This window comes from Drosophila willistoni, chromosome 3R, assembly GCF_018902025.1.
Source record: "Drosophila willistoni isolate 14030-0811.24 chromosome 3R, UCI_dwil_1.1, whole genome shotgun sequence".
Taxonomy (NCBI): Eukaryota; Metazoa; Arthropoda; class Insecta; order Diptera; family Drosophilidae; genus Drosophila; species Drosophila willistoni.
The window spans coordinates 33,145,547-33,275,990 of NC_061086.1; the positions used below are offsets into that span (position 1 = coordinate 33,145,547).

The 130,444-nt window shown below is 36.5% G+C and overlaps 25 protein-coding genes and 4 long non-coding RNA genes across 39 annotated transcripts; 16 read left to right on the top strand and 13 right to left on the bottom strand.

The window, feature by feature from the left end:
- Positions 1-5,547: 5,547 nt before the first annotated feature.
- LOC26529713 lies at positions 5,548-6,037 on the bottom strand. The gene is made up of 2 exons (XM_015177116.3): positions 5,853-6,037; positions 5,548-5,794 (listed from the first exon to the last, which is right to left on the bottom strand). Exons 1-2 carry the CDS (start codon positions 5,915-5,917, stop codon positions 5,605-5,607), a joined length of 255 nt encoding a protein of 84 aa, XP_015032602.1. The 5' UTR covers positions 5,918-6,037; the 3' UTR covers positions 5,548-5,604.
- Positions 6,038-8,138: 2,101 nt separating this feature from the next.
- Positions 8,139-13,940, bottom strand: LOC124459712. 2 transcript variants are annotated; one of them, XR_006953752.1, is made up of 2 exons: positions 13,197-13,940; positions 8,139-9,065 (listed from the first exon to the last, which is right to left on the bottom strand). It is a non-coding gene; the product is annotated as an uncharacterized LOC124459712 (long non-coding RNA). The 2 variants fall into 2 exon arrangements; XR_006953753.1 differs by having other exon boundaries at positions 13,141-13,940.
- Positions 13,941-14,101: 161 nt separating this feature from the next.
- LOC124459711 lies at positions 14,102-14,464 on the top strand. The gene is made up of 2 exons (XR_006953751.1): positions 14,102-14,279; positions 14,339-14,464. It is a non-coding gene; the product is annotated as an uncharacterized LOC124459711 (long non-coding RNA).
- A 2,667-nt stretch (positions 14,465-17,131) lies between these two features.
- LOC6649738 (heparan-sulfate 6-O-sulfotransferase 1) lies at positions 17,132-25,995 on the top strand. The gene is made up of 5 exons (XM_023179781.2): positions 17,132-17,152; positions 18,200-18,613; positions 18,678-19,226; positions 19,288-19,472; positions 25,097-25,995. Exons 1-5 carry the CDS (start codon positions 17,132-17,134, stop codon positions 25,230-25,232), a joined length of 1,305 nt encoding a protein of 434 aa, XP_023035549.1. The 3' UTR covers positions 25,233-25,995.
- On the top strand, positions 21,165-24,059 carry LOC26529402 (early endosome antigen 1). The gene is made up of 2 exons (XM_047009291.1): positions 21,165-23,279; positions 23,370-24,059. The coding sequence occupies exons 1-2, from the start codon at positions 21,486-21,488 to the stop codon at positions 23,970-23,972; spliced, it is 2,397 nt and encodes a 798-aa protein (XP_046865247.1). The 5' UTR covers positions 21,165-21,485; the 3' UTR covers positions 23,973-24,059.
- Positions 25,996-27,852: 1,857 nt separating the features above from the next.
- Positions 27,853-34,721, top strand: LOC6649739 (solute carrier family 22 member 1). The gene is made up of 4 exons (XM_002072324.4): positions 27,853-28,427; positions 33,115-33,275; positions 33,329-33,955; positions 34,016-34,721. The coding sequence occupies exons 1-4, from the start codon at positions 27,853-27,855 to the stop codon at positions 34,558-34,560; spliced, it is 1,908 nt and encodes a 635-aa protein (XP_002072360.2). The 3' UTR covers positions 34,561-34,721.
- An 893-nt stretch (positions 34,722-35,614) lies between these two features.
- Positions 35,615-41,197, top strand: LOC6649740 (solute carrier family 22 member 13). Its single transcript, XM_002072325.3, has 5 exons — positions 35,615-35,877; positions 39,140-39,887; positions 39,944-40,450; positions 40,504-40,647; positions 40,712-41,197. The coding sequence occupies exons 2-5, from the start codon at positions 39,170-39,172 to the stop codon at positions 41,113-41,115; spliced, it is 1,773 nt and encodes a 590-aa protein (XP_002072361.2). The 5' UTR covers positions 35,615-35,877; positions 39,140-39,169; the 3' UTR covers positions 41,116-41,197.
- On the bottom strand, positions 37,308-38,084 carry LOC111519366. The gene is made up of 3 exons (XR_002724337.2): positions 37,790-38,084; positions 37,484-37,556; positions 37,308-37,407 (listed from the first exon to the last, which is right to left on the bottom strand). It is a non-coding gene; the product is annotated as an uncharacterized LOC111519366 (long non-coding RNA).
- A 32-nt stretch (positions 41,198-41,229) lies between the features above and the next one.
- Positions 41,230-43,912, bottom strand: LOC6649741 (putative fatty acyl-CoA reductase CG5065). The gene is made up of 8 exons (XM_002072326.3): positions 43,622-43,912; positions 43,176-43,551; positions 42,885-43,109; positions 42,747-42,814; positions 42,592-42,687; positions 41,780-42,512; positions 41,502-41,712; positions 41,230-41,296 (listed from the first exon to the last, which is right to left on the bottom strand). The coding sequence occupies exons 2-8, from the start codon at positions 43,291-43,293 to the stop codon at positions 41,230-41,232; spliced, it is 1,518 nt and encodes a 505-aa protein (XP_002072362.2). The 5' UTR covers positions 43,294-43,551; positions 43,622-43,912.
- A 37-nt stretch (positions 43,913-43,949) lies between these two features.
- LOC6649742 (solute carrier family 22 member 3) lies at positions 43,950-45,725 on the top strand. The gene is made up of 2 exons (XM_002072327.4): positions 43,950-44,665; positions 44,728-45,725. Exons 1-2 carry the CDS (start codon positions 43,951-43,953, stop codon positions 45,723-45,725), a joined length of 1,713 nt encoding a protein of 570 aa, XP_002072363.4. The 5' UTR covers position 43,950.
- A 589-nt stretch (positions 45,726-46,314) lies between these two features.
- On the top strand, positions 46,315-46,790 carry LOC6649743. Of its 2 annotated transcripts, none has more exons than XM_015177084.3 (2): positions 46,315-46,584; positions 46,654-46,721. In XM_015177084.3, exons 1-2 carry the CDS (start codon positions 46,376-46,378, stop codon positions 46,658-46,660), a joined length of 216 nt encoding a protein of 71 aa, XP_015032570.1. In that variant the 5' UTR covers positions 46,315-46,375; the 3' UTR covers positions 46,661-46,721. The 2 variants fall into 2 exon arrangements, with proteins under 2 accessions (XP_015032570.1, XP_002072364.1); XM_002072328.4 differs by having other exon boundaries at positions 46,316-46,580; positions 46,654-46,790.
- Positions 46,791-46,844: 54 nt separating this feature from the next.
- On the top strand, positions 46,845-47,386 carry LOC26528888. Its single transcript, XM_015177088.3, has one exon. The coding sequence runs from the start codon at positions 46,845-46,847 to the stop codon at positions 47,190-47,192; it is 348 nt and encodes a 115-aa protein (XP_015032574.1). The 3' UTR covers positions 47,193-47,386.
- Positions 47,387-48,037: 651 nt separating this feature from the next.
- LOC6649744 (rho GTPase-activating protein 92B) lies at positions 48,038-55,503 on the bottom strand. The gene is made up of 5 exons (XM_002072329.4): positions 55,313-55,503; positions 54,794-55,059; positions 53,043-53,218; positions 49,570-50,536; positions 48,038-49,506 (listed from the first exon to the last, which is right to left on the bottom strand). Exons 1-5 carry the CDS (start codon positions 55,360-55,362, stop codon positions 48,674-48,676), a joined length of 2,292 nt encoding a protein of 763 aa, XP_002072365.1. The 5' UTR covers positions 55,363-55,503; the 3' UTR covers positions 48,038-48,673.
- A 130-nt stretch (positions 55,504-55,633) lies between these two features.
- Positions 55,634-56,835, top strand: LOC6649745 (surfeit locus protein 6 homolog). The gene is made up of 2 exons (XM_002072330.3): positions 55,634-55,886; positions 55,946-56,835. Exons 1-2 carry the CDS (start codon positions 55,715-55,717, stop codon positions 56,752-56,754), a joined length of 981 nt encoding a protein of 326 aa, XP_002072366.1. The 5' UTR covers positions 55,634-55,714; the 3' UTR covers positions 56,755-56,835.
- Positions 56,836-56,904: 69 nt separating this feature from the next.
- LOC6649746 (ATP-dependent Clp protease ATP-binding subunit clpX-like, mitochondrial) lies at positions 56,905-61,414 on the top strand. Its single transcript, XM_002072331.4, has 6 exons — positions 56,905-57,523; positions 58,747-60,155; positions 60,209-60,358; positions 60,433-60,654; positions 60,720-60,914; positions 61,246-61,414. Exons 1-6 carry the CDS (start codon positions 57,466-57,468, stop codon positions 61,279-61,281), a joined length of 2,070 nt encoding a protein of 689 aa, XP_002072367.2. The 5' UTR covers positions 56,905-57,465; the 3' UTR covers positions 61,282-61,414.
- Positions 61,415-62,062: 648 nt separating this feature from the next.
- On the bottom strand, positions 62,063-68,526 carry LOC6649483 (serine/threonine-protein phosphatase 2A regulatory subunit B'' subunit alpha). Its single transcript, XM_047009292.1, has 8 exons — positions 67,140-68,526; positions 66,903-67,036; positions 63,804-63,892; positions 63,390-63,623; positions 63,046-63,316; positions 62,536-62,985; positions 62,313-62,471; positions 62,063-62,175 (listed from the first exon to the last, which is right to left on the bottom strand). Exons 1-8 carry the CDS (start codon positions 68,518-68,520, stop codon positions 62,110-62,112), a joined length of 2,784 nt encoding a protein of 927 aa, XP_046865248.1. The 5' UTR covers positions 68,521-68,526; the 3' UTR covers positions 62,063-62,109.
- Positions 68,527-73,172: 4,646 nt separating this feature from the next.
- Positions 73,173-75,068, top strand: LOC6649485 (opsin Rh1). Its single transcript, XM_002072334.4, has 5 exons — positions 73,173-73,382; positions 73,449-74,009; positions 74,104-74,251; positions 74,315-74,592; positions 74,659-75,068. The coding sequence occupies exons 1-5, from the start codon at positions 73,375-73,377 to the stop codon at positions 74,783-74,785; spliced, it is 1,122 nt and encodes a 373-aa protein (XP_002072370.1). The 5' UTR covers positions 73,173-73,374; the 3' UTR covers positions 74,786-75,068.
- Positions 75,069-75,261: 193 nt separating this feature from the next.
- On the bottom strand, positions 75,262-81,020 carry LOC6649486 (mitogen-activated protein kinase kinase kinase 15). The gene is made up of 10 exons (XM_002072335.4): positions 80,618-81,020; positions 80,351-80,545; positions 79,521-79,696; positions 78,566-79,463; positions 78,168-78,506; positions 77,303-78,105; positions 77,095-77,241; positions 76,131-77,033; positions 75,792-76,067; positions 75,262-75,730 (listed from the first exon to the last, which is right to left on the bottom strand). The coding sequence occupies exons 1-10, from the start codon at positions 80,735-80,737 to the stop codon at positions 75,445-75,447; spliced, it is 4,143 nt and encodes a 1,380-aa protein (XP_002072371.1). The 5' UTR covers positions 80,738-81,020; the 3' UTR covers positions 75,262-75,444.
- Positions 81,021-81,028: 8 nt separating this feature from the next.
- LOC6649487 (zinc finger protein 525) lies at positions 81,029-82,151 on the top strand. The gene is made up of 2 exons (XM_002072336.3): positions 81,029-81,437; positions 81,496-82,151. Exons 1-2 carry the CDS (start codon positions 81,169-81,171, stop codon positions 81,944-81,946), a joined length of 720 nt encoding a protein of 239 aa, XP_002072372.1. The 5' UTR covers positions 81,029-81,168; the 3' UTR covers positions 81,947-82,151.
- Positions 82,152-82,183: 32 nt separating this feature from the next.
- On the bottom strand, positions 82,184-83,729 carry LOC6649488 (short-chain specific acyl-CoA dehydrogenase, mitochondrial). The gene is made up of 3 exons (XM_002072337.3): positions 83,569-83,729; positions 83,265-83,474; positions 82,184-83,207 (listed from the first exon to the last, which is right to left on the bottom strand). The coding sequence occupies exons 1-3, from the start codon at positions 83,600-83,602 to the stop codon at positions 82,234-82,236; spliced, it is 1,218 nt and encodes a 405-aa protein (XP_002072373.1). The 5' UTR covers positions 83,603-83,729; the 3' UTR covers positions 82,184-82,233.
- Positions 83,730-84,139: 410 nt separating this feature from the next.
- LOC6649489 (transmembrane protein 256 homolog) lies at positions 84,140-86,105 on the top strand. The gene is made up of 3 exons (XM_002072338.4): positions 84,140-84,321; positions 84,427-84,741; positions 85,915-86,105. Exons 1-3 carry the CDS (start codon positions 84,229-84,231, stop codon positions 86,056-86,058), a joined length of 552 nt encoding a protein of 183 aa, XP_002072374.1. The 5' UTR covers positions 84,140-84,228; the 3' UTR covers positions 86,059-86,105.
- Positions 86,106-86,703: 598 nt separating this feature from the next.
- Positions 86,704-93,867, bottom strand: LOC6649490 (probable multidrug resistance-associated protein lethal(2)03659). Its single transcript, XM_023179676.2, has 11 exons — positions 93,797-93,867; positions 93,287-93,433; positions 93,125-93,210; positions 91,430-91,589; positions 91,138-91,334; positions 90,855-91,036; positions 89,628-90,736; positions 89,085-89,567; positions 88,531-89,024; positions 87,275-88,470; positions 86,704-87,172 (listed from the first exon to the last, which is right to left on the bottom strand). The coding sequence occupies exons 2-11, from the start codon at positions 93,361-93,363 to the stop codon at positions 87,134-87,136; spliced, it is 4,023 nt and encodes a 1,340-aa protein (XP_023035444.1). The 5' UTR covers positions 93,364-93,433; positions 93,797-93,867; the 3' UTR covers positions 86,704-87,133.
- LOC124459713 lies at positions 90,730-91,077 on the top strand. The gene is made up of 2 exons (XR_006953754.1): positions 90,730-90,835; positions 90,896-91,077. It is a non-coding gene; the product is annotated as an uncharacterized LOC124459713 (long non-coding RNA).
- Positions 93,868-94,167: 300 nt separating the features above from the next.
- LOC6649407 lies at positions 94,168-95,339 on the bottom strand. The gene is made up of 2 exons (XM_002072340.4): positions 95,081-95,339; positions 94,168-95,010 (listed from the first exon to the last, which is right to left on the bottom strand). The coding sequence occupies exons 1-2, from the start codon at positions 95,157-95,159 to the stop codon at positions 94,313-94,315; spliced, it is 777 nt and encodes a 258-aa protein (XP_002072376.3). The 5' UTR covers positions 95,160-95,339; the 3' UTR covers positions 94,168-94,312.
- A 37-nt stretch (positions 95,340-95,376) lies between these two features.
- Positions 95,377-97,124, top strand: LOC6649408 (venom serine carboxypeptidase). 2 transcript variants are annotated; one of them, XM_002072341.3, is made up of 2 exons: positions 95,377-95,467; positions 95,563-97,124. In XM_002072341.3, exon 2 carries the CDS (start codon positions 95,587-95,589, stop codon positions 97,030-97,032), a length of 1,446 nt encoding a protein of 481 aa, XP_002072377.1. In that variant the 5' UTR covers positions 95,377-95,467; positions 95,563-95,586; the 3' UTR covers positions 97,033-97,124. The 2 variants fall into 2 exon arrangements, with proteins under 2 accessions (XP_002072377.1, XP_023035621.1); XM_023179853.2 differs by having other exon boundaries at positions 95,395-95,467; positions 95,543-97,124.
- Positions 97,036-97,917, bottom strand: LOC6649409 (rRNA methyltransferase 2, mitochondrial). The gene has a single exon (XM_002072342.3). It carries the CDS (start codon positions 97,891-97,893, stop codon positions 97,144-97,146), a length of 750 nt encoding a protein of 249 aa, XP_002072378.1. The 5' UTR covers positions 97,894-97,917; the 3' UTR covers positions 97,036-97,143.
- Positions 97,918-98,207: 290 nt separating this feature from the next.
- LOC6649410 (serine/threonine-protein kinase/endoribonuclease IRE1) lies at positions 98,208-104,941 on the top strand. The gene is made up of 7 exons (XM_002072343.4): positions 98,208-98,700; positions 98,759-98,873; positions 101,598-102,041; positions 102,104-102,326; positions 102,395-103,709; positions 103,775-103,942; positions 104,007-104,941. Exons 1-7 carry the CDS (start codon positions 98,509-98,511, stop codon positions 104,892-104,894), a joined length of 3,345 nt encoding a protein of 1,114 aa, XP_002072379.2. The 5' UTR covers positions 98,208-98,508; the 3' UTR covers positions 104,895-104,941.
- A 475-nt stretch (positions 104,942-105,416) lies between these two features.
- Positions 105,417-112,948, bottom strand: LOC6649412 (calcium uptake protein 3, mitochondrial). Of its 6 annotated transcripts, XM_023179834.2 has the most exons (11): positions 112,630-112,948; positions 110,090-110,234; positions 109,920-110,030; positions 109,812-109,859; positions 109,501-109,583; positions 109,337-109,402; positions 108,999-109,097; positions 107,787-107,885; positions 107,277-107,685; positions 107,061-107,218; positions 105,417-105,965 (listed from the first exon to the last, which is right to left on the bottom strand). In XM_023179834.2, exons 1-11 carry the CDS (start codon positions 112,852-112,854, stop codon positions 105,882-105,884), a joined length of 1,527 nt encoding a protein of 508 aa, XP_023035602.1. In that variant the 5' UTR covers positions 112,855-112,948; the 3' UTR covers positions 105,417-105,881. The 6 variants fall into 6 exon arrangements, with proteins under 6 accessions (XP_023035602.1, XP_002072381.2, XP_023035600.1 ...); XM_002072345.4 differs by lacking the exon at positions 108,999-109,097 and having other exon boundaries at positions 112,630-112,947; XM_023179832.2 differs by lacking the exon at positions 105,417-105,965 and having other exon boundaries at positions 106,631-107,218.
- Positions 112,949-117,155: 4,207 nt separating this feature from the next.
- On the bottom strand, positions 117,156-119,746 carry LOC111519358. Of its 3 annotated transcripts, none has more exons than XR_002724336.2 (5): positions 119,419-119,746; positions 118,837-119,365; positions 118,525-118,777; positions 118,226-118,457; positions 117,156-118,076 (listed from the first exon to the last, which is right to left on the bottom strand). XR_002724336.2 is itself a non-coding variant. In XM_047009294.1 (3 exons), exons 1-3 carry the CDS (start codon positions 119,490-119,492, stop codon positions 118,622-118,624), a joined length of 759 nt encoding a protein of 252 aa, XP_046865250.1. In that variant the 5' UTR covers positions 119,493-119,738; the 3' UTR covers positions 118,537-118,621. The 3 variants fall into 3 exon arrangements, 1 of the variants encoding a protein (XP_046865250.1); XR_002724335.2 differs by having other exon boundaries at positions 118,537-118,777; positions 119,419-119,742; XM_047009294.1 differs by lacking the exons at positions 117,156-118,076; positions 118,226-118,457 and having other exon boundaries at positions 118,537-118,777; positions 119,419-119,738.
- Positions 119,747-130,444: the final 10,698 nt, after the last annotated feature.

A 130,444-nucleotide genomic window follows, 5' to 3' on the forward strand; every position in this document is an offset into this window, starting at 1 on the left:
AATATAAATCTTTTGTCTTGTTGATGTTGATATAAAGGCAAGTAGACGACCTGGCATACTATGCGCTTGCTCACTTTTAATAAATATTTTCACCTGTCTTTAACACAAACTAATTAGCAAATTCTATCTGTAGCTAAAAATCTAAATCAGGTCTTTATTGTTTACCAAATTAGCAAAATTATTGTTGTAATTAGGAATTAAAATTAAGGTTGAGTTAAACAACTTTCTCTAATTATCTCTATCCCCCCTTAGTCTTTTAGTGTTATGTGTAAACATAAGGTGGGTGAATTAACATTTGATATGCGATAATTAATCATTTTGTCACCAGGTGTCAAAACACACACATACACACACACATTAGGCAGGGACTTAGTGATAAGGGCCGTAAGGAAAAATCCCTCTTAACTATCAAAGCGTTGCCACCTTTCTCAGTTAGAGTAATTCATCAAAAACAAAACCATTTCAGAATGAAGTGTGTATGGCATCTTGTATACACTAACTATCGAGTTCAGTGGGAAAACATATTCTTAATATTTAATAATTAAAAGGCATTTGAATTACTAGAATTTAAAATTGTAATCCGAATATTACCAGTTTTATATATCGGAAATTGGATTTAGGTGCATATCAGGTCTGTGTCTTCATATGTTGCGAAATCGTTGAAGACGTTAATATACTCATTTTCCAGGTTCCAAAAAAAAAAGTTCTTGATTTTAATTACTTTTAATCACATCAGAGTATTGGGTTTTTGTTGTTTTTGCTTTTTTTGTTTCCTGTGTGGATATTCCCTAAGACTCATTTATTATGTTGAAAGCGCGTGTATATGTATGTATGTGTTTTTATATGTATGTGTTGCCTAAATTGAGGCTCATTTGTATTTACTTATTGGATTTGGGATTTCTGCTGATGCAGGGGGAATTGCTTCGTATAATTAAGTTTTGCCTTTTGATATATGTACAATGTATATTCTTCTGCTACCTGTCTATCATTTGGATTTGGCATCAGTCACTTTTTATGCAAATGTTTCTCATACATGTGAGTGGAGAAGAAAAAAATACGCAAAAAGAATCAGAGGCGAATCAGAGACGTGACTCCACGTCTGTTGGGTAAAAGTTCAGGTTCTTCTCCATCATCTCATCCCTTCGTTGGCAACATATTCAAATGCATATTGATTCTGCGGTCCATCGGCTGGCTCTCCCCCATCTCCTCATCTCTGCAACTCTCCATTTCTGTTTACAAGTGCCGCAATCATGATACGCATCAGCAAACGAATCTCTGGCCACCTGCACAACAAGCTAGGACGAAATAGAGCACAGCATCGCAGCCAATTCCCTTAGACCAAAAACAAATCTCCGACAAGCAAAAGTGGAAGAAAATTTGCATATTTTCCTTTTTGCTCGTTTTTGCACTTTGCTTTACTTTTGCTTGCTCCTTGTCCTTGTGCTTGTTTTTGCTTTGGCCATTTTGAACCCAATAATACCCAAGTTGATAATACTAAAAGGACCTTTGGTTGCGTTAATGACACCCAATATCCAATGTAGAGCTGCCAAATCGAAGCCATAGGAAAATGTCTACCAAGACGAAAACTACTTATAAGAAGGACATGTTGAAATCTGAGTTTGTGGATAACACAAATGAAGATTGACATTTTTTGTTAAGTTGTGTAAAAGCAAGCTGGCAAGGCGATTGGATTGTGGGTTTAGCAAACGGAAATTGAAAGCATCGACCTAAACAGTATATCAATTCTATTTAAACTGGTGGCATAGAACATTAAGCTTGCCATTTTTAAATAAACAATTCATCAAACCCTTCTCATAGCTTGTATGGTAGACTTGATAACATAAACTTTATCTATTTAACTAGAGGTGTAAGAGACAGAATTACAAAGTAAATTTTCAGAGTAATTGTCATTTTGAGGACTTTCTTTTACGATTTCTAGAACCCTTATAAACTCTTTGTAAACTGCAGTTAACCGACCTGTAGCAAACATGTCCCGCAAATTTGCATGTGCACGCCACAATAAATCAAAAAAGTGCTGCAATTGCATCTACCTCTGGGACCCTCAGTAAGATTGCCAAAATGTGCACCAACTGAACGCTGTGCACACAAAAGGGAGAATGCACAGAGAAAGGAGCATAATAAGATCGAGTTGTCGTTCTTGTCCGACGATTCGAAATTGAATTTCAATGTCAGTTTCAGTCCCCAGCTCACTTTCAGTGTGAACTTCATCATTATCAGACGAAAGAGAAAAGACTTCATAATATTATTTTAGTCCCAGTATGTGTGGACCCCACCCCATTGTTTTGCCATTCTTGTGGGCTTCTTTAGTGGTCCCTTTTTTTCTTAACTTGGGTATAACCATAAAAAATTCAAAATGAATTTTTGTATACGTGTATATCGTAAACATCCGCGAATAAACAAAAAAAGGAGGAAAGGGTAAAAGCTAACCACGTAAACCAAACTAAAACAGAAGCTGTGGGCGATTTTTTATTGAAAACCTTTAAGCAGTCGAGAAAGTCATCTGGCCGGGCAACGCTTCTTGCCATGGGCCAGACATATTTTATACATCGATTATTAGTTGTGTCAGTTATCAGTTGATGTGAATGGATCATCCATACAAAAAAATTGGAAGTCAGAATTTTAAAAGCAAACTGAATTTATGTAAGACAACATATAAAAAATCTATGCCTTTTGAAAATAATTCGAGTTCTCAGCTTTTAATCAATTTAAGTCCGAGATTATTTAATTGCCAATTCAATTATAATATTATAAATCAAATTTGTAGCATGGACTAACATAAATGTTTGATGACGATTTAGCTAGGATAAGAGAAGGTGAAATGTAAGCTTTTGGTTATTGGATAATTGTAGTCATTACTTTACTCTGTGGGACTCTACAAAGTTATTTTAAATGCTAATCCCCAAAGAAATATGTAAGATCTAAAATATTTATTTCCCTTTAGTTTTAATCAAATTATTATTCCGCAGTAGCCTGAACAAACTTTTTGCTTTAAATCAAAGCAAATTGTATCAGCATCAACAGATATGAGTTTGCAACTGAAGTTTACGCAAATACATACATACATATGTATATTTGATTGTATTGAAACAAAATGCCCAAATATAATCCTTTTTCCTGTACAATAGTTTTTGTTGCCACTCAATGTGTGGTATGGAAAATTGAAATTGAAATTGTTTCGCCAAAGCTTTTGTTTGCAAACTGCATATGAAAATATAGTATATATAGATTTTGCTTTTTGTGGGGTTTCCATTTCATTCCATCCCATCCTCTTTGACTTCTTCTCTTGGCATTTGTGTTGCTATTTGCATGCATTTTATCTTGCAATAAAATGTTCTCGTATGTGCTAAAACGATTTTAATTGTTTTTTCTTTTGGCATTTATCTGAGGCACTTTGTCTGATTATATTTGCCAAAGGCTTCACTCCACTTCTCTTCTGTCTTTTTTGTTTTTCTTTTTGCCATAAAAGAAGAATTGCTACATTTCATGTTCATTTTGTTTGGACAACTTGCGTCTCATAAATATTTATGAATATTTTGATGCAAAAATGCAATGCAGCATAATCAAAAGTATGAAAGAGCAGCAAGATACAGACACTAAATCCCAGTGCAATCAAATCAGTCAACAAACGCTAAGGGAGGGTAAAAACCGCCAACGGGTATTACAAGAAGAAGACAGCAAAGAGTGTGAAAATTATATACATCGTTGACAATGAGAACCAGCAGTAAGCAGCAAAAGCTTAAAATAGAAGAGGCAACAGCAATAGCAACATCATAAAAGACAAAAGTAAAAAAGAAATTCCACAATAGCAGATTCACAATGGCGTTTCCATTGGATTTCTAGAAGAGCGTGTTAAAATCTGATGGTTGATGACAGGGCATGGGGAACTTCTAAAGGTAAAGCTCATAATGCAATCGAAATGTTTTGGCATTCTTTTGTTGTCATTGTTTTTATTTTACTTTTGCTGTTATTTAAAAAAGAAGAAGTAATAAATAATGAATTGAATACTTTGCGTATACTTGTATAAATGTGTAGCATGCTTTTAGGCAAAGCACTAGAGACGCGTAATAATACATGAATATATAATAATATCAAACTTCTACAGTTTATTATCATTCAAGTTTAGTCTTTTACAACGAAAATGAAATCTATTTAGATATTCTACTGCTCTGTCAAATGAATTTGGTTCTGATGTTCTGACTCTTAAACTCGCCTTAGCCAACATTTTGCTAAACATAATGGCAATGACAGGATCTCTAACTAAACATGACAAGAGTTGTCAAAAACTTGTTCTCATTTTTGGTAAAATTGACTTTGTTTGCTGTCTTAACAACAATAAAAGCGTCCTGTCAACGCAAGGCAGTGTTTGTTTGATTATACACTTGCATATCTGTATCATAAATAGAACATTCTTAAACAAATGTCTCATGGTTTCTTATTTTTGCTCATCGTGATTCATAAATTATTTCATATCTCATTTCCTTTGCGTGATGCAAATAAAAGAACAAGAAAAACAATAATAATAATACAACTGCATGCACAGAGAAAAGCCGTGTCTGTCAGAGAAACGCCTCTCGCTCTCTCATTCTCTCCCTCTCATTTTCTCTATCTTGTTGTCTGTCAAGACAGCTAGCGGCAATGCAATAAAATTGCTGCTTTACTGGTTTATTATTTGGTTTTCTTCATTTTTTGTTGCTTTATTTTCCATCTTCAATTGGTGTTGCTGCTCGCTGGTAGCTTGGCCAAAGTCAACATAATAATCGTAAGAAACTGCAACTTGAAATTTTGTGATGGAATTTTTCTTTTTGGAGATTTAAGTTGCCTATTTATCATTTTCCAAAGCAAAATAATCAGTTGGCATTCAAAATCATTATCGGAAAGCATGAGTCTAGAATAATTGCAGATAATACTAATAAAAAATGTGAATTTCTTTAAGTACTCTTTAAGTAGGTAGAAGTCTCCATCTTTTACTTAGATTTTTTCACTAGCAATTCCTAAAAAAAAAAACCAATTGTTAATTCATATATAGACTTCTAGCTAAAAGCATCAGTTTTTTGGTTTCTTTAACTAATTGGCAACCTTTTTTAAATAGATGAATAGTAAGAAAAACAAAAACTGTTATCTGTGGGTCTCTACATTTTTCACATTTGAATTAGCAACAATAATGTGAATTCATTTTAATTACATACTTAAACAGAGCACTTCACATTGAGTGTTTTGTTCATTGCCGCTTTGTTTGATTTTATTTGTAAAAACATTCACTTGATATGGCCAATCCAAGGTCGTGCGTGGTATTTGATGATTGCTAAAAGCAAACAAAAAAGTGACGGAACAGCAAAACAATTTTTTAACCAAATAAACTACGAAAGAAAAATGTTCGCTACTTTGTTTGTGTAAGGTGTCTACAAAATGATCTAAAATATGTACAGTTTTTGTTGTTATTTAAAATTTTAAAAAGATTTTATATGCTTGGGTTCTGCAAAATTAAATCAATTAAACCCATTTTAATATTTTATCTTATTCGTTATATTCGGGTTAATACTGCATACAATTTTATTATAAATCCAAAAGTACAATGTTTGATGGTCATTCTATGAACTGACCGGATCGACAATAGAACCAATTGGTGGCGTAGCATACTCCACCTTTTGTCCGAGCATCCCAGTAGGCTGCTTGAACTTTCTCGCTAACAGAATCTGGTCTACCCTCGGGTAAAAAGAACCAAAATTCATATGTGGGATTGTAGGCCAATCTCTTAACGCCTGGCGGTAGTTCACTATAATAAAGAAAATTTTTAGTAATTTGATAGAAAAAGAATTTGTAACAAATCTTACTCTTGATGGCTTCCTGGCACTAGCAGCAAGAAAACCGCAAACGCTATAATGCCCAAGTTGTTCATGTCTTTAGTGTTCAGGCGACGGAGAGTGAATAAAAGTTTCTCGTTGTTGACTATTATTTACGAGACACACGATAAGTTGGTGTAACGTGTTTAAATTTTCGATTTATTTGCCAGTCGTGTATATATCAAGAGTCGTTGCATTTATAGCCAAATACCAATGAAAACGCTGGCGATAAGAACAGTCATGTGGGTACAATCTCGAAAGCAAATTAAATTCGAATTTCATGGTTAATAAAATTTAAATTCACTGATGGCGAACTTTTAGTCATACCATCTAATACCAATATTTCCGTTTTGAAATGTGATGTATGTAAACTTAATGTAATTGAAATGTATTTTATAAGTTGATTGTTTCTACAATTTTCATCTTTATTGGTAAATCTCAATTATATAAATGCTTAAAAATTAAATTTTTTTTACCATTTTACCATTTATAAAAGCAAACTCCACCTTCGTTTTTAGCAGGCTCATAGGCTGTTTGAACTTTGATGCTAACAGTATCTGGTCGCCCATCGGGTGAAAAGAACCAAACATCATATGTGAGATTGTAGGTCAATTTCAGAAATTGGTCCAGTAAAGCACTATAATCATATATAATTGAATTATGATCGTTGGAACTCGATAATGAGAATATTAAATCTTACTCTTGATGACTTCCTGGCACTAGGAGTAAGCAAAGTGCAATCGCTATTATGGCAAATTTATTAATGTCTTTAGTGGTTTAGCTGACGCCAAAGAATAGTCAATGAAAGTTTTTCTTATTTATGTACCCAGATCCCAAAGCGTGAATTGAATATTTGTATAGCTATAATAAGCATAGGTGCTAAGACAAATCAATTCATTCCACTTTCATAACTATTCCTATATTTCATTTGATGAGCCCAAAGAATGATTCCCAAGGGCGTAAGCGATTCTCTATATGTTATGCCTTATTTGCGAGTTTTTGTTTCTACTGTCTTTTTAATCGCTATTATTCATTAATATTTGGATGAATAGCTTATATTACCAGTTTATATTGGCAATTCATTCAATGAATTCGCCTGTTTTACAGTAGAACCATTCTTTATAATAGCAAACTCCTCCTGAGTTTTTAGCATGCTCATAGGCTGTTTGAACTTTCATGCTAACAACATCTGGTCGCCCATCGGGTGAGAAGAACCAAAGGTCATATGTTGGATTGTAGTCCAATTTCAAAACTTGGTCCAGTAAAGCACTATAATAATATATAATTTAAAGATGACTTTTGGAATTTGATAATGAGAACAATAAATCTTACTCTTGATGACTTCCTGGCACTAGGAGTAAGCAAAGTGCAATCGCTATTATGGCAAATTTATTCATGTCTTTAGTGGTTTAGCTGACGTCAACGAATAGTTAATGAACGTTTTTCTTGGTTTTTATACGGAGCACCCAAAGCGTGATATTTAATATTAAAGACGCTTTAATAAGCTTAGGTAACAGGATAAATCAATTCATTCCACATTTCATAACTATTCTTATACTTCATTCGATGAGCTCAAAATGTGAATTTCAAGGGTATAAGCTATTCGTTATATCTCTTCCCAAGTTAACCTTGTTTAAAGTTTTTTAAAAGTTGTATGTCTATTTCATGGCTAACGCCTCGTATGTGTAATTGTATGTTATAACATTCTAGTTTCAACTTTCTAGTATCATGTCTTCATACGCTAACTGAAAACCCTTTTTTGGTCAAATTTATTGGATAAACACTATGAATAAACACATTATGAACATAGAAGAGTGTCAGTAAGAGAAAAAGCTCTTCTTATAGTTGGGTAAATAAATAAACACACAAAAGCGGACGACCCAGTCAAATATCAGAATGGAATAGACAATGCAAAGGAGCATGAGTGTACGTGTGTATTTGTGTGTGTGTGAATATGACTATGTGTGTAAACAAAAAAAATATATAGCTACAACAACACTAACAATTGAATGCATCAGGAGACAATTGCATGCACGTTTTGTAGATTTTTGTGGAACGCCTTCCTAAGCAAATATGTATGTATATGGTTCAGTTTATTTGTTTTAGTTATTTGTGGCAATGTGTGTGAGTGAATGAAAGTGGGCATTAGGCACGCCTCTGCACTTTACCTATATTTCGTTCACACACTGAGAAAAATTATTAGGAACTAATACCTTTGAAATTGCATCAAAAATAAATTTTCAATTTATTCTGTCAAAAGTTAATGAGTATTAAAGATTTCATTTCAGTTATAAGTAGATCGATGTTTAATGATCTTTAGATTTTTTACAAGTGTAGAACAATTTTGTTTTTGGTTTTTTTCACTATTAACATGAGGTTTGCGTGTGTTTGGGGACTGCGGGTGGGGGCATGTGGGTGCAAGCCAACTTGTTGTCATTTGTCATGATTTGTTGCGGTATGGCATGCAATGGCATAATAAGCCAAGCGAACACATTGACACAAAATCTTCTCTCTCTTCTTGCCTGTAGCCTTTCCTTTTGCGCCACCCAATCTGCTTCTTTTACGGTAGTCAACGCTCATACGCCTCGTTGCACGAGTTGCTGCACGACTCGCTTCATTGTTGTGGCATATTGTTTCACATTTTGAATAGCAACAACAGCAACAACAAAATATGCAAAAACCAACACACAGAACGTGTCTGGCATTTTCGGATGTGACATTGCTCTAGATACTGAACCAAATATTTTCTGGCCTTTGTCTTTAGCAATGTATAAAGTGCTTAGAATTTAATTAAATTATAATTGGATGGTTTTGGGCAGGATGCATTTAGCAGTGGTCTAGGATATAGAGAATGCGCACAAAATCCACATAGTTGACTAAGTTTAGCAGTAGTTGAGTTGCAGTTGACTTTTCAGTTTCAATTACTTTTGACCAGACTGAAAATCTAAATTACGTGAACGTTCAAGTGGCCAGCTAGGGGCACTCCATAGACTTCAAGCAAACAAATAAACAACTGGGCGTATGAGTAATGCCCTAAGTGCTTTTTGTATGCCCTTAGCCTTTGAAAAGACAAATGTCCATGGGGTATAGAACGCTTAGCAGCTTAGCCAGGGAGACTTTTTCCGGTTCTGTTGTTGTTGATTTCTCTCTTGCTTTTTGATTAAAGTGCGAACATTTACCAAACAAAAGCTAAAATCAAATCAGCTGAAAAAAAGGAAAAGAAAAATAAAAAATATATATAAAGGAAACAAAGGCACAAACGACCACTTTTTATGCGTCTGTTTGTTTGTTTTTTTTTTCTTTCCCCTGCCTACCATTTTCTCATTTCAATCAGAATTTTTCATGAAAAAGAGAACAAAAACGCCAGGAAAATTACTTTATAGAAAAACATTTGACCGTTTTTTTATATTTTTGCGTCTGCCTGGCAACAAAATTGAATTGTGGCCAACAAAATGAAAATACCAAACAAGATAGTGGTAAATTGTGTGTTTAAGCGGCGTATGAATGTTTGAATTATTATTGGCAAGAATTATGAATTTATATTGCCATGGTTAAAAATGAAACAAAGTGAACGTAGCAATCCCTTAAAGTGTGCTTTATATGTATTAAATTATAGCTTTACTTGACCAGTCTGATGTAAAGTATCTCAAAATCCAAACTCCTGCGTTAACCTAAATTTGCCCCAAATCTTTTCCTTTAATTTAATCTTTTAAGCCATAGTCATACCCTTATCATAAACTGCCTTTGACATCTGGTTTCCATCATCCCAAGCAACTTGGCTTTAATTTGAAATTTCTCTGTGATTTGCACACTTCCTCTTGGAAATAGCCAACAACTACAACAAGGGAGAAAAAATCTAGGGAAAAAATAGACTTTCATTTAAATTCACGCGCCAACTTGTGTATAATAAAGGCAAATATGAAGCCAAGAAAAAAAATGGAAATTGTAAATTCCAAAAGTCCACTTAACAGGGGAAACTGTTGCCCTCAACATTTTTCACCCTGACTCTATGTGTTTGTGAGTGTGTGTGTGTGTGTGCATTAAAACCATTTCCAGGCCCTTGCTCATTAGCTTTAAACAAAAAAGTAAAAAAAAAAAACCAAACTGGAGCCTCCCCAGCTCCATCTCCGTCTGACTCCTGGAGCCTTGTCTGAGCTTTTGGCCTGTACAAAATACTTTCCACATTTTTATGACTGTGACAGCATCGCCAACGCCCGCCACCACCTTTGCCACTTGCCACTACCCACACAAAGCCACCAAACCATTTTTCCAAGAGTTTATGAGCGTGAAAAAATGTTTGCTGGTTTAGGACCTTAAGTATAAACTTGCATATTTATGTCCTGCGCAGAAAAAGAACAGGACAATGACTACAAAAAAATAGCAATTAAAACTCTTCTGGGGCCTGTAAAACAAGCTTATGAAATGGGGAAAAAAATGCATAATCTATTGGAAACTGTTGGCTAAAAAAAAGCAGTTCAATAAAAAAGAAATCGTAAATATGGCTATTGATTTACTTTATCATCCATTTCAAGCCATTGCACTTCGTTTCACTTCTTCAAACTTAATGCATAAGCCGAAGAAATCCTAATCAAGGCAAAAAGTATGTGAAATGACAGGCAACTTTGTTGAATTAAAGTTGAACCACCGATTAAAGGACTAGGGATGGTAACTGTAGTCATTGCCTTATGTAAAAGATTCTGAGCGAAACCAAATGAAGACACAGGCTTATGTTTAATTCATATTTGACTTTGGAGGACTTTGAATCCTTATTATAGATTTGTTTTCATTTCATATTTGTCGGTTAATTCATGTCACGCAACCATCTCTAGAAGCATTACCATTTGGTCTTCGTTTCATTTCGCATTAGGCTAACCATCGCATCAGTTGCGCTTCATTGTGTTTTATTTTGCTTGCTGATGTTGTTGTTGTTGTTGCTGCTGTTGGAGTTTCTGTTGGTGTTATCGCATGTTAACACTTCATGTGAAATGCTAGCCAGTCTTTCCATGTATTTTTGTGTCCCTGTCGGTGTTTGTGTCTCTGCTTGTTGTCCTCATCATCATTGGAATGACCTTTGTATAACTGTGGGCATGTCTCTCTGTGTATGTGTGTGTAAATGTGTGGAAATGTCTGTGTGAATCCCCTAACACGCTTAGTTAGTTTTTGGCTCTCCATCTCTCTCACTCTCTTACACTCTCACACTCACACTTTGCGTGCAAAATGTCAAAATATATTTTACTTGAATTTATGGTCATTTCTCTTCCACCTTCCACCATCTACTTCCTCTGATATTCTCTTCTCTTCGCTTGTGGGATTTGTTTCTTTGCTTATTTTTAGGGATTTGCACGCTTATCACACACAGACACACATACATACTCTCGCTTAGATGCCATACCCGTAGACAGATTCGAAAATATTATGCCACATTTCATTAAAACGTAGCACACACCCACACACACACACACCACCATAACCACATCCACATCCTCTCAAAATGCTTTACAGCCACTTAAAATAGATTAGCTTTCAACGTTTTCTCTTCTTTGTTTTCTTATTTTTTTGTTATTTCACCGAATAGTGAGAGGGAATAGAAGAAATTGCATAATAAATTGCCTAGCCATAACTCTAGTTTGCCCTTTTGTGCGGCTCTTCAATGTCTGTGAATAATAGAAAATCCATTGAAAACATAAGCAACTGTCAATGATTTAATGCTTGAAATCACAGGACTAACAGCAACAGGAAACTAGTTTACGTGACAGTTCAGGCAAAGTTCAAAATGCCTTATACACAATTTGATAAATGAAATGGCCTAAGCCACTTAACACCACACAAACATATCAATAGGCAGCACATCCTACACAAAAAGGAAAAAGCCAATATTAGAAAATTAATATTCGAGTCGAAAGATTTAAATGCGGCTCGGCTACACCTTTTGCCCTTTATGACAATGATTTTACATCACCTTTGAAACACTCTACGATTCATTGTTTTTGCACTTAAAAAAAAAGACGCATACCAATGCATTGGTTCTCAGTTACAGCAGATCGCATATGTATATGCTTCGTATTTCTTTGCTTTTACTCTGGAAAAGCAAAAGAACTAACGCAACTGGACAATTTCAAACAAAAAGGTCACACACACGTGGGCCATCCGCTGTTCTCCATCATCATCGTCATCATTGCCTTCATCATGACAGTCCTTGTGCCTTTTACTTTTTTCCACCATACTACCCACAAAAGGGTAAAAATATTAGCCAGCACTCAATCGCTCAACTGAACAGAGCAATAAAAAAAAAAGGGTCGAAAAATGTAAAATGGTTTGTTTATTCAAATTTCTATTAGCTTTGAGAATGACGCAAGAAATTTTCAACCTAGCATTAAATGTGTGAAATGTAGTAAACTTTAACGAAAAGCCTCTCATTATAAATTGTAATTATAATTTTAGTTCGGTCTTGTTAAATGACTATAACGTAATCGCAGAATCCTTACTCATTTATAAAAAATAATAATTCTCTCAATTCAAACCTGAAGTTTAAGATTCTATGTACACATATTTGATTTCAAGTCACCTTAAGACAGTATACTTTATGAATAACAGCTAGTCAAGGACTTCTGTCTATTTATAGCAAACATATTCCTCAGCACCTGCCGAAAACCTAACAGAAATGTTTTGAATATCTTAATAAAATGTTTACGTTTCCCGTCTCTACTTCTCATTTTCTCTTTCGCTTTGCTCTCTTCCCTGTTTTGACTTGAATAAAACAAAAACATTTTTGTGTATTTATCTTGTGCTCGGCACACATAACAATCGAAAACAAAATGAACAGCAGCTTCCACTCACACACACATACATACAATAAGGAATGCCCTGAAAAGTATGCTATAAAATATTTACAGTGCCTTTGCAAATGGCGTGACTTGAAAATTTGTGCAATGCTTCACTTTACTGGCTATTGCCAATGTCAGAAATCAGCCCCCGCGGCCTCAAAATTCAATTCATGTTTGGTAATAAGCGCATTGGCATGCTAAAATATCATAAACGGACCAAATGTTATGCGCACAATTTACAAAATATTCATTGTGAATTTCACTCACAATCAAGCCTGAATTTCACATTTTGTAATAAAATGCAGTTGTAGTTTGTAGCCTCATTTATCACCTGCATATATGTGTCTATATGTGTGTGTTGTATAATTTTTTATATTTGCGTTTTACCAGGGTTAGAGCTAGTTAAGTATATATTTATGTGAATGTATGTGTGTGCTGTATGATCAATTGTTTACCTGCCCCCAAAATGTTGAATATTTGAATAGCCCTCTGGCTAGCCAATTGTGCTCACCATCACTCTCTTGCCCCTCCCTCCAATTGGCTGTTTCGCTCTGCTTCCAGTATATGTCTGATGACAGTTTAAGACGATAAAATGCAGTCAACTAAAGTGATGTTTTAGGGTTATGCAAGCCAAAATGACTGAATCTAGTTTGCGGTAGCAATAACGAGCGGTCAACCTAATGCTTTTGTAGCGTCTAAAGCATTTCATGAACTAAATTTGCTAGATTTTTAGTGAATTAGAACTAAATAGTTGGTCTAAAAATTTGTTTGTATTTTTCAATAGCTTTAACTTATTTTTTTCTACATCACAAACCCATTTTGCCTGTGTTTCCACTCAGCCAGAGGCCATGACTAATAGCCATGAACAAAACAATTCGATTAGCTTAACTAAATCATAGGCAATTGTAGCGGAGTCCATTTCCTCTCTGATTTTCAGTTCACCCCCAAAAGCAATGTTTGCTTCAAAGGAAACTTTTGGTGTGTTCCACCTCCACATTGCCACACTGCCAGTGTTCATCCTTCTGCACCTTCAACCACTAGGGGTCGATACCAATAAAAGCGGACGTACGTATTCAAACGAGTTATCCCCTTTCAAATCTCTTCCATTTCCTTTGGTCTTTTAGCCTGTGGTGAGAATGAAGTGCGAGCCTGTATGCCCTGCCATGAGGCAACTTGCTCTGTGCCCTACTACTATGATCCTGACTGTTACTTTAATAGAATTTGTAAACTCGGTTGTGGCTGTCGATTTGGTTTTATACGCAATGATAACACCATGATATGTGTCCCCTATACCGAATGCGATAAAACAGACACTAAAAATAGTAGAAGGCGCCTACCATTTGAAGTGGCAAGCAAGGAGAATTTTGATTTTAATCTTAAATCGGTTGAATCGAAAAGTGTGAAATAGTTTTCAGCTTTTTCTCCAAATTGCAAAAACATATTAGATACACAGTAGCTTTCGTCATGTCAGCAGCAAATAAACAAAAATTACTAATTATAAATATATTTGCATTCATTTTGATTTTCCCTTGTCTCTTGTGGGCGCAAGAGCTAGAGAAGGGCGTGGAATATGGTGAATTAAAGTCGAAAACACGTAAGCAAATTCATTCTGTGAAATGTATACAAATATTTTATAATTCTATTTTGATTTAGTTTGCGCTGAAGATATTTTGGGAACAAATGAAATATGTTATTAAACTTTCCCCAATGGAAAATTAATTGAAAAATGTCTATTGTATGTTGTAAATAAAGCGATAAACCAAATTGTATGTTAGTCTATGACACGCCTCTCTGTATTTTATAACAAAAACACCCGCCCAAGCACTTACTGTTCTGGTTTTCATCAATTTACATGCTGCTGCAAATTTTTTACGGCTTTGTATTCTTTTTGTTCCGGTTTTTCGAGGTTTTTATGGGACAACAACCAACCAACATGAAATTGTTGTTTTGTATCTTAAGTTACTCTCAGTTTCTATTTCATTCCTTCTTGTTTTTTTTTTTTTTTTGCTTCTTTGTCTTTCATTTTTAGCACAAAAGTTTTATTGTTTATTTTTGCTGTACTTGAAATTTACGACTTTCGTTCTCTCATTCAGTTCTGACACAGTTCTTTAAGGACGTTTCCTTCTCCATATCTCCATATGTGTATGTGTGTGTATATGTATATAGATCCCCGAGTTCATAAAGCATACAATCTTAAATCTGAGTTCTTGCCTCCATTGGTCGCATAAATATTAATTTAGTTGCTATTACTTTTGCGGGTTTTTTGTTTGTAAGAACTTTGCTTTATGCTGGCAAATTATGACTGTGACATCAAATAAATAGCTTCATTCAGAAGTTGAAGTGATTTTATTTATTTTTCATTGCGACTTTTTCATTTTAATCAAATGAATTGCATAGATAAACGCACACAAATTGACAAATTGAAGATGTTTTTGACTTCTGTGTGCTTGTGTGTGTGTGTGTATGTATCAATTTAAACAATTAAATTTTACTTAATTAAACGCAAGATATATTTTTAACGTAGACATCTAAATTATTGGATAAAAATTAAACTCTTCTTGTAGAAAATGTATCCAATGCTCTACAAATTCAAATGAATTACAAATTTATATTGTTTCATTCAAAAATATTGATTAAATTTAATGAAATTTTAATTAACCAAGAGGCAAAAAGATATGTTTCCTCTCATGTCAAGTTACACATTAACTAGCACTAAATTGACAGCTGTCGAATGTTTATTAATGATTTTTTTTTTGTTTTTTTTGCTTTTAAAAACTTTTAAATTGTGCAGGTGTTTGTACTATTATATCTAGCCCAACCAGACTGAAAACTTGCCCTAATTGTCAGCTCATCAATTGTCAATTAATGTCAGTACATTAGATATAAGAGACAGTTCAATGATTATTTAACCTTATCAATTTTGAGACCCAAAGAGTATAAAATATGATAAAAACTATAGAACTTAAAAGATCCTTAAGACGTGAAAATAAAATTCTTATCAAATCGTGCACCGACACTAACAAATTTACATTAACAAATTTATTTCACATTAACAAATTTATATTATGTATATTAAATTAAATATTGCCAAAACTGTTTAGTCATTTATAAACCTAAAAACCAAATGCATAAGTTATAAACAGCAGACACATACAATTCCAAAAAAAAAACTATACACAAAAAATAAACTCATATATGGAGAGTGTATTTATGTATTTATATAATGTATTTTTTCCATTTCCGCTATTTTGGGCGAATAAGTGCCATTAAATGTTTAGCACTTCCGCTGCTAGTAGATGATTGTTAAATATTTAACAATATACAGAAACATACACAATCAAGCAGATATCTCAACTGGGCATAAATTTCTAACAAATTCGCCGCAAAATGATTACGATTATTATATATATATGTATGTATACATATATATGTGTGTGTATGTACATATGTGTGTTTGAATTTAAGTATCATAATGCTGCCAGCAAGGACCACAATAGCAACAGCAATTTGCTGTCCATTTCAATGTAATTTTTATGGCCAGAGCATAAAAAGCAATTAAAGCGGCAGGCAAAGTGCTCACACACATTCACAACCACTCAAATACATATACACATGTGAGGCTGTGTGTGTATGTGTGCCGAGGAAATTGTTATAATACTCTTTTTTTATTATTGGCAGCCATTTTAGTTTCGTGATTCTCTGAGCCGACAAAATAAAATTAAATTACCCATTAGCGGTAGATTTTCGTCTCATAAAATGCAATTTGTTAATTTTATCATAATTTTCATATATGTAGACACATATACATACATATATTTGGTAAACTGAACAATTGGCATAGTATTTAAATTCCATATAACATAGATGATTCAACTAACATGATTCTTTGAGGCTTAAGCAATAGTTTAGTTAGAAACTTGTCGGGTTTTAGTTTTTTTTGTGGCAAAAAGTTTTTGCGCCCAATTCAAAGTGACCAAAAAGTTTATACGCATTCATGCACACACATCCACACACAGCATAGGGCTTTAAGATAAGAATTGGCTTGAACTGGCCAAACGAACATTCCATTGTGTCCTTAATTTCTTATGACCGACCACCACCATCACCATCATCATCATCAGCCGTCTGCCAATTGTTTAATGAGCTGAGTTTCTCATGGCTTGTTGTTCATTTTGCTGCTGCTGTAGCGTCGGTTCCGGTTTTGTTGGGTAGTTGCGTGTTTTTGGTAAGCAACCGGAAATGGGTTAGATAAGCAACAACACAGAATGGCCAACAGCCAAGTGGGGTGGGGTGGGGAGGAAAAATTCAAGAAAAGTTGCCACATTTTAATCGAGAAACTTTTCATCTAGTTTGATTGCACTGAAGAAAGAAGCAGAAAACTATGTTTGAGGTTTTCTTTTCTTTTATCTTTCCTATTGAAGCCTGTCAAGACAACAACATGGCGAAATGGGCCGGGCTATATTTACGGTAATTATAAAGTTATGATGGGCCAATTTTCGAAATCTGCAAATCTTTAAGTAAACCCAAAAAGCTTACAATTAGGCACGCTTGACAAAGTTTTCGGTTAATGAGAAAATTAATTGAACAAAAACCTTATGGAGGTAAAAAGCTTACAACCCCGAGATCTATATACTATTTGTACTGCATTCAAAGAATGTGTGCCTGATTCCTTAACTCTCACGAATGTGCCTCATGTAGATGCAGTTAATAAAACTAATTCAAATTAACTCTGATTGCAAAAGACAGAGAAAGAGAGAGAGAGAGAGATAGTGAGAAATGTTTATGAACATTGCCTTATTGGAATTGCTTTACAATGTACAAATAAGCGTAATCCAATTAGAAGAAAATTATCTTCAACAAATTCTCGAATAAAATCCAGAGCCAAGAAGTATGCAACAATATTTAAAGAATGCACATTACAGAAATTCCTCTCACAGACGAACACATACACACACACACATCCATTTCACTCACAACCAAGTGATGTAATAATGAGAAAAAGGATGTTAAAAAAAGGACATCAGAAAAATTTCATCGTTCAATTAATAATAAGTGTTGAATACGTGGCATAAAAAAAATGCACATTCCATTGGGCAAACAAAATGGTTAAAGAAAAGTGGTTGGAGAGCAGAATCATCTTGTACCATTCCAAACGACATGAAGTGCGTCGATCCACTTGTACCTGTGCTGAGCTAAAAATTTACATTTAATCCTGATGCGATGTGCATTTAATTAATGCCGAAAACAAATACACACAGCAAATACACACAGACACACACAGAGCCCACCCACACAGAGCACATGCTTAATGCCATTTTGCAGCCAATAAATTTTATTTTTTAAGCCTGTGGCGACAATGGAAAATGAAAAATTAAATTACATTAAACAATTTTCTGTACTCAGCACAGGAAAGTGCCTGCACATTTTATACTGTTAATGCTGGGACTTCGTAGGGCATATATACATATATAGGGTCTACATTGTGAAATATTATTTTCTCAATAATAATTAAAGAATATCATTTTACCTTGTGGCAAACAATGTGAATTTAAAGTCATTTTTTATGTTGCTATTTATCAATCTCAGGTATGCGCTCTATCCAAACGCGCTGTGCTGGTTCAATCTTCGGATATGCTGACCTATAATGAGCTTCAGCCATTGCCACTTCATCAACAGAGCGGTGGCAGTTACAACAACCACAACACCAATGGCAATAACAACAACAACATGGGTGGAAGCACTGCAATCGCCTCGAAGGCATCACAACCTCAAAATATTATCGTGAATTCAGGACTGAGCTATGAGGATGTCCTTAATGATGATTTTCAATTCGATATGGATGGCCATGATGTGATGGTCTTTCTGCATATACAAAAAACAGGAGGCACATCATTTGGTCGGCATTTGGTCAGAGATTTAGACCTTAAGGTATGTAGAACGAATCAAATATGCATAGAAAAACAGATTGCAATTGCTACATTTTTCTTTGAAGCGTCCCTGCGAATGCCAGCGACAGCGTAAACGTTGCTACTGCTTCCGTCCGCATCGTAATGAGAATTGGCTCTTCTCACGCTATTCGACTGGTTGGAAATGTGGCCTACATGCCGATTGGACCGAACTAACCAGTTGTGTGGATGTGGAGCTGGACAAAAATGAAGGAGAAACGGCGAAACGACGTTATTTCTACATTTCCCTGCTGCGTGAGCCCATCTCCAGATATATGTCAGAATATCGGCATGTACGACGTGGAGCCACATGGAAGGGATCGCGTCACTGGTGTCTGGGTCGCCAGGCCACGGCTAGTGAGCTGCCACCTTGCTATAAGGGCAAAGATTGGCTAGATGTTGATCTGGATCAATTCGCTGGCTGTGAATCAAATTTGGCTGCCAATCGGCAAACCCGCATGCTGGCGGATCTAGCCTTAGTTGGTTGCTATAACAAATCCTCAATGCCTGCCCACGAAAGAGATCGGGTAATGTTGGCCAGCGCAAAGCGTAATTTGGCTGCTATGGCATATTTTGGACTGACTGAATATCAAAAGGTAAATCAAGAAATTTATCTTCGAAACCAATGTTCAATAATATTTAATTGACTTTTTGCAGATGTCCCAATATATATTTGAAGAGACATTCAACCTGCGTTTTGCCATACCTTTTGAGCAGCATAATACCACAATATCGGCGACAGCTGTGCAAAATTTGCGACACGATCAGAAGCGTCGCATCGAAAAGCTCAATAGCCTGGATATAGAGCTTTATGCATATGCCAAGAATTTGCTTTTTCAACGGTGAGTTTGTTATCCTATCATTTTATATGTATATAAATGGTTAAGCATAAACCTGATAGTCATAACATCTTTTGCTTAAGGTCGTTGACTCAATACTCCTTTGTGGGCTTGGCTAACCCCTTTTACTATTGGCCCTATGTTAGGATCTCATTTGTATTGACATTCCTTGCTGTTGAAGGTTTATTGTGTGGAACACAGACAAGAATAATGCCTACATGATGGCGGGGTATACATATAATGGAGTTTTCTGTACATAGAAGACATGTGAATGGGATCCCATGAATATGATCCCTACAATAGAATAAATGTTAAAGTCAGTTTATGCATGACCAGGCATGGGAAAAGGATTGTGCAGCAACCGAGGTGTCATTTATTAACATCATTTATTATAACCACTGTGTGAAGACACTTGGGCCATTAAGGATAGTGAATAAACGAATAGATCTATATGTAGATATATTCATACGATTTCAATGACTTCAACTCTTCAGACTCGATGTCCCGACAAAATATTACACAATATACACCAACTGAGCAGTTTTGACAATCACACTAGGTGGTTGTGGTTGGTTAGGTGGCAGGATCAAGCAATATTCTGTGGGTATTTGAAAATTCTAATCAATTTGCTTATTTTCCATGCAATTCAATCAAATTCTACTCATTCCCAAACCCTAAACTCCCCTTCTCTCACACATATGTATTTTCAACACATTTTCTTCATAATTATGCGGGCCTCCGATTTCATATCAAATTCAATTTATGCTGGCTGCCAGCTGGACTTGCCAGTTAACGGATATTCGCTATATACCAAACTCCTTACATACATACATACAGATGAAGAAAAAAATAAATATATAGTACGCTCTGTATGTAACTATCAGTTCAAATTGTAGACAGAAGAGACAAACACACACAGCTGGGTGAGCGTGTCTCCTTGTCATTTCCTTATGAGTAAGGGAATCCGGAACCCCACCCCTGAATTCAGACATTATTGTTGCTGCCGCCGCTGCTGCTGCAATATCTTTGACTACAATTGCAACATTTGCGCGCGCTAAAAATACAACCAAAGAAGCAAAAACAACAAGGATTTTCTATAGTTCACAGTGACTGAAAGGAGAAGGATAGCCCGAACCAACAACCCGGCCGAATGCCGACAGTCTTGAACAAAACAAAGATAAGGATATAGAGAAGGAGGGGATAAGAAAGTATTTGTGGCACGAACCACCACCAAAATAGAAGAAACGACAAACACAATTTTTCCACGACATATGACCAAATTACGAATACCCTATAAAATGCATGCTCATTCGATTTTTCTCAAATTTGCCCTCAATTCTAAATGAAATCTTTAAATTATTTCCATTATTTCAATATTCGAGTCTAAGGTAAACATTCATTCTGAACTAAATACTTATTGAACGAATTAATTTAACAGTTCTTAAGTTTCCAATTTACCTACAGAATTCTGCGGACTGAAATTGAGTTTTTTATATAAGCCATTGCCTACATGCGCTCTTGTTGAAGTTTTCGGTTATACCCGCTTTTCCTAAAGGGTATTCAACGCCGTTTCGAAGAACGTGCGTGTACCTAGCGTTACGGGGGTTGTTTTTGCTCAATCTTCGTGTTGGCTTCGCCATACTTCGCGCTTCGCTGCAAGAAGACCGTTGGCCCGGTGTTTGCCTTTGCGCCGGCGCAACTGGCCTTACCTCAGTTAGGTTTTGACAACGAAACGCGTAGGTTCAGTGTAACGGGAAAGCGGGTTATTACTTAGGGAAAGATATATACAAACACAGAAAGTACAGCAAAATTATTGAAACGGACTTTGTTAAACAATTTATTATACAGAATTTCACGTTGTGTTTATGTTTAATATTTGAGTTATTGTTATTGCCATTGAAACGTTATCTAAAAGTTGTTACGAGCAAGTTAAAAAAAAAAACGAAAACCATCCAAAGAAAACTAAGTTTAACCAAATTTGAAAACGACATACAAAAAAAACAAGAAGCAAACAACATGTCCTTCTCCAAGGCTAAATTGAAACGTTTCAACGATGTGGATGTGGCCGTTTGCGGATCGCCAGCTGCCTCCAATTGTTCGGCTGGTTCCTCTGGCAGTGCCACGCCTACACCAGCCGTAGCTGCTGCTGCTGCTGCCGCCACAGTTCAACCGGAGCGTAAGGAACAGATTGAAAAATTCTTTAAGGATGCAGTAAGATTTGCCTCCAGCTCCAAGGACGCCAAAGAGTTTGCCATACCGAAAGAGGATAAGAAATCGAAGGGTTTGCGACTCTTCCGCACTCCTTCGTTGCCGCAACGTTTGCGTTTTCGTCCAACTGCCAGCAGCAGCCAGAGTCACGCGGATGTGGGCAGTGGCAGTGGAGCATCGACAGCTGCTTCCACACCATTGCATTCGGCGGCCACAACACCAGTGAAAGAGGCCAAATCCGCTAGCCGTTTGAAGGGCAAAGAGGCTCTGCAGCAGGAAATACGCCAAAAGAATGAGGTTATCGAGAGTCAGCTGAGTCAGTTGGATGTCCTGCGTCGACATGTGGAGCAATTAAAGGAGGCGGAAACCAAACTAAGGGAAGAGCATGAGCAGACGGTGTCCAAAACGGGACAATTGATTGAGGCGCTGACCGCAGAGAATCTCTCGCATAAAGAAAGCAACGAACAATTGACTGCAAATCAGGGCCATCTTCATGCACGCTGCCTGGAATTGGAACAGCAATTGCAAGAGCTGCGGGAGGAGCATGAAAAGCAAGTGGAACATCTGATGGCTGAGAGTGAGGCTCTTCGTCTGGCCAACGAGCAGCTGCTGTTGGTCAATGATGAACATCTGAAGCACCAGAATGAATTGAATCTTCAATTGGTTGCCTTGCAAGCCGATGTGAACCAGGCCAAGGAAAAGTTCAGCGAGGAGCAGCAGAAGACAGTCCAGCACATTGAGTTGATTGAGAATCTGCAGAGGAACAACGCCTCCTTGCTGGCCGATGTCACTCAGTTGAAAGAACAAATCGAACAGGACGCTTTGGCTTATGGCCAAGAGGCGAAGGCCAGCCAAACCGAAATGGAATGCCTGCGCGTGGAAAGGAATACGCTGAAGAATGATTTGGCCAACAAGTGTACTCTAATCCGTTCCCTGCAGGATGAGCTTCTGGACAAGAACTGTGAAATCGATTCCCATTGCGATACCATACGTCAGCTCTGCCGGGAACAGGCACGCCATGCCGAGCAGCAGCAGGAGGTGGCCAAGGTGCAGCAGCAGGTGGAGAATGATCTGGAGAGTGCTGTCGAACGGGAGAAGAGCTACTGGCGAGCCGAGCTGGACAAGCGTCAAAAGCTGGCCGAGAACGAGCTTATTAAGATTGAGCTGGAGAAACAGGATGTCATGGTGCTGCTTGAGACCACCAATGATATGCTGCGTCTGCGCGATGAGAAACTACAAAAATGTGAAGAACAGCTGCGCAATGGCATCGATTACTACATCCAATTGAGCGACGCCCTGCAGCAGCAGGTTGTCCAACTCAAGCAGGACATGGCCAAGACCATAACCGAGAAATACAACTATCAGTTGACTCTGACCAACACCCGATCCACTGTCAATATTCTGATGGAGCGTCTTAAGAAGAGTGATGCCGATGTCGAGCAATTCAAGGCTGAACTGGAATCCATTCAGTTGGAAAAGGGAGCTCTGGAGCAGAGCTATCTCACACTTCAGGCCGATACCGAGCAATTGCGACAGCAGCTCAACGAAACACAGGAGGCTCTACACACTCTGAGGAACTCATCGCAGACTCTGCAATCTGAGGTATCACTGAAGGAGTCCATGCTCCATGAATTACTTGCCGGCGAGGCGGAAACTTTGGCCAAATTCAATAAGATTGCTAACTCGTTCCAGGAGCGCATCGATGGCGATGCCCAGTTGGAGGAATTGAAGCGCAAGGACGAAACACGTGAGGCCTACATGGCAGACATGAAGAAAGCTCTTGATGAATTTGCCACTGTGCTGCAATTTGCCCAACTCGAACTGGACAACAAGGAGCAAATGCTGATCAAGGTACGCGAGGAATGCGAACAACTCAAGTTGGAGAACATTGCTCTCAAGTCGAAACAACCTGGCGCGGGTTGTGTGCTGACACCTAGCAAAGCAATAGCCAAACCGAATACCACAGATCTGGAGAAGATTGAGGATTTGCTCTGCGATACCGAGTTGCGTGCCGAATGCGATAAGATCACCTCATGGCTGCTCAATTCCTCTGAGAAGAGTGTGCGTCAGGATAATACCAGCGAATTGAGTGAATTGCTTTCATGTAAATCGTCTCCTCGCTCCAGGACTCCCTCTACCCAGCAGCAGCATCAGCGCACGCCCCGCACTCCTCACAGTCCCCGCACTCCCCGCACCACGCCGAAGACAACGCCAAAGAAAACCGTGTTGTTTGCCGGCAAGGAGAATGTGCCCAGTCCGCCACAGAAGCAAGTGCTCAAGGCACGAAATGTTTAGTCGACAATTATTTAATATTTCTATGCTAAAATTATCTAATGTTCTAGTTAAGATTCGAAAAATTTCAAATATACGTTTATGAAAAACAAAAAGCACATGAATACAAAATTGAAATTGCGTTGCATGCAACAAAGAAAAGCCAATCTTGTTTGTTCTTCGTCTTGTTGATTTTCCCCTTCCTCTTGAAGAAGACGGGTTTTGATTTTAAAGTACAGGAACACAACCACCCTGATTGTGCCAGGGCACACGTGAAACTTCCATTTCTTGTGCACTCAATGGTAACATTCGCCTCACTCGTTCTCGTTCTCGGTCTCTTACCTCAAGCGTAACATCGAGGTAATTGTGCAGCAGCTGCGCCTGCGCCTTGAGGCCTTCTTTAAGGGTGGTGGCAGACGACGGAAGTGGAAATACCCATGCACCACCACACAAAGTAAGCTTCTTCTTTTCATTAATTGGTATGTGTGTGTGTGTGTGTGTGTGTGCTCGAGGTGGAATGGGAATACTCTGCCTGACTGCCTTTGTCTTGCTTGTTGTGCTGCTTATGACCTTTGACATATTCTTCTTCTTGTGTTGTTGCCTTTGGTAAGGCAAGGTAAAGGTCTTTGCTTTTTATTATTTTATGATACGTACACACACACCTATGTATATGTATTTATATGTGTCCGTACAGCTGTATATGCCGCTGCAGCTGCATCAACAATTGAAGCAAAGGGGACAAAGGTTTTCGCCTGCAATATATATAAGTACTGAGATTTTCCTTCTTTATTTTTTTCCTTCAAACCAAAAAGTGGGCTGGACAGCTTTTTCTTTTAAGAAAACGAATTACAGCGAAATATTACAACTAAGGGAGGAAAGATAAGGGATGCAAGGGGGAAAGATGAGCAGAAATACAATGCGTAATTTTCCCGGTTGTTGTATATGGTGGGAAAGTCGCAGCAAAGGCATGACTTCATTTGCATATATGTAACTACGCAGTGGGCCAAATATACCCGAATTTACTGACTTTCATACTAAGAAACTTTTTGAAAAATCTTTAAAAACCTCTTCAAAAACCTTTAGGTTGGGTTTCAGTCTATAGTTGACATTTAATTATAACCCAAACTATTTGCATTATTTTCTTATAGTTTTGAACGTCTGAAAGCAAAAGACACAAATTTCGAGCAACGTTATGCCAATCTCGGAAATATCTACTTCAAGCAAGGTGTTACGGAATTCAATTGGGATAGCAATCTGGAAGATGCAATCAGTACGGATCATTGAAGTTGAAACCAAAAATTAATATTTAGCATTTAGAATTAATATACTCATTAATATCTATGTTAACGGCAAACAAAGAAACGAAATGGCTAAAGGCCAGATGAAGAAAAACAACACAAAGGACTTTAAATTAGTTATTAAGCATTAATGTTAATTATATATATATTTAACTATTATTTACACAACAAAAAATACAAACATTTAAAATCAAAAGCAGAAAAAACATGCAAATTAAGGTAATGGAAAGCAAATATCCATGGCTTGTCTCATATAATTTTAAGTTGAAAAACAAAAACCTACAGAAACCTACATTTATAGTAAAGCGAAATCTCTGTGCGCGTATTCTATTATAACTAAATTTAAGCGAAAACAAAGCAACTTCATCTCTACACTAAAACTAAACCTATTCTTATAACTATACATAGCATATACATAAATACATATATTCTTCTTCGCTAATAAGTTAAACAAAAAAAAAACTCGCAAATACAAATGAAAACATCACATTGCACTTATTGTAAATATATTTCGATAACTCTTCAGCCATAAATTCAATTTAATTGTAAACTGCATTTGCATTGAAAACAAAAACGCAACACGCCATAGTTTAGTTTAACACGTTTAATTTTTATGAGTTTTCTATTTTGTTCCATTTTAAGTTTAAATTTAAATTTTTGTTGTTATGTCAAGTGTCTCTGCAAAGCCAAATCCTCACAAATAAGTTTAAGTGATTTTCGATTCAATAAAGCATTTATATTTACTTTAACCAGTGTAAATAGCTTGAAAAATTTAAGGAAAAATTTGTACAAGTTTAATTTGTTTTCATTCAATATGAATATGTAATGTAAAGCGTAATTATTATTATTATCTGGCATAATTTTTTAAGACAATAACAAATTCGAACACGATTGAATGCATAATTTATGTGCAATACGCAGAAGCAAAGGAAATCAATTCAATGCTCGATTGACAAAAAGCCAACGAAAAATATACAACAAAAATATTAAAATGCCTAAAGATTGCATACAAAAATATAGAAATATAGAAAACGAACAAGTTGCCCAATGTAAAATATTTCAAATATTGAGATTAATTCATATGTAGCTTACCTACACCCACACTTATACATAAACATATATGGCGAGCTAAGTACATATATACACATACATATATATATATATATATATATATATATATTATGGAAGGCATATTAATTGTGCCATTTTATAGCAACCAAAAAAAAAAAATACACACACCCACAGACAAAGAAGAATAATTCGATTTTCATTTGCATTTTTTCGCATAAAACACACAGACACAAGCAACAACAAAAAAAAACCATAAATAAATGCAGGTCAAATTGAATAATAAATTTAATAAATAAAACATTTGAAAATAATCTGTATGCTGCATACTTTTGGGAAAGGCTATAATGTATTGAGTGTTAAAATCAACAATTTCTAGCATATTTTTTGGCGATAGCATGACTTATAATGGGAAACATAACATTAAATAATAAAATTTATGGAAATCACTTTGAACACAACAAATTACTTCCATAATTTGCCATTTAAGATAAATACCAAATGGCATTGCTCTTCTTTTTAAAACTCCACAGACAATCAAAATTTAAAAGTTATTGGAAATGTTTCAGTTTTACATAAAGGATGTTTAAAAGTCCTTGCAACCGCTTTCAAAAAGGCTTTTTGTTAGTCTATTGTCCTAAGCAGATCTTAATTTTTAACAATTTAGATAAATTCATGTTTTTCTTTTAAATAAATAAAAACATCAGTCGTCATTAGTAACAGAATGTTAAGTTCGGCTGGTTTTGAGTCTAACATAATGTTTTAATAATAATAACAAAATGTTATTATTAGGAATATGTTAATAGGATAACAAAATTGCTAAAGTCACCAATGTACACAGCATTAATAAATATTTACCGTCTAATCTAAAAATAAATATTTGGTTCCATTCGACTTGAATATCGCATCTGCTGAATAAGTTTATAAAAAGATTAAGGAAATTAACCATACAGCTCAACTATTAAAGTGCGAGCTATGAATCTTTTAGGCAAGAACCACTTCATAAAATGTTTAAAACAATATTTATTTAAATCATTATTAAACTTATGATAGTCCTTGTTAATTGATTAATCTTACACATTAAACCCATAGTTTACTCTAGACTAGGTTTGTTTAGCAAGTTTCTTACAAATACCTCAAAACCTAAAGACAATTGTTTTGATTAGATACACTTGGCTATATGATGGCCACCTAAAATTAACAAATTAATACATTTTCCTTAAAATATTATAAAGACCGTCTAATATCAGAAATAAAAAAAAAATTCCTTAAAAACAATAAGATGGAATAAAAATAAATACATAATTCGTCGGATCACCGCCGGCATACGTCACACAGATTTTCAAAAATTAACTAATAATAAAAACGTCAGCTAGTCTCACCGAACAAAAAAAAAAGTTGATATCTCCAAACTAATTTGCACCAATTTGAGGAGACGACTAAACAATAAGGTAAACATCGTTTTCCTCCCCAATGTATTATCGACGACGGAGAAATTAACAGACTCAGTACGCGCATGTACCTCGATAGCGGAAGTCATGGCTGACACGATCTCCAGCGATTCCCTGCGACGCAAGTCATCATCGTCCAGTTCCAGCAACGATGTGGATATTGTGGATCAGATAAATGGCTGCTTTGGGCGTTGGCAATTGCGCACAATATTGTTGATCTTTCTGTGTAAAATTCCGACAGCCTGGTTTATGGCCTGCATCATCTATACGGCGCCATATCCACGCAAGGGAGAATTGGTCTGTCGACCAGCTGGCTGGAATGCCAGTCAATCGCAGGAACTACTTGAAGAGCATACTGAGATAAATACCCTTCTCTCAGAGGAACGGAGCACAGATCGTCTATTCAATGTGGATGTATGCAGCGCCTACGCTCTGAGCTTGACTCAAGGATTTGTGCGGCGCTACGGCCAGGAATGGAATACCAGCTCAAGGGATACGGATTCATCGCATTTGCCGTGTGAGAAGGTGGAACATACCACGGCCTATAAGTCCTTGATCACTCAGTTCGATTTGATTTGCTCGAGACGTGTGCTGGTTGCCGTTACCCAATCCTTTCATGCCTTAGGTGCTCTAGTTGGAGGTCTACTGGCCTATAAAGCTCTCTTTAGCGGACGTTGACGATACTATGCGCAGTACGTTCAAGTGGCCCCTACGACACCAGGACAAAGCCTGTTACGCGCGAGCCCAAGCAGATAACTGCCCACCTCCCACCCGACCGACCGAGGGGTGCAGCCGTATAACGCACGGCACGAATCGCGTGGACAAAATACACAATAGAAAAGACAGACAAACACATAATACTATAGCTATCTATTAACTAAATGGGATAGGATAGATGTTTTAAGCATATTAATAGAAAACTCTGAGCCGATTACAGGGGATAGAAGATTGTAATCAGAGCAGAGGACCCTAAAAGGTTCATGCATAGCATAGTTAGAAGAACAACGACTAAGGGATAAAGGTATTAAAGGATGTCTACTCCGTCTACATGGTACCGACAGATTCACCTGAGCTAATAACTCAGGCGAGTCGATATCACCAATTAGGAGCTTGTGCATAAAAATGACACCAAGCATAATTCTACGGTTAGTTAGGGACGGAAGGTTAATCAAGAGAAGTCTACTAGAATACGAAGGCAAATTGACATTGCGATCCCAGCTTAAGCCACGAAGAGCAAATAGCAAGAACTGCTTTTGAACGGATTCTAGTCTAATCTGGTGCGACTCGTATTGAGGTGACCAAATGCAAGATCCATACTCTAAAATAGGACGGACAAGCGAAGTAAAAAGAACTTTAGTTGTATAGGGGTCATCAAATTCTTTTGACCATCTTTTAATGAAACCCAGGACACTCATGGCCTTTGCGACCGTGGTGGAAATATGGGTGTTAAAATTTAACTTATGGTCCATAAGTACGCCCAAATCATTCATATTATTTAGACGTTCTAAATGGCTGTTGTTTAGAATATAAGTGACCAGTTGAGGAGAGTTACGAAAAAAAGTCATTACCTTACATTTGGTAGTGTTAAGATTTAGTAGATTAAACTGGCACCAGGATTGAAAGTTTTTAAGATCAGCTTGTAGCCGACAAAATGAATCTGTATCTTTATAAGTAAGACAAAGCTTGACATCGTCAGCATACATAAGCACACGCGAATGAACAATGACTGATGGAAGATCGTTAATAAATAGTGTGAAGAGCAGAGGGCCAAGATGACTACCTTGAGGTACACCAGAAGTCACAGAAATGGAAACGGAAAAAGAAGACTTAAAAAGTACCTTCTGTTTTCTATTTGTTAAATATTCTTGAACCCAAGAAAGGAAAAGGGGTGGAAACCCAATGTCGCTCAGCTTAGAAAGTAATAGGGTATGATTAACGGAATCAAAGGCTTTGCTGAAGTCAGTGTATATGACATCAGTTTGTTTACCATTTTTGAACCCCTTGATAATTATTGATGTAAATTCTAAAAGGTTAGTGGTTGTAGATCTACGTTTCACAAACCCATGTTGGGATGGCGAAATAATAGAGCTGCAAAAATGTTGCAATTGAGAAGTTATAATTTTCTCAAAAGCTTTCGGAATAGCGGACAATTTTGAGATACCCCTATAGTTAGAGGCTTCGGACTTTTTGCCATTTTTATGCAGAGGAATAATATATGACTCCTTCCAAATAGATGGAAAAGAGGAAGATTCTACAGACAATAGAAACAATTTTAAAATGGGTTTACATAATGCGTTTGCACAGAACCTGAGTATACATCCAGGAATACCGTCTGGCCCCGGAGAATAAACAGGTTTAACTAATTTAAGTTCGGTAAGAATAGAACTTTCATCAATCACTGGATTGAAAATGCAATTAGCCTTTTTTAAATGATAAGGATACGGACTTGCTCGATATTCCGTTGAGGAATAAGTTGTTTTGAAAAAACTCGCAAACATATCGGCAATTGCCTGATCAGTGCTCGCTTTTTTATTTTGAAAAGACAAAAAAGATGGGTGCACAGAGGTCTTACGTTTAGAATTAACAAAATTATAAAATTGTTTAGGGTCAGAAGAAAACTGAAGCTTACACCGCTGAAGATAATTCTTATAGCATTGTGTATTAAGCATCATGAATTTTGAACGAGCGACTGTATACAGAGCATAATCTGATGAACGACGTGTTTTTTGGAATTTCTTATAATATCGTGTCTTCACATTTTTCAAATTGGATAGCTCGCGAGAGAACCAGGGAGGTTTGTTAAGCCGCTCCAGCCTACCAAGAGGCACACAAATATCAAAGAGTGAATTCAGAGTATCATAGAAAAAACGAACAGCCGAGTTCATATCACTACAATTGTACAGATAAGACCAATCGGTAGTAGCAATGTTTTCATTAAGGCTGGCAAAGTCAGTCTTACGAAAGCACCTAGTTAGTGGTGACTCATTTGAACCAAGTAATGGTGAAAGCAAGGGCAAATCAATTTTTAAATTTAATGTAGGATGAAATTTGTCTTCTGGAAGAACAAATGGTTCGATCCTAGAAACCTCACAATAAGAAGAATCCAATACAAAAATAAGGTCTAACGATTTTCCATTAGAATTTAAGACAGGATTGACTTGGGATAAAGATAAGCCTAGAAGGCCATCAATAAAGTCATGTGACAAAGAGGGCAGCAACGTGGTAGATTCATCTGTTAGTGACCATGCTAAAGCGGGTAAATTAAAATCACCTACAACTATGAGCATGTCTTGGCTCGAAACTAAAGAGGAGACAAACTGAATTGCCTCTAAATGATTTAAATATACCACCATGTCTGACAATGGTGGAATATAGGAACAAGTAATGAAAGCATTGAAAGATTTAAAATTTACTTTAACACCGACAAACTCAATCTCCTGGGTACTAGAAAATTGAATCATTTCAGATGATAAAGCAGCATCCACAGCTATCAGAACGCCACCACCTATGCGAGAAATCCGGTCACGTCTGAAAATAGAAAAGTTTGTGGAAAAAACCGATGCATCAGCAATATCAGGTTTTAGCCACGTCTCTGTGAAAGCTAGAATGTTATGCTCAAAAGAAAGACTATCTACATAGAGATTAGGAAGTTTAGATTTCAGTCCTCTAACGTTCTGGTAACCCAGGTTAAGGGACGAAGCTAGTTTTTTGACACACCAGCAGATGCTGATGTGGCAGGAATAGTATTAGTTGTTGTTGTAGGCAAGCGAATCGGTTGCCGATTTTTCTTTTTTACAGTATATTCCTTAACTATTATATGTTTAGGCCAAAAATCTTCTCGACATATAGTGTCGAAGATATTGGCAGAAACACTAATTTTAAAGGACGAAATGTCCCGAGAATAAGAAAATTTAAACTTTTCCACCGCAATATTCGAGACGTTAACTTTCTTCCGAATATAGGCTATTACATCATCAGATGTGACAACAGGGTCTAGCCTAGAAACAAATATATGTTTCTTTGGTGGTATGCCAACGAGAGGCCGCGGTCCCGAAGCGTCAGCCGCAGCAGTAACGTTGGACAAGTCACCCACTGCAGCAGTCAACTTGTTCACGGGGCCCTCGATAGTTTTAGAACTATCGGCAATTTCCATTGGAATGGGTAATTGCCCAGACACATCGGACACTACAATAGGCATCGTTTTTAAGAGATCATTCCCAGGTGATACCGGTAATTCATTACTAATAGCATTCACAACCGGGCTCTTAAACGATATCAATTGCTGTACATTAGGAGTGGACGGTGCATGAGACCGGTCGGGGACGATAAGAGACGCTGGCGGATCTACAGATACAGAAACACCCCAAGGACTGGTCCTTTTACGTTTCGGAGACTCATTCATAAGCGATAAACTTCTGAACTGAGTCTCCACCGCAGTAAACTCCGCTTGGAGTTTATTAAAACCTGCCCTTAAAGTGTCAAAACTATCTCTAGTCCGCCTCATGAAAGAGCGCATCTCATTCTCGACCTCCCGGCAAGCATCACATCCATATTTTAAGCCACCACCTTTAGCAATAGACTCCTTGATTCTGCCTGTGTAACCTGCACACTTGACGTGAACAGCATTGTCACACAACCAACAAAGAATATAATCATGGGAATCAACCGCATTAGTGGCAACTATGCAATTATTTTTTGAGCAGACAACCATTTTATCAAAAAGTTTAATTTAATTGAAAAAGGAAATACAAAAAAAATAAAAATTCTAAAGGTTAAAAATCTGTGTATAAGAATATACTGACCAGTTCTGACACAAGGGTTAATGTGCAGAGTAAGCCTTCACAACTAAAGAATAAAAAGAAATTAAAAACACAAAAACAAAAACACGTATCACAGAGTCGCGGGTAGGCAAAAGACGAGAGCGCAAATCAATCAAGAATAGGAAAGAGCGGGAGAGCGCGTCAAATTGAACACATGCAACAACAATTTGTACGCAAGAGCGCGAGAGTTAGTTAAAACGGTAAAGACACAAAAGCAAAAGAGATAAACAAAACAACAACACCGCTAATGCAAGTATTGTTGTAAGTTTTGATTTTATTTAAATTTAAACAAAAACGACAGCAAGAATTCGCGAAATGAAAATAAAATTCGGATGTAGTAATTGTTATTAATTAAACCGATAATTTAAGAGTTTCATAAAAGTATTAATTCGCGAGAAAAAATAAAAGTTGATAAGCGCAAAAAAAAAACACGTCCGTCCTCTGCAACGAGTGAAAGTTTATTTCTCAAACAGTAAGTTGTTGACACTCGGAATAATTTGAGCGACATAAACAAATTCAATTTGAATACTTCCAGCATTAGTCCTCGACGTCTGATGCTCTATGGCATGTTGGGTCAAATATTTTGTGGTAATCTCACAGGTTTGGTGGATACCTATCAACTGCATGTCTACTTTCGTTGTCTCACTTCGGTTTTCTGTGCCTTTATGTATACGGCCGGACAGTTTATATGTAAGGCAACCTAAAATATCCAAGACACGAACCTAAAATTTCTGCGTTTTCAGTAAATGACATAACTTCTGGCCAGGCGCGCATTTTGGTAATAACTTTGTCGGAACTCTTTTGGTCTATTGGTTTAATTCTACTGCCGGCTATATCAATATATTTTGACGATTGGAGCTATCTGTATGTGGCCATATCATCATCACTTTTCATACTTGTCTGGCTACATCGTTGGATAGCAGATGCTCCGCGTTGGTTGTTACGCCATCAGCGTATTGAGGAAGCATTGCGAGAACTGCTGGAATCGGCTACCTATAATGGAAGAAAAGTGCCCTTGACTTTGGATGTACAACTTACGATCTATGCCAAGGATTTGGAATCAAAAGATCAGAAAAAACGCAGTTATTGTGGCATATGGGATGGTGAGACAAAGCGAAGTCAATTAATCTACATACATTGCATTTGGGCCTGTGCCTTGGTGTTATATAATATTATTTTGCTAATGATACGCACCTTGGGCAGTGCTCAAGTGCATGTTAATACGGCAGCTTTGGGATTTGCGGAAATGGTTGGAGTGTTTGTGGGTCTTTATTTTATACTATACACCCGGAGACACTGGAGATGGGCCGGAAATCTAATGATAGTAGCAGGAATTTGCACATATTTTGTGTGGCTATTGCCGGAGACTGGTAAGAATTGAAATGTTACTAATGGAAATATATTCTAAGAATGGTTTTACTTACTTTTAGCTCGCAACTCGAGACGTGTGGGACTGGAACTTTTCTTTTGGTTACTCCTAAAGTTTGCCAACTCGGCTTCTATAGCCGTGCTTACCACTTGCACCGGTGAAATGGTGTCGGCGGAGAAACGTGTGTTTTTCCTACTCTCTGTGATCACTTTTAGCCGGCTGTGTCTTGTCTTTAGTCCTTTGCTTACCACTTTGGTGGTTATTCATCCACTTGTGCCCATCACAATTATTGCCACTCTAGGCTGGATATATGGACTGGCTTTACGGCGACTCAATCGCTACTATTGGAATACGGAACAACCGCATATTGATCATGTTCCCACTCCAAATACCTATCGCCGCAATTCGGCCCTCATATTGAGACGCAGAAGTTCAACTAGCTCCGAAGTTAGTGGCTTCAGCAATGAATTACTATCTAATTTTGAACACAATCTGGCTGTTAGCATTGCTGATATATGGCACATAAATTTTAATCCCATCAATGAACTGGAAGAAATAGAATTAAATGAAAAGGCTGTCAAATCGCGCAGCTTGGAAACAGTATAACAAAAATCAATGCTGCCTAGAAGTATGCAACGTTTAGTCTTCAAATAATTGTGATCAATAAAGAAAAATTAGAATTATTACCATAAGAAATCTTTAAGCAAAATGAAAACAATTTAAATTGATTAGAATTAAATAAACCTTTTCTATTTTTAGAAACAAAATAACATATTACGTAATACATTAAGCCCCTTTTTTAATTTTAAAAAATTATTTTTAAAAATTTTCCAACAAATTCTTTTCAGACAGCAAACCTCTGGTAACTGGTTTTTATGGCTCTGCTAATACATCATAAAAACCAGCCTTTTTCCATTTCTTTCCATTAAATTAAAATGGAGGCCAGTGGTTTGGCGGAATTTCATCTTTAAGTCGAGTAGTTGCTGTCATTTTGGACGTCATGCCCCCATATGCTAATTAGATTAAATTAAAAATTAATATGGAATTAGCAATAATTAAACATGTGACAAATTCAATTAGATCCCGAATCACAATATTCTGCACAATCTTAAGACCACACCAAACAAATAAGAAATTAATGTAGGCCAACAATGCATTGAATTTGTCATTGAGCAGAATAAAGAGAACTATAGCCACAGGTAGACTATAAAGATTAAAATAGAATATTGCACAAAAGACATATTGCAATCTAAAGTACTAAGTATTGATAACTAAATTACTGCGATACTATTTAGTTCCTAGTCTAGCCCAGCAACTAAGCGAGGGGTAAGCAAACAAAATAAAAACTAATACCATTAGAAAGCTAAAATATCGATTACATTAAAATTAAATATTAAATGGGTAAACAATAAATTTAAACGGAAATGAAGTTTCAGTCATTTGCCATGCGTTAACCATTTTTGTTGAACTACTTTGTCCTGGTCTTGGACAATTTTTGGAGCACATCAGTTCAGCTACAGTTCAATAGATTTATTTTATTTTCACTATTATTATTATTATTTACGCAAATTCATTAAGAAAATTAACGCCTCGAGACGCTTTGTCGTTGTCTTCGTTCGTTTGCCGTTCGATTTGGTCGTCAGTTGCCATTTGATTCTCAACGGATTGGGACGCGTGTTCGCGAACTGAAACTGAATTCGATTGTCGCCGCGACGTGCAAATTGGAAAGCAATCCATATAGACAATATTTATTGTCGCTTAATTAATTTATATTAATTTGTATGCAATCAAATAAGCAAACAGAAAATACACCAAAACATATATACATATATTCAAGTGAGAATGAAATGCAAGTGAAGCAAAACAATTATGCCTTGTGCTTTTCACAGTCTTGTTAATTGAAACCAAATTATTATTGAAAATGTAAGCAATTTAATTTTCAATTGAAGCAGCAATAAGTATTTTATCTTTCTTTTGGAGTTTATTAATGCCACAGTTGACTTTCAAAAAAAATACAGACTCGGAAAATATAAAAAATAATTAATTAAGCATGGCTTGACATTACCAAAACTATTGGGAATTTCAATAGAAATAGAACTTTATGGTTATATGTAATCAAGCTTAATGGCTAATGCTCAGGAATAAATTTCTATATAAATTGGTATATTTCTTTCATGTGAACAACTAAACATTTATCTGTGCGTTATTATACAGTTGGAGCCACGATAATAGATTCATTCTGTTCTATTTTGTTTAAAATCATTCAAGTTGAAATTTTGAACGTTATTTTTATTTTTATAATTTTTTTTTTGTGGTATCAAATAAAAAGTTAAATAAAAACTTTTACAAAAATGCAAACAGCTTAATGCTTGAGGCTGACTTTATTATTTTATTGGAAAAAATGTGTGCTCTTGCAAAAACCGTAAAAAAAAGTTTAATAAAATCTGTATTCTAGAGAATGATGGCCTTATTCTTCTCATAATAAAATATAGCCAAAATATATATAATTGCTTTCTTAGCTTTCTTGGATTTTACATTAACTTAATATTTTGCTGAGTTCCTTTTATTGAAATTCACAAATTCTGCTATGCAAGCTAATAATTAGCATAAACTATGCAACCCATTATTTATAATATACGTAATCTAGATCATATTTTATCAATATAAAAGAGAAAATTGAACTCTCTGAAACGAAAATATAGCCTATGGACGCCTATAAAATATTGTAGGTTCATATTGAATGGTTGTACTTTAATTATTTATTTATACTCAATAGCCTTCACTTCTCTGACATTCTTTGATATATTTGAGTTGCACAATCCATTACTGCTGCACTCCAATTCTAATTAATTTGCATTTGGAGCAAGTTTAGACAAGTCGTCAAAATGACTAATTACACGACCTGCCCATGAAAATTTGAAGTCAACCAATAAATGAGGAAATTGAAATTATTCAATATTCTTTGTATATATGCATGCATTGGCGGACCAGTTTTCACCTAGGCATTTAGCACCACCTGTTAAATTTGAAGTTAAAATATTTGCTGACCAGGTGACAGACAGATATCGATATAGAGATATAACTCCGGTTCGATGTGGAACTGAAGACAATGTCAGATTAGCACCTTTTTGGTCAATATTCCGCTAAATACACAAATATACATAGTATATGAAGTTTTGCCAATCAATCAAGTAAATATTGTCTCATATTAATCCTACGATCACCACTTGAAAAAATGTTTTGTATCTTTAATCTTTGTTCAGTGTCTGTTTGTTGCAAATCAAATCAAATAATCGACTGATATCATTTTACTGATAAGGCTGTGATTTCTGATTTTATCTTAAAAGGCAAAGTCGAACACAATTTCTTTATGTGAATATATTTGTTGAAGATTTGATTGTGTAAAATTCGTTAATTAATCGATCAGTGTTTAGTGGTTTCAGTCTGAGAGTCCTGGCAATAAAGAAGAGACAGAAGAGACGGAAAAAACCAAAATAAAAAACCACGAAATATAAATTTCTGTCCTTACCCAGAAAGATTCATTGAACCTTTGACGATGAATGCGCCGGAGAACCCAACCAAGTCGAATGCGTTCGTGAAATCTCAAAAAAAATAAAAATGAGAATATAAATAAAGATGCTGATCTAAAGGACTGATAGCAGAGACTAATGACCCAATTAGAATGGGTATCCTACGAGCAGAGAAATTGCATTATCGAGATTTATTAAGTGTTTCCAACACTTAATTTCTCAAATCAAATAAGCACTTAATGGAATTGATAACCTGTTTTAAAATAAGAACAAAATAATATTAATGAAAATAATTATTAACTTACCCATCACTGCATCGCCACTGCAAAAAGGGATGTTGACTAGCGGAAGGGCAACACACCCACAACAACTAAACGGGGCTCCCCTAAGTAGCAGCTTCTTGTATAAGCTCTCGCCCTCTCTGCTGTAGTCTCTCTCACTCTTATAGTTCTTCCTCTTACTTAGTCGCTCGGCGCTTTCACATTACGGAGCATCTCTCTTTATCTTTATCTCTCAGCCATACGTTTAGTCGTCCTCTCTGTCATTAGTTACCTTTCGAGAACGTTTATCTTGTGTGGGCAAGAGGGAGAGAGAGGTGAAAAGAAAGAAAGTAAGGTTATCCCGCGCTATAAATTGTCATTGCCAAAACGTTTCAAATTCTACATAAAAATCTAATTAATTTAATAAATTCCTTTTAAAATGGATCAACTTATTTCCAATTTTTAGCGAAATAATTTTATTTTATTTTATTAATTATTAAAAAGCTATCTAATAGCTTTGGGTCCGATCCATAAACTAAAGTTTTCAAAAACTCAGACAGACATATCATATACGCCACCGATCTATATATTCCACGATCGGCGACTTTATTTGACAGCAGCAATTAGTCAGCTTAATAATAAATAGCTTAATTGAGCTGTACGTCTAATATTTAAACAGCTTATTTCTTGTGAAATCCTAGAACAATACTTTCTATTTAACTTTACAGAACAAAAACAATTTTTTTTTTGCAATATCTCTATAAAGTGCTTATAATAGCAACGACAAATTAATCCCTCATAAATAGAGATCTAATGAAAAAATCAATTGGTGTTTTAAACTAATTTAAATTGATGTAATTTAATTGCGGTTAATTTTAGATTACAATGTTTAAAACTATATAGGATTTTGTACTTTTTTTAGAACTGTTTCTTACACTATTCATAATTATAATATGAAGACAAATATAAAGACTTTTGGAAAAAGATTCACTTCAAACAGTTTGAAACCCAGTAAAGTTATGTTTTATAAATGTTTTGTTTTTTTGCGAGCCTTTTGATTGGCAAAAACTATTTAGTTTCTGACTTAAGTTTTTTTTATAATCTTATCTAAATAAACATAGAGTACATTAGCAATAAGTTTGCTTTACAAATAGCTTAGCTTATCGAATATACCTATTCCTTTGACAAGTGTATGATTTGAGCTTGTAAAAATCAATGAAATGAACATTTAACCACAAATATGTGAAGTATTCGAGTGATATTCAATGCTGTTTCCATCTGCTGTCTACCGAATTCAATTGATATCAATTGATTGAATAGACAGAGTTCCCTCTGTTTGCCAGTTTGAGGGACAATTGGAATTGTAAGAACTGACAAATGTTTTCTATTTCACAGAATGAACCATTAGCCCTGGAAAAAAAGTTAATGTATCAAAACCCCCAAACCGAAATGGCCAATCATTCGCCGGAACGAGCTGAACCCACTCCTTCTCAGACACCAAGTCCACAATTAACCCATCGACGTCACAACTCCACATCACAAAATGACAGGAACTCTATTAAACGAGTTTCAAGCCCCACTCCAAGTAGTACTGATATTATTGGTGATGTTGTCGGTGATTTTGGCATTTGGCAGTTGAGAACTATATTGATTCTATTCCTCTGCAAGATTCCTGCTGCCTGGTTTATGGCCTGCATCATATTCACAGGACCAGAACTCTATGCTGGCTCCGAATTCATCTGCGATACAAACTACTTGGATGCTGGAGCCAATTCTAGCATGATCTCTAATGATCAATGTTATGTGGTGGATGGGATGACTGGCAGTAGAAGAGAGTGCGAACATTTTATCTATATATCAGACTTCGATTCCCTGATCATGAAATTCAATTTGGTTTGTCTGAGAGATATATTTGTGGCTTGGACACAATATTGGCATTTGTTTGGTGTTCTAGTTGGCGGTGTTGTGGGCACCAAAATGATGACCAGCATTAGTCCAAGAAGCACCTATTGTGTGGGTGCTGTGGCCCAGATTGTATGCGGAGTTGTTACCGGCTATGCCCAGGATTTCAATTTGCATTGCGCCTTTCGTTGCCTGTCAGCTGTGTGTTGTGCCATTATGTTCACAGCTGGTCAGGCTATATGTAAGTTGGATCAACCATAACTTTGATATCGATCTCTATATACTCTGTCCTTCCAGTTGCCGACATCACAAGCGGTATTCATCGCATAGGGGCCATCATTTTATATGACACTTTCTGGTCGATTGGTGTCATTCTCTTGCCTGGTCTTTCCTCATTCTTCAATAGTTGGTCCCTGATCTATGTGGGCATTACGTTTCCCACAATTATGTTAATATTCCTACTCTACTGGACACCTGACTCACCGCGTTGGCTACTTCGTCATGCTGTTGATCGTTATTCCATTGACAATGTCGAGGAAATTCTAAGGGAAGGAGCTAAGATCAATGATCGTACCTTTAAGATTCCACAAGATTTCCGTCAGCAGTTGGAACAGTTAAGTGAGACATTAAAGGCACAACCAGCTCCACCTTCATGGAAGGAATTGTGGGTTGGCAAGCGAGCCAAGACCCATATGATAGCTGCTCATTTGGCTTTGGCCTTCTTTGTCATTAACTTTATGGGCATGCTTCTGAATATACGTTCATTTGGCAGAGATTATCTAGTGCCCAATACCATTGCCATGGGTAAGAAATCATACAGATTATCAAAGAGTGTTTTAGAATGATTGATTTTTTAGGATTCTCTGAGATTGTTGGCTGCTTTCTAGCTTTACATTTCACACTCAAACATAATAAATGGAAATGGCAATGTGCTGGCATTTTCAATATACTGGCTGGTTTCCTTGGCTGCTTGGGTTGGATCTGGACAGATGCGGATAGCAGTAAGTATTAAATACTTACTTACTATTATTTACCTCGAACTAATTGTCTGGCGCTTCTTCTTAGTGGATGTCGATGTAAAGGTCACCCTTTGGATGATTATAGCAACCATACCCAAGGCAGCTGTTTCCTGTGCTCAATCCATGTTGTTGGCTTGCATGAATGAAGTGATGCCACCGAATAAGAAGCAACTATATGTCTTTTCCGTAGTCACCTGGGCTCGTGTGTGGTTGCTATCGGCTCCATTCTTCAATGTTCTAAAGAAAATTGATACCGCCCTGTCTCTTACCTCATATTGTGTATTTAGCATTTTGGGTGGCATTTGCACATCTCTAATCTTAACGCCCAGGACAAGTGTTTCACCTGTGGTGCCTCAGTTGGTGGTGGAGCACGACAAGAAGGACCAATCATCGCCGCTAAATGCTCCAGTTTGGACCGTAGAATCGGAAGTGAATAATACCAGATTATAGATAATTTTTTTATGGATTTGCCAATTTGTATTAGCTTTTCTCTCTGTGATTAGTTTAAGATTAAATGCGATTAAAGTGTAAAGCATATTTTATTGATTCTTTAATTGAGTATTACTAAAATATGAGATAAATAGACAGCATATAGAAGCACAGATGAAGAAATATCCAAAACCAATAGATTCTAAAAAAATCAGAGATGTAAAGATCAGTCAAAGGAACTCAATGAAAAATGTAAATATATGTAAATATATGATCGTTAAGTTGCCTTAACAAAAATTGTTTTATATTATTTTTTGAGAAACTTTTAAATAAGAAAAGATACTGTAAGCAATTTTGGCCATTCATAGAAAATGATATAATGTGGTTTCTGTGGATAAATCACTTACTTAGTAATCACCCATTTATTTGAGTCCACTGTAAACTTCTCTTTGTGTAAATATTTATTTATGCCTATCATATGACGCCTCACATAGTCATCATAGTTCAATTCATCAAGATTCCAATAGAGCATTGGAAATGTGCCATTCTCGATGATTTCCTTGAAATGAAAGCGACTGCTATTCTTAAAGATCCATTCGTTTAACGAAAAGAAACTGCCTGAAGAGATTAAGAAATAACTATTATTATAAATGTCAATTAATTACTTAAATCTAATGCTAAATACCTGCCAGACACGCTTGACGAAACTTTTTGGCAATGGGTGTGACCATACGCCTTTTTTGCCTTAGTATTAGAGTCCTTAGGTCCATTAGCAGAGCGGGCACAAAATGCAATAACCACACAGCCAATTCATGTTTCAGGGCATTGCGACGATATTTAAAATTTGGAAACATAATCATACGTTTGGTGGGATAGATACGAGACCATTTCATAGTCAGATCGCCCAAACGTTGCCAGGTTATGGGATTGGTCACTCCGGAAGTGGCATTACAGATGCTAATGCTGCCCAATCGAGACTTGTGGATCATCATGATCATAGCATTTACCACAAAATCGACAGGGATGATATCGCATATCATATCCTTATCACCCAATATGCTGCTAATGCCGCCTTTGCCGATTTCCATCATTATGCCACTTATGGCCTGAATATTATCAATCCAACCGGGATAGGGTTCCCGGTAAGCTGCTGTCACAATCGAGGGTCGCACAATCACAATGGGGATTATATGTCTATAGGAATTGACTATCTGTTCGGCAATGGATTTGGTAAATGTATAAGTATTCACATGTGGTCCTTTTATATAGTCGGCTAGACGATTAAGATACTCTTCGGGTATTTTACGTGTGCAGGTAAGAAATTGTAACCAATCGACTGGTGGCATTGTGGGATAGATTTTCTCATCGACATATTTACGACCTGGATTACAATAGGCAGTCGAAACATAAAGGAAACTCTGTGGAAGACAAACATAAGCCACACACACAATAATAATCGAGTCTTTGCATTTGTTTACTTAAAGTATTATTTCGCACCTTCAATTGTTTCATATTTCTACAGAGTTCCAGTAAATTGTAAGTGGCCACCGAATTGACACGAGCTGCCACTTTAAGGCATTCATTGAAACGCACCTGTAAAACGAATCCATTTACTCTAAAATTGGCCCATTCAAGCCAGCTCAATCACTCACCGTTGCTGCACTATGGAAAATAATATTCACCTCGCTGCACAGCTCCACTCTATCGGAGGCATTCAAACCTGTTGAAAGTGGAAGACACTTGACGTCAAACACACACACAAACAATTTTCACTTCAAAAGCTAACTAACCAAAATTATCATCCTCAATGTTGCCAGCAAAATATGAGATTTTCTTCATACGTTCCGGATGGGCTTCTCGTAAACGTTCGAAAATAGTATTCCTTAGAAAACCTTGGAATCTCTGTTCCACTGGTATACCATTTTTAGGGCGTATCAGCATATAGATACGCTTGATTTGTGGAAAACTCCATAACAACTTTTCCAGCAGAGCTTTACCCACAAATCCAGTGGCACCTGAAAAATAAATATACAATAGATTCTTGATTGTTTGGAATATTTATTTATTTGTATTTGTTTTACCCGTTATAAATACCACTGAATCGTTATAGATATCCGATTTTTCTACCATATTTTGCACTTTAGAGTTATCCATGTTGTGGCCACTTTGCTGCCGCAATTGCAACTGATGCAGCAGCATTTCCACACACTTTTCGCCATCAACAAAGCAGGTTGTTTGCTTCCAATGAAAGTGAAAATGAAATGAAAAACAACTAGACGGTCCTAGAAAAACAAGTTTTTTCTCTTTGGCAACAACAACAACAAACTCTCCGACGTAACTCTTTTATTTTGTTTTTGCCAAAGAGGTTTCCATTACATCATGCAATAATAATTTGGCACTGTTTTATTTCTGGTTCATGATCAAAGTTAAGGAAGAGTTCCAGGGCAGTCTAGAGACCTAAAAAAATTTCCATTCAAGTTATTCTGAACTTTTTTTTGCCAAAACATAGAACGTCAACTAAACTTACCTTGCCTACCTTTATTTCAATTGGTATTGGTTTTTATTTGTATAATTGTTTAACAATAATCACATTCACAAGTTACATTTATTAATAAAGTCTGGGTTAGTCAGTTCGATTGTTGATTCATTCATTTAGGATGGGGGGACGTATTTATATTGGAGAATTGGCCAAACAATTGGGACGTCTGATTAAATTTGATTAGCGACGATATCGTTGGGTCGTACAAGATCGAAGCCCTCTGTCGCGTTTACTTGCTAGAGTGAGACTCTATGCTAAGTAGCAGTCATGCTGTTGGATTGACAGTCTCAAGACGTGGCAACTCAAATTCCATAAAGATGTCGGAACAATCGTATATTTCGGATACGCCCAAAGGACGACGCCTCTCGCCCATACCAGATATAATGGCACAAATTTCACATATATCCACCAATACAGATCCGGAGGGAAGTGAATCTCCAGTGATCTCGAGAAGAGACAACACTCAGCCGGAAGAGGATATTATAGCCCATATATTGGGTGATTTTGGTGTCTGGCAATTGCGCTCCATTTTGATTATTTTCCTGTGTAAAATACCCGCCGCTTGGTTCATGGCCCTGATTATATTCACTGCCCCTGAGATCTATCCTGGCGAGGAGTTCAATTGTGATACGAATTCTTATGGAGCAGCAGATAATTGCACCGTTTCGGTAGATCAATGCTATGTGGTGGTGGCCTATGGGAACTCCAGCTATGCCATGCGCCAGTGTCAGAAGTTCCATTATGCACAGAAGTTTCGTTCCCTGATCATGGAATTCGATTTGGTGTGCCTGTGCGATATATTTGTAGCCTGGTCACAGTATTGGCATCTCTTTGGCATGTTCATTGGTGGCGTTGTGGCCACCAGATTGTTGCGTGTTCTCAGTCCACGCAGAGTTTACGCCACTGGCATTTGGGCCCTGCTGGGATGTGGCCTAATCACAGGACTAGTCAATGACTTCAGTTTGCATTGTGCCTTTCGCTGTTTGTCAGCAGTTTCATGCTCCTTTATGATCACCGCTGGACAGGCTATATGTGAGTGAAAAATTAGACTCTACTGATATTCTATATTCTATTCGGATTTTTTTTGTTTGCAGTCACGGACATCACTGCGGGCAAACATCGTCAAGGTGCTCTTTTGATGTATGATACATTCTGGGCATTGGCTTTGATCTTTTTGCCGGGCATAGCATCTTTCGCTCACAGTTGGCGTCACATTTACTTGGGCATCACCTTGCCATCAATTGCCATAGTTGTTCTCCTGCCCTGGACACCAGATTCACCACGTTGGCTGCTTAAACACACCAAGAACTCACGGGACACAGTAGACTTAATATTGCAGGCGGCTCGCATCAATGATCGTTTATTTAAGGTACCCAAAGATTTACCTCTTCAGTTAGAGCTGCTCAGGGAGAAACTGCTAGATCAGCCCCCTCCGGCACGTTGGCTGGAGTTGTGGCGCGGCAAGAAACGAGTTAAGCTATATATGATAGTCACTCACATGGCTCTAGCCACATTTCTTATCAGCCATATGGGGTTGCTTTTGAATATACGCTCTTTTGGCCGGGACTATCTTGCACCCAATACAATGGGCATTGGCTTTGCCGAGCTTTTGGGCTGTTTTCTGGCATTGCACCTGACCTTCCATCACAATACCCGTAAATGGCAATGGGCAGGAGGCTTCTGTATACTAGGTGGCCTTGTAGGCTGCCTCTGTTGGTTCTTCAGTGATGTAGAAATGCCCGAGGTCTATGAGATTATATTATGGATGTTTTTCGCAGCCTTGCCAAAGGCAGCAGTATCCTGTGCCCAGTCCATGATACTGGCTTGCATGGGAGAACTGGTGCCGCCGGAGCAAAATGCTCCATTTGCCTTTTCAGTGGTCACCTGGGCAAGAGTTTGGCTACTTTCTGCCTCATTTCTTACCATGCTCAAGCAGCTTCATATAGCCTTATCTCTGACTGCTTTCTGTGTGCTGGTTATTCTGGGTGGCCTGTGCACTTGTTGTTTGGTAACCCCGAAAAAAGAAGAACCCAAAATCGTTAGACAGACTAGCCAGGTATATCATCATAATATTTATAATACACATTTATAGGTTTAAATAATATAAGTTTTTTAGTTATTACAATTATTTAAGCAACATTTTTGGTCTCATTTAATTAGTTTGAAAATGCGTTCAAGTGAATTATCCCCATCACCAAAAAGTATGCAACATCAAAAATGGAGATTTCCAATTGCAAATGAAAATATGGTACATGCAAAAATCTTTCACACTTCATATTAGATGATGATGCATTTCTCTATAAAATATACAAAAGGTAAAATCGAAAAGGCCAATTCATATTACTTAATTTACATGGCAATCTTTGTGAGTTACTTTTTGGTCTGAATTCCATTTATGTCTCATTTTCAATGAAAATAATTTCCTAACCAATGTACCAACCCCTCGTATAGCTTTTGAGGTGACACAAATATAATAGGCACACATACATACATTAGCTGACTAAATATCCAAGCGCATTGCTCTACTAACAAAATATTTTTCCTCTCTCCATTCTCTGTTCTGTGTCTCCCGCCATCAGGTGAAAAAAGGCAAATCAATAAAATAGAAACCATAAAATTGCACAACTAACAAGCGATGACGACCCAACAAATGGATGGTCTGCCTTGTTCATGTCATTGTTAAACGAGCAGTTGGCAAAGAAGGACGACACCAAATTGACAATTCCTCCATTCTTGGAGGCCATGAAATCCAAAAAGTCTGCCTTTGCCCATTCATCGACTGGCTACGGCAAGCAGAAGCATCACAAAGGACACGGTCATACACACTCGAACAATCAAAAGGACAAATCCGAGTCAAAGAAAGAGCCGAAACCCAATCTAGATGCAGAGAAAGAGGAGGATAAGGATTTGAACTCCGGTTTTGGTGACTATTTGCGCACGCCGGAGGGTCTGTAAATATATAAAAATTAATTATGACCTAAAAATGAAAATTAATTTCAATTCTAACTTCTTTTTTTTAGCATTTGAGATGATGAAATTATTTGTCTTTGCGAATACAATAATGTTAATTGTTACCATGGCCTGGCCACATGTCAAACAGCAATTCGTATGGCTTAATGAATGGTGGGCAAACTACGAGCATTACCAATAAAAAGAACAAGTCAAGCGAGCGAAGTACCTAGAATTAGTATAGTAAAACGACGAGTGTAAAATGGTTGGCCCTTTCGTACAGGGCATGTTTCTGATAGGGATTATCTATTGGTATTCCAAGGGTATGATGTCAATGATTAATGATTATTATCGTAGTGAATTTCAACGTAAATTGCAAACTGAAGGTGCTGTGAAGCAGCCTGCCAAGGGTGAGACACCCGTTAATGTGGATAACTTTATGGATTATGTCAGGGAAATGGATACGCCCCCTGACCAGCATGGGCACGAGAAACGTATGCAAATAGTTTGGAGACAGGACTATTCGGTTATATTGCTGCGTTTCCTTGAAATCACTGGCTCTTTGCCAGCATTAGAAGTCTGCTGGAATAGTTCCAGTTCTGTAAGTTAACCAAAAGATAAAATAACAAAAAATTAGATTTTATATTGCATTGCCTTAAGTAAAGTCTATGGAATTTTCTGCTCCAAATGGGAGGTGTTTTGTTTTATTGCTGAATATATATTTAATATTGTATGTAGTATGTACTTATATGTGGAATTTTCAACATTTCATTCAATAAACTCTATGAATACCATGCAAATATATATTTAAATATATATAAGTATATATTGTTTTATATAATTATTATATGCGTGTGATTGTTTTTTTTAATTTCGGTATATTCCAATTTGGTCTCTTTCCTAATGCACTTTTATATGTATTTCTTGAAGATCAAGCTCTGGTTTAAAGTCAATTCAATGAAGGAGGCGTAAGTAGTAAAGATATGATAGAAATTGCAATAGTTGAGTGAAGAAAAAAATGATTAATTAAGTGATAAGCTTTCTTATTGCTAGATCTGTTCATTCATTCATATAGTTATCAGGTAATTCACGTTATGGCACAATTTCAAGCAGAATCAGAAAATAATTTATATATAGTATATGTTTGGGAAATAGATATTGGTTTGTTTTTGTAAATATTCACGAGTTGCATTCTATTCTAATTTTTACTTTTGATTTCAAGAGGTCCGTATGTAACAATAATAATTATTAAACGCTCCCAATTAAAGAAAATAACTCAATAATATGGAAATCATTGAAATGTTTTTTTTTTTTTTTAAGAAATCATAATCAAAATATTTTAATGTATATTTTATATACACAACAATTCTTCATACAGGTTTTATTCTAAAATAATAATAATAATAGTAATAAGCTGCATTATGAATTAATAAAGCAAAATAAAATACAAATATATGTTGTATGCATATATATATAATGGACATATTGAAATTTTGATAACTGATAAGAATTTATATAATACATATCAAAATCATATAAAGGAATACAAAAGGTAAAATAGTACTTAATATTATTCCACCCAAAAAGAAAATTTTACAAGAATTTCGAAACATTTTTTTTCCAATGAAACACAAAAATATCTGTTTTTAATAGGCAACTAAATTAAGGAAACTCAAATCAAATTTCAAAATTTCTCCACTTTGTCTAATTTTTCTCTGATGTATCACAACCTTTGAAACGAAAAAAAAAACAATTATTAACAAATTGAGAGCTAACAGGCAAATCAAAAGTATTCTCAGTTATGGGGAAATGTACTACAAACTATAAATATATATGTATAAAGATATATATATATACGATGTATATACTGTACGTGTTATGTGTATATGCAATATTATATATATATTTCTAAATATATATGTAATTATATATGGCTAAACATACAAATTAGATCGCTTATGACAAGGCAAAAATACATACAAATGCAGAATGCGCTTAAGATTTCTGATCTTTTGTTTACTTTATCTAGTTTTTACTGTGCGCGTTCAAGTCTTAACGAGTTAACACCTAATGACTCTTCCCTAATCACTTCTAATCAGATTGCTTGCGATTTGTCGGCGGAGGCGGCGCTGGCACTGTGGGTCTTTTCGGCGTTTGAAATGAGTTGGGTGAAATGGGTGTAGTTGCCTGCCCCTGCGCCTGAATTTGCCCCGGTCCCAGCTCCAAAGTGATTGCCGTTTGTTCACCATTATGATTATGATTGTTCTCTTCTTTCACACCATTCGCCGTCGTATCACAATTCTCTTGCTTTAGTTTCTCCATAAACTTTTCCGTTGTATAGCGTACACTGCCATTGCCATTATCGATGCTGGCCTGAGTGGGTGTGGTAATACCGCCCTCATCGTCGCTTTTGCCTTCTGTTTTAGCGGAGGACCCAACCCCCAGAACGGCTGGACGTTTGGGCAATTGGGGTTTCAGGGGTACATCTGGTTTTAATTTAAAGCTACCAATACTATCTGTGCTCTTGCGATCCGCTGTGGGTGATGGTAAACTGTCCAGACCAAAGAATTGTGTTCTAGTCATGGGCACTGGCTTGGCGGGTGTTAATGGAGGCGGAGGCAGTGCCTCCAGCTGTGTTGTTGTTGTTGTTGGTGCTGTACTAGTGGCGGCAGTAGTGTTCGTTGTGTTGTTTGTTGCTGCTGGTGTCTGAAACTGTGGCAGATTGGGTAAAGGTGGCTTGACTGGCTTCTCCTTCTCTGTCTGCACGGGTGCTTGCTGGGGAAACAGTTCCTTGGCATGGGGACGATGCGACTGGGAGCTCACCGCCGTCATACTACTACTCATACTACCATTTGTATTTGGTGGTGAGGGGGCATTCGCCTTCTGGCGCCGCAGAGTACCATAACGCGGACTTTCTATAACTTCTGTAAGCAAAAGAAATGATTGTAAGTATTCTATAGCTATAAATGTAAGTGTAATTACCGTACCGTTGTCATGCCTATCTAAATGCTCATTGGAGGAATTTGATTTGCTTTTTCCCTCCACAAATAGTTTGCCTCTCTGCAATGTCACATAAAAGTCAACTTCGCCATCAAAGAAATAATCCCATTGGCTTATTAGCAGTTCGACAATAATATTCGCTGCCGATGAGCTATTCACTTGACCCATATAGTCGGCCGCAGCATTACTGCTCTTGTCCAGACGTGGCCACAGCATATTTGGTGACATGACAATCGCCAAATTCTGGGAGCTCATCTTATTATGAACGGCTCGCTGCTGCAAAAGTGCCAGGAATCGGGTGAGGTAGCGCAGATTGGCATAGTTCTCCTTGGGTAGTTTTCCTAATATGGCCTTAATTTCCGTTTTTCTCTCCTGTTCGCTATGCCGCTCAGCAATTCGTATGAAATCCTTATATAGATTATAGGTCAACAATGGCTCTGGTAATTCCCTCAAATACAATTTGAGTATGGAACCAATTACATGTGGATCTTGATAGTCCAAAGGCAAAGGTGTCTTAACATGCTGGGCTTCCAGAGCATGCTTCATCCGCCTTAGTTTGGTGCTGGCACAACCCACACGGAGAAGACCCTCCTCCTCAAGGCTATGTTCGAGGAGGCAGCAACAACAAAGCTCTACAATGTAGGAAATCTCACGATTTGTAGACACCAAATGCTCTTTAAGGGACGTGCCAAAGCGTGATTTCTCTGTACCCTGAATGGTGTCTTGAATGCGGGCCAGCGACGCATTCACATGCTGTAAGGCACGCTCGTGATAGTTTCTTTGGTTTAGCACATAGTCGCGAATGCAATTGACAATCTCATCCTCTTTGGCTATCAGTTCCAACATTTGTGCTGCCCAGGCATCACGCTCCTTTTCTAATTTAACTTCGCACTCCTCCTGCTGGCTCTTAATATGGTTCACTTTGCTGGCCGGCTCATCCAGACGAATAGCGGCCTACAAAATAACGTACAATTAGTTTATTTTAATAAAGTAACAACAAAAAAAAAAAACAAAAAACGTCAGTGCCAAAGTTCAAGTGCAATTTTTCTATATCTTATCTCTCTGTCTCCCTTTTGCGCTCTCTGAACTGTCTGAATTACTAAATGGGGAATTCAACATAGCCACTAACTATAAATAAAATTTAACAGAACACCAACAGCAGCTGTTCGTGTCTCTTTTCGAATCGAACTCTTTGTTACTCTTTAGATGAATAGGTACCCAAAGGCGGGGGCCATAAAACAAAAGACTAAACTTGACTCATAAAGAATACTTCTTCCATACACAATACACACTTGATAAGAAATTATGTCAGGTGATTGAACTGTAGGAAGTTTCAAACTTGAGAACAATAAAAGTAACTTAATAAATATATCTAATTTTCTATAAAAGAAAATACCGACAATAATGAAGCAAATTTAAGTTATAACGGACAATCCCATCATCAAATAGCACAAAAAAATAGTTAGAAAAGTAAATCAATTCGTTACAAATCTATTAAAATACCAAACATGCATAGGACAAAATAATTTAAATCGATTTAAGACTTTAATTTAAGTTCAAAGCTTAGAGGAGTAAGCTATGGATTGATGGCTCATCGTTAATTATTATTAGGAGGAGATAAGAGATAGGTATATATAAAACAAAATTAATAGTTTCTACATCATGGAATAATTAGAATTTATTGAGTTTGGCTTAAGATAACCAATTTAAAACGGTGACACCTTCTTCCTCTACCTTTTCCTATGGTAATCTTGCTAAAAATAAACAAATCGTGACAACTGAACATTTGCCAGAGTATATTCATTCATGTAGGTATATAGCTAAAGGTATATACATACGTATATACGTCTTCTTAAACTCTGTGGAAATCAAAATAATGAAACACAATAGCAAACTCACCAAGCGACTAATTATCAAACCCAAGCATTATGTACGTACATACATATATACCACATCTTCAATGACAGCTAACGTGACTCAGTGGAGACAACTTTAAGTGAGTCGCATCATTTCCATACGAGTGTGTAATAACCTCCTCAATGACCTACATACATTACAGGGTGTACGGTATGTGTGCATTACAAACAAACATTCCATTGGCATACCAAAGTTAGCACTTAAATAATAATATAAGCCACTGGCGCATATACAAAGAGACCCAATTAGAACGCCAATACAAAAGGAGATTGTTGATTAGCTAAAATATGTATGTATGTACATATATATATTTATGGCAAACCTACTAAAGACGAACGATAAGATTATCATAAGGCAGGCCAGTCGAGGGGAGTGTGTATCAAGGTGGGACATCTATGAGGCATTGGCATAGCGAATTTAATTCAATCATGATGTCACTTCCAGTCGTGACTACCAAAAACAAGTCAATGAACGCCTGAACACCAAAACACTTTGCCACACAGACTGGTCATCCCCGCCCATGTCTTTACATGGACAGTCGCACAAACGAATTTGTAAAACGGAACAACGAAATCAAACAATAATTTTGTCAAGTAACCACCAACATCTAACTGTTCCCTATCCATCACACATACATCACACAATAAGTAGAACCAATCAGAGTCTCAAGAAATTGGAACAGCAACAAGCAACAAAAAAAAGCAATTCCTTCACCCTCTCTAGAGTAGATAAGACCGCCCCGTGGCACATATCATAAAACAGCGCCAGCAACCTAAGAAGAAAAAGCATGGCAAACAAAACAATAGAGTGCGAACAGAAAAAAAATAATGAAATACATATACATAAAGATAACAATAGAAACAAAAATTCGATCTGAAACTGAAAAATTGAAATTAAAAATTGATTGGCGGCTGGCGCTACTTGGCATCCGGACTATACAGTGCTCGAAGAGCAATGGGAAAAGGTTTAAAAATGTTAATCAGAGATCAACAACTGCATAATTTCCGTAGTTGTTTTCCAAAATAAACATTAGCTGATTTAATAGATAAAGACAAGAGCTCATGTAAGCTAATCAGCTAACTGTTTCTCTAAAAGAAATTTGCATAGAATTTGTTGTTTTGTCTAAGTTTCAACCACTGTGCCGGGTGGTTGGCCTTCGTCTGTGTCGTCTTCTTGAGACCCTCAGATATTTCCACTAGTATTTTCTTAAGAGTCACACAAACTAAACCAAACTGAAGTGAACTGAACTGAACCCTCTTGGACGGACAGTTGGATAAATATTATTGCTTTTGTTGCCATTCCTTCATCGTTACTTTTTTAATCAAAGTAAATTCCTCCAATTGGATAAGTTGCTTGGCAGATTATCATTTGACTTGACTTGAAGCGAAAGGGAAATATTTACGTATATCTCTCGATTTATGCTATTCATCATTTCCGTTGATTAATTGACCCCAAAATAAAAAATGTGTAAAAGCTATCAAACTAAAGAGAAATTTTCAATTTGATACAGGTAATCCCACTCGCGGTGGGTGCTTCTGCTTACCTCATAACTTCGCTTGAGTGAGGTGTATTCCTGTAATGTGCGTGTGACATTACGTTTTAGTGTTGAGATCTCTTGTATTTCCTTATCCAAAATGTTTTTTAAACGTTTCACAACTTTGGCCTCTGTCTCCAGTTCGCTCTCGATAATGCATTCGGCAATTGTCTTCTCCAGTTCGCCTGTCGTATAAATTAGAGAGACGAAAAGAGAAAAAGATAAACTTTTAGTTTTCTTTCAGTTTTAGTTTCAGATGATGCAAAGTTCCCACTTAAAGTGAGGAAGTCAATGCTTATCGTAGACGGTAGCCAAACGTTCAAGACGAAGAAGACGAAGATGTTAACTTGTTGTTGGTCTCTGTGATGCCGGTTTGGAGTTCAATTGTAGTCTCGGTCGGGGCAAGAGATAAGGTGGAGTGAAGAAAGAGGAAAGGGGAGGGGAAACCAACGATGGAGGTGCTGAGCTGACGGAGCTGAGTAAGCAAAATTGTGATAATTGTGTTGACTGCGCCGCCGCTAGAGGCAGGGAAAGAGGTCGGCGTGTAAAGGGAGAAGGTGGCGCGGGGCGGTTGTAGGAAGGGGTTGGCATTACATTTAAGATATGCTTAGGTTTTTGTTCCCCTTTTATTTTTATTTTTTATGTCTTTTGTTTTGTATTTTGCTCTGTGTGGCAGTAAGACGGCGATGAATTGAATTGAAGCGCATCGCAGCTAACAATAAATTTGCAAAGGGCGCACAATTGAAGCACAGTGGTTAGAGATAGTAAAAAAAAAATTTAAAAACCAAAAATTCAATTTGAAGGGAATATTCAAATTATACAAATAGTAAGTATGATACGAAGACTTGTTTTTTACAGTTTACTTAATTTACAAAAAAATATGCTAAACGAATTCATAGATTGATTTTGCAATCACTTCAACCACTGTTAGTTTACAGTTTTGCAACTAAATTGACTGCAAATGTATGCGTATGTGTATGTGTGTTTGTTTATAAGTATGTATGTATGTATGAATGTGGGGGAATGCATAAGAGGGAACCGCACATAACAATAATAAAACAAAAATAAGCAAATGAAGAATGACTAATAATCTACAAAGTGAGAGCAAGAGCGAGAGGGGGAGATCTGAGCGCCCACATAATAAGCAATATTATGACAATATATGATAAATGTGTATGAAAAGATCAACTTTTACTTTTTTCGGAAGGGTTAACATTATAATCATTTCAACTTTACTTTTTTTAATACAAGATGTATAACAAATTCAAATGAAATAGACAATAAAATGGAAATCAAAACACGAAACAAAAAATATATATTTATAATATACATATGTATGTATGTAGATATATATAAATAGATAACCGCAAACCGACGAACGAGGTGAAAAAGAAAGCAGCGATAAAAAGTCATAATATAAATTATTATAATGATTAAAAAACGCGCAAAGCGGCAACAACAACAACAGCAGCAGCAGTCAATGTTGAGAAATGTAAATGCCACAAGGCCAAGCGCAGACAAGGCGAGGCCGCAAACAGAGACAAACACTCACACACACACACACACACACAAAACAAATGTAGGGGCACGCAAAGCCCGTGACACACACTCGTCATTATAATCCATATATAGGCATTTCAGATTTTTTGTATATCACTTTTTCACTATTAGTGAACCACGGTACTAAAATTTCACCGATATTCTTATCAGCGGCAATGAAATAAAACACAAAACTAAAAACAAAAGGGGGTAAAACTAACCACAATTGTTAAGCACTTTTTGAAGCGGCATATCCTTGGGCAATTCCTTGGCCGATTCGTCCAATGCTTGAGCTATTTTGTAGTGGCTATTCTTCTTGATGCGCTTATCCTGCTCCTCGCTGGTTACTTGACCATTGCTGCCGCCGCCACCACTACTACTCAACGCTGGCAATTTACGCACAATTTTCTCAATGGTATCACGATATCTATCCACTTGCCGCTCTATTGTATCCAGTTCTGAATCTTTGCAATCCGATTTGCTTGATCTAAAAGAAAAAAGGAAGAAGTAAAAGAACAGTTAATACACACCGTTAGGTCATCGGTAAAAACACCAGCAGCAGCTGACTACGTAAGAAAACGTAAACTTCGCCTTTATGTTTTGGCATTGGCTAAGTTGTTGTTGTTGTTTTTGTTGTTGATGAGGCAACACCTGCCCCACACACACACTCTTCCCTGTGACTTGTCTATCGACGAAAACATCCTAGGCTTTCGTCGCCGTCTGGCCTTTGAACTTCTTACCTGGAAAGATTCTCGGCAGCAATTTTTATTTTCGCAAATTGTTTCTTCATTTTGGTTGCCGTTTTATGTTGCCCTAATCGCGATGTAATTTTTCCGTCGATGTTTAAATTTAAAGTTTTTGTAACATGCAAATACTAAAACTGTGCAAATTAGTCATTCTCCGACGAAGTTAGATGGAAAAATGAACTGGAGAGAGAGGGACAGAACTAGATAGTGTGACCAGACTAAAGAAGCGTAAAAATACCAATAACAACAGCAGAATATTTTCCAATCGATAACTATCAATTTGTATAGTTATCGAGATTCTTAACATTCATCGATAGTTCTGATTTTACCATTCCTAACCAATGGTCTACACGTGCGGCCCGCTGTTTTGGAAAAATAATTGAAACTGAATAAACAATGGCTCAGTCCGAGTTATTGCAACGCTTACATGAGGATTACAACCTCGAGCATGGCATAGAGACAAAAGAAAATAAGAAACCGTTGGATTTGCTAACACAGACTATCAAATTCAGTGGATGCATAAAGCACCTGTTAACCAGTCACAAAGTACCCTATGCCAACGAAGAAGGTAAAGTTTTGTAAAGTAAATAAATAATTACTACTATGTAATAATGGTTTAATTTGCAGATGATAACACATACGAAGAGTATCTTCTTTCGGATGATGAAGGCTCTGCTATACCAAACAAAAAATCCAAAAATAAGAAACAAAACAAAGTTGGGGCTGAAGATGAAGTAGAGGAGCGCATTGCTTCAATCAAGAACAAATTGCGGCAGAAGAAAGGACCCACTACAGAACGCCAGCAGAAACGGCGTGAGGCCAAGAAGTTGAAGCGCAGCAAAGGTGTTCAAAAAATTCTGTTGTCGTCATCGAAAAATCTGAAAAATGAAAATGTCAAACATCAAAAGCTGAAGGGAGCTATCAAGACCGAAGACGAAGCATTGGAAGACGACAAATCCTTAGTGAAACCCGTTGCGTCACAGCCCGCATTTAATCAGGAGGGCAAAATTGTGTATTCGAAAGTTGATTTTGCCGCCAATCCTGGCGGAAAAACCAAGAGATCCCATCAGAACCCAAAAGAGATTTTGAAGAAACTTAAGGATACCAAGAAGCAAATCAATGAACTGAAGGAACAAGGAGAAACCGAAAAAGTTGCTGAAATAAAGAATGATATAGCCTGGAAGAAGGCATTCGATAAGGTGGAGGGTAAGAAGGTAAAGGACGATACCAAGCTGCTGCAAAAAGCCATTAAAAAGCGAAAGGTCGAGAAACGCAAGGCCAAGACAAAATGGTCAGAACGTAAGGAAAAGGTGGAACATGATAAGTCCAAGCGTCAGAAGAAGCGACAAGACAATCTGGACAAACGCAGCAAGGACAAGAAAACTCGTAAATTAAAGAAGGCCAGCAAAAAGGGACGCATTATAGCGGGCTACTAATCGGAGCTATAATTTTGTATAAAACTTTGAAATACAACTCAAACAGATAACTTAAATATATATGTGTACGTTAAAACTCAATACGGTCAGTGTTTTTTTTTTTTTTTAAATTTTCGTTTCTTTTTTGGCAAGCATTCCGGCCCTCAAAATAGTCCAAAATTTACACTTTTCGAAATCAAAATTTTGCACACATATATATTTGTTAATCTATTCGTTTAAGTAAAAAACATCCAAAAATATTGGCCATTTCTTGTCAGTGTTAGTACCACGGTAGGAACAACGAACCAGGGACACACTGTGCTTTAATTTTCTTTAAACTATCGGCAATCGATTTGTGTTGAACAGTGCTGCCATACCTGTTGCAACATCAGTCTTATCTTCTGGCAACACTAATACACAGGCGCCGCGAGCGCATTCCACCATTTTCCACCAAAAAAAAATCATACGAAGAAAAATAAAGAAAATACAATTGCGTCGTACAACAAAGAGTCCACCCAAAGAAGAAGAGGAACTTGAATTTTCATGAAAAGACCCGAAATATAGTGGGAGAACAAGCTGGAACAACAACCAAATCAACCACTTTGTTGAGCCTGAGTGTGGGTGAAGGTGAAGGAGAGGTGGCAGAGAGTCTAAGCACCAGGGGTTTTTGATTGGAGAGAGGGGGAGGCAAGCAGCTGAGACTGATACTTCCGTAATCCCGGACAGGTGAAGATGAGTATGGTGCGTAGGATTATATTACTGGGCCCTAAATACGGCATCTGGGCAAAGGGTAAGTTATATCTACATATATTGACTTGTTGTTATTGTGCAAAAATCGCATACGTAACTGCGTCATTTGTTCACCCCCGTTGCCTTGCCCCTGTCCGTGTCTCTACTTTGCGTTGCTCTGTTCACGTAGCCAATAAGAACAACAACAAAAACAAACTAAACATACTGATATAAGATAGAAAAAAAAAAACATTTGCATTATCTGACTCTCTTTGCGCGCAGAATTATTTAGTTAATATTTTTCCCCTCGTTACCCTCTTTACCTAGCCAACAACTTCCAAAAAAACAAAAAAAAACATTTAAGCGAAGGTCGCCTAGTTTCGATATCAAAATAAAAGCAGTTGGCGGTCAATCTATTGAACAGGGGCGCCTTGGCAACCCCCCAATAAAGGGGTACTGAAAACCTTACCCAAGTGAGTTATCTCGTTGTTGTTGGTGTTGTTGATTTCAAAGATTTCAATGTAAGCTCAAGTCGAGTTTTTAATTATCGCTATTTGGTCTTATGTAATGGGTTTTTATTATGTAGGAAGACCATTTCATGTTTTCTTTTTGTTTTTACAGCCAAGCTGCTTGGCTCATAATTATTTGTGGCATACCCATTTTAGGAAGAGGGGGGGTATATTAAAATCGGCAATATATATTCACATGTGCAGTGAAAATTCGCTAAGCGAAGCAAACATTTTTTTAAAACAATTTTGTCCTTGAGTGGACAACAATTGGATCACCCAATGAGTTTTTAATTGTCAGGGCATTACAGGGTATAAGGCATGTCGTTCCAAAGTATACATATCATTATGGCCCAAATGAAGCGAAACATTATTAATAGCGTTACAAAAAAATTGATTAGAAAATTTAAATTAGGTGAAATAATTTACACAATTGTAAATTATAGTCCTGGATTTCAATTGAGATTGTTGTAATAATATGAATCTGTGGGCAACAAATTTTAAGATTTATCTAACTAACTCTCATCTGAACAGTGAAATTCGCACATCTAACTCTCGAAAGTGCTTGCGATTTGCTTAATCAAATAGAGAATCATTCACCTGTGATTTCTATAGATGCTAATTAACCTTGGCCTTTCCATTATCTGATTCACTTAAAAATAGAAATATGGTCTCATAATCGCAAATCCATGTTGTGAAGGGTCATTGAAACCACTTTCCATTCAATCAATTAACTTGCCGTTTTGATGCCTTTTATTATCTGTGTTTTCTCTTTCAGGAACCAATGTCAATCACAGACAACACAGAGCAAAATGTGTAATTTTGGGCACTCCAATTGGAGGAGGAGCAAGTGGAGGCAGCAGCAGCGGTAGCTGTCGACAATTTCATTTAGCAACTAATCATTGTTCTGCTAGCAGACAAATTGTTCTGGAACCAGCCTGGGCCATTCCAGCGTACATAGATGTGACCAATGGCACCACCACTTGGGATGAATCGGAAGGGCCCACCAGTAGATCTGCATCGGGCACCAGTACTACAAAAGCTGGCGGACCTGTTGGTTCTGGTTCTAATGGTGGATCACCAACAAGTGGTGGTAATCCGCCAAGTGGAACGGGCAATGGCAACGGCGGCTCTGGAGGCGGCGATAAATTACTTTCGTGTCCAAAATGCGGCAGCGCCTGCACACAGGTGGAGACATTTGTTAGCTCCACAAGATTTGTCAAGTGCGCCAAGTGCAATTATTTCTTCGTGGTCCTCTCCGAGGTAGAGACGAAACAGCGTGTCAAGGATGAGCCAAAGAATCAACGTAAACCACCGCCCCCGCCTCAAAAGATCATGGAATATCTGGACAAGCATGTCGTGGGTCAAGAGTTCGCCAAGAAGGTCTTGGCCGTAGCCGTTTACAATCACTACAAGCGCATCCATCATAATCTGCCCCAGACGCAACAACAACCGCAGCAACAACAGCACGGCGGGGGATTGGACGGCATACCCAGGCCAGATTTGTTGCATATAACCGGCATTGGCCACACGCTTAACAGTACACCGGGCAACGAATTACCCCCAAAGTCTCCAGCTCAAATGGGTGGCTTAAGCGGCAGCGGCATGGGTGGCTCTGGTCTTAGTGGCGCGATTGGTGTCGGAGCGACCACGAGGAACGGCAGCGGTGGTGACCATCGCACCGGCTCCGAAATTCTCGACAGACAATCCAACGATGTCAAACTCGAAAAGAGCAACATTATTATGCTAGGACCTACGGGTTCAGGGAAAACTCTTATTGCCCAAACAATTGCTCGCTGCCTAGATGTTCCTTTTGCCATCTGCGATTGCACCACTCTCACCCAGGCTGGCTATGTGGGCGAGGACATTGAGAGTGTCATCTCCAAGCTGTTGCAAGATGCCAACTACAATGTAGAACGAGCTCAGACAGGTATTGTCTTTCTTGATGAGGTGGACAAAATCGGCGCCGTTCCAGGCATTCATCAATTGAGGGATGTGGGTGGTGAAGGTGTCCAACAGGGTATGCTCAAGATGCTCGAAGGCACAGTGGTGAATGTGCCTGAAAGGAATTCACCCCGAAAACTGAGAGGTGAAACCGTCCAGGTGGATACCACAAATATATTATTCGTGGCTTCTGGAGCCTATACGGGATTGGATCGCCTTATAGGAAGGAGGCTCAACGAAAAGGTTAGTTCAAGATTTTCTTAAATTTATTCTATTAAATCTTATTATACTTTTAGTATTTGGGCTTTGGTATGCCATCATCAAGCGGCTCTGGACGAAGAGCTGCTCAATCAGCTGCCACTCCAATGGACAACGATCAGGAAGAGCGTGACAAATGCCTCACCAAAGTACAGGCGCGTGATCTCGTGGAGTTTGGCATGATACCTGTATGTTAAGGACAATCAATTACCATTTAAACATATTTAACCTAATTTGGTTTCTCTCTTTGCGCTCTAAATAGGAATTTGTTGGTCGTTTTCCCGTAATTGTGCCTTTCCACAGCCTCAATATAAATATGCTAGTGCGTATCCTAACCGAACCACGAAATGCTCTGGTGCCACAATACAAAGCATTGCTCGGACTAGATGAAGTCGATCTGACATTCACAGAGGATGCTGTTAAATCAATAGCCACATTAGCCATGGAAAGGCACACAGGAGCTCGTGGTCTGCGGTCCATTATGGTGAGAAATGTGAACATTTTAGGTATGTCAAGTCAGTTTAACCAATTTGTGTGTTCTCTTTACAGGAACAACTGCTGCTGGATCCCATGTTCATAGTGCCCGGCTCAGATATACGAAGAGTTCACATTACCGCCGATTATGTTAAAGGCAACTCGACGCCAGTTTATACCCGCGAATCTGATGATTTAACGGCAAAAGGTACTAGCGGCAGTGCCACAGAATCCGATGATAATGACAAAAACTTTGAGGATAGCGAGAAAGTACGGCTAAAACAGTAAACCTAAATACAACAACCACAAAAAGCTACAACAATGCGTCGCCAACCAACAAAAACAACCGAAAAAAACAACAAAAAACACAAAACAAAAGTATAAAGGAAACAACTATTTTAATTTACTGCTTCAACTCAACTGCTGCTTTCTTCTACAAAGCCCAAAAACTTAAACGCTTTAAATTTGATGCGTTACTCTAAAAATATCAATTCAATTCTAGATACACAACGCTACTCTCTATATGCCTATACATATATATATATACAATTTCTTTATTTGTATTTAATATTTTTCCTTCCCCCTGTTGTATATTTTGTAGTCTATTGCAACTGATACGTTGATTGGTTCGTCCTAGCATATGCCCAATCCACTTATTTTTTCATTATGAATAATGTACGACAATATATATACATATGTAACCCCGGCCGCGCCCTTACCCGCCCCCTACATTATGCATCTGTGATTCTTGATCGACGAGCAGCGCGCAATTGTAAAAAAGAAATTAGCACTTTGATTTATAGAAATGGCAAGTAAAACAAAAACCAACAAAAATATTAACGAATAATAAAATATTTTTTACAAACAAATCGGTCATTGACCTGTTGGCGATCCTACGCGATCCTCTTTTTGCATATACCAATTATAAATTTATATATATACTTATTTAGTGTATAGGCAAATCAAATTGCATAGTTCAAACTTGCAAATTAATAAATTTTAAATCTAAGTTTTAAGTTGTCAAACATTTAATAAAAAAAAATTTAGAAAAATTACAAAAAAAAATCATTTAAAAGTTGAAGTCTTTTCTTTTCCTGTTAACGGTGTCCAAAATTCAATTTTATGTGTGTTTTATTTTATATTATTTTTTTCCGGGAATGCTAGGGCAAAAAAGTAATATGTACTTAAATAACATTGGTGTATACCATTGGTTATATGTATGTTTCTTGAAATAAAAAGATATGAGAGGTTGTATAATATAAATTAATTTTATTAATAAAACAAAATTCAACTAAATCTGTAGAAACTCATAAAAATAAATAATAATTCGAATTTATTGCACATAATGGACTAAAGTTTCGTTTTGTTTCTGTTCTTGTTCCTTTCTTTTTTTTTCTTGTTTTTCTTGCATTTTCTTTTCGTTTATGTATAAAAATTTGTAGTAAGTTAAAAAATAAATAAATATTTATTCGTTCTCCTCAGATATAAGCAACTCATATTCCTGAGCTGCAAATCGATCCCAATCGGAGGTCTATAATAAAAGTAGGGGGAAAAAAAGTCATATTATATACTGAGGGTTAACCTGAATCAAATTTTGTAAACGGAACCACACGGTCATTTAATATGTATTTACATATTATTTAAATAAGAGGATTCTCAAAAACTTACATATTCATCTCGTTGGGAGGCAAATGGATCACGTTGCTCATGATCTAGATACTTCTCCAGATTGAAAAATGTATCAAAGAAGACGTGGGTCATTTTGCAACGTTTCAGATCGCTCAATGTAATGCAGTCACGATTCGCCGGCTTAATCATATCCAGCATCTAATAGAAAAGATTCAATTAGTAGAAAAACTACTCAATGATTATATGATTTTATATTACCCACCTGACACAGACAATCCTCGAACGGTAGGCATTCAATTCCAATGCCCTCCATGCGCTGCTGTTGCTCCTCATAAAAATATTCCAGCTCGTACATGGATAAAGCACCATCCCCATCGACATCCATGCAACGGAACCAATACTCAATAGCTGTAGGAGTTCGCTTATCCTCTTCGGATAGAATAAACCAAACGAAATCCGTATAGGACATTTTAGCCTCATCTTCGGGAGTTTTTTTGTTATCACTCCGGGTCACACAGCCTGAGAAGATGCGTTCCACAATGCGTGTAGATAGAGCGTGATCACTGTGCCTGGCCAAATCCTCCTGATTTATCAACAAATCGTGATCTTTATCCAGTTCCCAGAATTTACAATAAATCACATAGAAATGTTCATAGCTAAAGAAGGCCATTATCTGATTAATATCCTCTTCCTCCTCCAACAGACTAATCATCTAAAGGAATAATTAAAATATATATTTAAACATAACGATTAAGATATATTATTAACTGACCTCCAGCAAATCAGATCGCTTAAGTTCTGCAATGGTTATTTTGCCGCTCCAACTGCGATTAACCGAATAGAAAATTCGCGCAATAACCGTGTGCACATATCTGGAATGAAACTCGGTGGCTTCCTTAAGAAAGGCCAGTCCAGGATGTGTATCGACCACATCTTGAACCATTGGCACTAGATCCTCAGGCACAATATAGGAGCGAAAGCGTTGACCACGTGATAAAATGTATACAAATCTGGAGGCAGCCTCATGGCAATACACGTTCATTCTGCAAACAAAATAAGATATAACGACGCAGGTGAAAAATTTAATAGGAATTTCGAATATATATTTTTACTCACTGTTTCCAAAACTCAACAAAACGCTGGCGTTCCACTAGACCCGTACTGCCTGTCTGACAGAAGACCATCACAGGCATGCGCCAATAGAAAGGCAATCCACATAGTTTCAGTATTCTGGGTAGTTCATCTTTGGTCACCTGATTATTCGGGAAACTATCAAAGGCCGACAATATGCCACGAATAACACGTTCCATGGCAATAGTTGGCTGTGGCTTGCCATGTGGAAAATAGAATCTAATGAGATATGAGAAACTATTAGTCTACACAGGAAATTGAGGAAGGAGTTTGGCATTAGATTGTGAAATAGTGGTGATAAAACCATTCTTTCTATGCAAGGATAACTCATTTCTTTATACAAACTATAAGCAAATATGTATATATTTTTGTATAGTTGTCCTCGTTGATAATATTCACCTGGGTATATAGACACTTTTTGTGGAGCGTATTTCCTTCTGCAGAAGATTCTGTTCCACTGGCTGTGGCGGCGTAGCATGCAATTTAACCTATTCCAGGAAAAGAAGGCGAATTAAGGTTTAGGTTAATTAGGCAAAATGCGATTTGTTTACCAAACCACCAACTTAATAAAATTTGCAATTTAATTTTTCAACAATTTTCTCTGTGTGTGTTTACGTTTAGTGTGAAAATTTTTATATAAACAAATTGTTGGCTTTCTTTTTTAAATTTATTATTAAAAAACAAAGCCCATACCTATACAAGAAAAAAAAAATAAACATAGGTTAAAAAAAAATTGATTTACATATTATTTTGGTATTGTTGAACTTAACTTCTATACCTTTTATTTTGGTTGTTTTGTTGTAAATAACTTATATAGATACGTGAAAAATAAGAGAGGAACTTCGAGTGAAAAATGCAGACAAGCAGAAAGAGATAAACAGAGAGGGAGAGACTGAGAGTGAGAGAGAGATCGCGCTACTCATGTGCTAAATTCAATAGACAAGAAAAATTTCTTAATTGGCAGCAATGAAGCAGAAAGAAAAATCTACATTTTCCCGCTGCTGTGTGTGTGTGTGTGTTTGTTTCTGTGTTTGTGTGATTGAGTTAAGTTAAGACTTTTAAACAAATTTATTACTCAGTTCAATTAATTGCATTATAACAACAAAAACAACTGAAAAATACATACACTAACCAAATGATTCATTATCCATCAACATTAAAAATAAATTATGAAACAAAAAAGAGTGTTTCCTTCAATTAAACTGATTTAAATTTGCCAAATTAAATATATATTAAAAAGATATAATCTCACAGGAAATTGCAAATATGCAGTTTCCTTCAATTCAGATAATATTCATAGTATTTATTCATTTTTTCCATAGTTCTTTTTACTTGCCTAGTAATCTCTCGACCTGAGGGCATTGGAACCCCCCATTTCCCATTTTCACTCAATCAACCAGCTCATTCATGGTTTTAAAACTGTCAAGACATAAATATTAATCGTTTCTTCTACGCAAAATACTTAAAACAACAATTGTAGAAAAAGATCTAGCATGGGTGTAGACTTAATCCAACGATTTCTTTTGCATAGTAAAGCAAAATGAATAAACTAAGTTTAGTTGGTTCAAGAAAGTTAATTGTTAATTAATCTAAGGCTTCTTAGTAAATATTTGCTATGAATGTGCAGCAGTAATCCTTTAGCCACTACGCCCATGGTAGATCGTCCAACAGTTTAGCATGTGCGCGAGGGAATATTACGTATACGCCTTGCTACGCTTGCTTTAGAATGGTCAAATATTACGCATACGCATGGTTGCTTAAATTTATACTCAAATGAGGCAAGCAACAAGAACAAAACAGAAATTAAACAAAGTCTATTGGCTGGAAATTGAAATATTTTTAGAATATTTCGTATATTTACTTCGATCAACAATGGGAAACGACCGATGGCAAGGAATTTCACAAACTAACGTGAATAAGTTCAAGTGGATCAAACTAATACTCGTACCTACTAGAAAAAATATTCAAAAAAACGAATAATTAGCGAAAAGAAGTCATTCTGTATATTTGTTTTGCATAAGAACCTCTCTGAGGTCTCTCAAGAGCTACGCACACTTCTAATATAAAATAATAATTAAACAAAAAAAAACAAAAAAAAAATCCCCCACACCCAGTATATGAAACTTGCAATTCGCGCTGCTTAAATGATCATGATCATGATCATTTTGTTGGTACCTATTGTTGTTGTTTTAAAAATTTGTTTCGTTTTTGTTTTTGTATTGTTTCATACTCGTAATTTGCTTGGCTTTGTTGTTGCTACTTTTTGCACGATCGTGATGTTGTTGCTGGTGCTGCTGATCGTAAATGCTTGATTTGATTGTTTGTATACGTAAAAAATATGCATACATATATCTAAAGATATATATAGGTACGTATATTTAGCATTAGGGGTTGTCAGACAATGTGGGAGGTAATTGGAAGTAAACCAAAATTATGGTTAAACGGAAAAGTTTCAAAAGTTTCCTATTTGTGGAGTGATGTAAAAAATTTGCCAAGGATTATTTATTACTTTACACATATCTATTTATATAAAATACCTTTAAGTAATTTTCTACATTATTGATGAGAAATTTTGTATTCGACAGTGCTTAGAATATGTTAAGTAGAATTTCTGAGGCTTAGAACTGAAATGGTTTGAATATTGTCGTTGTAGACGTACTCATTTATTCATTCAACTGAATAAAATAAATCGAATGAGTTCTTAATTAACAAAAACACAGCCCTGAACCTTTTCAAGGATGTCTTTTTTGACTTATTTTAAATAAAGAAAGACTTGGATATTGTTAATCGTTTGTGATCAAATTTAGGGAACTATACATTTTATCGATCGACACTATATTATGTAATCTACATATGTTTGAGTGGAGTTGTGAATACTCTAAGGACTCTGAGTTTTAAAAAGATTCAAGTCACTAATTAATTACAATTTGTTTTCATTAAATACCCATTTCTTGACGAGAAACCAAAGTTTAATGGATTATATTTGTTCAGCTCTCAAATATAAAAGTATAATGAATTACAGAATCTTTTGTCAATTTTCTTTTCTAAATGAAGTGTCTATATTAACTTTAATACCTCCGATTATCTTTCTGAATTCGTTTCTATTACACTTTATATCTTTCTTTTCATCTGTGATTTGTTCTTTTCTGTTTTATTCATTTGTTCTTTTTTTTGGCAATCATTTGAATTTGTGGCGTTGTTTTGGTGTAACCTTAAATCAATCAACATTGCCTGCTTGCTGCTTGATAACAACAAAAATTAAACAAAACCAAATCAAAAAAAAGAAGGAAAAACTAAAGCCAAAAAGAAAACAGTTTAAAATGCAAATGCAAAATGAACCATTGTGATTTGTCTTTTAATGCATTTCTTTTCTGCTCACACACACACACACACACACTCATATAATCTTTTGCCATTTGCAATTGTTAGATAACTACACAAAATTTTCTAAACTAAATCACTTAATTGATGTATTAAAATTGTTAAACAATAACTCACCTTTAATAGACTCTTGGGCGGAGCTTCGGCCTGTGGACGTTTGATATTGTGAAAGGCGTTTCGAACATCGGGACACTTTTCAAACATTAAGACACGTTCGGCAACCGAACCACGTGTCAAAATGGGTCTGCCCACTAGAAGAAAGAGACAGATAGAGGGGGAGAGAGAGAGAGAGAGAGAGACGGGATAGCAACAAGTGAGTTTTTTAATTGTTTAAATGAAATGATGGATTATTACAATTCTTATCCTGGCCATTGGTGAGTGGGGACCGCGTGCCACTAGTTGGTTTGACTTTATTCAATGTTGGCATCGTTGTGCTGGCCGGTGTTGCTGGCGTGTTGTTGGCCATTTCAGATGCGTTGGCAACAATGTTGCTGCTGTTGATTATGTTGTTATCAGTGTGATTTGTTGTTGTTGTTATTGGCGGTGGCGCCGCTACCTCCGTTGCTTTGCTATTGCTGCGTGCTGCGTTTGTTGTTGTTGTTGTTGTTGTTGCTGGTTTCTCTTTAGTTGCCGGCTTCTCGATGTGGTTACTGTTGTTGTTATGTTCTTTGGTTTTTTTGCTGCTGTTGCTGCTGCGATTCGTGGCCGTTACCTCTCTGGGCTTATCGCTCACTGAGGTGGCTTCCACCACTGCCACTCCCACTCCCACTCGTGATGCTGCCGCATCTCTAACATCTATGCTAACATTTGCGGGCTTTTGTTGTTTTGTATTCTCCTTTAATGTTATTTTGCTATTACTAACAGAATTGCTATTGTTGCTGTTGCTGCTATTCTTTACATTTTGTCGTTTTTTGGCAACAGTTGTTGTTGTCCCTGTTGCCGTTGCCGTTGCCGCCGTCGTCGCCGTCGTTGCTTTGGTTGTCTCTCTTTCCTTATCCTTCTCCTTTTGCTCCTTATCCTTTTGCTGCTGTATAAGTTCACTTATCTTAAGCAATTGTTGCGTCTGCTGGTGACTTAAATTATTAACATCCAAATGCAAATTAATATCATAATTCAGATTGACATCCGGTTGAGTTTTACTCGCCCCAACAGCAGCAGCAACTTTCTTGGGCGATTGCAGGGATGCCTGATCATTTGCTGCAACAATGGCAACTTTTTTCACTTTGCCATTTGTTGTGCTCGTGCTATTACTTTTGCCTCGTTGCTCTTTATCCTTGTTCACAAAACTGGTGACCATTTGTTGCAATCCCTCCGCATCGGCTGCCGTTCCGGCCACATCCGCGAAATCACCAGAGGCAGCTGCATTTGTATACATCTCGAGGAGCTGCGCTGGTGGCAGGCCACGACTTTTCCATGTATGATATATGGCATCGGCATGTTCATTGATCTTTTTCGATAGTTCTGCGATTTCGGCATGTGGATCAGAATGCGAATTCGTTGCTGTTGTTTTTGGTGTTGCCGTTTGTTTATTTGTTGCTGTGGCTCCTGCTTTTGGTGATTTGGGACTGGCTCCTGCTGTTGAGGCGGATGGCTGTTTTCTTGTTGTGGTCGTTGTGGTTTTGGTGGCACTTGTCATGGCCACAGAACTGACCATGTTGCCCCCGGAACCCGTTGCACTGCTTAGTTTTTTGGTCTTTGTTGTGGTTGTTGTTGTTGTCGATGATGAGGCTTGCATTTTGTTTATATTATTTATTTTTATTACTCTTCTTGTTGTTGTTTTTCTCGCACACAAATGTTAATTTTTTGTTTTTTAGTTGTTTTTTCGTTCACATTTTTAATTGTTGTATTTTTTATGCACTTTTCTTGTCAGACGTTTCATTCACTTTTCACATTTTCTCCGTTTTGCTGCGTACGGCAAATTCTATTTATAAAAAAACACCAAAAATACAAAAATTTCCTATTTCGTTAAAACAGACTCAGGACCACAGAGAGAGAGAGAGAGAAAGAGAGTGTGCGAGAGAGAGGGGGAGAGGCATATACCGCTAAAGGCGCACACGGTGCACTTTGGTTAAACGATAATAAAAAAATAACAAAATAATAATAATGTATGTATTTTTACTCAACTGGTTTTCTATATTGTATATTATATTTTTGTTCCTCTAATCTACAAGTTAAATAATTCTTTCAATTTGAGTCATAGGGGTTTACACTGTTTAGCAAAATGTAGTTAAAATAATAACAGTGTGTAGAATATATTATCATTGTGCTAATTTAATACATATCTTATTCATAACAAAAACATATAGCCTAAAAATATCACAAAACGTTTAGAGAATGATTGAGCGAAGGGATCAGAATTTATTTATAGCTCAAATATTCTAGTCAATGAATTTTAAAGATTTGAAGATTGTAAATAGTTGTTTCAAATTCACAAGTCTTGGATTTTCTGATGATTGTCTTTAAAGTGTTTAAGTTTGATTGATCTCTGTTTATCCATTGATTAGCATCGCTTCACACTTATTTTTAGCATCATCGTAGATCGAACACTTGTTATATAATTGATTTAATCAGTTACGAATCAATGTAATTAATCAATTAAATAAATTGATAAATTTTATTTGCTTGTTAAACTTTGCTCCACTGTGCATGCGTAAGAGAAGATGAGTGGGGCAACTTGCGCGCGTTTCCCCCCCTTGTAGCCTGGCGCCTTCGACAAATCCGTAGAAATTTTCGTATTCGATTTTTTTCGTGTTTCTTACGTTTTGGGGATGAGACTGGGAGATCTCGCACTCGTAGATTGCTGCTTCTTCTTCTTCAGCTTTGTACTATTTATTCGAAAATAAATTTTCGAAGTAGTTTCAACTGCACTTTACATACAAATACAGGCATTCACTCATATGTATATATGTATGCGCATATGAATTGTCTATGTATGAGTCGTACATATAGATAGATGTGTGTATATCGTGTTATTTGTCAGACTTTATTAATGATTTAATTGCATTTATGCCGCATGCTGACGACAACTCGCGGAATTTCGTCATTTAATTAATAAATTAAAAAATTAAAAACCAAACAAAAGGTTAAATGACAACATTCTGTTTTCTTTTATTTTTTTTGTGGTTTTTTGCATTAGTTGAGATAATACACACGCGGCGACATAAAATCGTTTTTTTGGAAAACAGAATCGCGGAGCAAATGCTTCCGCCAACGGCAGCTAAATTTAACGGAAAATGGGGGGAATAAAAAAAAAACAACACACACAGAAAATGAGAATCAATTTTCCTTCACAAATGCACGCGAACGCGGTTGTTTCTTTTTGGGTGGCGATGCTGTCTAGATTCGTGCTGTTACTGTAAATCTTCGAACGATGAAAATAACATCGGAGCCTCGGCGTATTAGCATCGCTGGCAGAGAAGGCAAAGCAGCGGAGCAACGGAGCAACCGAGCAGACGAGGTGATCTCAGAGTATGACGACTGAACTCAGTCTCAGCTGTTGCTGCATCAAGAGGAACATTAGGGCGCTCCCACTCACACACAAGCGAGAGTGCTCAAAAAACGCCAAAGTAATGGGGGAGCTCTCCCACTCTTTCATCGACGCTCTGTCTCTCTATCTGTATGACTCTCTCAACTTACCCCCACACATAAATACGCAGCAGCCGTCGACGCAGACGCAGACGCAAAACACGACACTTGCCGCCATGTACCCACACACCGTCAACAGCACACAGACAAACCTTCGCCAATCCGTTGTCGAACATTGGAAAAAAAAAATCAAATCTTAGGTGTTTATTAATCTTATACTCAGCGGCGGATTTAGGAATAAGAGGGGCTACTGTCCCGAGGCCGCAAAAAGAGTACGAATATTTCGTAGGGTCAACATTTTTTAAAGTCTTTGCGAAATAACAATAATATCACATCAAAAAGCTGTAATTGCGATTGATCCTGATTATTCTCAAATGCCCGTACAAACAATATTTGGGCTAGAATCAGTACTTTCAAATCCGCTCCTGTTTATGTTTTAACCAACTAGAAGGGCACATTTAATATTTTCATTTTTAATCAAATTCCAAAATATTTGATATATTTTTATTTTCTTACATGTTTGATCTCCTCTAACTAATTAAATTATTAGAAGTCCTTCAACAAAAAAAAAAAAACGGGAATATCGAGATTTCATAGCCGAACTAAATCCTAAATTAAAGTCTTATATACCTATATAGGGATATTTATATATATTTGACCAACGAAAAAAGGGCAATTCAAAAGTTGCTATACCCCTTTCAAATTCTCTTTTTTTTTTAATTTTTTGTTTTTTATCAGACATCATGAACATAAATACTCGAAGCGTTTAATTCAAATTTGCTAATGTTCAATTATTTGTGATTCTCTTTTTCTCTTTATTTCCTCAATGTTTGTTTATAGAATTTCTTATGTTACCTAGTGTACTTTTTTGTTTATATTACCTGTCAGGTGGGCGACAACAATTCGCAAAAAACAAAAAGTTTATTCATTTTGGCAAAAAGTTTGCAATACCAAATCATTTTTTGATCGACATCTATCATTATAAACTATACCAGATTACGTTTTTGTATAGCTCTATTAGTCTTTGTGTGCACTTTACTTTTCAAATTTCTATATGTAAAGATTTGAAATGTATTTAACAAATATTCGTAAAATATTTGACCATCGTTAATCATTTTCTATATTGTCCATATTATTTTAGGCGTCCTCTTATTAAATACGTCTTTTTATTGATAGTATTAGATATCTTTAAGAATTGGTATTCTGATTTTTAATTTGACATATAATTCTTATCTTGGCATTTTTCAAAGCCTAAGTCTTAAGTTGATTATTGTCTTGACTACACAAGCGTGTTGACTCTAACCGAACAGTTAAAATAATCAACAAAGAAAGAAAAAAGTCATTAGTCAAAATCAAAAGGTTTATGTTATTAAGTACTTCATTTTTGAACTGACCATTCTGTAATAGATTTAAACATACACTAAAGTGTATAGAAAGTACGTTTAGACCCTTGTTATAATAATTGTTTATTTATTAAACAAAATCTGTTCATGTTTTTGCATATTTTTACCAGTTTGTTATTAGTAGTTAGCACACACACACACACACAGAACCGCAATGCAAGTGTGTGGCTGGCTACTGTGAAAACGTTGATGGAACTATATAATCAAAATGATGATGACGAGAAACATCATCATTATCAGCTTGGATTCGAGTTAAGCTTCCGGTTGTGCGATTTGACATTTTGGTTTTTGGTTTCCATCTATCATTGACTTATTCCAACTTGCCTACGAAATTGCCTTTTATAGACGATTCTCTGACACTTTGTGGATTAACATTTAACCCAAATTTATGGCAAAATGTGTTGAGTTGAGATATAAAATAAACAAAAAGCCAAGTAAATTGAGCAGAAATCGACTCTTCCCCCGCAAAACACTAGGCAGACACATGGCAGGGATTGTTTGCTATTTGTTGCTCGGTCTCTTTCTCTTTCTCTCTCATTTGTTTGCTGTTTAATGTTATGGTAATTGTTGTTGATGTTGTTGTTATTGTTATTGTTGTGTCTCTGAAAGACGACGCCTAAACTACATACAAATACGAAAAGCCTCAGACAATGGAAGTGTGAATAGATCAATTGATCGATTGCTGTTTGAAGCCAATTCTAAAAGCCGCTTAAGCTTTAAGCGGCGGATCAGTGTCGGAGCGGAAAACGTTTTTAATGGTTTTATTTTTTGTTTTTCCTTTCTCCTATGCCGACATACATATAGATATCTTAACTTCAAAATATCAGATATCAGATATATACGTTTAGCTGTTCATTTAAGCTTGCTCTACCCTGCGTATACTTGATAAGCCAATTGCATCTGTGTTACGCATACGCACAGTAAGCCAGTAATATTAAAAATATCATACTTTAAAAGGCAATCATAAAGACTAACTCTATGTCCGAATGCTAATCAACAATGAATTCATTATATTACCCTCAAAAATTACTTATTATTATTTCCATTTTTTTCATATTTAACAAAGTGCAAACATATTGATTATTAGTTTTTCTATCTCTCGCATTGACACATTAAATCGCTGACTTTCCACGCCCCCAATTTTGCACAATGTCAAAAGCTTGAAGCCTTTAAAGTATTGACATTGATTAGCTTTGTTGAACAAACAGAAGAATATTTCACTCATTTTTGCCATTTGTTATGGTTCTTATATCTGGTGTATGGTTATAAGCCCAAAAAGCTGTTAACACTTTCCTTTTGCATTTATTTTTAGGCCTCCAGCGTCAAGTGCATTTTGTCTAATTGAATTTAGTGAGGAAAAACTATAAAAACCACACAACATTTGTCGAACGATGCAGGTTTCCAACGACCAATCGCCGCGAATAGTCCGCTCCAGTGAAATATTCATAATAATTAACAGATTCCTTTATGTAAAGAAAGTTTTGTTTTGAGATCCAAGTGAATTTTTGCAGCTTTGTATGTAGAAAAGATTGTGTTAAGAATTTATAGACGGGATATAGTGTAAATACAAAAAAAAAAAACCACCAAAAACATTTATTAAAATGGAAAGGTAGATGTTTGAAATTTTCTGGCGAATTCTTTGTTCCACACTGATTGCGTGTATTCCTTTTGTTAGCTTTATATCATCAGCAGCACAGCTGGGGCCCCATTTCGCCCCACTATCAAATGGATCGGTAGTGGATAAGGTTACACCTGATATGGCCCATTTGATCAGCCCATATTGGAATCAATTCCCCGCTATGGATCCAATTTGGGCAAAGATTTTGACAGCCTACATGATCATCATTGGCATGATTTCTTGGTGCGGAAATGGCGTGGTGATTTACATATTTGCCACCACAAAATCGTTGCGCACTCCTGCAAACCTTTTGGTCATCAATTTGGCCATTTCTGATTTTGGTATTATGATTACAAATACACCGATGATGGGTATCAATTTGTATTTCGAGACATGGGTGCTGGGACCCATGATGTGTGATATTTATGCCGGATTGGGCTCTGCCTTTGGTTGCAGTTCGATTTGGTCAATGTGCATGATATCGCTGGATCGTTATCAAGTAATCGTTAAGGGTATGGCCGGACGACCGATGACAATTCCCTTGGCATTGGGTAAAATAGCATATATTTGGTTTATGTCAAGCATTTGGTGCTTGGCCCCTGCCTTCGGCTGGAGCAGGTGAGCAATAGCGTACTTAAATGGATCAGTACCAAGAACGATTATCACTCTAAGGTATTCGAAATCTAAAATGCTCATTTCTTGCAATTTTTAGGTATGTGCCCGAGGGTAATCTGACATCTTGCGGTATTGATTACTTGGAACGCGATTGGAATCCACGCTCATACCTGATCTTTTATTCCATCTTTGTCTACTATATTCCATTGTTCCTTATCTGCTACTCTTACTGGTTCATCATTGCTGTAAGTGAGAGACAAAACGGTATCTAGAATACCTGAATATTCAATCCCTTTCCCTTGATTTAGGCTGTGTCCGCCCATGAGCAAGCTATGCGCGAACAGGCCAAGAAAATGAATGTGAAATCTCTGCGTTCCTCTGAGGATGCCGAGAAGAGCGCTGAGGGTAAATTGGCTAAAGTTGCTCTGGTAACCATCACCTTGTGGTTCATGGCATGGACACCATACTTGGTCATCAACTGCATGGGTCTATTCAAATTCGAGGGTCTCACACCATTGAACACCATTTGGGGAGCTTGCTTTGCCAAATCGGCAGCTTGCTATAATCCCATTGTATATGGCATTAGGTAAGATAGATTCTCGTATATTTCTTATAACCAGAGAGGTATACTAATTAATATGTTTCTATCTAGCCATCCCAAATATCGTATCGCCCTTAAGGAGAAATGCCCATGCTGTGTCTTTGGCAAGGTTGATGATGGCAAATCTAGCGATGCCCAATCTCAGGCCACAGCCAGTGAGGCCGAGTCCAAGGCATAAATTCTTTGGCGCAACAACAACAACAACTACAACACCTAACTTACAACAGCAACAAAAAACAACAGCAACAACAGCAAGAACAACTGCAGCAACAGAACGAAACGCTTTCGAATAACATCAATAACAACAACAACAATAAAAAGTTAGTTAAATTTCTTACATAACAAAAAGAACCTTGTTAAATGAAATATCAAACCTTCTGCAATGTCATTAAAGACTAAAAAAAAACTTAGCAAAAAAAAGAAAGACAACAAAAATAAAGGCAAACGAACTAGAAGAGTTACAAATTTCCTTTTTCTTTTCTGTCAAACACATTTAAATTAAAACCAAATTTTTCATTTTGATTTGATGTATTTTCACTTTTTAGTTTTCTTGAGGCACTTAATTTCATTTTTTTGATTTTCTTCTCTTTTGTTTTTTCATAAATTAACATTAAACGAATAAATTATTTGCTTTTAAAAAAATGCTATGACAAATAATTTGTTAGTAGCACAAAAAAAAATAATAATAAGAAATACAACACATTTAACAAGTAAACCGCAAAACGGTTAAAGCCAAAACAACAACATTATTTTATATATGAATTCATATCTGCATTCCGAGCTCAGTTTTAGTTCTGCCAATGCCCGATTTCATATCCAGTTCGGGCTATCAATTGGTCAATCGCTGCATGAATCGTATTCACTTTCACTCTTTTTAATTCTCGTCTTTATGCCCGGGGTTCCGGGCGTAGTCGTTGTGGGTGATGCTAACGTATTATCAATATTATTATTGTTGTTGTTGTTATTGATTAAAGCAAGACTGCTAGTGGTGCTGGCGGTGCATGTGGTGGTGGCAGTGGCAATTGGCCTATGATAAGTACTGGGCGGACTATCCACACAATCAGACGAAGTGCAGACACGCTCCTGTATGATTAGCTTCCATAAGCGAACCTCAATGCCCACACTGAGATGAAAAAAAGGAATTTAATATAATTTTCTATGATTCTCTTTAAGAATGAACTTACCGTAAGCCCAGCCTCATGAGATCCAACTTCTCCATATTATAGATGAAATCCTCAAATGTAAATCCTTCATTCAAAATGAGCGTTTTTGAGAAATCATCGATATCGTTCTGGGACAGCCATTGCTCCAACTGCTCGTCTACTTCATGCAGACCGAAGTTGCGCTTATTTAGTTGTCGTCTAGCTGGATGGCTAGCATTGGACGGACGAATTGCACTAGGTGCAGCACCACTGTTACTCATTCTATGGCACTTTTTGTTGAAACCATTAAAGGTACGCCTGAGGAAAGACAATCCGAAAGTGACCCAAAATCAAAAAAGCAGTAAATTATATTTGTCTAACCTTAATCTCTTTCTGCCGCCCATATAAATATGGGCCAATTCTTGACTAATATTATGCAGAGCACGCAGACTTTGACGCTGTTGTTCCATTATCTGACGTTGCAATTGCTTTTGATTGTCTCGTATATCCCTCAAAATACGCGCACACTCAAGAGATGAGCCCATGGCTTCTGGTATATTTCCATCCGTTTGAGCTAAATGTCCACCAGAACTGCTGGTGGGCAATAACTTATCAAGACTCTGTTGTTGCTGCTGTTGTTGTTTCTCTTGACCCTCGCTGGCCAGGCAGGTGTTCACACTCTCATCATCGTTGCCGGACAAATCCTTGTCTGCCAAATTGGCTCCCAGTTCCGGTGAGAAAATGGTAACTGCTGCTTGTACTGCCCGCTTGACCAAATTATCCAGGGCAAACATCCAATGTGGTTTGATGCAATGAAACCGTAAAACACTAACCACAGCATCCTGAAATGAGTATAGGGCCAAATGTAGATGATCCAGAGCCACTGCATCGTTATTGAGTTTCTGTTTTAGCTCATTGATGGTGGCCTCCAAATGCTTCTCATTTTCATTCATAATGTAGTCACGTAATCCACGTATGAGCACCTCCAGATCACTTTTCCGAATGGCAATTGAGTTTTGGTCGGCATTGATTTTCTTTAACCAAATGTCACAGATCTTTGGCTCGTCCAATGCAAGAACCTTAGATAAGGTGGTACGACGCTGTGAATCCTTTTTAAGGCGATAAAATCCATCGGTTTCACTTGTCTCACTGATGCTGGTGCGCAACGAAGGCGTTTGAGGTTCAATTTCCGGTGATAGCAGAAAACCAGACGAGTTGCGACGCTCCAAAAGAAATTGATTACTGGGCAGCTCATCAATGTCCACAGAGGAAGTATGGGTAACTCTAAATAAATGAGATAATTGTAAAATTTGAGTCTTCTAGGGACTTTTTGTTAAAGGCTTACTCCAACTCTGGTGTGGTAGGTGTGTTGCAGGTTGTATTATAGCTCAAAGGAGGCGTTGTCTTGTGCACCAAACGATCCGCGGGCACTGAAATGCTGCGTCCAAAGTCAGTATTGATTGGCAACCCAGGACGCAACTTTCGTGGTTTGCTGCAAACAAGTAGTAAATACAAATGAACTGTTTCATGTTTCGGTTAGTTCATGAACTCACTCAGTCAGAAATGGATCATCGAGCAGCTGCAGCGCGGAAGGTCTATCCATTACACTAATGGCGAAACATCGCAAAATGAAATTCTTGGCATTCTGTGATAACTCTTCGGGTATATTTGGATGCTTCTTGTAATAACCCACTTTGAACATGGCCGCCTGGGCACAGCCAAGCTCTATAAATGGCGGCTTGCCCGTGGCCATTTCCACATTAGTGCATCCAAATGACCATATATCAGCAGCTGGGCCATATCCCCTTACACCCTGATCAATAACCTCCGGCGCCATATATTGCAGGGTGCCCGTAAATGTTTCCGTCATAGGATTAATGCGTGCCAGACGCTTTGAGGTACCAAAATCGGAAATTTTCACAACACCACTGTATGTATTGACTAGCACATTGTCGCCCTTAATATCACGATGTACAATATCCTGTTCGTGCAAATATTTCAATCCTTCGAGTATTTGCTTCGAATAAAAAGCCATAGTTGACTCATTATCCTTCAATGGACCCCACTTCGTTTCCAATAGATCCGAGAGCGAACCACCAGGCACTTGTTCCATAAAGATTTTGAAAAAACCATCCTCGGACCGTGAGCCCAAATATTGCACAATATTACGATGTCGCAGCTGTGAGTGTAATTTGATTTCCTCATGTAATGGCTGGACATCCTGTGAATTCTTTTCCGGCACCTCCTTAATGGCAATTCTCACTTGCGTTTGCTTATCCCGGGCTGCATAGACAGTGCCATAGGTGCCCTTTCCCAAGACCATTTTACGATTCTGTTCATCATAATCGTATTCATACTGTAAAAGGAATCAAAAGTGATAATAAGATGGATTCCGTCGATTTTAAGTGAATATCATACCTCTATTTGAGCTTCATCATTGTTGAGATTAACAAAGACCTCCTGATCGGCAGTCATTTCTAATATAAGATTATAAAACTTTTGCCTACATTCCGTTGATGGAAAATAAATTTGAAAATCATCGGAATTGTGATGTACATAGAGATAGGCACAACGATCATCCCGTTTATATAGGCTGACCGATTTGATTTTCGAGGCAACAAATAGGAAATCATGCAGTTTCTTACAAGCATTTTTCGTATGCGCTAAGCAAATGTTAACAATTTGTATAGATTTCTCTTCGGCATCCATATTAATGGTGACATAACTGGGCATATAAATCTTTTGTGGTTCTAGAATCTGTGTGCATAAAATTGTTTGATTAGAAATTAAAGTGAAATTGATACGGTATGTCTTACCAATATGGGAAATCGTATGCTATTTTTAATCTCCTCGGTGTTTGTGGCCTCCAGAAAGAAATCCATCCAAAATTGAAATACTTGCTCCTCAATGGTGGGTAAACGTTCCTCGGATTTTTTCCGAAATCGATGAATCAACGAAATGTTACCAATTGTGGACTTTAGATACCAATTGGGTGGTTTTAGTTTAAACATACATTCAGCAGCCTGTATGGCCTTGGCATAATCCTTGGCCAGGACGGATATTTCGAAGAATGTGGCCACATCCCAATATTCACTTAGCGTTGGAAGACTACCTTTTTTGCCAATCAGATTATTCAAAGTCATTCCAATGTGTTGCAATTCCTCGGTATTGGTAAATTCTTTGCCCTCGATAACCAGAAGAGTGGCCAGATTAATGCCAGCATATTCATTTGGTTGCACTTCAAAACTTTGACGATACCATTTGATGGCATTGGCTAGACTCTTGGCATCAGTGTAATCGGATTCCACAAAGATGTCCTTGTAGATGCGACCGCACAAGCAAAGCATGTCAGGAAAATGATTCTCTTTCTTTTCCAAAGCTTTCAAAGAGGATTCCAATGCTTTTTTTCTATCACCCTTGCGATTTCGGCGATTCAAAGCGAAGGCATAGAGAAAACTCATATTGCCTGTTTCCACATATTTTCGCGTATTTGGTATATTCTTTAAATCGTTTACCAGCCGCACCATGGCATCGTAGTCCTGCACATCCCGCAGTGAGCACATAAAACTGTGCACTACTTCACCCGACAGGACATGCGGATCGTCCAGACGTTTGCGCATATCATGCAGAATGCTCTGCAATTTGGCTCCATTGGTGGCATAAGTATCACGGGCTGCTCGCATATCGCTTAGGAATTTCTCTCGCATGTGTGCTCTGTTTGAAAAAAAATCAATTCATTTTGGATCTTGGCAAGAGCTTTATTAGACTCACTTCGATTGAATTTCAACATCTTGCAGTTTGCGCTTGAGACGCGACTGCAATGTGGGCACTACTCGGGCTCCTTCGGCGGCGGGTAGCTCCTTGGCATTGGCTTGATTTGTAAGATTGCAGGTGTTGGTCTCCTCATTGCGTTTGTAGCTTAAAAATAAATAATTGGCACACGAGAGCTGTAAGAGGAAACATCAACATTTTAAGTTAATTGCAACGTTTTTATGGAAGGCACTGTGGGTCACAGAACACAGAAGCCCCTGTATATAAATAGATCTACTCTTACATAAATCAGCATTAGTAAAAAAGAAGCATCTAGTAAATTGCTTATCAGCGGATATGAATATCAATGATTTTTCTAGAAGTTATTGAACTTTCATTATTAGGTAGATAATTTCCTTTTTCGGGGTTTCCACTGTATCCACTTATAAGCATGTGTGGGTGCCGCAACGTGCGGCATTGTTTTTGCTTCATCGTTGCGTGGGCGGGTTCTAGTTATTGTTGCTTTTGCGTTCGATCGTGCCGTTAAACAAAAACACAAAATAAAGCAAAAAAAAAAAAAAAACATTTCAACGGAAATACAATAAAACAAAAACAAACACGACTTTAGCAACCGTTACAAACAGAAAGTGAGAGACGGACTCGAGCAGGGGTGGGGGAAACAAAATTGCTTAGCATTTATCTTATCGCCCCAATAAGTAGCAGCACCGTGTTAGTTATGTCGTGTCGATTATGTCTCCCCAAAGGTGTTTTGCCCCACACATACTGAGATCAAATGGGGAAATCGTGCTGGGTTGGAGTCATTTGCGGTCATATTTCTGTTGCGCACACACCTTTAGACTGAGGGTCTGTTTGGACTCCACATCGTTGTAAATCAATATGTTCTCCTTCATGCCAAAACTCTCCCGTACACCATAATGATAGGAGAGGGGACGCTGTTGGGTTAGGATGCTTAAATCAATAATGGCCACATCGGCATCATAGAATGTTGCCAGAGCATTTGTTTCGCCAAAATCCAGACGTTCGAACTGCCAACAAATAAGATTTATATTTCAATGTAACATAAACAATTTGATTTACACTCGGTATTTAATTTTTACCTGTACACGTTGAAAATTAGCTCCAGCAGATTGAACTGCCAGTTTAACTTCCTCCAAAGCGCAAGTACGATCATCCAGATGATCACCAATCACAGTATCAATTACACAAACAACATCCATGGCGAACTATTTGGTCTCTGATTCTCTTAGGACGGAGATTTGTTTGTGTCTATGTGTCTGTGCGCGTATCTTTATCTGGCTGCGTGTGTGTGGGCGGACGACGGCGACGCGAAGAAATGAAGCTGTTACTTCCCTATCGCACTGATCGTTGATTCGTCTTTTTTGGATTGTAACTAATAATTGTAAACACCTTCATTACCATGGAGAAGCGACAGCAATTCTATATTAATTGCCGTGTACAAAAATAATAATAATAAATTAGGAAATTCCGTGGAAATCTGCTGCCTAGAGCTGGGACGACTCTTATCGACGGTTCGCCTATTATCGATAGTTTGCACAATCGATAGCTACCTATATGTGACCACCCACCTCTAAATGTCTAGAATACAAAAATACATATATTTGGAAACAAAGCAAGTGGATTACCGACCATGAAGATTAAACAGGAGCTGGCTTCTGTCAAAGTGGAGCCCATCGTTTACAATGCTGCATTGGACACCGAAGAAGAGGATACCATGAATCAATGCCAGCGGGAGCCTTACGAGTTAGCTGATAACGATCTTGACATAAAATTGGAAAACACAAACAGTGCAGATGAACAGGAGGACGATAACTATGAGGCGAACACGGGATTCCCCTTTAAATGCGAGTTCTGTTCCAAATCATTCCGGCACAAAAGAAACCTCTGTGAGCACAACAAGTAAGCGAAACACAAGTTAAAAGTCCTGTCTTTGTAACTAAGCTACCATTCTTTATAGAATCCATACGAACGGTGCTCTAGAAGATGAGTTCTCTACTAGTGACCTACATCGTCACAAGTGTCCCCATTGTCCATCATCCTTTGTTAGTAATGCATATCTCACCAAGCACATACGCATCCATACGGGGGAACGTCCGTATAAGTGCAATATTTGTTCATCCGCCTTCCGTGCCAGCGATGCTTTAAAGCTGCATATACGTATCCATACGGGCGAGAAACCCTTCAAGTGTCCAGATTGTGGAAAATCTTTTTCGGACAATCATAATTTGCTTAAGCATCGTCGTCGTCATACAAACGAAAGACCCTATAAGTGCCCCCATCCTGGTTGCATCAAAGATTTTCGAGAGAAACATCATATGAAGCGGCATCTGCAGACAAAGCACCATATGAAGGGTGACAACTACGACTCCATGGGGGCTCAATTGTCACCAAATGCATTTAATCAGTGAGAACTACCAAATGTATCCAAAAACGATTTTTGGAATTTAATTCCTAAGAACGAATCTTAATATGTATATTTAATATTATATTTAGATGGAAATGTATATACCGCGTATTAAGTGCCTAACCCACACAGTCCATCTTCATTAGAATTAAAACTGGGCGGACTTAAAAATAGAATTTATAGTATACCAACTACTCAACATAACGAAATGTGAATGTTTTTTTCTTCTTTTACTAAACGATTTTTTAAAACTTTCGACTTTATTGGATACACTTTGCACTTAATCTAAGCCTAACTAGCATATTCTTTGAGTATGGATCCAGCAATCACTAAACGCTGAATCTCCGAGGTGCCTTCATAGATTTCTGTAATCCTAGCATCTCGATAATGCCTTTCAGCTGCCATATCTGTGACGTAACCCATTCCGCCCAACACTTGAATACACTGATGGGAGCACAAGGTGGCTGCTTCAGATGCAGCTAATTTAGCCATGGCTGCTTCCTTGGTGTACGATTGCTTGTTGTCCTTAAGCCAGGCGGCGCGCCAGGTTAGAAGACGAGCAGACTCTAGGGCCAAACTCATATCAGCTATTTTTTGTTGTATGGATTGCAGTTTGGAAATGGGTTTACCAAAGGCCTGACGCTTCTGGGCGTAATCGACAGCAAGCTCTAAAGAGGCTTGGGCAATGCCTAAAGCCTGACCAGCTATGCCAATACGACCTGCATCAAGGGTTTGCATGGCTATCTTAAACCCGAATCCGGGTTCTCCCAAAATGTTCTCTTTTGGAATTTCGCAATCTTCGAAAATCAGCTGACAGGTAGAGGATCCTCGGATACCCAATTTATCCTCCTTTTTTCCTAGCGAGAAGCCTTTGATACCCTTGGGCACTATAAATGCAGAAATTCCTTTATGTTTCAGCTGTTTGTTAGTTGTGGCAAAGACAATGGCTGCCTCAGCTTCATATCCATTGGTTATCCATGCTTTTGTGCCATTAAGAACCCAACGATCCCCTTTATCTGTTGCTATGGTTGAAGCAGCTCCAGCATCAGAACCATTACCGGGCTCAGATAGGGCAAAGCAACCTACACGCTCGCCGGCTGTAAATGGTGTAATGTATTTCTCTTTCTGGGCAGGATTGCCAAAGCTCAATAATGGTCCCAAGTATAGAGAATTGTTTACAGACATTATTACACCAGCCGAGGCACAGCCACGAGAGATTTCCTCCATGGCTATGGCGTAAGCCAGATAGTCCAAGCCAGTACCACCTGTAGAAGAGCACGATTAAAAACAAGGGAAAACGCAGTGGATATTTAGTAAATTACCCAATTCCTCAGGTATGGCCACTGCCATTACTCCCAACTCCCCCATCTGCTTGATCTCTTTCTCTGGATACAAATGCTCACGATCAAATTTGGCCGCCTTGACACTCAGCTCAGCATTGGCGAAATCCCTACATGTTTTCTGGAGCATCTGGTGAGTGTCGGGCAAGGCTGACAGAGAAGCTATTTGCCGCAAAGTAGTTGTACTACGGGCTAAAAAATGATAGGAGAGGAGAGGGGTTATCATAATGATAAGAAAATTGCAAGATCAAAGTCCAGGGCAAGGACAGTATAAAAATCTGCGTACCAATATTCAGACTCTTTCTCATAATAGACTGCATTTTTTCGAATTTTAATCTTACTTGCTAGTAACAAATTATATAAAAATTTATACTTAAATAATTAAACAGTTTAATAAAAACAATTATAAAAACACGGTCAGTGGGTAAGTTGCTTTAACTCAGTGGCAACGCTGGCATAAACTGTTTTTGAATTTAAACATCTGGGGATCAGCGGGAAAAAAGCTAAATGTTCTTAAATTCATAAAAAGAAAGGAACTGAGAGTAAGTATGTGAAGGAGACTGACTTGTGAGAGAAAGAGAAAGCGAACGAGGGATCGAGACAGGAGACATGATAGACCGATCTCCACTCTCATTTACACTTTCTGAATCGTTCTCACCTATATAAGTAGTAGAGAATAAGAAATCATTATAAATGTCAACTGGATTGTGGGTGCGTATGTAACTATATTATACGATTTCCCGCCAAAAGTTTTCTTTGCCGTTGCTATTGGAAAAAGATTAATCGAACAAGCTAAACAAGCTAAGAAGGATAACGTTTGTTTTCCAATCGTGGTTTATCCGGGTTTGCCTTGCCAGCACTATTCTAGCAGTTTGGCAACCCTACGGTCAAAGCTACCAAAGCATTTTGTGTTAAAATTCAGCGTTAAAGTTAAACATATAACAGAATGTCAATAGTTGATACATTGGACTATATAACCCTGGGTAATCCAGTGAGTCGCTTGGTCATATCTTCAACATCGGCATTAATGCGTACAATTGTAAGTTGCATTTTACCATAAGTCCAGCATCAATTTATTTTTTTCTGATTTTACCGTTCGATGAAATAAAACGGTTCTCAATTTGATAATTTTCTATAATTTAAGGGTCTGCGCCCCAAGCAGGTGCCTATAAAGGATACAGAAATAGCTGGATTGCCACAGCAGGTCCATCATTTCGGAAATCCAAATGGCCCATCCTTATATACAATTGCCGGCTCTCATTATAACTTTATTCGTCTAGCTGGAATTGGCGGAGCATCGGCTATATTTATGGGAGCGTATTGTAAATATTTTCTTAAGGATATCAATGATCCCAAGGAACAGTTGGATTCACAAGCCTTTGCCGATGTGGCCAATCGTATACATTTTCTCCACTCATTTGCATTAATGGCGATGCCCTTGGCTCATTATCCAGTTTTTGTAAGTATGCGATAAAAATTTCAAAGGGGGGAATTCCCAAAAAATATTTAGAAACTTTAATTAAAATTGTTTGAAATACATTTTGTTGTCTGGCCGGTTGTTCTTGCAAAGACAATATTTTTTTTGTTTGTCGCCAAATTTGTAATATTTGTTTATATAACTTAAAAATATAAAATTAAATTCGATTTTTTTTTTTTACTTGTGCCATAAATACGCCCAATATGTTCCATACTATAGTTTTCCATATTTGCCACACCTAAACATGTTTTAAACACCCCAAAAATGAAATACAAATTGATAAATTTAATTTATAGGTTTTTCTTCATTTATCAAGTGTGTGTGAGTTTGGTAAAGCTTTTCTGTATGTTGTTCTTAAATTGAATTTTTTTTTTTTTTTTTGTAAAGTTTTGCTCTCTGAACGGAATTTATAACAACTCGCGTTACTCTTGGATATTTTTTCTTGGTTTTGTTTTGAATTTTTGGTTTCAACATATTTCATATATAATAATTGACACTCATTTGTGTATAGTCGTAAATATATACATACATTAATATTCTCTAATGCGCTTAAGTTTTCTTTGTGATTATTATTATTATTTTTTTTTATAAGCGTTTTAAATTTACTTTGATATTTCTCTCTAAATATATATAATCGTTTTTGTATATGAAATATTTTTTGTTACGTTTTTGGTTTTCTTTTTGTTCTCAAAGCTAAAGCTAAATGTTCAACAACCACTAAAGTGCAGCTTAAAAAGTAATTATCATTCTTGTTTAGTTTGTTTTGTTTTACGATCTGTATACAAATTTGTTGTTTTTTTTTTTTCTTATTTGTTTGTTGATATGAAACAGGTTTGTGGAGGATTTTAAAGAGCTGATATGATAAGGAGTTAGGTTTTGATATTGCAATTTTAGTTTGGGCTAAGGATATAAATTTAATTTGGAAAATAAATTGACCCAAAAGTAGCTAGCCCAAATTCGGGATTGCTTATGATTTTAGATTTCTCATTTATATCAGCCTTATTTGATAAGTAAATTGTAAAGATTTCCCTTTTTTTTTTTTGTTTCTTATTTGCACTGACAACTTAAAAGCAGAACATCAAAAAATATGCGCACACCAAAAAACATTTTGCTCTAATAATTTTACATATATGATTTAAATTTTCCTTTTTTTAGACTGGCGCCCTTATGACCACCGGCACATTACTTTTCAGTGGGTGTATGTACTATCGCGCTTTAACCGGTGATAAGAGACTTCAACATTATGCCACAATTGGTGGCTTCTGTCTAATGGCTGCTTGGTTATCCTTGGTTTTGTAAATTTACACATGTTCATATATATTTATAAATATATGTATGTATATATATGTGTGTGTATATATATATAAATATATATATATATGCATAAAGTGTGTGTATAAAGAAATACAATTTTAAAAGGAAAAGCGAACCATCAACAACATAAAAAACTAGGCAACTAATGCTAAAAGCCAAAAGTCTGCTAATAAAAATTATGCACATTATTTCTAGTAGAAAATAAATATATATTAACATTATTAATTAATACTTATTGTTCTCTCATTTTATATTGTAAAAGTATGTAGTGATATTTATGAGGCGCGCCTCTAAATGGAAGATACAATTTCTATTAAATTTTCTTTCTTTTTTGTTGCATTTTTGTTCGTATTTTTCTATGCCATTAAATGCATACAATTTCTTAGAGTCTAATGTAAAAATAAATAAATAATAAAACCAAAAAATGTTGGAACAAAACTTAAAAATTTTTGTCATAAAATGTTACAATATTTGTTTTTATTTTGTATACCTGTACATTAAATAAATTACTATAAAAACACACACATACGTTAATACTAGACGTAACAGTTTATAGTTTTTGTTTTTATCCTCTTTTTTTTACATTTTTTTGTTTAGTTATTGTCTGTTTTTTGTTTTTTTTTTTTTTTTTTGCTGGAACACAATACAAATGCAAAATGCGACCTTTTAAAGGTCAATGCACAATATTTTATAGCTATAAATAAAATTATTGCACAAGTTATTTCTTTCTGTTTCTTTTTTTTAGGTATCAAAAACCAGTTATTGTCCTCGTTCGCTAGTTACTCGATCTAACAATTATCTATAGATATATATATATATATAAATTTGATTTTGTACATGGGTTTTAAAAAAATTCATTTGTTGTTCTCTTATTGGTTTTTGTATTGTAAATTTATAATTGTGATTTTCGCCTGTGCTATCCACCTCCTAAGAGTTTTTGCTTGGAGGCCTCCGCAAAGAGGAAGGTCTTTTGTATACGAGCATTGGCCGCCGGATGATTCGTAATTGGTTCCAGTATTTTAAGTATATAGTCTTTAAAAGCCTTGGGAACGGCGAAATGTCAAGAATCCTTCTTCAAGCGCAGATTATCATCATGGGCCTGATTAAAGTCGAACAGACGAGGTTAGTATAAAAATAAAAGCCATAAGTGTTTGATAGTGACTGATCTAAACTCTTTTTTTTATGCTCTTTGTTGACTTACCTTTTGTGCCACCTTCAGCAAAGCATCGAATGTCGCATCTCCAGTCTGCTTTACCATGCTATGGAATACCTTCTTTTCACTCACGGTGAGCAATTCAAAGGGTGAACCAAATTCCACTGCCTGTCCAGCGTCCATAACCAAAACCTTATCCGAATCCATGACCGTATGCAAGCGATGGGCTATCGTTAGGACAGTGCAATCTTTAAATTTGTTCCTAATTGTCGTTTGAATCAAAGCATCTGTTTGAGGATCCACATTAGCAGTGGCCTCGTCCATCACCAAAATGCGATTCTCACGCAAAATGGCACGAGCCAGACATACCAGTTGCCGTTGACCCACACTGAAGTTGGTGCCACCTTCGGATATTTTACTCTGCAGACCACTGGGCAGCTCAGCCACCACCTCCTTGAGCTTGACCTCTTCCAGGGATTCCCACAATTTGGCATCGCTATACTCGTCAAATGGATCGAGATTATAACGCATTGTGCCCGAGAAGAGAACAGGCTCTTGGGGTATGATGGAAATTTTGCTGCGCAAGTCGTGCAGACCCAATTCACTGGTATTTCTGGCATCGATAACAATCGATCCCTCATTGTAGGATAAACGGAATAGAGCATTAATCAATGACGATTTGCCCGCTCCCGTTCGTCCAACAATTCCAATTTTCTCACATCCTTGGATGGCAATGTTCAGATGGCGCAAAACATAATCTGCAGCCTTGTCGGGGAAATATTTCAATGACAAATCATCAAACACAATCCGTCCCTCTTCGGGCCAATCTTTTGTTGGTTTCTTGTTTGGCTTCGACTCAAATTCACCTTCTGGCTCCAGATCCTCGTATTCGACAACACGTTCCACAGATGTCATTGTATTCTCCAATTCAGCCGATTGTCTCATGCCCCATTGCACCATGCCGGTCATGCCCATGGCCTGGGTAATGGCCAAACCAACATCGCCACCATTTTCGGGCGAAAACAAGAAGAAACTCAATGTGATCATGGCAATATAGATGACACAACAGCAATCCAACCAGTAGCCAAAGGCACGGGAAGTCGCCAAGAACATATAATAGCCAGAACTATGCAAATCTTGATAATTATCAAACTCGGCAATCAATTCCTTTTGTGCTCCAAAAGCCCGAATCGTGGCCAAACCATTGAGCGAAGCACTCAAATGGGAATAGATTGGGGAACGTGCTAAAAAAAAAGAATTATATTTAGAAATGTATTCTTATCATGATTCTTGTCAATACTTACTAACAGCCTCCAGACGTTTGACATCTCTTGATGTATTTAAATAGAAACCACGCAGTACATAGAAGACAACCACCAGAATGGCCGTGAATAATATATACCAAGGATTGATAATGCACAGGACCACAACAATGCCCAAAATGGCAAGGAATATCTGGAATACATCCATCATCACCGACGGCAATATTTCATCCACTTGACCCAGATCTTTGGAGAATCTATTCAAAATGCGACCCGATGGGTTCGTATTAAAGAAATGCATTGCCGCACGGGTAACACCCTTGAACATGGTATTATGCAATGTTGTTGAGCTTCGCATGGCCAAATAGAAGAAGAGCATGCTCCGAACCAATGAGAATATAATAACCGAGACATTAATGCCAGTAAAATAGTATATATCCTTTGGATCTGTATCAGCATTGATGCGAGTTTCCGGGAAAAAGTGACGCAAGCGTGTCATAAAGGTATTCGTCTCGGCATTTTCATTTTTGTTGACCCTGCAATCAGTTGAGAACCAATTAAATCAATACAATCATTACTCTTCGGTCATAACTTACCAGTAGGACAAGAACATATCACCACCGGAGGCCATGATCTGGGCACCAATCAGGAAGAAGGCAAATACAATAAACAAGCCATAGCCATTGGCACCAAAATACTTTTTATACAATTGCATGCCAATTTTGCCCTCGACACGTCCCTCTTGGGTTTGCATCGGTGAGTCGACGACAACAGATTCGGCTGCCGATTCCATTGATGATATGCTACCTTGGCGTTCACGCAGTTTGCTATTTTGGCGTGACAAATTCGATTTCTCGGCTGCATCGCCAGCACCTTCATCCTTCTTGCTTGGATCGGTCAACATTTGAGCAAAATCTAAGCCGCTCTTGCACATAGACTCATATGTACCCTGTGCACTAATCTTGCCCTTGTCCATAATAACAATCAAATCGGCTTGTTCCAAGAATTGCAGCTGATGCGTGACCAATAGTACAATCTCCTCGCGTAAGAATCCTCGCATGCATTGATCAAAGAGATGTCTATTGAAATAAAATGAAGCATTAAAAACGTATAGTTAGAAACATGATCAGGTAACTCACCGTCCCACATGGGTGTCCACAGCACTGAGAGGATCGTCAAGCAAATATATATCAGCCTTTCGATACACTGAACGTGCCAAACTAATACGAGCCTTTTGTCCTCCCGACAGGGATGCTCCTCTCTCACCAACAATGGTCTTATCTCCATATGGCAGCAGCTCAAAATCTCTTTCCAACGCACATTTCTTGATAACAGTGCGATACCGATGCTTATCCATGGGCAAACCGAATAAGATATTTTGACGCACAGTTCCAGTAAAGAGCCAAGGCTCCTGAGAGGCGTACGATAAGGTGCCATTAACTTTGACCGAACCAGAATCTGCTGGCAATTCACCCAGAACAGCTTGTATCAAACTGGATTTACCCGAACCCACGGGACCAATGACGGCGACCAATTGTCGGGGTTTGAATTTTAGTGTTATATTATCAAGATTATTTTCCGAACTCTTTTGATCCCATTTGGCCTTCAGTTTATTGATGAATATGCCATGTTCAGCCTCACTGGCCCGACGGCTGTTTGGTTTGATAACACCAGAGATTTGGGCTGCTTGCTCTTGCACTAGAGCAGATACCTTAACCAGCTTCTGTTCATCAGCATCGTCGGATTTGTCTCGAACCTTAGTTTCTTCGTGCAGCATAAAGGTTTGTATACGTTTGATGGAAACCAAAAGTTCGGCAAACTGTGATATGCCCATGGGGAAGTAGACAGTCATGGTGTTCCTTAGGATATTGTAATAGGCGGTTATCACAAACGCTTTCTCTGCCGTCAACAGTTTGCCAAGCAAAACAAATCCAACCAAACTGACAAACACCGATATACGGGTCACAAACATAATGAAACTTTGGAGTGTGCCACGGATATAGTTCACATTTCGTATGGCATTCATCTCCTTTAGCCGCACATAGTTGACCATCTTACTGAAGGGTATTTCCCAGGCATACATCTTAATAACCTGTATGCCCGATATAATTTCATTCATCATGCGTACACGTTCATCCGTACGTAATGCAGTGCGTAGCCGTAAAACAGATGTCTTTTTGCCCAAATAAGCCTGAAGTGGTATAAACAGCAACATCACAGCAACGCCAAAGAAAGCAGAGTAACCAATCTGAACAAAGAACAATCCAGGGAGAGAATTTATTGATTTGTGTTTATACAAATTGGCCATAATTAACCTTGTTGTTGGCACAACTTTAGACTTTTGAAAGTAAACAATTTGAACTCACCTCTCTGTACATAAGATATGTGATAATTGCAATCTCGACAGGTCCCAGCCATAAATAATTCATGTGCAGCACAGATACATCCAGACGTCCCACATCGTTTGATATAAGATTAACCACCTGGCCGATTGTCGTATCACCCAATGCAGTTCGACTCAAGCGCAGTGCTTTGCGATAAATCAGACCTAAATGGTTGTAGTAGTATAATAAATACATTTTTCATAAACTCTATTGTTATCTCTCTCTCTCTCTCTGTCTCTCTGTGTCTCCCTCCTAATCTACTTACTCGTCATGGCAATGCGGGCCTTCATGCCCACATGAAACATGCCCAGCATGTAGGGATGCATGCCCAAGACATTGAAGGCACTGCATAAGATCACGCCCATGGCATAGAGATAGGCCTTGGTCTGATTTTCACCATCCTGATTGCTTGAGTCAGCATAGTAGGCAACCAGACGTCCCAAAAAAATTGGTTGGGTGACTCTGCAAGGCAAAATAACAAAGTGCATCATAAATAACTCCTCTGTGTGTGTGTGTGTGTGTGTGTGGGCGTGCCGGCTGCTGCTGTTGCTGCTTACCGGAAACCAATTTCCAATATAAACAAAACAAGTCCTAAACCAGCTAAGCGCCAACCAAAGACATCCATAGAGGCTTTCAATAGGCTTGGAGTCTTTTTCTTTTTGCTCTTTTTCTCAACCTCCTTCTCCCAGGCGGCACTCAGCTTAGCGCCAAGATAGTCTGAAATGCAATTCAAATTTAAAAATATGATTATTTAATATTTTACTATAAGTAGAAACAAAGAATTGACCAACTTTCCAGTGCTCTTCATCTTATCAGCTGACTAATCATCTTAATGACAAGATTTGAATTTTTCTAATCTATTAATTACTTATTAGTCATTTCGATTTATATCTTTATTGTTAATACTTATGCAAGTCTTTGGTTTAACTATGAAATATGATCGCATGACTATCGGAAGTCCAAATCCCTGAGCAACTGTGCGTAGTACTTTATCAGTTTGCTATTGGCCTTAATCAATTGGTAACCAAAGAAAACCTGGAATCAGGCATTTCCTTACTATATATAAATATATATACTTATATTAACTGAGATATAGATAAAGTTTATGTCCAAATTGCATAAGACAAATTGGCACGATGCCACTTAATAACAATTGAAAATATCTCTAGGGTCTCATTTACTATAAGTAAATAAGTCGTCCCACCAACTGATAACTAATTCTATATCGTAAATATATATAAACTATGTATTTAAAAAGAAAATCAATTAATTTCGGCGGTTAGACAACTGACAAAGTTATCTTCAAGACAATTCTATATGTATGTACCGAAAAAGAACTCAAAGGTCTAGTTTCTATGGCATAATAAGGAGAGAAGGTTACATATCTTGTCTTGGATATAAGATAAACGCATAATATTTTTATTATTTCATGAATGAATTTGCTTAGTAATATAGAATAAAAGTCGGAAATCTTATCATTTTAAAGACTCACACAATTAATGATGAGACAATTTTAAGCATTTATGATCTTTGATACCTTTGAATGACACTTTTATATAGAGGGAGAGATAGACGTTCCTTGTACATAAGAAGTAACTATGGAAATTCTAAATAAAATAATGTCGGCACATGCTTCTATCTAATCGTAATACCTTGAAGTGTCTTTATACCCACACATGCACTTCAAATCCGAATTCTATATATTCCCCATGGTTCTGTAATGTCGGAATGCCGTTTTTTAACAGACAACTAAATAAGGAAATGTCTTAAGAGTCAGTCTTTTAAGAGGGCTGGGATTATTGGCTGACTATAGACAACGTTGGTACAAAGTGCATTCAAAATATAAAGGTGGTCATTGAGAATTGAAGCGTGAGTCTGAAAGGTTTTTACCCGATGGCCCAGTTTTTTTATTTTTTTTATTAGTCAGCCTAACCTAGCACACACACACGTGACGTCACGTAAGCTGAAATCTTTTCTACGTGTTGATAAGAGAAGAATTATCCGTCCAATCCTACCTAGCACCTATCAGTCTCTCTCTCTATCAGACCGCCTCCATCTCTCCCTCTGGGATTTAGAACGTGCTTATCAGAATCAAGCGCTTTCATTTTAATATAATTTAATTAATTTCATTATGGCCATAAATAATCAGATTGATTGGCTATGCAAAGCACGTTTATAACGTTTGATTGATGATGATGGACGTTCAAGACTTTTTTTGACAAATTTTATATACAAAAATTTGATGAGCTCACCCGATCGATGTTCTTTAAGGGCTCTATATAAATCGTTTTCATCTAAAGTTTTCTTGCGGCCCTTGAAGAATGTTGGCATGGCAAAGCTACAAGAGAAAAGTTTATATTAACCACATCATTTATTATTATTGTCTATAAATTTATTTTATTTATAACGCATACCAAAACATTGCCGATGACAGGGGATTGGAGGTTTCCCGGGGATTTTCCGGTAATTCATCTGCTTTCATGGACTGCATTTTGACGAGATTTCTTCCTTTTTCAGCTTGGTCACTTCAATTTCTTATCATTTGGTCCAGATGTGTCCTGCTATAAATGGATTAAATGTTATATTAATTTATGGCATTGATAGGCAAATGTTTTTGTTCCGTTTAACTCGATTTGCTTATCTTGTTCGTTATTAAACACAAACATGCCATAAAGGAATCTGGTAACCGATAAGTTTTAACAATGTTATGACAAGTTGACAAGCATAGAACGTCACAGTGGATCCATTTTTAAAACCAAACAATTAAGATTATGTTTAGGAGAAAAACAAAGAGTCACTATGACTTTTCATAAAAACTAATTTCTCGATATTTGCTTCTATGACCTTTCATACTCCGATGTACAATGTACATATGTTCATAGATCACATTTCATCACAGAATTATTATTTTTTTTTTAACTCACTTAATAAATGTGGACACTACTAGTAACAGGTATGCGGGAAAGGCAATGCGTCGCGCCGCGACAGCTAGCAAAGAATATCTGGCCGATTTGCAGGTGCCTGCGACTTTTATAGCTACCACACAAGCACAAACTCTCTTCGACTCTCTTGAATCTCCTCTCTGATCGTCAATCTCTCTTAATGTTTGCTTACCTGGGTTTTGCTGCTGTTATCTTTCGTGCGAAGGTAAATCAATAAACACAATTGCTTTGGCGGCCGCTCTGACACTCTTATAAACTAGGAAACTAAAAAAAAGTACGGTGCGCGGTTTATATTTCGTGAAAATTAAAAAATTTGGATTCAGTGTTTTGTTTATTTATTTATATTTATGTGTGCATTAATTTACAAAATTTTCAGTGCAGGAGAAGGAAAAAAAACATATGAATGGGGAAAACAACAGTTGAACACAGTTGACGTTTTGTGCGCATGCGCAAAGAAACTTAGAAGTGTTGATTAGCGTTTCATAAAAACTAGACGACTTAGTCGTTGTTTAACACCATATAGTAACGGGTTTCCTCGACAGTGTCCTCCTGCTCCTTGGAGGAGACTATTGAATTGCTGGGCATGTAAATAATCTCCTTCTTCACAACATCTTCGTCCACGATTATTAAGTCGTTGGGCTCGAAAACTTCCTTTTCGCATACGATGAATTCCTCATCATTGGATTCCGAAGGAGACCCGTATTTTATATCAGAATAAACTATCAATTCATCATCTACGTTGTCTTCCGCCTCTTGAATTTTCATTCGATGCTTGCGCGATTCTACGTGCCTATCATAGCAGAATTTTTTCGCTGTCGCATAATCACAAGTATAGCACTTATAGAGATGACTCTGATCCTCTTGTTGATCCTCTGCCGAATCATCATCTTGGCTCTCTTTCATTAGTTTTTCCTTGCGGCGAAAATGTTTTGTACTCTTTTTATGACGTTCATAGCAAAACTTTTTTGCCGTTTTATAGTCACAAAAGTTGCAGGTAAAGACAGATCGTTTTATGTCCGAGTCCGATTCATAGGGTACTTCATCGTTTTGGTGTTTCATTGAGTTCCAATGACGTCGTAAGTCCCAGCGCCTGTCTGTCTGATAGCCACAGCCTAAGACGGAACACGTTAATCGCTTACCAATATAATGGTTGTTATTGTTATTGACATTTGTTTCAAATGGAGCGATCTCAATAACTGCAAGAACAAGTTGATTAATATATGTACATATTTATGATCTTTCCACGTTACATATTTTGGATACTACCTTCATCCTCCAAATAAAAATCTTCATCGTGCAGTGTCTCTATCTCAGTAAACTCATCTTCATATATCATTTGATTCATGATTTTCGATTTTGTTTAAAGCTATCAGTTCTGAAGAAGTCGCTCAGAATAGAAAAAAAATCACATCAATTGCGTGTTTTGCTTATTTATTATTATTTAAAAAAATTTACTGCTGCGGCGAAATGATTTACTAGAGGTGGCCATTGCAATAGAGATGACAAAGTTGAAAATGTAATGTATTAGACTGTCCCAGTATTTACTGCTATTCCATCTCAATTTTTGCCGGCTGTGATTGAAAAAAAATTAAACTGCTGCAGTTGCTAATATATAAATAGATTGAAATTACAATTGTTTATCAGTAAATTTAAGTAAGTAGCTCCGAGACGGATCGCCAACATTTAGACGCCATAACAAACAAAAGAGTTGATAACAATAGTAATTAGTTCTCGTTTAACTTTACTAGGGAAAGAACACAGCACAACAAACAATGAAAAGTGCAATTCATTGTGGAATATTAATTGCCGCCTTGACTGTAGTGTTGGCAATCGGAGCAGATGGCCAGGAACGCCCCTATAAACGTAGTTTTATCAATCCATACCCAAGATACAAGCATTATAATGATGGAGTCGATCCCGGAGACCCTTTGTTTCTTACACCCTTGATAAACAATCCATCGGTGGATAAGGAAAAGATTCAGCAATTGGCTCGAGTTCAGGGATCACAGTACCATGGAGTTGAGAGCTATGCTGGATATTTGACCGTAGATAGCAATTACAATTCAAATATGTTCTTCTGGTATTTCCCCGCCGAGCAGGATCCGGATTATGCTCCTGTTGTTCTTTGGCTGCAAGGAGGTCCCGGAGCATCCTCGCTCTTTGGGCTTTTCACAGAGAACGGTCCCCTCGAATTGGATGAACATAGCAAACTGCAGAAAAGGAATTATACATGGAGCAAGACACATAATCTAATATTTATTGATAATCCTGTGGGCACTGGATTCAGTTTTACCGATCACGATGAGGGCTATGCTACAAATGAACGTGATGTGGGTCGCAACTTGCATGAGGCTGTTATGCAACTGTATGAATTGTTCCAATGGAGCAATTCGTCGGGTTTCTGGGTAACTGGTGAATCCTATGCCGGTAAATATGTTCCCGCTTTGGCCTACCACATTCACAAGGTACAGAATGCCATTGATACTAGGGTATACATTCCTTTAAAGGGTGTTGCCATTGGTAATGGTCTGTCGGACCCGTTGCATCAATTGAAATACGGAGACTATCTCTATCAGTTGGGCCTAATCGATGATAACGGTCTAGTACAGTTTCATGCGGCCGAGGCGAAGGGAGCTGAATGCATTGAGAAGCGAGATATGGAATGCGCTTTCGATGTTTTCGATTCTTTAATCAATGGGGATCTGACAAATGGTTCCATTTTCAGCAATCTTACCGGTTTCAATTGGTACTACAATTATTTAAAGACACATGACGACTCTGGAGCGAATCTAGGCAAGTTCCTGCAATCGGGTGCTACACGAAAATCTATTCATGTCGGCAACAAAACCTTCCATGATCTCGACACTGAGAACAAAGTAGAACTTCATTTGAAAAACGATGTTATGGACTCAGTGGCACAATGGGTAGCCGAACTCTTGAACACTTATACGGTTTGCATCTACAGTGGCCAGTTGGACATCATTGTGGCCTATCCTTTGACCCGCAATTACCTGAATCATTTGAAATTTGCCGCTTCGGATCGTTATAAGATTGCCCCGCGTGAGGTTTGGCGCATCGATGGCGAAGTTGCTGGCTACGTTAAGCACGCTGGACATTTGGTTGAGATCATGATAAGAAATGCTGGGCACATGGCTCCACATGACCAGCCCAAATGGTTGTATGCAATGATCGACCATCTTACCCACTATAAACATTAAATATTTTCATATTATAAAAATTATCTTGATTTATTAAAGTCTATATATTGTTAACAATCTTTTAAAGAATAATAAATATATTACAATTAAAACTGGCATACTCTTGAGTGATTAGGTCCCCCGAAAACCACGAGCCACCAGAAAATGCTCTGCCGAATCTCCGCGACTGGCCCTGGGTTTTACCCTTTTCACCTTCTCATAGTGCTGGAGCATAGTTTTTTCCAGTTTAGGCACATCGCCATTATCCCATACCTTGACGACCAGATTGGCATCAGGGCCTGACATGGCTAAGGCGAATCGCAGGACCTCATAACACAGATTTGTAATACTCTCTTGGTCCAGCATGCGTACACCAGTGGCATTTGGAGCCATATCGGACAGGACACAATTAACTCGACGACCTGCCAGGGATTCTTTCAAGCGCTGTTGAGCCACCGCAGATGTGAAATCCATGCCGCCATAGATTACAGCTCCAGGCACAGCATGAAAATGTAAGAGATCAATGCTGATAACCGATCCCAAAGGTTTTTTCTCTTGTTTACCATTGGCATTGGTTCGCTCTACGGCCACTTGAGTCCAACTTCCTGGAGCCGCACCACAGTCTATGACTGTATATCCTGGTTGCATAAGATGATACTTGTCGTCTATTTCCAATAATTTGAAGGCACTGCGACAGCGATAGTTCATCATGTGAGCTTTCTCCACATAAGGATCGGACAATTGCCGCGTCAGCCATTCCTGTGAACTTTTGCTTTTTCCCTTGAGATTTCGTGGCTGTTGTTTGGCATAATGAATCGAAGATTTGTTGATACTTAGACAACGTTTAAATAACAAATTCAAGCAAATTTTAACTGACCGCATTGTGGATCATAGAGCTGGGAATCCATCGATAGTCTCCCCCCTCGATAGTATCGATGGCTTGGATGAAACCATCGATATTATCGATTTCGATTGTTGAGAGTAGTGCGAACAAAAGTTTCAAAAAGCGCGCGTATTTGAGTATCCGACATTTGGCATCTGGCAACGCTATCTCAAAATTTGACAGCTTCTTTTAGCCGGAAACAGCTACTTTTAGCTATAATCGAAAAATTTACATCGATCTATCGCACTTTATAAATTCCATCGATACTGTCGATTGAGCCATCGATGGATTTCCCATCTCTAGTTCATTTTACAACTAACTCTCAACAATGGCGAAAGGAATATGTTAATGTTCGTGTAAAAAATCAACGCAAAAAAAGCATGATGAATTCAAACAAAGCTTGTGTCTTTAATGTTTATTAAGTGAGGTGAAATCTGTAATAAAATAGCAGTGAAAATATGCGACAAGTGACAAGGCATTTAGATTTGCAAATATAAAAGAAAATAATCACAAAAACAAGATCAACGGAAAATTTATTAATAATACTCCTCCGGTTCCGTCTCTCTTTTGTACTCTCTGTCGCTTGAACAAAAACAACAACACAGTGTGGCAAAATGAGAATTTGCGTTGTATTTTGTTGTGCTATTATTTTGGTTTCATGCGGCGCGATTGCATCAGCAACAGCCACAACAAAAACAACAAGAAATAATTTGAATGCCGACTCAGCAGAAGTTGTAAGCAGTGCCGAAGATGTTGTAAATGTAAGTGGCAGCAGCAGCAGCAGCCATAGGGGTGGCAGTGGCAAGGTAAGGGCGTTGCAGAAGAAGGAAAAACTAAAGACCTAAATGAAAATTCTTCGACTAGGACTGCACCGATTTGGCCCGCGATGAGGAGGCTTTAATGGTTTTCTCCACATTGGGCGGTGGATTGACAGCCATCGATCCGGTGACAAGTGAAATACGCTGGACAATAGCAGATGGTAATTACTACACACACGCACACACAAACACACACATACTTACCCATGCACCTACACACACATTTTAAATTAGCTTGTAAGTTTTATTTGTTTGTCCCATTTTTATATTTGGATGAGATACAAAACATATGCCGAGAGCTCATCAAGTGGGTGGTGCGAACGGGGGGGGGGGCTGGCTTCTGTTGCAATTTTGCCATCATTTGTGGAAATTTGCAACATAAATGACCTCATCACATCAAAACAGAAAGAAAAGAAAAGAAACACCGACTTTTTTATTCATGATTTTTGAAACTATCTACTTATTTTAATCGAAAATTTTAATTTTGATTTCAAAAATCTTGCTATTACAATTTAAAATTCGAATAATTAAAAATCCCAAGATATTTTCGATTGTGATTTAACTCTAATACACATTATATCTCTCTCAAGGGAAATGAGAGCAAAACAATTTTTCTCTTTTGTTTTTAAATGTTTTTCTGTTTTCCTTTCTTCTGATAACAAGTCTCACGTATATACGCAATCTTGACAACTAACACACACACACACACACATGATTCTTTCAATTAAGTGTTGCCAACGCTCGTCTATATCAGCCGACTTTGTGTTATTATTATTTTTTTTTTTGCATTACCCTAACAAACTGTGACACATGCCGAGAGTCTTGGGGACTTTGACACTCTTTATGACCAGCTAATTCTTAGCTGACTATATATAAATTATTTATCATTATGACGTCGAGAACAAGAGCTACTAACTAGACTAATCTGACAAAATTTAATGACAGGCCAAATCATCAACCATACAATGAAAGGTAATATAAGAAAAATGAAACAAAATGTATGTACATATGTTCTATAAATATATCAGCATTAACTATGCTACTAAACCCCACAGAAATATGATAATATATACATACATATGTACATATATATTTGCCTAAGTCAGCTAAAGGTTAATTTTTCTGTATTAAAGTTCAATGAATTGCAATTAGAAATTAAAGTTTGTAAATAATGATTCTAAATAAAGATTTTCAGTATATTCATTTGTTTGCCTAGTTATACCTACTTCTAATTTTAAGTGAGTTAAAGATACTAATGATAGCTAAAGAAAGAGTATAACCATATCAGTTGACTTAAAAAATTATTGTTTTTTTTTTCAAAGAATTTTATTGCTCTTACCTAGCTAGGAGAAGAGTGCTCTAAATCTTGACTATTTATAGCTTTATTTACTATAAAGTTTATGTTGCGAAAGACAGAACAATATTAATAATTTCTTATCGTTTATATGCTTGATTTACTTCAATAGAAAGTAATGGAAAATATTTGAAGGAAGCTCATTGGAAATGGTATTTAATTTTCTGGCTTTTTGGTTTTAATCGTTTTTTTTCTCTCTCTGCAATCATCAGCACATGTTCTAGCCAGAAAGAGTGAGCTACGCCCCGTAAAGATTGTTTAATGTGATAAATCCCACATTTCTATATACAAAAAATAAAAATGTACATATATAATTTGAAATTTCATGGGTAATGTCATATTTTTAAAAAGTAAACCCATTTCCCGATAACAACATGTGTAGAACATGCTGAGCATTCCCTTGTGGACCCCGGGTATTTCCATTTGAATGCATTTTTAAATCGTTTAGCAATTATTTTCCATATAGATATTGATCGATATTATTTTTTCGGTATATAATTTCGGTTAGTGCAATTATAAGTTACCTCAACCCATCAATGATGACTCCTGTGAGTCATAGTGTGTTTGATTAGTATGCTAATGCTAATTAGAGTGCTAGGCTATGAGTTAAATGACCTGACGTGAAGACAGGCCAGGCAGGCAGTAATGTGCTCGAGTCGGTCTACATGTGGGTTAATAGAGAGATAACGGCAAATTGATTATAACGCTCAACTAAAATGTCTAACTTGAGAGTCTTCATTACTTATGGGCAATTCGTGTAGATAAATTGCTAAGTAATACTTACTATTAGTTCAAATAATTATATTCTTTTAATTTATTGCCCACTGCTCATATTTTATCGCGTTTTCCTTCGTGTGCCATTTGGCGTTTTGTTTTAAAATTTAAATAAATGAAATGCTAAATAAACTAAATCGTTAAGCGATAACACAAATTCTCGTAGGCACCCGCATGGGTTTCTAGGCTGCATGTTTACTCAACTGTTTGAAATAACAATCACCAAAGGGTAAAGAGAGAAGTTTAAGAGTAAGTGTAGATCATAATGTCTCCTAGATCACAAGTATTGTTAATATTACCACGGCAACTGATCTTAAATTTAGAATTTTTCAAATGTAAACTATTTATGGCATAACTGAGCTTGAAGAGGAAGTTTTGGAAGTCTCAATTGAAAGTATAATATGAATATAGCATATATTTTGTATGCCTAATATTTGTCTATTGAATGATTCAGTAGTCCCAATATAACTTTGCTCGTTAATTCTAGTTGAGATTACATATTTGAAATATTTGAATGCTAAACATTACTGTTTGTTTTTTGTTTCAATCGTGTTAATTTAAGTGTCGTATATGACCTAAAATTCTTGTTATCAGTTTTAGCAAAAGCCACGAAACCTAATCAACAATTTCTTCACAAGAAAAGAACATTTCTGCTCTGCAAAACTGAGTTTAAAAAGTTCAATTAAATAGAATTAGAAAAGAAAAAAAACCTATTTGACGTCTTTCTTAATAAAACCAACTGCAATTTATTTTTCAGATGCTCCTATTAAGGCCGAACCACAACCGCAGAATGTGCAAGTACCATATTTTCTACCAGATCCCCGAGATGGTTCTATCTATCAACTGGGTCAAATGGGCAGTCTCAAGAAGTTGCCCTATACCATTCCCCAATTGGTGGCTAATGCACCTTGTCGCTCATCCGATGGAATCTTGTATTCGGGTAAAAAGAGCGACACTTGGTATATGGTTGATCCCAAGACAGGAAGACGTGAGAAGGTCATGGGTTTTGGTGGCGATAGCACAGAATGGGGTGAACAACCAATTGGTTGGGCCACCTCGAGGGCCATTTATTTGGGACGCACGCAGTACACGGTCATGATGTACGACAGTTTGGCTAAGGATAAGAATGCCAAGCCATGGAATATAACATTTTATGATTATAATGCTCTCACTGCTCCACCAGAATTGGCCAATGAATATGGTAAATAATAATTGCAAACGTTTGGGTAAACTTATTAACAATGAATCGAATTATGCTTTTAGAATATATACACTTGGCCACTACAACAAATGGACAGATTCTAACATTGGATCGCAAACAGGGTAAATTTTTATGGCAACGACATTTGAGTAGTCCTGTTGTGGCTGCTTTTCTACTAGGACCCGATGGCTTGTTAAGTGTTCCATTCACCACGGTATCAGATGAGGCCTATCAGGCCATTTTGGAGGAGTCCAAGCGAGGCAATGTGAATACAGTGAAGCTTTTGTAAGTGTGCTGCATTTAATGTGTGCTAAAAGAATCAGTCAAGTAATATAATTTTATTTTCGTTTTAGTCAATCTCTGTATGTGGGCGAGCATCAAATGGGTGGACTCTATGCCCTACCCTCTTTGGTGGATAAGAATACCCCAAGAATTTCCACTGCACCGCCAATAAAACTCTTAGATGGACCCGCTGTCAATGCGGATGTGGACCACGATCAAGAGCAGGATCCACGTACTGTCTATATCAGTGATGTGTTACCCGAACAGCCCGGCATAATGCTGGGCCATTACAATATGCCCAATATTGAGGCGCCCAATAAGGGTAACTTGCAATTGTCGCCAACACCCTCGTCTAAGGATATACAAAGCGGCCTCGCCACCATTCACACTTACAACGATGGGTACGGTTTGTTGGCCAACAATGAGAAAAATGCAGCAGCGGCCAAGGATATAGCTGTGCAGACTGATTCCGATGATCTAGTAGATATAAACGGTGGCAGCATTGACTCACAAAGGAACAGCAATACCATAAATCGAACCAAAACCATAATATTGCAGAATAGCAATAAGGTGCAGGCCTTTATCAATGAATGGTTTATGGAGCATCCGAGTGGAAAAGTGCATCAGATATTAATAGTCATTGTCTTGGGAATGATTGCTCTGTTCTGGTACACATGCAGCACAATGCGCGAATTGCAGAAACAAAGTGAGAATGGCTCCAAGACTTATGCAGTGACCCAGACATCAGGGAATGGCAGTGGTAATGGTAGTACCAATGGCAGTAACTCAAGTACTCAAGATTTGGTCGACTTGGGCAATGGTCATGTGCGAGTGGGCAAGATTAGTTTTCATACTAACGAGGTTCTTGGCAAAGGATGCGAAGGTACTTTTGTATTTAAAGGCACCTTTGAGGAGCGTTTTGTGGCCGTTAAACGTCTGCTGCCCGAATGTTTCACCTTTGCTGATAGAGAGGTAGCCTTGCTCCGTGAATCGGATGCCCATGAGAATGTTGTACGTTATTTCTGCACCGAACAGGATCGTCAGTTTCGTTATATAGCCGTTGAATTGTGTGCTGCCACTCTACAAGACTATACCGAGGGTGAACGTTCAGTGGAATTACGCGAGCATATCGATGTCTGGGAAATTCTAGTTCAGGCTTCATCCGGATTGAGTCATCTACATTCCTTGGATATTGTACATCGTGACATTAAGCCGCAGAATGTTTTATTATCTTTACCCGATGCCAAGGGCAGAGTTCGTGTAATGATATCCGATTTTGGTCTATGCAAGAAATTAAATTTCGGCCGTACAAGTTTTTCACGCCGTTCGGGAGTAACGGGCACTGATGGTTGGATTGCTCCCGAAATGATGAGAGCTCAACGAACCGTAAGTGTTTTTAAAAGCAATTTAAATTAATTGTAGACTAATTGTTTGTTATATCCACTCTTTAGACTACCGCTGTGGATATCTTCTCTTTGGGCTGTGTGTACTACTATGTTTTGAGTGGGGGCCATCATGCTTTTGGCGACAATCTAAAACGACAAGCCAATATACTTTCCCATGAATACAATCTAGCCAAATTGCATGCTGATGGCAACGATTTCGAAAATAGTAAAATTGTAAGTAAAAGAAACCAAAAGGTTATTTATTTGAATAACTTATGCTCTATTGTCTTTTATGTAGATTCTCGCAGAGCAATTAATCGCTGATATGATACATAAGGATCCACAGTGTCGCCCACCAGCTCGTTGTATTGGCAATCATCCTTTGTTCTGGGATGAACCGAAAATGCTATCGTTCCTTCAGGATGTCAGTGATCGTGTAGAGAAATTACAATTTCATGCAGAACCTCTCAAATCGTTGGAGAAAAACGGACGATTGGTTGTATTGGACGATTGGAACTTGCATGTGGATCCCTTGATTACAGATGATCTGAGAAAGTATCGTGGCTATATGGGAGCCAGTGTTCGGGATTTGTTGCGTGCTCTGCGCAATAAGAAACATCATTATCATGAGCTAACAACCGAGGCTCAGGAGCTGTTGGGTTGCATACCACATGCCTTTACCAACTATTGGGTAGATCGTTTTCCGCAGTTAATATCGCATGCCTATCATGCCTTCAGTATTTGCTCCAGTGAGCCCATTTTCAAACCCTACTATAGTACGGGTTATCATTTCTCGCGTCCATGGTATTTTGAGGCTGATGATGCCTTATTTCCCGTGTTGATGCGTGATCCCAAACCGCTGCCAAAAATGGGCGGCAGTCCAAAAAAGACACTGTCACCTGCCCTTACAGCATCACCTGCGCAACAGCTGCAACAACAGCAGCTGAAACAACGCAAAGGGGCATACAATTTCCATGCAGGCAATCCGCCAGGAGTTGGTCTATTGCGAAATTTGGACCCAGACACAGACCAAGCAGGCCGCCGGGATGTCTTTGCCAATTTCAAGTTTCGACGAAATGGCAAGAATAATAACGGTGGCATTCGAAACTATGGCAAGGATAACACACAACAGGACAAAGAGAAATTTGTCAGTTGGACCTTGCCGCCACCAGCAACACAGGATTAGAATTTAGAATTCAATTATTAATGAATACATAATTGTATCTACACATAGTTTAATTTTTTAATGTAATGTTCTACTTCATATGTATTTGCAACTATTCCAAAACCAATTCCCAAGTTCTTTAAACTAGCAAAATAATTCTAGAACCGATAAGAGTCCAAGATAATGAAGCAACGGAACGACGATAGTTTTTGACGTTGCTTTATCTATCTCTGGATAGAATAATGAATTGTACTTTGATATAACAAAATATTTAGAGAGTAAGTTCTGACACAACAAATATTCTGAAAATGTGCAACCAACAAAGGAATCGATTGTCCTTTCGAAAGCATGCAATTTAACTGTGATAATTTTTAATTATTAATTTGATTCATCGTTTTGAAGTTTTTTGTTCTAGGCAATTAGTTGGCGTTTGATATATATAGTATACCTAGTAATTTATAATTAAATGTATATAGGCATAAGTAATTTAAGTAATCCCTTTTAAAATGTTTCAAGCACTTCAACAAAAACAAAAATTAAAAATTCCGAAAGATTAGTGCGAATTTATTCTTGCATTTTGTTTATAATAAAAGAAAATATTCATTATAAAATTTGTCTAAATCGTATTTCTTATATGCTGTTTTGTTTGCCAGATAACAATGTGACAAAAATGTCTATAAAAGAACAAACAATAAATATTTTTTAATACATATAATTAAGCAAATTTTGATATGAGAGTAACTAGAAAGTTTTCTTAAAAGGTTTTACTGAAAACTTCACTCTCGTATATTGCACATAAAATTATTTTCAGTTCTACACTAAATTTTTGGTTTTGTTTAACAATTGATTTATAAATGATATAAAAAATTCAACAATATAGGAGATTTTCAGTTTTGTTCTTTAGAAGAAAAGTTTTGGTAACTAGAAGAAATTTTTGATTAAACATAAATTTGTTGTTGTGCTTTTTTTTTGGCATTAAGTTTGCTCGTTATTTTTTTTTTACAATATTTAGCTGGAGGACTTCTTGAGGGTTTTCATTTCCTGCCGTACACAGTATTTAAAGGCATCCCAACCTTCGGATTTGGCCACCGACTGAAAATTCAATCAAATTGTTGTTTAAATAAAAGGTGAGAAATGTGGAATAAAGGAAAAATGAAATATAGATTAAACATTAGAGAAGAGGAAAGTTCAATAGACAGTGACTGATGGGCAAGCTAAAGCAGAACAAAAGATTTTGTTTTGTGGGTAATTTGCCTCCCACTAACCTCCACCTCCTCTAGAGTTTCGATGTTAATCTGGACACGATCGTCGATATTTGGAGCATCTTGCTAAGGGAGCGAAAAGCGAATTAAGCAAACAACTAACTACTGTGGAATTAAGCTGCTCGTACAAGCAGTCAATCAGGATGATCAAAATAAGTTGATCTATTTTTTGATTTTTGTTCGTTTTCTCGCTTCAGTATCACAAGAAGCGATAAATCTATTCCGGTTTGTTAAGGACCGATTTGAAAATGGAATGCAGGCTAGGTTTTAAATTTTTGCATCTATGTCTAATAAATTTCTCAAAAACGATGTGCAAAGTATACAAATATTAATCGGGTATTATGTGATTCAAAACTTCAAACTTGAGTCAAAAATTATAAGAATTTGTTTATAAAGTGCCATCATTTGTCCTTTTTCCTCTTTTTGATAGGTTTTAGGGACACAAACAAGTGTAAAAGAAACAAAATAAATAAATTGTACAAACAAATATGCAAATGAGAAGCCAATTAATGTTTTATTTTAAAAATTGTTGAATGTGTTTAAGGCCACTTGTAAATTTGACTTTGTGATGTTAAATAATACACTGTGAATAATAACTTGTGTTAAAAATTAAATAAAACTTAATTAACTTAATCGATTAGAAACATATATTAAGCTTAATTTAAAAAAAGCTTACAGCCAACATAAATAATGTATAAAATTGCAGAAAAAAACAGCACATTAAGCAAAAAAACAACGACTAAAGGTTTAAGGACAATCAAATTAGTGGTATGAATTAATGGCACAGCTAATGCCACAAGGCATCGCTGTCAATGAAGTAGTCCAAATGACGACACACACGATGACGCCAGGCGGCAAACATGGGATACTCTGGTTCGTCATAGGCATCCAGAGCTTCATTGTAATCAAAGAAACGACCACTTACTTTAAAGCCACGATGCAGACGATCCTTCATAATGGCAATGAATTCCTTATAGGACAACAGTCCATCGCCATCCTCATCGAAAATGGCAAACACAGTGTCGATCAAGTGCAGACTTAGGTTATAACCGGTGCAGATTTTAACAGCGCGTGAGAATTCCTCTGCAAAAGGCACATAAAAGTTTGATAATCTATCTAAATCTTTTGAATAGCTACCTACCTTTTGAAATGGCTCGATCGGCCAGCGTATACATACGCATGGCAATCGTGAAATCATCAAGATTATTGAGAAAATGACAAAAATCACGAAACTCATCAAATTTAATGCCCTTCTCTTCCTTCACACGTTCGAGCAGGCGATCCAGAAATATATCATATTCATCGGTCGCCAAATAAGTATAACGTAGCAATATTTTGGCAAAATCTAATTCACTTATAATATGATTGCCCTTGGAGAATTCATGGAATTCCAATTCGAGTACTTCGGTTTGTAGATTATCCATAAAATTATAGAAATTATCATAATTAATGACACCAGTTCCACGCTTGCCAAAGAAATGAAGCTGCAGGGTTGTTGGTACCACATGGCGACGCTGCAGGCCCTCACCATCATCGACATAGCGTGAAGACTATAGATAATAGAGATCAAGATGCATTAGTTATCATAAGTAAACTAAAGGAACTCATTGCTAAATCAGGTAGTTAGTCACAGTGGATCATGCACACATACCTCAACGGGGGATTGTAAGGTATTTTCGCTACCAATATTCTCGGGCAATTCATCGCCACCATGTTTTTCTTTCCAAGCGCCGCTGAAAATGCGCTCCATCTGGATATTATGTACATGGGACATGGGGGAGGGCAAATAGGTTGGATAAATAGAGAAAACAGTTAGGTGGGTTTTTTAGTTTGGGATAACAATCAGTTTTAGGTTCGGGATATTTTTTGGTGTGGTGTGTGATAGGATAAGCGCAAAAAACAAAACGTAACAAAAACTTCAAAAGCCATATAAAAATGAAGTAAGTAAGTCGTCTCGCCGACTTTGGTATACCATACACCAGTAAAGCAAATATTTCAAGCATTTTCACATGCTTCTTACAAGCATATCTTAGTATCTCGCTCACTCAATCATACGAGCACCCTAGCGCCCCCACCAGCCAACGGCCAACTCCGGCCTTATGGAAAAACGTTTATATGCATAACTCGACTGTTTTTTATCCGATTTTGATCAAATTTGGTATTTTGATAGATATTAGTATTAAATTTAAGTGTGCCAAATTTGATTGCATGAGGTAAAAAAATACGGGAGATAATCAAGTTTTTCAAATTACGGGGGCGGAAAAGGGCGTGGCAAAATTTTTATACATACAAAATGTGTGCATTTACTAAGCGAATATACATACCAAATATGGTGTCTCTAGCTGGAATAGTTTTTGAGATAAACGCTTTTATTAAATTGCGGGGGCGGAAAGGGGCGTGGCAAAAATTTGAAATAAACTTGATCACTCTACATACTACACGAGTCTACATAAAAAATTTGGTGGCTCTAGCTCTTATAGTCTCCGAGATCTAGGTGTTCATACGGACAGACGGACAGACGGACGGACGGACAGACGGACATGGCTAGATCGACTCGGTTGTTGATCCTGATCAAGAATATATATACTTTGTGGGGTCGGAGATGCTTCCTTCTGCCTGTTACATACATTTTGGCGACTTTAATATACCATTTCACCCTATGGGTGTATGGTATAAAAAACAAACTTATATACATAGTCAATAATAACATAACAATAAAAACATAAGCCAATTAAACTATATGCTAAGCTAAGCTAAGCTTTTACATCAGCTTATTTCAAGTTCAAAATTGAATGTCGTTGAATGAACCATCAGCTCAGCAAAAGGCAACTATCGTAGTTCTTTTATTTTCGTTTACACTTACTAGACCCAACTTGCCCTTTGCTGGTGGTCCGGATCCAGCTAAGGCTATTGTGGGATTCCTTAGTTGGTTTTGCTCTTCAAAGGAAACTAATCGCGATTGCTAAGATTTGAATTCGAGAATATCGAGATCAGAATACACATAATGTATATAAAATAGATTTGGGAACATAAAATTATAAGTAAATGCAAATTATATTTAGTGTGTAGTCTTACACTTCCTCTCCTGCTCTCAGAGCTGGCTAGTTTTTTTTTTTTTTTTGTGAATAAATTCCATTAAAAATATATATATGTACATCAAAATATATAAAAAAATCAAGATAAATGAAATAATAATCTTACAATTCGCTTGGTTTGTGGATCAACATTTTGCATATGTTTGAAAGCTCCAGCCAATATGGAAATTATCTAATTAATAATGAAAAATCATGGAAATTATAAATAAATGGATCATGAAGGGAAATATATATGTACTTTCTGAAATCAAAGGTCGTTGGATGACTTACCACAAGAAATTCATCTTTATCCACACGTTGATTACCATCAGTATCGAACATATTGAAAGCAATTCGAAAACCAGATTTCGGTTCTTAACGAATTAATGGAATAATGATTACAAATTTAATGAAAAAAGACGCAAGAGAGAATAACTTTGACGCAAAACATGGAAAATTATTAAAAAATTAAACCAATCTCTCAAAATAGTCAGTAACATGGTAATTTAAGTATTAATTAATTATCCATGACTCTATTTAGCCGTTTGCCCTGTAACTTCTTGCATAATTTTAGGCTTAACAGCTATACGTTGAGAACTTACTTGTTAATATGGACAGCAGGAATAGATATTCCGTATATGATACAATGCCTGTAACAAAAGGCGATACATCAATCAACTTCTCATTTGTTCAACATTAAAAACTTTAACCTTTATCTCTTAAATTCCGAAATAGACGAGTGGAACCCTTTTTGAGGGCTGGAGTTTGGTCTTTATACTTCTCCAATTCTTCAGTGCTCAATTGACGGCGCTTCAAGCGGGCTAACGTATAAAGTAAACAATAAGATTCATATAGAAGCTATAGAGCTGCAGATACTAACGTCTGGGTTCTTGTTCCACAACTGAATCGAGAAAGTCCTGTGGCGTCATGTACAATTGATCATCATATTCCACGGATGCAAATTTGATGAAACGCCTCTCGCGGGCTGTTAATTTGACAAGTTCTGCATCGTTTTCATCGCGTTGCTGGAAACAAAGAGTTCGGCTTAATCAGTTTTTTGGTAATTTAATATACGCTGGATGTCTGCCATATGCATATATACGAAATAAATCAATGTTTGAAAATTTCCGCCGCCTCAGCCACAAAACAAAAAGCTTCTGGGTTGGATTTTAATCTATAGTCAGAACCGCCTGGTGACGTTTTGATTTAATGCCCTCACAACAGTTGTCGCTCGTTTTGCATGCAGAAATATTAATTTGATCCGGTTTTTTGATTTCTTTTTTATACTATATGGTAGGTATATACCTATAGATCTTAACGATTGGGCAATAAGTTCAATTATTGACGATTCTGGCCCAGGATTCCCACGTTCATTTCGAACAAATAAAATGGCAAATTGATTTGGTTAGCATTTCTTCATAAATCTGAAACATGACTCAATTGTATATTTTGGAGCAAGCTGACAACTCCCAGGTCATAACTCTTTGGTATGTGGGGGACAAAAGCAGGCATCGAAATGTGTCTGCAGGCAAATCTCCTCCAAAAGCACACAAAGGCCATTTTTGAATGTTAGACATGTGCATTATAGACACGCCCACTCTAACCAAAAATGGTTAACAGAGGCCAAGATCATGCTTCATAACCCATAAGCAAAAAGCCTGACATCATGCAGAAGTGCAGCACTCCAGAACAGTGATACAAAATCAGGCAAAATGGAAAAGATGAAAATAATTAAACCATGGTCGACTTTATTCTAATTAGGAATAAATCAAGCTATTAGCAAATTTGATTAAAGCATACAAAAATTAGTTAGTTTAACGATCTGAAATTGATATTTCGCAACCCATTTATATTGCCTTTGATAGCCTAAGACCACTGTAGGATTGAAACTTGGTGGGAGAACTAAAGTTAGCTGCAGGCACTGGATTTATAGGCAACAATTAAAACTCATTCATCATCATCAGGCTGCGCAGTCGTCGCAGTTGTCATTATATACACAGTCAGATAGACAGACAGCCAAAAGGTTGGACGGACACATGTGTCAGGGACAAACCGAATATTAAAGAAAAAAACTCAAAAGGGGCACGCCTGCGTCTGGCATTGGGCAGCATTTTGATTACTTATTATGATTGTCAAATTGTGGGGGTGTATCCATATCAGAAGTAAACCAGATCGATTGATAGATAAATTTTCAGTAACTGGCATTCTGTCAGCATTCAAATTTTCAGTTGAACCACTAACTACTTGCCACTTCATCATATTGTTGCACCTCACACACCAACACAATGGAATAATGCTGGCTGATTATTATTTTCAAGGTGTGTGGCAAGTTTCATTTGAATTTCATGCTAAATATATGTGGGATGGAGTTAAGGCAGAAGATCAAAATGATTGCTATAAACCAGATGGTTAGAGATAAGCAAAATTTAAAAGAATTGTGGCAACAATTGTGGAATGCAAAAGTATTTTTAAAAAAATCAAAATTATGATTGCTTGTGGATTATTTTCAAACAAAACCTGAGGGCTCCTATGATATTAAGAGTTTAATTGAAAATTTTTAAAGACTATCGAATTGGAATCTTTAACGAAAAATTGAATTACATAAGCTAATTGGAGCTAATGAGCCAAATGTGTTTAAATATTCTAGGATATCTGATGTTATCTATCAGATTACACTTTGTAAGAATCAACAAAACAAGTTTATTTTTATCAAATGTTTTTTTGTGTTTTTGAAGGTAAATTGTTTCATTTTTAATAATTTCATCTAAACAAATTCTCTTAACACTTTTTGACCTGCTAAAGAATTAAAGTAATCAGAATTTGACATAATAAACAACTTTAAATCATTTTTTAAACAATTATTTAAACATTATCAGAGAAAATTGTCAAATGACATACATAGATATGATTCTGGTTGGAAAACTAAAAATATGCTAAGTAATCAGTTCTGATAAGTCGTTTTCGAAACTATTAAGTAAATATTAACATTTCACACTTCTCTTATCAGACCCCCCGTCGGCTAGACCTCCTAACCAACTGCAAACAACTTAAACAACAATATCACGTCAACAACATACATACATACGTATATTCTCTGGTTGACAATGTCAACAGGTTGTTGCTTTTGTTGAACTTGAAGTCAACATAGAAAAGCCTTGAACTATTTACACGAAATATGTTAATAATAGTTTGTAGAAACAAAAATGCAGTGTAAACAAACAAGCAACAACAATAAAGGGGGGAGCACGGAAACGCACAGCTGACAGCTGATAACGATATAACGTAAGGAATATTAACGTAACTGCTAGACATGGGCATGCCCCAATCTAAAAATAGCTGCGCAAGTCAAAGCTCCAAAAAGTCATAATTCGTATCGACTTTTTACCAATATTCCTTGCATTTGGATTAATTTGCACTTACTATACGTTTTCTCATGCTAGCCGCATTCACAGTATTCTCCGATCTTCGAAATTTGATAAATGCCGCCAATAGAGCAGCAGCACTACCGCCAATTAAAAAACAATAGCGCTGACCATTTAAGTTTCTTGTGTGAAAACCACCTGTACGGCTGGAAAATGTCCTACACGCGCCTTGTTTAATTAAGGGACGGCTCTTCACCGTTAATCTCGCCACTAGATTTGCCATTTAATTTTGATCACTAAATATTCTAAAATAATTTATTGTTTTTATGCGTCAGCCGAAAGTGAGAACTAAGCGAACTAATTTACTAAAGAGTGTGACCATGTAAACGACGTAATGACTGACGTTATGAGCCAGTTCACACTAGACGCTTGTCTTGGCGTTGCCATCTTGTAACAATTGTAGTTATGATTTGGCGGTTGTTTTAAATGCTAAGAAGAGGAAGAATGCTTTGTGCATAAAATATATTTATCATTAAGAATATTCAAAAATATTGAACAAAATATGGATGAAAAACCAATATTAAGCTCCAATTATATATATAATTTAATATTAAATTGATTGTTTTCATTTGTTTCCGTAGGTTAGATTCTTAACTATGTATATTTTGTTAACTCTATGTTAACTGCATACTTTTTTACAAAGGCAATAATATTGTTAAAAAAAACTCTACATATTTAGATAATACCTCAATCTCCTCACTCTTCACAGAACTTGAGATATGTTGAGAATGAAGATTTTTACAAATTTGTTTAAAAAAAAAAGATAAAAAAATTAATTTCGACTCAAGTGGAATGCAGACCCAATCTATCTAAAGTTTTCTCAACATTTATAGGTCAACATTTTCTTTCGTTAATCAGAAATCGCAGCTTCTTGGCTTTTAAGTTTCTTCTGATCTTTATTCTTTTTAGTTTTTCGTTTTCATCTGCTATGCTTGCTGTGACACAATCAGTCAAACTGTCTCTCGATCTCTGGACTGCCAAAGCAATCGATATGATTATCGCGGCCATTAAACAAAATCAGTGGATAGTTTGGTTATCTAAGACCCAACCGAAAAAAAAACGACAATTTATGGAACTTTAAGGCAATAACAATTAATAAAATTGAAAACACAGAAAAAAACCAAAGTTGGTGGCCAAGTTGTAATCTCGGGTTACACAGAACTTAATCAAAACAAAAGAAAAAGTTCTTTTCCTCCATGGTTCTCTATGGGGCAAGCGCCAGTCGTAAAGTTGTTTAACCGGCCAAGAGGCCAAAACGAGACCGTTAAAAGCAGTCGGCAGTTGGCAGTCAGTAACAACAACAGTCAACAATATTGAGGGTATCCCGTCTAGACTTTGGTGCTAATCCTTTGAAGATCTTGTCGTGGTGATAAACTTGGGACTCTACGTCTGATTAGCGTCTGATTAGAGACTTCACTTTGGTCACTTTAACTGTAGTTTTATCTCCGTCCTTCTCTCTGAGTGATATAATTGGAGCAGTGGCACGTTGTAGACTACTATTGTTGGTATTCCCAAGTGAGGCATAAATCAAGTGCCCCGTAACATGTTAGAAGCCGACTTGCTATGCAAACCGGCTTTAATTCGGAATTTGCCTCTTGCCGATCCTTAGGTAAAACAGAAGAAAAAAGCAGTTGTTGGCACCCTTTCTTCGTTTAAAAGGTGATGCATCCCATTTCCAGTTCGAGTCCCAGTCCCAGTCCCGCATGTGCCATTGAGATTTATGTTTGTGACAGGCGATTGCCTTGGCGTGTGGTCTGGATCTCCGTCTCTCTCACTCAAAACATTCTTCTTATTTTGTTAAGTTTTTCCTTATTTTTAATTACATCTCAATGATATTGAACTTCGAGTGAAGTTGCTCAACAGGTGGGCCCTAAAGACACACACTCACATACTCACAATCTCATACTTATATCCATATTCACATTGACATTGAACATTTTCATCAGAAAATTGAATTTAAGCCTTGACATATCTCGAAATAATCATCTCTCCATCTCATTCATCTCTCTCATACCATATCGTATATCAATTTCAGAAGTTTTACCGTTAAATGAGGCCGACAAATGCCAAAAGAATTTCCCCCAACCGAACTCAAGTTATGCCCATAATATTAGGTAATAGCTGAAGTCCAGTCTCATCTTCTTCGAGACAAATAAAATGGAGTGGTCTGGAGTTTTCCTGGAAATCTTAAACTAATTAAATGTTCAAAATTGAATGGAGAGGGAAAAACTCGGTATAAATTATTTAAAAACCACAACGAACGTTTGCCTTTAGGCTCTGGCGCTAAGTTTCAAGTAAATATTTGCCATAAAAAGTTAAAATAAAAAATATTTTTTGACACCGAAATTTGTATTTCCTGCAAAACTTTTGAAACGATTGCAGAAAAATGGTTTTTATGTAGGCAATAAAAATAAAATAAATATATGTTTTGTGCAAATCGTTAAAAAACTTAATAATTCAAAAGAAATTTGATTATTTTTGTTCTATAAAAATTGTAAAAATGTTCAATATTGTTAGCTTTTGATTCAGTAAGTTATGATTTTAAATAATTCTCTTAACAGTAGAACGTGGCTTTGGAAAGCTTTTTTGACCTCGTGACAACTTATACTAACAATTGAAAAATATAGCATTTAATCCAATGTAATGCTTTGGAGGCACTATGATCAAAGATTTCGACTCTATAAACTGTGCACCAAATATGCTCAGATGATTTTAGGGTAGAACCTCTTCAATGGTTACTAATTGAAACAACTTTATTACTACCAAAAAAAGAGAAAAAAAAAGATGAAGGAAAATTAAAAAACAAAAAAAACCAACAAAAGTTTCGATCGTTTATAAATGATTTTTGGCCTGAAGATATTTACAACAAGACGCCAGGGCCTGGTCCAAATGTTACCCATTTGCGAAAGTGAATCGAAGGCGTCAACACAAAAGTTTTATGTGTGCAAATGGATCTTTGCAGTTGCTTTTGAATTGCATTTTTGTTTTTTACAACTTTCGCAAGAAATGCGAACCAAAAAGAGACAGAATAATGCTAAATAATTTACGAGCTCATAACTGGCAAGGAACTTTGAAATCAGACCTCTCAAAAGGCGTCTCAAAGACGCGGCCAAAGATTAAGACAACGCTCCAATGCCAATGCCAATGCCAAGATCGAAGAAAGGGCCGATACAATCCCTACACCTAGCGGACAAAACGAAAAGAAGTGTCAACTGATGTCCATGGTTCTTGGGTTTCCGAAATAGCGAAAAGCGGAAAATCAAGTGAAATCGATACGATATTTTTATTTATTTACTCAACAAACATTTCTATTGAATTGTGTTGGACGTGCGGTCCAAAAGGTTTACCCACAATGAATGGTTAACATTTGTTCTACCTAACCGGGAAAGAGAATAAAAAATATTTCGACATTTTTATAGATTGCTAGTTGCATTTTTGTCATATTTCTTCTGAGTCACTTGAGACTTTGGACTTATTCGATTCAAACGACAACGAATGACGCATTTTTCGTCCATATTCATTAGGCTTGCCCTCTGGCTAATAAAATTCAGAATAGAAACATATTTTTGGCTGTATTTCCCATGGTCTACGTGCATTAGGAAAGGTGGCAAAGTGACGTAAAGATCAGCCAACTAAACGTTAACAGGATTTTTAATTAGATTTTGGAAATATTTGTTTTTGGTCGTGTGTGCCTATGCACGTAGTTCGATCGATGAGTCAAAACAAATTGTTTGCGAATTTGGTGCTAATAATGATTTTTGCATTTTTGGCAAACAAATTAATAGCCGGAAGAGTTCAAAAAGGTATCGCCACATATGCCTCATGGGTACATTCTATGATTGTCAACAAGAGTCAGAGGATTCCCCGGCATGATAAGTAATTTCCATAGAAGATAACCACAAGTTGCATTGACGTACACCTCTGTTTTGGCTTAAGGAAGTTAGATGACTCTTTTAAGTGGAAAAGATAAAGATTACTATTTGTACTATTAATCAAAATGCGATAATTAGTGTAAAGCATTTTTAAACATTTTGGAACCGTTTCAGACATTCCAAAATTATAAAAATCGTCGTTTAAATTAATATTCGGAATAAATTAACAAACATTTCTACCTTTTAAAATTTTTGAGAAATAATAATAATTAAAAAATCAGGCTAAAATATTTTACACATTTATTGGTAATGTGTACAAAAATGTTGATTTGATATCAACAAGAGTTTATCTAGAATTATTTCTATTTGCCTGGCTTAGAAAATATATTTCAATCACTTAAAGTTTTTACGTTCTGTAGCTTTCTTGAGAAACTGGTCTTATTCTAAATTTAAAAAGAAAACAATTATTAAAACAAATTGGTTTGAGATCTATAAATGTAAGAATTCCAAACTATTTAAAATATATTAATGATTTTGGTTTTCTAAACACAAAGGCATTTAGGGTTGAGTTCCATTTTAGCTAGGCTAACTAGACTTTGTTTTGCTATTTTTATCTTTACTTAAGGCATTAAATACTAAAGTAAACACACAATTAGATAGAAAATATAGTTTTAGATTTACTTAACATTCTTCTCCATTTTGTATATGCATTCGCTTCGGTTTCGCCCCTTCTTCAAACAGATGTCCAAGTAAGAAGTTCAAGGTTTTATGTGTATTTATACTCCATTTGTTGACACCTTCAACAGTTGTTCCTTGATTTCAAGGTGTCTTACGGATTTAGTCGGCTCCCCTTCTTACAAATCCCTGCACTGAACATCCTCATGAATTGATCAACACTTCTTCGAGCCGAACCCAATTAAAATCAAGCCACAGCAAATTTATTAAATTGCCATCGATGGCTGCCAAATTAAAATGTCAACGGCGTGGCCCAAAAGACAGCCGCTGCAACTACACCAACCACTCCGATGAAAAAAAAGAGTGTCATAAACATGTTTGACATATTATTTCTTTTGATTCATAACGCCCATAAATTACAACTTTTGCCATTTGCTGGGCGTGGCACAAAGACTTGTTGCTGCTACCCAGAAGGCCCAGAAGAAGATGGCAAAAAATACACAAAAATCAAAGTCAATGTGCGGGATGCATAAATATTTTGGCATATACCGAATGATATTCATTTAGCTGTCGTCGTCGTCGCCGCCATCGCCATCGCCGTTGGAATGTCATCCCAAAACCCAAGTGAATCCAATCCAATCCAAAATCCAACCTCGTTGCATGTGTCGAACTCATAACTCTGTGGCCACTTGATGATGACATTCATGGGTCTGGGGAGGCGCCAGTCCAAGCTGAATCATGAATCATTTTGCTGCTTAGTGGTCCAAATGGGTCAGAAATCAAGATTCCCATTTAAATAGCAGAAAACTATGCATAATTATCTTGCTGAAGCACCTGTTCCAATCATAGAGTATGATTCTTAATGTCTTCTGACATTGCGCCAGTTCATAAATATCCTCTTCACATATGTAATATGTAAAAAAAAAAGATAAAGTGAATAAAATCGTTAGAGCTTGTGGTATAAAACGATCTAGATCTTAACTAGGAAAGAATGCATTTTGTACATTAACATTTGTGTAATTTCTTGTAAATTTATGATTAACTCACAAATCTATCGCATCACTATCTTATAGTCATTCCAGTTTTTAGCAACTGGTTCTCAATGGTGATTCCATTCATCACCTAGTCTCTTCTGTTGGTTTTTCTTTTTTGCACACTTTATGGCCAGTAAAACACCTTTTGGGCGTGAAGCGTCTACTAAATTTGAAATTAGGATTACGACTTCAAGGAGAAACATGTTTCTTCTTATTTTATGTGTCTGGCTGCTGGTTTATTGTATCTGAAGATAATAAAAGAAGAAAGAAATAGTGAAATAACAAAAAGTTTTTCTATTTTCTGCAGTAAACCTAGTTTCCTACATCAGAGAGTTATTGAAAAACGGCATGTGTGGCTTTCAAGAAGTTTTTTTGGCGCTAGCCAATAAACTACTGACAGAGACCTAAATTATGTATCATCATCGATAAGCAGATAGTCAATAATGGCATTATTCAAACTTTGCCTCAACAGATCAATATCAATCACATCCATGGCTGGCGAGGTGCTAGTATGAATTGGGCTGGAAACATTGTGAATCATGGACAATTCCGCTGTCTTAGATACCTAAGAAATAGTAAAAATTTAAAATAAAAGTAAAAGTTTCTTTATCTGTTTACACTTACCAACTGAAAATGCTGAAATATGCGTTTTAGAAAATTCTGCCGATTATCTATATTTTCTATTGCTTTTGTTGTTGCTGTTGTTGTTGTTGTTGTTGTTGTTGTATTGGAAGTGCTAAAAAATCTTTTCCAAAGGTTCAAGCATTGTCTTTGAAATGCCTGACGCATATTTTGGCCAAGACTTCGTTGCTGTAGATAGAGCAATCGCTCTTGACGTTGGGGTAAATAACCACTAACCGAAAGTACTGAAGTTGGTAGTGGCAAAAGGGCTATAGAACGATTATTGCCTATAGGCAACGAAATTGCAACTGTCGTAGGTCGTCGATCGTGTGTAGGAGCATAATCGGTAATAGCCTGAAATTCGGATAGCGAATGAAAAGATGTTGCTGATGTAGTCGTTTCACTTCTATAGCGACGAAAACAACGTGCTTTGGGCCTTCGAGAAGAGGAGTGCTCCTGGCCAGCTTTATGACGTCTAATACTAGCAAATCGACGATTTCTATAACGTAAACTTCTAATGGAAGTTGCATGTCTATAATTGGAATTATTAAATTATGTAAAATACAAATTAAAAATCCAATTTACTTTGCGTTATGAAAACATTTGCCTAATCTTTGATATACTTTCTCCATTACTTCGATTATTTCTGGCATAGTCATTTTACCTATGCGTAATAAACTGCGAATTTTGTGCCGAAAGTATACATAGAGATAGTCAAAGAATTAGAAAAAATTTTAAAATTTAGTTTTATTTTTTATGATTCTTGATGTCTTGATTTCTTATTAAATTTCTAGCGAAGCCTGCCACGACTCATCCCTAAAACTTTTCTGACAGATAAACAATAATTCGGGAAGGAAAGAAACAATATTATAAACACTTTTTTACAAACTTTGTAAGTCCAACTATAAATCATATAAATTTCCGTATATTAGCGAGAATATCTATGGACTTTTTGTTGTTTTATTTGTTTTTGATATTTTTGTCTAACTAAAAACTCAAGGCAAACATTGATCAGTCGTCACGAAGTGAGGGCGGGAGGTGGGTTGAGTTGAGTGTGTTTTAGTTTATAATTTATGGTCTGGCAATTCCTTAGTTTATTATTTTCTTAATTAGTATTCGCAATCTAAATCAAAATATTTACAAATCAATTATTATTATTGGCCCCGAGCCGCAATTCTCTTCCAGTATAATCGATCACCCAGTTGGCGACCAGATTGACAACGGCAACAAAATTTGCATATCGGATTATTAACCCGCTAATGTGGTAATGAGTCCATGTTTATTTCCTAACTCTAATGAAAATATTTAATGTATTTCATGAATTCCTTGGAAATAAACATAAATCAATTGTTAGATCTGAGCGATTCTTATTCAATTAGTAATGATTAGAAGAAAGTTATCTTTCATATCGAAAATGCTAAGTAAAGGATAATTAAAGACTTGTAAAAATGGAAACTAGAGATGAATGTATTGGAAAATAAGTCTGTATCTTCAATCTCAATAGCATAACTTGGCTATTTTTAATTTAATATACTTCTGAAGTTTAGTATGCCCATAAATATTAATAATTCTTGTGCCAAATTTCATATATGTTCATAAACTAAACTGAATTGTCGGCAAGTTAAATTTTAGGATTTTAATTATTGAAAACAATTTCTATTAGACTTTATGTGTTAGAGATCTTTCGGAGTTCAATCAATCAAGATCACTTTCAAAATTGATTATGAAAATGCCATTAATTTCAAAAATATATTCTTCATACGACTCAAAGTCATTAGACATAAGGGTTAATTGCTATATAGAGTTGGTTTTCTTTTCGATTTCTTGGCAATCTCAATTCCAGTGGCGAGACATTTAAGTTTAAGATTTTATTCTTAAGTGAATTCGATTCGATTTGATTCGTATACGATGCGAATTGTCGCCATTCGTTGACAGGCTAGGCGCTATTACAATTTGATTAACATAAATTATTTTGCAAGCATATGTAATGGAAAATTAATGGATGTTAATGCTTTCAAGTTGTTGGAATTTTCGCTTCACCTAAATTAGATGCGATTGGGCCTGATAAGAACAACAGCAATGTATAGCCATTAATTGCCATTAAATAATATAGTGGGAAGATGTCTATCCAATGTTCTGGTATGCCTCGAGATTGCAAGAAGAGAGGCAAGGTGTAAAATGGGCAGTCACATTTGTCAGGATCAAGATCAGAAGGAGGCCAGGTCAAGCGAAACGTTTTATAATGTGACAGGAATGGTAGAGCAGCTGCTATATGGAGCTCATTTAGTTTTAAACGCTTCTCAATTGCCACTTGCCACAGTTTTTGTCGGGGCTATGCTTTAATTAATCTAACATCTTGGCCTGGCATGGTTTTTACAAGGAAAAAGGGTCAAAGGTCGGCTCGGCTAGGCTCGTCTCCGTGTTGTTGAGGCGAGCACATTAAGCTGAAACACTCAGAACTCTAGAGCCCTCTTTTGCCCTCTGTTCCCTTCTGTCTGTCTCTCTCTCTCAGGGGGTTAATTAAGTCATTAGCCTGAAAATGTCCTGCTGTTGCTCCTGCGCCTTAATTAATCATTTTAATTGTATTGAACGAGCTACAGAGAGAACGAAGAAGAGAGAGAAAAAAAAGGAGCTGCTTTCTTAAACTGCAGGGGTGCTGTTTGTGGTTTATTTATAGGGGCAAATGAAGGGCAAGGACAGTGGAGCATTTGAACAAGAGCCAATATCTTCATTTGACATTGGCATGTGCGCTCCACCAGAATTAGAAGCGACAAAAACTTCAAAATTATTAAACACAAATGTGGTTTCCTTCCCTTCCCACTAACAACTGGTTATGGAGTTTCAGTAATTTCTGTCGTCTAATGGCAATCAATTCAAAAATTGGGGGGTTTTTCTAAATATACTCCGACTATTTTATAAATTATTTAAAAATTTCGTTATCTTATCAATCTAAAGGCGTTCCCTATGTGACGTAGTTTGGCAAGATTAAGTAATTAGCAATGTATTGACATTTCTTTACGTAATAAAGCATGACGAGAGAGGTGAATGATGAGTTTATGAGGTAGGTAAACTTAACTTAATAACTTCATACTTTTGTTTAAAAAACAACCAAAATGGAATTGTTATACTTTTCAAACATACGTTATTCGTTCCTCCCTCATGTTTGTGGCATTTTGGTAACCATTGTCAAGTTCAATGTACATTTTGGCATTAACTGGGCCATGTGATAAGTTTATATGTATATGAATTTATATATAAACGCAATCGTTCAAACGATAAGATAAATATAAATGGTAGACATTCAAAAATATGAAATTTAAGCACTTTTAAACTGCATTTGGCTTTTTATACATACTTATATGATGGGAAATTTCGGTGGCTGGTCATTTTTAAGTCTATAGTAGCACTTTGGTCAACATTTAAAATTAGCAAATCAAATGGCCAAAAATAAATTTCATGACCAGTTTTGGTAAGCAATGTGTGGGATTAAAACGTCATCAGAAATTAAACGGGAATCGGTGTATTGATTAGATATTGATAATATGATAGAGAGCAAAACTTGAACTGGAACTCTCGATGTTTACTGAATTTTTATGACTCATTTGACGATTTTTGCTTTGACGTTTCCCATTGTATATTGTCAGCTGCATTCTAAAGGCAAATGTTAATTGGCATTCGTGCAAAAACAACGTCCGCTTGCGAAATTAGTACAGGTAAAAAGCGGTCTACGCGCCAAAAAGCACAAACACCAAACACAGTCCTCCGTCAGACCCCCACAGACGATGATTGGAAGTGGCCCTAATCTCGTTAGCAAATTGCCATATCGTCCGCTCAGCACGTGATGAGCACTGATAAAGCACTTCGAAAAAGAAAGGTGCATCAAGGGTATATGGAGGAAGTATTGATGTTGTCGTGATTCCATTTTTGGCAAAGTATTTCATCAATTTCCACTGTCAACACTTAGTTGTTGCTCTTAGTTAGTTGCTTGATTATTTTCCAAGTATAATAATCTAATCATTTGTGGTGTACAAATTGGGTAGAACTCAAAGCGTTTCGTTGCATAAATTGTTTGTTCCCCATTGAATTTTGTTTAATGCCAGCACGCTAATCTAATAGATAATATAAAGTCTTAACTATGCAAAATAGTAGACCAATTTTTTTTTCGGAAGTACTTGTACAACTTTAATTGAGTTTTAAATTAAGGTTGTGAGGTTTTGGTTTAGAAAAATAAATGATTTCAAGATATTTCGAGAAAAAAATTTAATAGGATAAAAAATTTACGTTTAGTGTTTTAAAAAAAAACATTTGCTAAAAATGCTGAAAATTTCAATGTCAGTTTTCTAATTTACAATTTTAAACTATTTTTGAAGCAAAATTTACATTGATATGGAATTTTAAAGCAACATCACCTCTAAACAATTTTTTTTTTATTTTAGGAACTTAATTCTCTAGTTAGTCAAATTTCTTATTGAAATGACCCACTGTTTAAATAAGTCTCTAAAAAAAAGGATATTTAAGGATGTTCGGAAGATATGGAGTACAATTTTCTGGTTATTCCAATTTTAGATTAGTTTTAATATCTGTTTTACAATTAGAGTAACAATCTGGTTAATTGTGGAATAAAAATTAATTTTTGAAACAATTTAGATTTTCATTGGTAAACAGTTTTGGGAATCATTAAAAAAATCGTTTGAATCAATCTATCAATCAGGCTTTAATCCGTTTAAAACTCTGCTATTTTTTTTTTTTAAATCTTCGCAAAGGTATACAAACTCAAATAAAAAAGCAATCGAAATCCAAGCATTGCCCTTACTAGGTTGAGTTATCAAAATACTATGCCATTCAGGTAAAACCTTTGACTGGCTTTGATTTTAAGAATGGAGGAATCAAACTGAGGTAAAAGTCAATCCACCCACCCACTCTCTCTCTCACTCACACTCTCTCTCTGCTTGATGCTGCTGGGTAAAAAGAAACAGCCGAAATCGTATCACGAAACACGAAGTACGAAGGCAAAGTCCCACGAAGAGGCAGCACCAACAGCGAAACATCGGCCTGCTGCGGCTGTGTTACTACTGTGGGAAATGAACAATTTTTTTAGTCACTCGCTGGCACACGCTTTGACAACATCGCCCATCGTCGTTGTTTCAAATCGAATTCAGTTTTTCGACAAAAAAAAATCACTCGATTTCCAAAAAGTATATGAAAAGTACGTCAATTTATGCCGGTTAAAGCGCGGTACGCAAACGCATTGTGTGCGAATGTCGAAAAAGTGTTACAAAGTCGAAAAAAAGAAGAGGAAAAACGCAGTGAAATAAATCAAAATTTACGACAAAAGCTCAAGGAAGATAAAATATATATTTACAAGTGTCAAGTGTTTATTTGCGTAAAGAAAAAAAATGTTGCTATAATTCCAGCTAAAGCAAAAATAAAATATATATAATTTTAAAGTGTTTAAAAGTGCAACTCTTAAAAAAACCAAAAAAAGAAAACATCCAAAATTTACATAAAAAAGGTGCGTAAACTATTTTTTTCATGTTAGTTACATAAGTTTTGCTGCGTTTCTTTACTTAGCTTTTTATGCGCAAAATGAAAACCTTTTGAAAAATTCCATCAGTTTTTAATGTTTGAAAATAAAAATTAAAAAACCATAAATAGTGCAAAGATTTAAATGGATTTTCGCAAAAATTTTGGCATAGAGCCGAATTATTATTGCAAACAAAAAGAAAAAAACCAAATCGAACTCATTATATAAAATTAAGAAAACATTAATAAAGTCAACGACTTTCATGAGAAAAAAGAAATGAAAAAAAAAACACACACACATAAGAAATTTTAGTGCAGAAAACACAAACAAAAGTGACAAACAACAAAGTTAGGTCCATTAGCTACTTGCTAATTTTTAAATAAATTAAACTTTTATTTTATTTTAATTAGATTTCCACACCTTGGACAATCATATGAGAGAGATTATCTTTAGCTTCCCTTAAAACTAATAATAAACAAAAGTTGTATTTTTCTTCTATTTACAATTTGCAGATACAAAAGTTTTTTTTGGTAGCAGTTTAGTCTAATCTAAAGACCTTGCTCTAGCAATTTGTTATGCGAAACATTTGTGCAAAAATGACAGTTTAATCTGGCGAAATATTTTGCAAAAATATCTAAACAACAAATGCGTATCTCATAGTATCCGCACGCACGCGCTGATAAATCTGAAATAATTTTGTTCTTTTTCTATGTATTTTTTTGCGTGTGCAATTTTTTTTTGTCCCATAAATTGGCGGCGGCTGTTATCTAATTTACACACACACCCCTCCCGCACAATCACACACACACATACGCCTTTCGTTTAACTATTATCTAAGCCTGGTTGTTGTTCCTAGTGTTGAATTTGCCTGCATTATTGTTACGTCAAAATGTTGTCTATTTAAACAGATATATAAATGTATACGTATATATATCTTGGGTTCAACAACTGCTAATCACATGGCGGATCAGAGAAGAATTTATTTGAAAATAAAATTATATAGAATAATGGGCGCTGGTCCATATACCAAGTTGTTAATGATAACTAAATTATAAATTATTTTAAAATGGGTTTTCGTGGAACTAGCATAACAAAAATTGTACATAATGAGTCATTGTTTTATGATTGAAATTGCACTAAGACCAAAGTGGAAACATTTTTGTTTCGTTGTTTAGATTTAACAAATATATATTCTATATTCAGTTAGTAAATTAAATTTCTCATAAAATAGAAAGGGTACAATGGTTAATCATTCGGTCTGGAGACAAGCAAAATTTGAGATCTTAACTCTTATTTTTTAGCCATTTTGTTATCCAAGTAATTGATTTAATTCTCAACTTTTTGTGCTTTCTTTATTTTGTTTTCGAACGGTTTTCGAAATTTTCTTTTACTTTTTGGAAGCCAATTTCTGAAGATTTTTTTTAGTGTTTTGCCATTTAATTCCGACCCATTAAAAATCGCACAAAATTATTTTATAATTTCTCAGAAATAAGAAAATTTTGTCTACTTCATTATAATAATTTTTTTTTATTTTAATCAAGTAAACTTGATCCAAATTTATTCTTAAATTTTTTTTTTATTACAGAAAAGTGTGATAAATATTGGCAATTTTTTTCATAGCTTAACTTCTTACATTGTTTTACACTCAACCAAATGAACTACTTTTTTTCAATTAATTCACAATCATTTGGTTATCTAAGTAATTGATCTAATTCTTCTTTTTTTTTTCGTTTGCTAGCCTCGACACGAAAACAAAAAAAAGTATATAAAAAATAAAAGATTAAATAATTATTACTTCCTCTGGTTCACTACCCCCCTGACAAATTATCAATCACAATTCCACTAAATGAAAAGTCAAACAATAAAAAAGGCCATAAATTTATTCCACTTATTGTTAGTTTTCTTTTTTGTTTTACTTAAACTAAATGCTTTCAATAAATTGGTTTTCGTTACTTTTAATTATTTTGTTTGATGTTTTTTTGTTTTTTGATAGGCCAATAAATAAAAAACAAATAGTTTTTCAACTACAAAAAACAAGAGTCCAACAAAAAAATAACCAAATCAATTTGTTAAGCAACATTTCTCCTTTGCACTTTGAGACATTTGATGATTGATGGGCGGATGGGTGGGCATATTCAAAATACAAATGCAAACTTAAGCTACGAATTATATATACCCTACGACTTTGCCTGCTTACCTAGAGACTGATGTTATTTAAAATTTGTGGTCGTTGTTTGCACTTGAAAGAACTTTAGAAAACGTACAAAAAAGACAATTTGCTTTTGTAATGAACAATTTATTTATAATTTTGTATATATATTAACTAATTACAAAAGTTAATCAATTTTTTCCCATAGTCGCATTTGTCTATTTCAATCGAATTTATTTTAAATATAAACACTGAAATAAATAGATTAGATTGATTAGATGACCACTCAATCCCCACAGATTCTCAGATTGATCAACTGCTTTTGGGCAGTGCAAACAGCTGATTTATTTCAAAATACCCCGAAATGCAAAAGGAAGGGGATGAGAAAAACGCGTGCAAAGTTTGAAATACAACGATCATATAGATAAAGCTTATCGCAAACGCAAAAAAAAAGGTGAAACAAAATGTTTTATGGCCCTGCGTAAATAGTAAGTTTATAGTTTGGACTCAAAAAAAAAACCAAGTAAAGAAAAGAAAACGACGGAAAACTGTCGTGCAAGGGAAAATGCGGGAAAACTCTGCAATAGCAACAACAACAAAAAACGCAGCGTTTTGTTTTAATGAAGCGTGAACACACTAGACCACATAATGTGCGGCACACATTTTCCCATAGACAACAACAACAACAATAGAAGGAAAATCACAACAACAACAATAACATTTTTAGGTACTCTCCTCTTAGATAGACAAAAAACAAACGAAATTGAAATGAGAAAAAAATCATCGTGTCGCGCATTTTCATCGCGTTCTTTTCTTTTTAGTTAGTTTTTTTTTTTGTCTTTGGTTTCGGTTGTTTGACGCATTTTAAAAATATCCTAGACGTAAATGTTGTTGTTGTTGCTGCTGCTGTCTTCTATTCACATTACTAATACGTCGAGTTGTCTTTGATTTTTTTTTGTATTTTCGTTTTTTGTTTTTATTTTTGTGGGCGTCTATTTCTTTATTTTTGTTGTTCCTACAATTTTCGCACTTAAAGTGCGTGACTTTTAATTAGACTACAATAAATGTGCAAGTGAAAGTGGCCAGTTAAGTCCAAAAAGGGACGGACATTGATTGAAGGCATAATTTATATAGGATAAGTATTTATAGCAATTTAATTTTATCCACATTAACCTTGGGATTTAAATATGTGCTTGTAAATAATATATAGGTCTTTATCTAAATTGCATATATTTTTAACTATATCAGAAAACGAAAGTAAATATTTTCATTAGAGGTTTATGGCATGTACTTGAAAGATTTTTGTGAAATATTTCATTGATATAAGATTCGGTTCTATACTTTGAAAAAAAATTGGTTGAAGTGTTTTTTTGTTAAGCATACATGTTCTTATAGTGAATAAACTAATAGATTATTGTATTCGCATTTATCTTTCTCAATGCACTTGTCAACTGTACTCGAGGTCAAAAGTGTCTTTCCAATTGTCCATCCTTAAGAACAATTTACTCTAGAATAGCATCTTCTCCTTGTAGTCAGTGTTTTTTGTGCTTGGGTTCTTCTCTTTGTTGTTCAGGGGGGCTTGACAACAACAAGTTGTCGTCAACCTAAGTCGAATGCTAATTTTTGGATGTCTTCTTTTCTTTATTGGTGTTTGGTCGCTGAAAATTGAAACATGCTTTAGACCTAGGCTCATTGAACTTAGGTATTGGGTGATTGGGTGATGGCAAACGCAAAACCGACACAAAAATTAAACGAAACCCAAAACCAATCGAAAAAACTGATTAGCAAACATATTTTAACAGCTACAAATTTATGCGTTTCAAATGCGTTTGACATTTCAATATGTGTTTGCCGGTTATTTTGTATTTTTTTTATGGCGGCGCTGACAGTTGTGTTACATTTTTTTCTCTCCCTTCCTCTATTTGTGTATTAGTGAGGTTTTTTTTGGGAAAGTATCTCTTGCGAATCGCAATAAATCTAAGCCAAAACAGCGCAACTTAATTAGTTCATGTCAGAGCCAGTTGAAATCAGGGAGTCAGAGAGTCAGAGTGTAAACGTAAAGTCGAGGCATTTGTTTATGCAAATGTTTTTACCCATGTGAAGTGAGCATAAATTTATTATAACTGTCGTATATATTTGTTAATTAGACTATTTTAATAAATATTTGCATAATATATATCAAGTTAATTATTTATATTCTATTTTGTATAAAAACTAAATAACAAAATCTGGTTTTTATATGTATATGTATATGATTTAAAAGTGAAGGTTTTGTTTGTGTTTTTTCGGTGGCTTTTGTTTATAGACTATATATTTTATTTTATTTCAATTAGATGAAGTCATTTTCTAGTGGAAGTGAATATTAATTTTATCGACTTAGTTATACTCTTATTGAACGCAGGTTTCTGTTCAGAATATATTTATTTAGGTCAAAGACTTTATTAAATAATAATAACTATTATAACCTCTATTCGTATAGCAAATTTAAAAATTTTTCTTCTTATGAGTCTCTTTTCATTACAGAAACTAAAATATAATGAAATGAAATTAAAGGAAATAGTATGAAATATTATCCAAAAATATTCAGAAATGTGTCTTAAGCTCTACTTTACTTTAGTGAAACTTGTAAAAATTATATATAACAAAATTTGTGGACTGCTTTTTAATATTGCTGGAATAAAAAGCTTCAAGATGTAAAACTTCTATGAATATTAAGCCATCATTTGAAAATCTTTAGTCCAATTTTGATTATTTTTTGTTTATTTAGCGTTAAATAGAGAAAACATATTTACGTGAATTTGTCCCATAGTCAATCTCTGTAAGCCCAAAGATTCTTCTAGTTTAAACTTCTGACTCAAATGAATATACCTTTTGGGTAAGGGAAATAAACACAATAATTTCTAGTTCACCGACTTTTTTGACCATGATTTATTAAACTATTATGTGTTTATTATTTAAATTTAAAGTTGAATTTCTCTTGCATGTTGTAAGACTTGGAGATTGAGAAAAATTTCGAACAATTGCCAACAAGGCCAAAAAGAAAGGAAATGAGTCGAAGAAAGAAATTTTCTGATTGGAATGTATTTTTAAGATGCTTTTTTTTTTGTGACGTGCTTTGTTTAACTTGTTGACACTTGTCACAAGTATTAGATGAGAATAAATCGTGCGGTTATATGCATATATGTACATACATATATATCTTTAGATAGATGTGCGGTGGCATCTTCAGATGACAGTTAACAAAGATATTTTTGAAAACACATCGCTTATATGTTAAAATAGATCCTACATATATATGTTTAGAATGTTCAATGCCGAAAAACCCAAAACAAAAAGAAGTACAAAAAATACTCTTGTTGTTGTTTACAAAACAATTAATTTTCTTTGGAAAACAACAAGCAAAATGTTAAATGGGGAAATGAAAAAAGATACCGAAACATAATTCAAACAAAGACAAAAAACACAAAATGCACTACTAATCGATGCACTTCATTTGTGTATAAAGAAATGGCCTGAAGAATGAGAAAAAAGAGAGATGAAAGTCAAGAGATACTTGAGCACTTGCCTTGCACTTTTTTTGTCTTTCTTTTCGTTTTCGGAAAAGCATCGCGGCATTCGGTGGGGGCAAGTGAAAATAGAGAAGCGCTTTTGTGTAATCGATTTGAACCGGAAGCAATTGGGGTTGCCGCATCATTCGAAACGTAAAGCAAACTGAAAATCTTCTCAAGATGTAGCTATTTTAAATATTTAGTGCACGAGACAAGCAAAGACAGAGATAGAAATAGAAAAGGCAGAGGAGGAGACCAGAAAGCAATTCAATCACATGCAAGGCTTGCTAACTACTAAATAAATACCTGCATACATATCGAATCGATTCACATATGAACAAATGTATCTCAAAGATACAAATTGTTGATCCCTCTAAACGCTTGTCGGTC

What these genes read in the sequence shown, in the direction of transcription:
- LOC26529713 (XM_015177116.3), bottom strand. Translation starts at nt 5,917, where the DNA reads ATGAACAACTTGGGCATTATAGCGTTTGCGGTTTTCTTGCTGCTAGTG. An exon ending in GTGCCAGGAAGCCATCAAGA is followed by an intron (nt 5,795 to 5,852) that starts GTAAGATTTGTT and finishes TCTTTATTATAG; the next exon opens with TGAACTACCGCCAGGCGTTA.
- LOC6649738 (XM_023179781.2), top strand. Translation starts at nt 17,132, where the DNA reads ATGGGCCGGGCTATATTTACG. An exon ending in TGGGCCGGGCTATATTTACG is followed by an intron (nt 17,153 to 18,199) that starts GTAATTATAAAG and finishes TAATAATTAAAG; the next exon opens with AATATCATTTTACCTTGTGG. An exon ending in GACTGACTGAATATCAAAAG is followed by an intron (nt 19,227 to 19,287) that starts GTAAATCAAGAA and finishes GACTTTTTGCAG; the next exon opens with ATGTCCCAATATATATTTGA.
- LOC26529402 (XM_047009291.1), top strand. Translation starts at nt 21,486, where the DNA reads ATGTCCTTCTCCAAGGCTAAATTGAAACGTTTCAACGATGTGGATGTG. An exon ending in CGCAGACTCTGCAATCTGAG is followed by an intron (nt 23,280 to 23,369) that starts GTATCACTGAAG and finishes AACTCGTTCCAG; the next exon opens with GAGCGCATCGATGGCGATGC.
- LOC6649739 (XM_002072324.4), top strand. Translation starts at nt 27,853, where the DNA reads ATGGCTGACACGATCTCCAGCGATTCCCTGCGACGCAAGTCATCATCG. An exon ending in CTACTGGCCTATAAAGCTCT is followed by an intron (nt 28,428 to 33,114) that starts CTTTAGCGGACG and finishes CAATTTGAATAC; the next exon opens with TTCCAGCATTAGTCCTCGAC. An exon ending in TACGGCCGGACAGTTTATAT is followed by an intron (nt 33,276 to 33,328) that starts GTAAGGCAACCT and finishes CTGCGTTTTCAG; the next exon opens with TAAATGACATAACTTCTGGC.
- LOC6649740 (XM_002072325.3), top strand. Translation starts at nt 39,170, where the DNA reads ATGTATCAAAACCCCCAAACCGAAATGGCCAATCATTCGCCGGAACGA. An exon ending in GCCCAATACCATTGCCATGG is followed by an intron (nt 40,451 to 40,503) that starts GTAAGAAATCAT and finishes TTGATTTTTTAG; the next exon opens with GATTCTCTGAGATTGTTGGC. An exon ending in CTGGACAGATGCGGATAGCA is followed by an intron (nt 40,648 to 40,711) that starts GTAAGTATTAAA and finishes GCTTCTTCTTAG; the next exon opens with TGGATGTCGATGTAAAGGTC.
- LOC6649741 (XM_002072326.3), bottom strand. Translation starts at nt 43,293, where the DNA reads ATGCTGCTGCATCAGTTGCAATTGCGGCAGCAAAGTGGCCACAACATG. An exon ending in GAAATATGAAACAATTGAAG is followed by an intron (nt 42,513 to 42,591) that starts GTGCGAAATAAT and finishes TGTCTTCCACAG; the next exon opens with AGTTTCCTTTATGTTTCGAC. An exon ending in AATAAATGGGTGATTACTAA is followed by an intron (nt 41,297 to 41,501) that starts GTAAGTGATTTA and finishes TGATTTTTTTAG; the next exon opens with AATCTATTGGTTTTGGATAT.
- LOC6649742 (XM_002072327.4), top strand. Translation starts at nt 43,951, where the DNA reads ATGTCGGAACAATCGTATATTTCGGATACGCCCAAAGGACGACGCCTC. An exon ending in CACCGCTGGACAGGCTATAT is followed by an intron (nt 44,666 to 44,727) that starts GTGAGTGAAAAA and finishes TTTTGTTTGCAG; the next exon opens with TCACGGACATCACTGCGGGC.
- LOC6649743 (XM_002072328.4), top strand. Translation starts at nt 46,376, where the DNA reads ATGAAATCCAAAAAGTCTGCCTTTGCCCATTCATCGACTGGCTACGGC. An exon ending in CTATTTGCGCACGCCGGAGG is followed by an intron (nt 46,581 to 46,653) that starts GTCTGTAAATAT and finishes TCTTTTTTTTAG; the next exon opens with CATTTGAGATGATGAAATTA.
- LOC26528888 (XM_015177088.3), top strand. Translation starts at nt 46,845, where the DNA reads ATGGTTGGCCCTTTCGTACAGGGCATGTTTCTGATAGGGATTATCTAT.
- LOC6649744 (XM_002072329.4), bottom strand. Translation starts at nt 55,362, where the DNA reads ATGAAGAAACAATTTGCGAAAATAAAAATTGCTGCCGAGAATCTTTCC. An exon ending in CACTCAAGCGAAGTTATGAG is followed by an intron (nt 50,537 to 53,042) that starts GTAAGCAGAAGC and finishes GTTATTTTGTAG; the next exon opens with GCCGCTATTCGTCTGGATGA. An exon ending in TTTAGATAGGCATGACAACG is followed by an intron (nt 49,507 to 49,569) that starts GTACGGTAATTA and finishes TTTTGCTTACAG; the next exon opens with AAGTTATAGAAAGTCCGCGT.
- LOC6649745 (XM_002072330.3), top strand. Translation starts at nt 55,715, where the DNA reads ATGGCTCAGTCCGAGTTATTGCAACGCTTACATGAGGATTACAACCTC. An exon ending in ACCCTATGCCAACGAAGAAG is followed by an intron (nt 55,887 to 55,945) that starts GTAAAGTTTTGT and finishes TTTAATTTGCAG; the next exon opens with ATGATAACACATACGAAGAG.
- LOC6649746 (XM_002072331.4), top strand. Translation starts at nt 57,466, where the DNA reads ATGAGTATGGTGCGTAGGATTATATTACTGGGCCCTAAATACGGCATC. An exon ending in ATACGGCATCTGGGCAAAGG is followed by an intron (nt 57,524 to 58,746) that starts GTAAGTTATATC and finishes TTTCTCTTTCAG; the next exon opens with GAACCAATGTCAATCACAGA. An exon ending in TGGAGTTTGGCATGATACCT is followed by an intron (nt 60,359 to 60,432) that starts GTATGTTAAGGA and finishes CGCTCTAAATAG; the next exon opens with GAATTTGTTGGTCGTTTTCC.
- LOC6649483 (XM_047009292.1), bottom strand. Translation starts at nt 68,520, where the DNA reads ATGCAAGCCTCATCATCGACAACAACAACAACCACAACAAAGACCAAA. An exon ending in AGCGATCTGATTTGCTGGAG is followed by an intron (nt 62,986 to 63,045) that starts GTCAGTTAATAA and finishes TTATTCCTTTAG; the next exon opens with ATGATTAGTCTGTTGGAGGA. An exon ending in CCTCCCAACGAGATGAATAT is followed by an intron (nt 62,176 to 62,312) that starts GTAAGTTTTTGA and finishes CTTTTATTATAG; the next exon opens with ACCTCCGATTGGGATCGATT.
- LOC6649485 (XM_002072334.4), top strand. An exon ending in CCTGCCTTCGGCTGGAGCAG is followed by an intron (nt 74,010 to 74,103) that starts GTGAGCAATAGC and finishes TGCAATTTTTAG; the next exon opens with GTATGTGCCCGAGGGTAATC. An exon ending in CCCATTGTATATGGCATTAG is followed by an intron (nt 74,593 to 74,658) that starts GTAAGATAGATT and finishes GTTTCTATCTAG; the next exon opens with CCATCCCAAATATCGTATCG.
- LOC6649486 (XM_002072335.4), bottom strand. Translation starts at nt 80,737, where the DNA reads ATGGATGTTGTTTGTGTAATTGATACTGTGATTGGTGATCATCTGGAT. An exon ending in AACAGACCCTCAGTCTAAAG is followed by an intron (nt 79,697 to 80,350) that starts GTGTGTGCGCAA and finishes TTCCTCTTACAG; the next exon opens with CTCTCGTGTGCCAATTATTT. An exon ending in ATGATGAAGCTCAAATAGAG is followed by an intron (nt 78,106 to 78,167) that starts GTATGATATTCA and finishes TTCCTTTTACAG; the next exon opens with TATGAATACGATTATGATGA.
- LOC6649487 (XM_002072336.3), top strand. Translation starts at nt 81,169, where the DNA reads ATGAAGATTAAACAGGAGCTGGCTTCTGTCAAAGTGGAGCCCATCGTT. An exon ending in AACCTCTGTGAGCACAACAA is followed by an intron (nt 81,438 to 81,495) that starts GTAAGCGAAACA and finishes CATTCTTTATAG; the next exon opens with AATCCATACGAACGGTGCTC.
- LOC6649488 (XM_002072337.3), bottom strand. Translation starts at nt 83,602, where the DNA reads ATGCAGTCTATTATGAGAAAGAGTCTGAATATTG. An exon ending in GAGAAAGAGTCTGAATATTG is followed by an intron (nt 83,475 to 83,568) that starts GTACGCAGATTT and finishes ATCATTTTTTAG; the next exon opens with CCCGTAGTACAACTACTTTG. An exon ending in GGCCATACCTGAGGAATTGG is followed by an intron (nt 83,208 to 83,264) that starts GTAATTTACTAA and finishes GCTCTTCTACAG; the next exon opens with GTGGTACTGGCTTGGACTAT.
- LOC6649489 (XM_002072338.4), top strand. Translation starts at nt 84,229, where the DNA reads ATGTCAATAGTTGATACATTGGACTATATAACCCTGGGTAATCCAGTG. An exon ending in CGGCATTAATGCGTACAATT is followed by an intron (nt 84,322 to 84,426) that starts GTAAGTTGCATT and finishes CTATAATTTAAG; the next exon opens with GGTCTGCGCCCCAAGCAGGT. An exon ending in TGGCTCATTATCCAGTTTTT is followed by an intron (nt 84,742 to 85,914) that starts GTAAGTATGCGA and finishes TCCTTTTTTTAG; the next exon opens with ACTGGCGCCCTTATGACCAC.
- LOC6649490 (XM_023179676.2), bottom strand. Translation starts at nt 93,363, where the DNA reads ATGCAGTCCATGAAAGCAGATGAATTACCGGAAAATCCCCGGGAAACC. An exon ending in CATATCTTATGTACAGAGAG is followed by an intron (nt 90,737 to 90,854) that starts GTGAGTTCAAAT and finishes TTCTTTGTTCAG; the next exon opens with ATTGGTTACTCTGCTTTCTT. An exon ending in TGCTGAAGGTGGCACAAAAG is followed by an intron (nt 87,173 to 87,274) that starts GTAAGTCAACAA and finishes GACTTTAATCAG; the next exon opens with GCCCATGATGATAATCTGCG.
- LOC6649407 (XM_002072340.4), bottom strand. Translation starts at nt 95,159, where the DNA reads ATGAATCAAATGATATATGAAGATGAGTTTACTGAGATAGAGACACTG. An exon ending in TTTTTATTTGGAGGATGAAG is followed by an intron (nt 95,011 to 95,080) that starts GTAGTATCCAAA and finishes TTGTTCTTGCAG; the next exon opens with TTATTGAGATCGCTCCATTT.
- LOC6649408 (XM_002072341.3), top strand. Translation starts at nt 95,587, where the DNA reads ATGAAAAGTGCAATTCATTGTGGAATATTAATTGCCGCCTTGACTGTA.
- LOC6649409 (XM_002072342.3), bottom strand. Translation starts at nt 97,893, where the DNA reads ATGCGGTCAGTTAAAATTTGCTTGAATTTGTTATTTAAACGTTGTCTA.
- LOC6649410 (XM_002072343.4), top strand. Translation starts at nt 98,509, where the DNA reads ATGAGAATTTGCGTTGTATTTTGTTGTGCTATTATTTTGGTTTCATGC. An exon ending in AGAATTGGCCAATGAATATG is followed by an intron (nt 102,042 to 102,103) that starts GTAAATAATAAT and finishes TTATGCTTTTAG; the next exon opens with AATATATACACTTGGCCACT. An exon ending in GTGAATACAGTGAAGCTTTT is followed by an intron (nt 102,327 to 102,394) that starts GTAAGTGTGCTG and finishes TTTTCGTTTTAG; the next exon opens with TCAATCTCTGTATGTGGGCG.
- LOC6649412 (XM_023179832.2), bottom strand. Translation starts at nt 112,854, where the DNA reads ATGGCAAATCTAGTGGCGAGATTAACGGTGAAGAGCCGTCCCTTAATT. An exon ending in CTAGCATGAGAAAACGTATA is followed by an intron (nt 110,235 to 112,629) that starts GTAAGTGCAAAT and finishes CTTTGTTTCCAG; the next exon opens with CAACGCGATGAAAACGATGC. An exon ending in ATAAAGATGAATTTCTTGTG is followed by an intron (nt 109,403 to 109,500) that starts GTAAGTCATCCA and finishes ATTATTAATTAG; the next exon opens with ATAATTTCCATATTGGCTGG.
- LOC111519358 (XM_047009294.1), bottom strand. Translation starts at nt 119,492, where the DNA reads ATGACTATGCCAGAAATAATCGAAGTAATGGAGAAAGTATATCAAAGA. An exon ending in AAATGTTTTCATAACGCAAA is followed by an intron (nt 119,366 to 119,418) that starts GTAAATTGGATT and finishes TTCCAATTATAG; the next exon opens with ACATGCAACTTCCATTAGAA. An exon ending in TATTTCAGCATTTTCAGTTG is followed by an intron (nt 118,778 to 118,836) that starts GTAAGTGTAAAC and finishes ACTATTTCTTAG; the next exon opens with GTATCTAAGACAGCGGAATT.